Genomic DNA, 144,179 nt, shown 5'->3' with positions numbered 1-144,179 from the left:
GTACATTCCTGATAACACAGCTCATGTTTGTGAAATGGAAAAGTGTTGTAAGAACTGTATTATGGGCTGCTTTCACCTGTATGAGGTTTAATCACCAGAACTCTAGAGAGATCGATAACGGAGCAAATAGTGAGATACAGATCGAGTCAAAGTTCAGACCAATGGGATGACAAATACCTACCGCCGAGCCAGGTGGAGGATTCATTCAATTATGAGGAGCCCATGTTAGATGAGACCATCTTTAGAGTTTCCTGAATTAGTTTGATTTTGTGTGAAATTTCTGAATCCAATAAAAATAGATGTGTTATAATGTATGTGAAATATCTAGCAAAACGGGTGGATTGTAATGGAAATTATATGATTTTAAGCCCTACTGGGACTTGACAAGCTATCTGCTGAAATGAAGGGTGTAGCGGGGGTAGACGAGGGGAATTGGATGAATAACTTTTTTGGCAAGTATACATCTAGGGTGGTTACTGGATTTCTGACCCTAGTGCTTGTGTTCCTATTATTGATATGTTGTGCTGCTTGTATAATCCCTTGATTAAGAAAGTCTTTCACAGATGTTGTCAGAGCAACCTCTGGGCAAAAGATGGGTCTGTTTGAGGACGATCCTTGGTTTGCTGTTGAGGAAGTGGTTGAATAAAGCTTATCCAAAATGTTCTCATATGTATTGAATGTAGTGGCAGGTGGATGAGAAGGTTTTAAGTTCTGAGACAAAGAGTCTGTCCCACACATGTTAGGTGTAGCCACTGCCGCAAGAAGGTCTTCTTTTTATACGTTTTTTAAATAATATGTTCTGAATTTATCCTGTATACTATTTGTCTTTCCTTATGTGAAGGTTTGAAGTTCCTGGGTGACTGGTAGTCAACCTAGTACAAGTGAGGTGTAGCTGGAAGGATGTGAGGGTTTTTAACTAATTATCTAATCATTAAAATGGAGATATACAAATTGTGTTGAGTGACACCCTAAGGGGTGTCAAAAGGGGGAATCCTACATTTCTCTGAAATGTCTTATTGGAGTATGTTCACACCCCAGGGGGTGTGAAAGGGGGGATTGTTAGGGTTGAACTGGCTATTTGTTTGCATAACCTATATAATATAACGGAGAAGCTATGCTACAATATTAAGTATATAAACTATGGATAAGTCAACTGCTGAAGACAAGAACTACACCCGGCAACAGGAAGTGCGTCACGAGGTTGGGACCAGCCTGCACGCTGGTTGGGACCAGCCTGCACACCGATAGGATGAGTAAGTTTAAACCATGCTCATCCTCCCTCTGACAGGCCAGCAGTGAGCGGGAACTATCTCTGTCAGAGTATATAAGGGAGAACAAAGGATGTGACGTTCTCTTCTCTGTCTGCCCTGCGTGGTGTTACAGTGAGACCGTATATACGAACATCATATTTACCATTCAAGTGTTTACATTAATTAAAGTACAAAGAAAACATGAGATACTCTTTGCTAAATAATTTGTTCTAATACCAGATTCGAATTGACGCGACTCGACAGTATATACTGTACTCCATACCATCTATTACATCTTGCCTATGCCGTTCGGCCATCACTCATTTATATATTTTTATGTACATATTCATATTCTTCTTTACACTTGTGTGTACAGGGTAGTGTTTGTGGAATTGGTACTTGTTAGATATTACCGCATGGTCGGAACTAGAAGCACAAGCATTTCGCTACACTTGCATTAACACCTGCTAACCATGTGTATGTGACAAATACATTTGATTTGGTGACTAACTGTGCTGCTGGCAACAAATTAATGGTGTTTTTTTCATGGAGTTTACTGATAACGGTCATATTCAACGTGTGGTGCGAGTTTGTAAATTAATCAGTTATTCTTCACTCCGGCAAACTCAGATGAGTGTTCTCTGAAATCGGAGTAGATAGCCAGAGTGAATTTACGAACGCACCCTAAGAGTTTACGCTTTTCAACACATTATTTCCTATTGCTTCTAATTAGCAGGCAGGCTGTTGCTGAGTGAGAGGGAGCCGAAGGGGTGTGTGTTTTGAGCACATTCATTGGTGTTGAGAGAGCGCTACAGCAGGCAGACATGACAAGTGATGTGAGAACATCTAACCAATTAACTAGCACTAGCTACATACTTTTCAATCATAATTCTTGTTAGCCTCATTCGTTGTATCCTGACCGCCCCCCCCAATCCTACACTCTTAGAAATGTTTTTTATTTGGGGTTCAAATTGAACCTTTTGCTTATTTGGACGAGATTAAAGAACCCTTTAGTAAAAAGGTGCAATATACCAGTGAAGGCAAAGAACCTTGAGGGTTCTGTTTGTATGAACCTTGTTGTTTGCCACTCCGACCTCGGCAACATTGTTGCAAAATGCGAATTCGATCTCCCTCCTGCCATAGAGTTAACATGTTGGACGTCAGCTAGCCATTTTTATGACCAGGCGAAATCATACAACAGCATCATTAATATAGATATAAATGTCAATGCAAAACAGCTAAAACAAATGAAACGGTATCTGTCATTTCAGAGTTTGGTGTAACTGTGTTAGTTTAGCTGTTGTTTGCTAAAATCCACATTACACTCTGGGGTCATACAAACCTGTGCTGTTGCAAACTAAATGCTAGTCAGCAGTAGCAGTGTGAAATTAATAAAACACAAACGTAAAGCGATGCCATGGTGGCCGCGGTGCAATTTAGTATTAGCCCAAAAACCTACAACCCGCGACCAATACATTTTCACCAGCAGCATAGTTTTCAAAGTAGTCCGTAAATTGCCTGAAAACTGCAGACATGGCAACCCGGCTCTGCTCCCTGCCCACTCAACCTATTTTTTTCCGGCTTCTTGATAGTTTGAGATGAGAGAAAAGGTACAATTTCTTAAATTCTGAGCATTTTAATAGCATGAAAATATTATGGTTGAAGTTTTGGTCATTCAAAGGCTATTGTTACTTGGGAAATAGGATGAGTGTGCAATACCTTTAATGTATTGGTATTGGCCCTATAAAGTTTACTATTTTTCACTCTTTCATAAAAAAAGAATTCTGTAAAAATTTAACTCGTTCACGTTAATAAAATAAATACTGTAAATACCAAGGACAATAACGCTAGAGTCTTTTTTGAACATACCGGTACGATTATTCAAGCATCCTTCTCAATTCCTGAATCGACTTCTCCGTCTGATTAGTTATGTCTAATCAAAATGGCGATCCTCATGTAAGGGACGAATGCTATTTACTCGTTACATTTTGACCATTAATACCTGACATATATCAAATCATCTCTGAATCAGCCATGTTATCAAGCATGGCTTTAAGAAGTGCTCTTAAATCAACATCTGTCGTTCTGCGAGAATGTGGTGTTTTATCCAGGCTGAAAGGAACCTGTGCGTCTCTCCAATTGAAACATGGGGCATTCACCTCTGTCATCACAGGACCTTCACACAGCAACAATGAGACTGCATTGACAGGTAAATAAATATATATTTATACTCCTAATTTCACAGAGTAGACATGTGTGCTTGCGATATGTTAGTTAGCTAAGGAGGCTGTATAAGTCTATGCAACAATGAAACGTCTTGTCGATTTTCTGCACTTGCTCGCATGCATGTCAACTAGCTAGCTGCACACGCCGAGCAAGAATCAATGAACCATTACTGAAAAATACGGAATAGGTAGATTTTGTGTGAAACCCCACTTATTGTCATCATCATAACACCTCGTAAAAATGTGCTTTTCCATTAGTCATGTAGTGAGTACAATTCTTCCTTGGGTATGCCAGGAGAGGGCACTGCAGCAATTAGCTAGGATATCTAATGCACAGATAGCTAATCACAACAACAGCAAACATGATAGACAGGTACACGAGTTATTCTCTGTGTGTACACAGTGACACAGGCTTTCTATTTCTATAGGGACATCAATTCACTACTACATTGTCCTTATCATCCTGTGTGTACTAACTAGGCTAGCTATATGGTTTCATTATAAAAATAGATTACATAAAAATAGATCCTTATAGTATACTAATGTAGCGATAACTAGCTAGTAGCTACCTATCTAAACAGCTGAAATGAAAGGAATAATTTTTAACCAGACTGGTGCGAAGGTAATGCCATTTTAACCCAGACATATGACTAATACATTTCTCATAATTTAATCAGTCAGTCTGCCAGAAGTGTTTTTTTATGAAAAGGATGTGGGAACTAGAGTTATTTTCCCCACAGGCCCCCTGCAATGTGTCTGCAGCTGCTTTTCTCACTCCACCACTCTTGATCATGTATGCAGAACATGACACTCAACTCTTGTTTCTATTATCTCAGCACTACAGTTCACAAAATGTAGGCTTACATCAAAACAAGTACTACTACAGTAAGATATCCCAACTCTTACTGCAAACCATGTTGCTGCTGAACATGCTTACAGATGCTTTCTCATGCAGGCACATACACTGAGTGTACAAAACATTAAGAACACCTTCCTAATATTGAGTTGCACCCCCCCACCCCTTGTCCCTCAGAATAGCCTCAATTCGTCAGTGCATAGACCGTGTCGAAAAGCGTTCCACAGGAATGCTGGCCATTGTTGAGTCCAATGCTTCCCACAGTTGTGCCAAGTTGTCTGGATGTTCTTGGGGTGGTGGAGTGCACAAAATGTTTTGTGCACTCAGTGTAGTTGCAGGCATAAATCTGGCACCATCCTATGGTTCATAAAGCAATGGACTAAGAGTAATTATGTATTGTTTGATAATTTGTTTAATTCTTACCAGGTATTGGGAGTTTCACCATTCAGTCTGTGAGAAACTATGCCCGTGTCATAAGAAAGAAGAAGCCAGGTATGGAGGACCAAGGTCAAATATTTGATCTAAGACCACTTGGATGTTTGATATTTACTGTCTAAGTTTTTTTTTCCATCAGTGATGAAAAGTCAGTTGAGTGATCTTCCTCCGACAATGCTGAAAATGGAATATGCCGCTGTTCCACTCGCTCAAACGTATGTACATTTAATTTGTCCAAACTTAAATTAAATGTATTTTATGTCATGCAGACATGGCTCATGTATGTTCAACTCTCCCATGTCCAAACAACTACAGCATTGAGATGATGTTGTTTAAAATAGTTATTCTGTCTTTATTTGTACAATATATAGGCCTACTCTGCCTTTGTACTATACCTCTACTATACAGTACATCTCTTCCTAATGCTGATCTGTTATTATGTTGTTTACAGAGCTGATGACCTGGTCAAAAGACTTCTGACACTGGAACTAGCAAGCCATGTATGTTCTTTTCACCTTGTTACTACATTCTATTCATCTAGTCTTTCTCTTTGCGCTCATAAGAATAACTACAATAGAGTAACTACAGTTTGTGTATACCTCTGTTAGTTGCTATAGTTTATATTATGATACGACCGTTTTTCTATACCTATGCTGGATATTGCATAATCAAAACACCATGTTGTGTGTCACTAGAGCGAGAAGTTGAAATTGAAAACGGAGCAGCTGATTGCAAAAGTCCAGAGGGATGAAGCTGACCGCAGCTCTACAGAAGTCAAGGGTAGGTTCCCGTTTTGGACCTAGTGAACAAACGTGATTTTCCTCTGAGGAAACACCTTATTTCAGCAATTGTTTGTTCATTTCTTAACCCCTTTCTTGACCTTTTAGTGGCCATTTTGACCTCCAAAATCCGAAACTACCAGGAGCACCTGCACAAACATACAAAGGTGTGTATGGGCGAAGGGTAAATGCAAGACTGTGTAATTTTAAGTCCCTATAGTAACAGTGACGTGAATGCATATTATTTCCATGCGTTTCATTTCCTATCCCCTCCCTGTCTGGTGTGAGGTTTGTCAACAGGATTTCCTGTGTAGTGCATACACCCACCATGACATTTAACAGAGTAGTAGTGGTGCTGCTGCATGCTGGGAATTTACACTGTCACAACGTATACACGTAACATTGTATCCAACATTTTTGCAGACGTATTGCAAAATATAACTATCCTTTAGCACAGCTAAAATGTTAAAGCCAAGGTTTGGCAGTCTCACTATACTGTATCTCACTTTTAGACAGTTTGGTTTTGACAGTTTCAAAATCACTATGCTATTTTTAATTAGTAAAAAACTCCTCTATTATGTAAAAGACATGTTCCCAGACTAGGGGTTCGATTCAATCTGTAGCCATGAAGAGCTGCGTTACAGCACAATATAAATTTAAAGGCAATATTCTTGCGGCGACTTCTTTCACAGTGAATGCTGCATTGGTCAGATCAATGAGATATTACCTTTACATTTCAATCGCCCTACAGTGCTGCTCTTCAGCGCTATGGATTGAATCAAGCCTTAAATATTGTTATCTCTTTAAGCTTATTTTTTTTCTCCATTTGACCTCTTACTCTGTGTTTTGGCCCCCCATCTTTGTATCAGGACAAAGCAAACAAGCGATGGATGCTCATGGCCATAGACCGCAGGAAGAAGCTGCTCAAGCACCTCAGGGTAACACGCTACGACGCCTTTGAACATGTCTGCCAGCAGCTGGGCATCACCTACACTTTCCCCCCGGAGTACTACAGACATGCCACCCGACGCTGGCTGGCCAAGAAGGCCCTGTGCATAAAGGTACACAACAAAACTAAATTCACTTTACTTAGTGCAATTTTCTAGCTTGGTCCCAGAGTGGTTTGTACTGTATGGTTGGCAAGACGGCACAAACAGATCTGGGACCAGACTAGCAATTTTCTTGTTAATATTTCTGCTGTATGCAGGCTGTTGAACCATGGCTTTTACCATTAGTCTAATGCATGACTTAATCTAAAAGTCAAAGCAAAGATTTTTATTTTACCTTTATTTAACTAGGCAACTCAGTTAAGAACAAATTCTTATTTTCAATGATGGCCTAGGAACAGTGGGTTAGCTGCCTTGTTCAGGGGCAGAATTACAGATTTTTACCTTGTCAGCTCGGGGATTCGATCTTGCAACCTTTTGGTTACTAGTCCAACGCTCTAACCACTAGGCTATTTTCCGCCCCAAATGAAGACATTTATAATTTGGTTGTTGTTGTCATTGTTGGGCTTTTTGCTGTAGGTTTATATGACTGTCCTTTCTTAGGTCTTCAAAGAGGTGCAGAAACAGAAACTGGAGCAAAGGAAGAAAATTAAGCAGACCCCTCCCCCCACGCTGGCAGAACCAGCCAGGACAGCAGCTACAGGAACCCAATAAACTGCTACAGTATCCAACGTCTGTCTTACTCTATGCATTCAGTCTTGCTCTCAATGGACAAATTCGTTTTGCATGGCCCAGTGAGCGGAGTTTGCTCCTTTTCGACCATTCCATTTGTCTTAAGGAGAAATCTCCACCAACCCATGCCACCAGGCCATGTAAAATGAATTTTCCCATGTATTGTTATACTGTAATAAGAAACATAAATAACCTATTGTTTGTAGTACACCAAGTCTTCATTCTTCTTGTCCCTTCTGCAAGTAGATGCATCATCAAACCACATTTGGCCAAATAAATGCAGTGATGCAGATATGTGGTTTTGGTGTGGGCAATGTCTTTGAGCTCCGTCTTATGTGACCTGAGAGTGTCAAATAAACCCACAATTAATCATTTTAATAAAATGTATTGTATAATCTATTTGTTTGCTGTCTTTTTTTCACTTTTACCACATATAGTCACTTGTGTATGGTGATATGTAACTACCCCCAATTGAAAGAGATAAAACACTTCTGCTTGATGCTGATTAAAATGCTAATGAAAGATATGAGAAAAAATAACATTACGCCCTATGGTTGAACTGTGGTTGAAACTGAAGTGTAAGATTAATCATATGATGACTTTCCTGAACATAGCTTGGAATCGTGTTTACGAGAACTGAAAGAACATCAGATATCTGGTGTTTATCGACCGACCTATGTTAAACCAAGGTTATACTCATGATCTGTCACCTGTGAATTGACCTTGAAACCTATAATACTGCGGAATGTTGAGGTCATTAAACAGCTTAATTGTCTTACTGTGAATTTGGTGTTTTCACTGCGGTTGAGAGTTGTCTTGAGAAACATAGTAGGAGTGTGTAACCAGCGCTTGTTCACAGCTTTAGTAACTTCCTGTTAAAGTGTATCGACTCAGATCAGGAGAGGCTCAGAGCTGCAGACAAGATAGGTAAGTGACATGCTTTTTCCTCTGTTCTCACATATGTAGAAAAAGCTACAATAGAGTAACTACTTATCAATAAACAACTACCTAAAATGTTTCTGAGGAACAGTTGAAAGGGATGTACATGTATGACATTTGGCATATTTCTATACTAGAGTATACAAAGTATTTGAAGTGGTTTCTCAGAGATTGAACACCATGTCTTGTCCTTTTGATGATACATGACAGTTATACAACAGTTATTATTAGTCTTTGTTTAATGAAATGGCAATACAACAATATCCCATTTTACATATGTAATTATATTAAAACCTATTGCAATACATGAGAGGGTTGTAGTATATGATGTAAGATGGTGGTTCAGGGTATGAATGGACATGTGTATAAACTTGAGTACCAAATAAATTACTTGAGTACCAGTGTATGGAACTTTTATTTGAACTTTCCTATGTGCAATTATCCCGAAGGAATAACATGCTGCTAGTTTTGTTTTATTACTGTAATGGGGAAATTATCAAACTTCAATCACTGTGCTAACTGTTGGATGTGGTTCGTTTTTAGGTGACTGAAGCTGACCCCATTTGATTGACATGTCAAACCCAGTTATCACCCACCAGCCAGGAGCAGGCTCTTATGGGACAAATGTGCAGACGGGCGAGTGGAGCACTGGGCTATGCTCCTGCTGCAGTGACATCCTAGTCTGTGAGTATTGAGACAAATAATAAGACCTTAAGTATCATCTCTAAGTAGTCCTACCTCGTACCATACCATAGGGTTTAATGGTTGTCAAGTGTTTCAAGTAAAAAGTGTTTCCTATTTTCTGGATTTTACAATAAGGTAAAATGTTGTCATACAGGTGCCTTGGGCTTCATCTGCCCACTAGCATTAAGTTGCTACACAGCTAACAAGTACGGTGAGAACGCGTGCCTGGCCTGTGTTCCAGGAGGCATGACAGCCATGAGGACCCACATGAGATTGACCTATGGGATTCAGGTATGTTACCTATAGGAGCCTAAAGAAATTAGGGATAGTGATGCATTCATGCATTGAGTATGTCATTTTAAAGCACACTAGGGAGAACTGCAACTCATTCCTGTCCCAGCCAGTCTCACCCTTTTATTATGAAAGACAGAAGGGGACCGTTTCATCAGTTCACATACTGACAAATAAATTAGCCTCGTGATCTGTCAAATATTTGGTGGATTCATTCTCATCATATTTGAATATCATATTTTCTTACAGGGGACAATATGCAATGATGCATTGATGACCTGTTGCTGTGGATTATTTGAGACGTGCAGGATGGCCCGTGAAATTCGCATCAGAAATGGGGATGTTTGACTTGTACAGTAATTTGAAGACATTTTCAACTGGAGGATAAATTAACCTCATGTCACATATTGTTGATACAAATTGTCATTGTTATACTATGTACATTTTTACTTCTGTATTGTTTAAATTTGACCCCTACCCTCAAACAGTACTGCTTAAAGAATTCATAGCACCATGAATGAACATAAGATATACAATAAAGTTATGTTTTTTCTTGTTTTCAATGGCATTTGGGTCCTTTTTCAGGATGATTTACAGGCTTTTTACAGGCTGCTGTCCCAGTGTCTCAGTGACGTTCATAACACAGGTATAAATGAACATAAACGGTTGAGCCTTCGCAAAACGTCTCAATTTTTGATTTGCACAAAACAAAACATATTTGCACGTTAGCTTACGTGCTACCTGATTGGTCCTTTTTCTTTGTGAACTGGCAACCAAGTGGAAGCTTACATACGCTTAAACAAGGCAGAAGGGACGTTTCGCTAGCTAACGTTAGTTATCCAGCACAATACGACAAATATGTCCTCGAGGACGCTACCCCTGCTTTTTATTAATCTCGGTGGAGAAATGCTGTACATCTTGGATCAACGCCTAAGAGCTCAGAATATTCCCGCTGACAAAGCCAAGAAAGGTAACATTATAGTTAGCTAGCATAACTGTCTGGTTGTATTAGGCTAGAATTCAACTAGCTACAGGTGAATCACTGACCTTGTCATGTCCACAAACTGGTTGCCATAAATTGGAGAACCTTCATTTGTCTCCCTGTCTGTGTTTTAACCTGCAAATTCTTCATTGTACTTGTAGCTGATTGGATAGAGGATGACAGAAGGAGAGGTATTTTGATATTTTTCATGCAATGCATCACTAGGCCTACGTGCTCTGCTTTGAGGCCTTCAAGGAAACCAACAGAGTGTTCTACAAATACAATACTCTGGATGAAATCTTTGCCCAGAGATATTCATTCACTCTGCCTCCAAGATTGTAGAGATTTCAGCCATGGGCTTCATTAAGAAGAGAAATCCGGTTTCAAATAACTTTGCAAGCTGATAGTGCTGCTGATGGTTTAAAAGGCTGTTGCTTTCTTAGGGCAATTGGGAATAGGTGGACGTTAAGCCTTGCCTATAGAATGCATATCTGCTTGCTTAAAGGTAGACTCCTTTGAGCACGGAACTTCTTGATTTTAAAGGTAGACTTTGCCAGGGGTGTAATCATTACGCCGATTCTGTTGCAAAACATTTCGTCTGTTGCAAAACATTATGCAACAGAAACCGTTTACTCCTAACTGAAAACGCAAACGAGAGTTTCTATGAGTGGGTATAATTTGTGTAACGTTCCAACAGGAATCTGTTACAAAAACTTCGTAAATAACACGGTTGCCAACAAACAACGCATACAAAGTTGTATAGCGGCAGAATAGGATACCGGGTAGGAAGTGGGCTATTTAATTACGTTTTTCGGCAACTAGTTAGCTCGGTGAACTGATCATGCTACTTTGTTGGCATCCTTGTACTTTACGAAGTTTTTGGAACAGATTCCTGTTGGAACGTTCCACAAATTACACCCAACCAGTTTCTATTGGACAAATTCAGGTAGGTCCCTCCCCATTTCGTTCTGATTGCTCAGTTTGTTTCTGTTTGGATCTTTAACGGTTTCCGTAATGAATACACCCCAGTTGTAATAATCATAAACAAGGGGGCGACTTCACATCTACAAACATCAACAGTTAAATCCAGGGCTCGAATTCATAATACTTCTGAGTAGGAGTGCTGATCTAGGATCAGTTTTGCCTTTTATATTATAATTAGTGGACAAGGGGACCTGATCCTAGATCAGTACTCTTACTGAGACACTTGTTGAATATGAGCCCAGTTCTATCAAGACTGCGTTATATCATCGGCTCTTTCCAATTTGCACGCCTACATTAGAAAGAGTCAATAATGACAGTTTTAGCAGATGTAGTTGTTTGTGAAACAAACAAATCATATGTCTTTTAAGTTGGAAAGACCTCCCAATGTTTATGTTGATGATGTCATCTTGATGAGTTTAACTTTACAGACCATCATTATTCCAGTCCCCTACTTGTGAGCTGACCTCAACCTTGTGTCCTGTGCCCTCACTCTGCCAGTTATGAATGACATCATCACCACCATGTTCAATAAAAAGTTTTTGGAGGAGCTGTTCAAGCCACAGGAGCTGTACTCCAAGAAGGCCCTCAGGACTGTGTTTGACCGACTGGCCCATGCCTCCATCATGAGACTCAACCAGGCCAGCATGGACAAGGTATGGATGGAATCTTGTCACCTGGTTCATGTTCAGGACACGCTGTACCAAAACATTTCAAAAGGTTTTGCAACAGAAAACAAAAATAGGTGTTCCTTATTGGACAAGGATGTGTAATCCCTCTGTGTTTCAGTCTGTTTTCTTCCGTTTCATCCCTGATTAAAAGGACCCTTTATTGGAAGTGAAAGGCCATCGAGTTGTTATCCCCTTTCTGAGAAAGGGATTTATCTAACAACTTCTATCTAACTATCATTCACCTCATTTTGGAGTCAGCTGAGAAGCTGTCATGACAACATTAACACTTTTATCATCACATTCTCAGAATCACATCCTCTTTACCCAGTGACCCCTTAATACTCTTAATTGTAGGTACTTGGGGAAATTGCCCAAGTCACTTAAAACCCCATGTAGACCTATATTTTCAAAGCTTTCATCATTTATTGAAGAGTTCTATCTGTTGTGGTTTTATATAGGCTATCAAACAGAATATCTTCAGCATTTTGAAGTATTAATCCTGATTATAAGTCTAAATGTTGTATAAATCTACCTGCAGATGTCACGTCCTGGCCAGTATAAGGTTAATTGTTTTTGTAGTTTGGTCAGGACGTGGCAGAGGGTATTTGTTTTATGTGGTTCGGAGTGGTGTGTTTGTGTAAAGGGTGTTTGATTTAGTATTTCCGGGTTTTTGGTTGATGGTCTATGTGTTTGTATTCTATGGTTAGTCTAGTGTGTGTGTTTCCATGTTTGGTTAATTGGGGTTGGAACTCTCAGTTGAAGGCAGGTGTTGTCTATCTGCCTTTGATTGAGAGTCCCATATATTAGGGTGTGTTTGTGTGTGTGATTTGTGGGTGATTGTTCTGTGTTGAGCTTTGCCTTGCCAGACTGTTTGTTAGTTGTTCGTGTTTCGTTTTTGTATGTTCATTTTTGAAGATAATTAAAAATCAAGATGAGCATTCACGTACCTGCTGCGTTTTGGTCCTCCATTTCTACCAACAACAACCGTGACAGCAGAGCATGATCCTAGTTCGTTTAAATATGCTGACGGCTCCATCTGGTGTACGTTATGAACTGGCAGCAGCTATTTTTGAGCATAACAATAACCCATCATCCATATGACTGTTGTTAATGCCCACAGCTGTATGACTTGATGACCATGGCCTTCAAGTACCAGGTGCTCCTCTGCCCGCGGGCCAAAGATATCCTCCTTGTGTCCTTCAACCATATGGATGCCATCAAGGATTTTGTGAAGGACACCCCAAGCGTTCTCAGCCAGGTTGATGAGACATACAAACAGCTCATAGAGGTACAATAAACTTACCTTCAATTGCCCAAACCTCAGCTAAGTGTTCAGTATGATCTCTTATTCATCGCATGTTTTGTGCTCTTATTTATAGATGTACACACCCTTGTCTAGTGGTGAATTTCAGCTCATCCGGCAAACGCTCCTCATCTTCTTTCAAGACATGCACATAAGGGTGAGTTCATGATCTCGCAGAATTTTCAAACTTTTCCGACAGATGATGAGTGTGTTGGGAAGGGGGAGTGTGGCATCTTTTGATGGGTTTCAGTGATTAAAAATGTTAACAGTACCATGACTTTGTCAAATGCTAAAACGTTAGCATTTGAAAACCGTGCCAGGGAAGCTAAACCAAAGCATGAATTGCTGTCATAACTTGTCCGTAGACTGCTTACAAAGTAAGGAAGCCACTATTTCATTTTGTAATTTGGGTGAACTATCCCTTTACAATGCATTATAACCCCATCATAATGAATTATACACAGTGTAATCTCGGTTAACCCAGAACTAAAGTCTTGCGTAATTGGTCAGATGCTAACACCGGTGAAATCTTGATTTGTCCAAAGCACCGGAACTAATGTAGCTCGTTATCTCACGCATCCCGTTGTATCAGGACAGATCTACAGTATCATTTATGTTTTAGTCGTCTGTCCACGAGAGATTATACAAAGTGTTACACAATTATCACTACGTTTTGCTCATCTGTATTTGCAGGTGTCCATCTTCCTCAAAGACAAAGTGCAGAATTCCAACGGACGTTTTGTCCTCCCGATCTCGGGTCCTGTGCCCCACGGAACACACATCCCAGGACTTATCAGGTACCACCGCTATAATTGTCCATGCCCAAATAACATGGAATCTCACGAATCCAACCAAGCCAAGTTTGTTGCAATAGAGCAAAATCTAAATTTTATTACATGCATTGAATATGGCTGTAGCCATTATTTTTTTTATATATATTTTTTGTTGCTGTTGTGCTCTTTGATGACATCTATTTGCTTTCCTTTAGCTGATGCTGTCGGCTTAATTTAGACCAACATATCTGAAGCTAATTGCATTACTGAGGTTGTTAAACGAGCAGCTGTCTAAATTTAGTAAAGCTTACTTTTAGAACAGCTGTATTTGCCAAGGGATTGAGTGCAGCCGTGCTTAAAACTAATTTATTGTGTCTTAGGAACTTAAGCTCACGTGGCGAACTTGAGATTGAACAATGTGAAAGTGTAGACAGATGATATCAGACTAGTGACCACTCTGTTACAAGTACATTGCAACCGCTTAGCTAAACATCTTTGCATTGTTAGAAGTGTCTTCTGGGAAACAGGAGAAGTTGCAAATTATCTTTAGGAAATTATTGGTTGCCTGATATGATGTTAAAAATGTTTTTGCTGAATATTTTGTGTGTGTGTATTTTTTGTTACCATCAGAATGTTCAGCTGCAATGGCGAAGAGGTGAAGAGACTGCAGTTTCGCAATGGTGGGAACTACACCGGTGTTCTCCGCGAGGGTTCCTTTGAGATGTTTGGAGAGAGGGTCATCAAGCTGGGCACCAACATGTATGTGCTGCTCCACACTGTATTGACAACCATTGGCCTTCCTGGACTTACCCCCACTGAAACTACTAAATTCTCTACTATTTCCTCTACTGTGGTCAATGGTCATATACTGTAGGCCTAAATCAACATGGTAGCTAAAAGTCACTGCAAATTGTTAAGTAATTTACACAGTGACAGGTTTATTTGCCCCCCCCCGTAATGCTACATTGTATTTCAGCTTGTCAAGTGCTTGGCTTCTGTTTACCCACAGGTACAGTGTAAGCCGTCCGGTAGAAACACACATGTCAGGGACGTCCAAAAACTCTGCACAGAAAAAGTCGGTGAGTTGAATTTATGCTTAACCACTACGCTGTATTTTTTTTCTTACAGGCATGTATCCTGCAAGGCCTTGCATTTTTGCTCATAAATGTCATTTTGCAGTATGTCCTACAATATAATATTTTTGACAGAGGGTCGAAATAGTATTGATATCTGTGTTATTTCATCATTGATTAGGCTATAGTAAGGACAATCTGTCCAAGTCAGACTAAGCTTCATCTGTAATTAAGCCTTAAATGTAATGGAAACCAGCCTTAAATTTAATGGAAAATGCCCTAAACAGCTAAATCATGCAATTCATGCGTTGTGTTAATGATTATGCACACCTTCACTGTGTATACAGGTCAACACAGCTCCAAACCCCCTGGCAAAAGAGGAGCTGAACATGTTGGCCAGGTTAATGGGGGGTATGGAAGTCCAGAAACCAGGAAATGCAGACAGTGGCTTCCGAGTCAACCTCTTTGCCACAGATGAGGAAGAAGAGTAAGTCCTCTTATGTTATGAGCATTGTTTTGTCGTATTTTTGTGTCATTGTAGATAAATTAAATATGGAATTACAACAGTACCGGGCCTCCCAAGTGACGCATTTGTCTCAGGCACTGCATCGCAGTGCTAGCGGCATCACTACAAATCCGGGTTCGATACCGGGCTATGTCGCAGCTGGCTACGACCGGGAGACCCATTGTCCCAGCGTCGTCCGGGTTAAGGGAGGCTTTGACAGTCCGGGTTGTGTTTGTCCCATCGCGCTCTAGCGACTCCGGGGTTGGGCCTTGTACACGCACGATGACACGGTCGCTAGGTGTACAGTGTTTCCTCCGACACATTGGTGGGGCTGGCTTCCAGGTTAAGCAAGTAGTGTGTCAAGAAGCATTGCGGCTTGGCGGGTCGTGTTTCGGAGGACGCATGGCTCTCGACCTTCGCCTCCCGAGTCCATAAGGGAGTTGCAGTGATGGGACAAGACTGTACCTACCAATTTGATATCACGAAATTGGTACTCCTCACAACATGATGAAACGAACTGAACCTGATTTTTGAGTTAAGTTAAACTAGTGTTAAAAATCACTGTCAGTGTTAAGAATCAGTATCAGCGTTAAAGGTCCGGTGCAGCCGTTTTCATCTCATTATCAAATAGTTTCTGGCTTACTATTAAGTACCTTAATGTGATTGCTTCCAATAAAAATGGTCAGAAAGAAACAAAAATAGCTTCTTAGCAGAGCAAATTCTCAACCAAGAATTTTGCTAGGGCTGTCTGGGAGTGGTCTGACTGGGGAGGGGAAACTGAAAACTGGTTATTATTGACAGAGGTTTTGAATTGGCTTTCTTAGTGGTCTATTAACTAATTTACTGCTTGATGTCACCAGGCAAGCCAAAACTCCATCCCACCAAAACAGGCTGATATTTCAGGCAGTCTTTTAAAATGGCTCTTACACTAAAAGGGCATTATCGTAATTTTCACAGTATTATTCCAACCTCATTGTGTGGAAATATATACTAATGTATGTGGACACCCTTAAAATTAGTGGATTCGGCTATTTCGGCCACCCCCGTTGCTGACAGGTGTACAAAATTGAGCGCACCTCCATGCAATCTCCATAGACAAACATTGTCAGTAGACTGGCCTTACTGAAGAGCTCAGTGACTTTTAATGTGGCACCGTCATAGGATGCCACCTTTCCAACAAGTCAGTTCGTCTAATTTCTGCCCTGCTAGAGCTGCCCCGGTCAACTGCTAGTGCTGACACTGAAGTGGAAACGTCTAGGAGCAACAACGATTCAGCCACGAAGTAATCGGCCACAGAACCTCACAGAACGGGACCGCCAAGTTCAGAAGCACGTAGCGCGTAAAAATCGTATGTCCTCGGTCGCAACACTCATTACCGAGATTGAAACTGCTTCTGGAAGAAACGTCAGCACAAGAACTGTTCTTCGGGAGCTTCATGAAATGGGGTTCCTTGGCCGAGCAGCTGCACACAAGCCTAAGATCACCATGCGCAATGCCAAGCGTCAGCTGGAGTGGTGTTAAGATCGCCGCCAATGGACTCTGGAGTAGTGGAAACGCATTCCTTGCCGTGATGAGTCACGCTTCACAATCTGGCAGTCTTGACGGACGAATTTGGATTTGGCAGCTGGCAGTAGAACGCTACCTGCCCCAATGCATAGTGCCAACTGTAAAGTTTGGTGGAGGAGGAATAATAGTCTGGGGCTGTTTTTCATTTGGGCTTGACCCCTTAGTACCAGTGAAGGGAAATCTTAACGCTACAACATACAATGACTTTCTAGATGCTTCTGTGCTTCCAACTTTGTGGCAACAGTTTAGGGAAGCCCTTTTCTGTTTCAGCATGACAATGCCCCCTTGCACAAAGTGAGGTTCATACAGAAATTGTTTGTCGAGATTGGTGTGGAAGAACTTCACTGGTCTGCACAGAGTCCTGATGTCAACCCCATTGAACACCTTTGTGATGAATTGGAACGCCGGCTGCGAGCCAGGACTAATCGCCCAACATCGGTGCCCGACTTCAGTGCCCTGCTGCAATGTTCCAACATCTAGTGGAAAGCTTTCCCACAAGACTGTTATAGCAGCAAACGGGGGACAAACTCTATATTAATGCCCATGATTTTAGAATGAGTTGTTAGATGAGCAGGTGTCCACGTATGTTTGGTCACAGTGTATAAAACACAGAATAATATAGTTTTTCACTGCACTGGGCCTTTAACAATAATGTGGATTTGTCTTCCTCTCAGGGAGGCCTTGATATCGAGACCAGACGAGTTTTCATATGACGTCATAAAAATCCAAGCGACTAAGGTAAAGTTAATTCTAACCTATATTATTTCTGTCACAGAGGCTAGATAAATATTCAACCATATAACATGCTTTTATGTAACTTGAAGGGATGATATGGACGCATTTCATAGATTGCGACTGTCCTACTGTACATGCTGTGGTGTAACCAGGTCCCCCATGAAAACCTGTCACAGGAGACTTACTCCACCTGTGCAGTCATCTCTTAGCACTTACAGAATAGCTTCTGTAATTGACAGTCTAGGTTATCTGAGCTGCACTACGATCAGGATGGGCCAGTCTAACATGATGTACCGTAATCAAATGTAAGCCCCTCCCCAATCAAGACCTTTCAGATCTGCCATTGGTGGCTTTCCTTCTTTTTCAGAACCAGCAAGCCAATGCAGAACTGGCTAAGATCATGGGGGACTTCACGGAGGAGGCTAGTGAGCCATGCTCATCGAGTGCCAACAGTAAAGGGGATGACCTTCTGGCCATGATGGACGGGCTGTGACAGTGTTACCATGGTGACCAGAATCCGAGGGCTGGGCTCAAGGCTGAGTTGGTTAGCAACGGTGTGTTCTACTGTAGGACAGTGTCTTGTCTGCTCTGCTCTGCTGTGCCGTCTGTCTCACTCTGCAAACATGGCAGCTGTCTAACAAAAGCACACACAACACCAACCTCATCTTTGTTTGTCTGTCGAGCTTTTCGACGCTGTGACGTGAGCAGGTCAATTAATTTGTTCAGCAAGGATCGACTGTGCATTTTGCAAAAGAGAGTGGGGAAACTTCATAAACGAATATACACTCAGGGGCCAGTTTATTAGGTACACCCATCTTGTACTGGGTTGGACCCCCCCCAGTAGCCATGAAGAGATGCACCTGGTCAGCAACTATGTTTAGTTGCGCTGTGGCATTCAAACGTTGATCAACTGGTATCAAGGGACCTAACCTGTGCCAGGAAAATATTCCCAACACCATTACACCGCCATCACCCTGTACGGTTGACACCAGGCAGGATGGGGCCATGGACTCATGCTGCTTATGCCAAATCCTGACTGCCATCAGCATGACGCAATAGGATCCGGGATTCGTCGGACCAGACAATGTTTTTCCACTCCTCAATTGTCCAGTGTTGTGATCGCGTGCCCACTGGAGTCGCTTCTTTTTGTTTTTAGCTGATAGGACTGGAACCCGGTGTTATCATCTGCTGCAATAGCCCATCCGTGACAAGGATTGACGAGATATGCGTTGTGCACAGAGATGCCGTTCGGCACATTGTTGTACTGCTCTGTTATTTGTCTGTTTGCTGCCCGCATGTTACCTTGCACGATTCTTGCCATTCTCCTTCGACCCCCTCTCATCAACGAGCTGTTTTTCACCTACGGGACTGGTGTTTTTAGTTTGTTCCACCATTCTCGGTAATCCCTAGACACTGTTGTGCATGAAAAGCCCAGGAGGGCGGCCGTTTCTGAGATACTGGATACAGCGCACTTGGCACCGATGATCATACCACGCTCAAAGTCGCTTAGGTCACTCATTTTGCCCATTCTAACATTCAATCGAATAGTAACTCAATGCCTTGAAGCCTGTCTGTCTGCTTTATATAGCAGGCCAAATGACTTACTGTCTGTAAGAGCGATCTGTTTTTGTGAACAGGGTGGTGTACCTAATAAACTGGCCGTTGGTTGTATTTTGTGCTATTATGGTGGTAATCTCAAGAGTTTTTAAAAGTTACAGATACTAGTTGGTCACACTGAAACGTCAAAAGGAGTCGTTGGGACATTTGTTCCACTTCAATCAATGATTTCTGCTCTGCTGATCCTGCTTCAATCAATGTATTTAAAGTTGGCATTCCATGGATGTCACATTTAAACAATATTTCTTGTTACTATTTATCTGGAAGGAAAAGTAAGTTCCTCTTTCATTTGTTATCACGGCATGATGTTTTCTCTCACACATCTGCTGTAATACAGTATTTACATTTTTGATGGCTTTCCTAATCTGATTTACTCTGACTGGGTAATGAACAGGACCTAAACTAGAGGTTGTCAAACTCATTCCTGGAGCGTCTTGTGTCTGTGTTTTCGCTCCTCTCATCTAGTTCTCTAGGCCTTAATTTGACATAAATTACAAAAAACAGCAAGCACACGACCTTCCAGGGATTTATTTTGACACCCCTGACCTAAAGAGACTGGTGGAAATGAAAGAAACCCAAGTGCACTTGTCATTGTAATTCAAAAACATGGATCCCAAAACATATTTTGAGAAATGTCTACTGTACCTTGATTTTTGTTTTTGGTATGGGATAAATATATACAGTATGTTTAGGGTGACCTTTAGTGTCTTCAAATAAAGGAAGACAAATTATTTGTAAATATATTATATGTGAATTATTGCAATATGTCACCATCAAATGGGATGGTAATAGATTCATGGATTAAGTGTGACACAACACTAATGTAACCACAATGTATCGAAGCAGCTGATTCTTTGATGCAATATGACAGATGGTCCAAGATGTATATTTATGGAATTATTTATTTAGCATGAGGTGTACATGTTTGTTGAATTTTTTGGGGTAAAATATTAACGATTGTTAAAAAAAAGAATATATATATATTTTTTTTTTAATAGAAATGTTGTAGTGCATAGATTGAAAAGTAAATAAAATATGAAACTCTCATTAGCTTTTATTTATGTACTGTGTTCATTTATATTTAAAGGGGCAATCTGAGGTTGCTACATCCATTTTTGGACTTATAAATTAATTATATATGCCCATTGATTCTAGAAGAATATAACAGCAGTCTAAGGCGCTGCATCTCAGTGCTAGAGGTGTCCACTACAGACACCCTGGTTCGAATCCAGGCTGTATCACAACCGGCCGTGGTTGGCGGCGCACAATTGGCCCAGCGTTGTCCGGGTTTGGCCGGTGTAGGCCGTCATTGTAAATAAGAATTTGTTCTTAACCTGACTTGCCTAGTTAATTTAAGGTTACATTTGTTGTTGTATAGCAGTCCTGTCACTAGAGGAAGCTGTTGCTTTATCGCTTTTTGTATTTAGTCATGTCTATACTGCTTGACTAGCAGTATGAGAGTGCAGAAAGTCATTTTTTTCAGGAGTTTTCGTTACATTCAGAGATGATTCATGATTCAGCACATTCATTCAATCCCTCAATGTAATTTTCAAGGGCAGAATATTGCTCCTCATTTCTTGTCATCTAGTTTATCCCCGTCCACACTATCACCTCCTTGCCCACACACTGCTCAGACATTTAGATTTTAATGAGTTTTTGAATCGAGCAATACTGAAAAAGTTGTGTTCTCATTATCTTTTCCCACTCCCTGGGTTGTGACTTTAGCATTCATTTACCTTTGCATAAAGACACCAACATTGCCCATCTAATGTCAGTCAACTCATAATATTGGCACCTAGAAACAAATCTGTCACGAAAAACTAGTCAACTCATCTCTATAAAACATCACAGGATTATATGGAACATGGGATTAGCCATCATAACATACAAACCTAATATCTGACACAAACACTATGTCCAAATAAATCTCACCCATACCAAATGTGGCCTCAACTCCCTCCTTGTCTGCGCCTACAATTCAGATTGCAGTGGAAACGGCACAATGCAGTACCTGCATGGGTTTGGGTTCTTTGAGTGCTTACTCAAAACAAGTCAAAGAGAACCGGATAGTCTGGGCATGTCTCTGAAGAACCCTCTCCCCAGTCAACCATGCACTCACACATTCTCTCTTTCACTCTCACACACACACAGACACAAGATCAATGCATACCAAGCAGTCAAAACATGCTGAGACATGGCTGTGCTGAATGGACCTGTGGTGGAGGATTCAGGTGAGGCCTTCCTAACAGTCTGCTGGGGAGAGAGAGACGTCAGACCAGTGCCTTACCCAAGGGCATGGTTTCTTTGGAAAACAAAGTCACTGGAGCACATCCCCTCCTCCTCTGCTACTCATATCCAGGTTGTTCCCGTAAAGGAGAATTCTCAGTCCGCTTATTTTCTTAAACAAGGGTTAAAAAACAAACAAACCAACAAAAAGATACATTATATTCCTAAACCAATCATCCACCATGTTTCATGTTTGAATTAAAGCATGTAAAGAGGGAATGTCCCATATCCATGGATGCAAATTGATGACTCTTACAAGGCTGGGTCACTTCCCACAGAATTAAATGGAACACTTTAGAATTATATTGTATGTCCCGCTGTACCTCTAACCTCTCTTGAGGTATGATTCACAGTTTCCTCATCAAAAGCTGTGGGCTGGAACAATGTTAACCACACAGGCTGACAAGTGTTTCATGTGGTCAGGGGCGTACAGTGTGCTGAGTCAACACAGGAAGACTAGTGCAGCCCAAATCACTTTGTGCCCTTTATATCCCCCTATACCTACCCACTGGATCGAAACTAGTAGGTGGGGGCGGGATTATTGTTCCATAAGAGGTATGCTAAATTTGGATCAGCATGGGAGGGTCTGCTTGTAGAAGGATTTCTTTTTTGGGGCCAAAAGACATGTTAGTCAGCATAACAGGTCAGGGAGGAAAGGGAGCACATTTCAGACACATGGAACTATTCTTTTTTCAGAGTGAATCTACACCTTTCATTTATGCTTATAAGATTGCTAATCAACCAAATACATGTACTGTATGTATAACTGTATAATACTAAAATGATTTCGTACAATATGTACGATAGGCATGCATTAGAATGAAGGTGTAGATATGTTTGGGAGTTGAAACCAAAAGCCTGTTATCCATCTGAGTAGAGATGAGGATAATGATAGGAGTATAAAGTTATTGTAGCCAATTTCATTCTCAAGGGGCTTTCCTCTCACTTGCTAGATCCTTTCTCATGAATGGAGGAATTGTTAGCGATCATGGATATAATGTTAGAATTTTACTAAAGCACAAAGCTATCACAGCATGTGAATGGAGAATGGAGTGTAATGCTGGACTTTTTGTTGCCACTGATTAGTTGAATGGATACAATATTTTCCCCCAAGCTCATATTCTACTTTTTCATCTTTGTATAACAGTGTTGTAAAATCATGTGTGCATTTTGAAACTATATCGAATTGAATTGGACACATAGTTGGGCACTGCACCTCTGCTCAACGTTACGTCGTTCCTAGTCCTATTATTGAACACATTTCATCAAATTCTTAATCAATCAGCTGCATCTGCTAGACAAAATTACTAAATCAAATTATGTTTTTATTTTTATTGGCTGAGCAAGTCTGTCAGTCATTCAATATGCGTCATTTCCGTTGTCAGGTGGCGCTGCTATGGAAAGATGCGATCAGAAAGCTGACGAATGGAAGCTGTTGCTGAGTGGTCATTTCGGTAATAGTGGCTAAAACAAACATAGCGCGATATCAACCCTCCATATACGGTCTCCTTTCGTTTGGGGGGGTAACCAACTGCGTATGCACCGAACAAATACGTTTAAAGAAATGTTCATGCTGTAGCAATACAACGCAGACTTTCCTCGGCGTTTTCAGCTCGAGGTAAGTTGTTGATAAAGAAAAAAGACCTGAGTGAGCGAGGTGGCGAACGAGTTTGCTCTAGCGGTAGTAACGTTAGTAGTAGCTTGCTAGCATGTACTTTGTTTAAATGGCCTCCCCGATCTGCGCAATGTGTATTGTTTAGCAGACAATGGGTAAATTGAAACTGAACAAATGTATTTCCACAAATACCATGCATATTTGTCATTGGGGTTGTTCCTATGTGTGAACGGCGTGCATTGTTGTAGTTCGCGCTAGCTTTGGGTTGTTCGTGACAAATGGAACGTATCAGATTTAGCTAACGTTACCTAGCATAGCTTTAATGACGCCGGTTATCGTACATTGTTTTGTAATTAACTTACCCACTGTTCCCATACACCGTACATGCGCGGTGTTTTACTAATTCCTATTCATTTACAAACTTATTTTGCTACAACATAGCGTTTGGGCGTGGATCGCGTTTCGTTTGGAAACGCTTCTGGGTTGTCGGTCAGTCGGTACTATAAATGGTACCTAGTTAGATTTTACTCATGTCATGACATAAGATCAGGATGGCTCAAAGGCTTGAGGACAAATGGTGATGGTCGGCACTAGTGTCTGTTGTAGGAGTCAAAAGGGGTCGTTACACTACACTTGCGGGATTGCATCCCTTCGATGCGTGCTCCTTTTCATTTGTCTTAAATTATAGCCTGATACGATGTTGCAACTAACACCACCTTGCAACGTGCTATCGTCATTCCGCTCTCTAGTTATTTTTGGTGACCTTGTATGGCTAAGGGCATTCAAAATGTAACAATGGGCTGCAGGATGGTAGGGAACCAGAGCGCTGAAGGCTGAGCTTTCATCCAGGTACATCAAAAAAGCCTAGCTAGCTCGTAATGGGCATCTTTATCATGATGTCCAATATAGTTAGAGGGTGCTTGACTGGTGCAACCTATAAATCATCTCCTCTGACAACATTGTGATAGCTTGGACTAATATTCATCAGGATATAGCCTAGGCTCCATAAATAAATGTGTAAAAATGACATTTGGTTCTATAAGATTTATTTAGGGTTGGCTCCTTTAACTAGTGCTTTTAGCTAATTATTTTGTTTTGCAACAGAACACTGTGTGGAATGCATGATTCATGCCGCTATAATAGGACGTGGGTGGATCTCCGGTCACCTATCGCGGCCGTGTGTGTGCGCTCTCTAGCTATTTAAAGAGCGCATGTTCCCGTGGATGGCGTGGGATATTGTGTCTCTGGTGCCTTTTGTCTGATATGATTCAGTAGGCTATGTTCCTAATCTTTCTCAGTGCAGTCATCAGATAAGACTGCATCTTGGCATGCCATTGCACTGAAGTTATTCTTGCCAATCATTGTGCTTTCCTCGGGTGGTTTGACCTTGGTTCTTGAACTATTGGTAATTTGCTTACATTCATCAAATGCCAAACTAATCTGAAGTCAAGTTGTGAGCTGCCCATTTCAGGCAGGCCTAAGGTGCATGCATTACAGAAATGTAATTGTTTTGTCACATGGTTTTAGGGCAGTACAGTGCTTTTGTAGAAATCTGAATCAGAGCTGACAGGTGCTGTTTGTAATAGTTCTTGTTGGACAGTCATTTTAGCAGCATACCCTGTGTACTATCTTTTCAAAATGCAGTGGCTAACAATTAGTTTAGTTGACTTGTGTAAATAAATAGTATGGTAATTGATTGAGTGCTGCTGTCCTACAGTTGCACATTAGACTGGCAGTCATATGAAAGGCACTGTTCATAAGCCTCCCTGGGTGATTGATGACTGGTTGAGATGGCGACAGACAGGCGAGAGACATGATTTTGACACCGTCTGCTGTTTGAGATTTGAAAAAAAATCCTCATAGAAGTGAGAATTTGTGTAGGCCCGCAGACTTCTGCAAACTGTCCTGTCCTCACCAGAGCCAAACTGTGTGGCCCATGGCGGAACAGTTTCAAAATGGAAAGATGTCTTTTTTCCCGTGGGTTTTGGCCTAGTGTTGCCTGTAATGTATACTTTGAGTTTGTTGGGTGTGTGTCAGTGTCCAACATCTACTCTCATGCAGGTTATTCAAATGCGTTGTTATTGCCCTCTGCTGCCACTTTTATCAGCCCGAATCATCTCTCTCTGGAACGTCTCTAGTAGGGTTTGCTTGTACTGGCATATGTCCACTAAAGATCTACGGTCACCACAATGCTGTCTTTAGGCACATTGACCTACCATCTTTGTGCTGCAGTTTCACTACAGAAATTGTCACGTTGTTTTCACTCTGAAACGATGACTCCTTTTTACACCCTGGGACATGTTTCAGTTTATGCTCTTATTGGTGTCATCCCTCTGACATTTTTAGCATTTCTGACAAATCCTAGTCCATGGTAACCCTGGGGCGACTGAACCGAGTGACTCACTCTCTTCCAGTTGGTTCTGAGCATGACTTTCCTGTTACGGGAACCAGAGCGTGTTTCATCACTTAGGGACTCCTTATCAGCAGGCAGCAAACAAAGCATATACCTCTCGAAGATTATAAAACCCATGGTATTCTGAGGTTGGCATGTTACTGTAAGTAGATATCACACACAGGTTCCCCTGGCATGTGCCTTCACTTCCTTATCGGAAACGGTAGGGTTGCTATTTATTTTTCGGTCATGAAAAAAGCCATGAGCCCAACCTTTTTTATGGGAAACTGTCTTCTGAGAGGAAGTCGTAGCATTTTACTGTCAATGGTTATAACTCGCCACAGATTTAGAGAACCACGAACCAGTGCAGATTGAGTTTCAAGTTTTAATGTCACGTGCACTAGTACAGTGAAATGCCTTTCTTGCTAGCTGTAAACCCAACAATGCAGTAATCAATATCAATGTAGTACTAAAAATAACAGAAATAAGAACACAAAGTAAGAAACTATATATGGGGCGGCAGGTAGCCTAGTGGTTAGATCTAGGCTACCCAGATATCTATAGGGGTAAGGTGATTAACAGAGTAGCAGCAGCATAAATGATGAGTGCATGTGTGTGGCGTCAGTATGAATGTGTGTGTTGGAGAGTCCTGTGAGTGTGCATAGACAGTGTAAAAAAAAAAATAAAAGGGTCAACTCAGTCAGTCCTTGTAGCCATTCTGTTAGCTATTTAGCAGTCGTATGGCTTGGGTATAGAAGCTCTTCAGGAGCCTGTTGGTGTCAGACTTGATGCACCGGTACCACTTGCCGTGTGGAAGCAGAGCGAACAGTGGCTGGCGTATTTAACGATTTTCCGGGCCTTCCTTTCACACCGCCTGATAGAGGTCCTAAAAGCCGCTGCAGGAGTTTCAGAAAGTAATTGCGAAGGATAAAATGAAACCAGCATGAAAAAGCATGTATGCACAAAATGGCATTCAGCCTAGCCTAATGCATGTTTTGCCATCTTTAGCATTTCACCAGAATTTCACCCTTGCAGGATTTGATGTTGCTGTCATCCTAATGCATCAAGGCATTTGTCATTCAATGTGAGCACATGGATGTTTCGTTTGCATGCCACATTGAGGATTAAAGCTGAGGTGTCATCTTTCTCACCAGAGACAACATCTGAATGAACCTATAATGGCTAGCCATTCACACTGTGTTGGTAAACTTGTGGGAGGGGTTTTCTAACGTGGTTGGTAGGGGTTAAACCCTCTCCTCTCTCATACCACAAGCCAGACAGTCTGCTGCATTAGTCAAGTCTCAAACTTTCGGAGAGACCCCATGTGTAGTCATGCAGTTTCAGGTATTATTGAGAACTAATGCATTTTCTACTGTATGACACGTTGGTTGAATTTTGGTCAGAATCTTAGGGGTTTAATTATGCAACTCAAGATGGATATTTTGCTAGTGGCCTGGAAGAACATCAACTGTATCAGTTAGTTTGAGAGTTTTGCTTCCTTGTGGTCACATTTCTGTCCTACACCACTTAACGTACTTATCTTGATCTGATGTTGTCCGATTAGCTTTTTGTTGCTGTGTTCTTCCTGCAGAGCTCTAGCATGTCTAAGCGGCGCTCTTTGGAGAGGGGGGCCGGAGAGACTTCAGGCAGGGCCAGCAAGCTCCTCTGTCCTGGAATCGCTGGAAGCAACGCGAAGAGGGCAGGTCCCTTTATTCTGGGTAAGAGATGGGGTTTACTGAGGGGCAAAAAGGGGAAATGTTGGCCTCTTACAACTGTGTTTGCGCAGGAAACTAGGAAAGAGGTGGGGGGGATTCAGTTAGCTTGAGGCAAGTATGTGAAGAATTTGACTTTGGGTAGATGGCTTCTGCTGTCTGCTAGATTATGTTAGGGGTGTTAAAGTTTGCATGCATCCTAATGGTTTGCATTAGGGCACACACTCTCCTAACCTTTTGGTCACGCAGCTGTTGCCACTTCTTCCTTACAGGGCCTCGTTTGGGGAACTCGCCCGTGCCAAGTATAGTGCAGTGTCTGGCCAGGAAGGATGGGACAGATGACTTCTACCAGCTAAAAGTGAGTGGTCACACTCTCACACTATCTGTTTCTTTTGAATGATCTATTTTCACTGTTCGATGGAGATGAATTAGGCTCTTCAAACAATAGCTAGTTAGCTACAGTGTCCCAATAGCCTTTTGAACCTTTGACCTTCCTAAACAGACGTCTTTGTTGGTGTTCAGTTATTCCTTTACGGCCCTATTTCAGTGCAGCAGCCTGCGCTTGCTTAGGCGGAAGACAAACTGTAGAGGCAATTTGTTTATTGGGGCAATCCAATAATCTCTTTTACACACAAGGTGTTTTTAGGAGGAGGAACAGCGAAAAGGTGGCACACCCACCCTACCTCAGTCCCACTGCTAAGCCCCTGTGCAAAGTGGCCCCCCCCCCCCCCCCCCAAGTGTCTCCTGAGTGTGTTGACTGTAGCATGTAGGGACATGTTTTTGCGAAGGATAAAATGAAACCAGCATGAAAAAACATTGTTTTTCAGTCAATACTTAACTTTTTTCTTTTCTGAAAACTGCATTGTTGGTCAAGGGCTTGTAAGTAAGCATTTCACTGTAAGGTCTACACCTGTTGTATTCTGCACATGTGACAAATAAAATTTGATTTGATGTGCCAAATATGCGGGCCTGTTTTGTCCCCTCTGGCTCTCAACCCCCCCCCCCCCCCCATCTTCCTAAGTTCTTTCCCAAGGCCTAGATCAGCTGCTGGTGTCAGCTGTTATGCTGCATCTTTAGGCATTGTTCTAGGGGTGACGACTGCATGTGGTTCAGGGATTTCTCCCCAGTCCCAGAGCGTCTGTGCTCGTGACCTCGAGATTGAATTCATTAGGCGACACCGTAGCATGATGTTTTGCAATGGGAAACAAAAATCAAGCATTTCTTATTGGACAAATCTAGGTAGGCAAGATGTTTCAGTCAGTTTTCTACTTTTTGGTGCCAAATGAACACAACCTTGCTGCTGCTTTCTGTTGTAGATCTTGACGCTGGAGGAGCGGGCAGACGCGGCCGCAGAGACCCAGGAAGAGAGGCAGGGGAAGATGCTGCTGCACACCGAGTACTCCCTCCTCTCGCTGCTCCATAACCAGGACGGAGTGGTGCACCACCATGGCCTGTTCCAGGTAAATAGCAAGAGTTTACTTGGTGCGTCACAAACTTTCAGGTACATCGCTTGGTGCTGCAGCCCTTTGTAATGTCTTTCAATGATGAGAACTTCACAGACCTGTACTGAATTACTGTGATTGTACATTATTCTTTCTGATGAGAGACTTGCATAGTTTTCTACCAGCCTCCCAAAAACACCCCTTTAGGGAAAAACATTCTATTCACACCCCCTACCTACCAACCACACTGCACGGTCCCACTCCAGTTGAGCTTAGAGACACTTCCATAGAAATATTGAAGCACCTTTTTCTTCAAGCCATCACTTTCCCAGTTGACCACTCACACAGTGACTCAGCCCTCCTGCCCTTCCCATTTCTTTATAACTTTGTTATTGTTCCCTCTGCCGCCTCTTTCACAACCCTATTCCTCCTCCTCGACTCGCTCTTCCTAGAATAGCTACATTGAGCCATGCGGCATGATTCATTCAAGGCTACAACGCTATTGATTGGTTTATTATAGTTCCGTCTCCAAGAGGGTCAGTTAATAATGATTTGTCTCAGGAAAGCCTTGAGGCCCAGCCATCTAAATCTGGACAAACCAATAACAATGGGGATCAGCTGGGGACGGATTTATGTTCTTTCTAACAACTCTGGGGCATCTCCAGCATGTATTGTTTAGGGCACACGTAGCAAAATGTCTTGCAATAAAAATACGTTTTATTGGACAAGCACATTTAATTCTGTTTTGTGGCCTTTTGTTTGTGCTTACTGAACACTACCCATACCAACAGATCGTAATGCGCACAGATAAAGATACGGTCTCCTCTCTAATCACCATAACCAATCCGTTCTCTCTCCCCTGTCCACTTTAGGACCGGGCGTACGAGATTGTAGAGGACCCGGAGGCCAACAATGGTAAGGTACGCCGGATGAAGAAGCGGATCTGCCTGGTGCTGGACTGCCTCTGTGCGCACGACTTCAGTGACAAGACTGCGGACCTCATCAACCTGCAGCACTACGTCATCAAGGAGAAGCGGCTGAGCGAGCGCGAGGCCATCATCATTTTCTACGACGTGGTGCGCGTGGTGGAGGCCCTGCACAAGGTGAGTCCGACCAACAAAACGCGTACAGCACGTTTTTGAGGGGATCCGTTTGAGGAAGACGATGCGCGGAATCGCTAGTCATGAGCACATTGCGTATGCCTAGTTATTTGATATGCGAGCCGATTTTGTAGATCAGTGATTCAACTCAGTCCGACTACAATGTAGCTGTTTGGATTTAGGCTGTTTCGAACACGTCCATCTGCTTCTCGACTAGGGTTCAGTCTGTGCTTTACAGATTGACCAGACTTTAAATGATCTGTTCGTGGCCAGTTGTTGGGAAGTTGTAGGTCAGATTATCTGGTCACTGCCTTTCACAGGCTGACCTTCATGATCAAGTAATTGGTCACTGACTTGACTATATAGTCATCTATGACCCATAGCTTTGACAATTTTGTTTTCTAAAATATTTATTATGCAAGTGTATTTTCTTTACGGTCTCCAACTTAAGTCTTGGGCAGGTTCAGACAAATCAAAATGTTAAATTTTTGTTATGTAGTCCCTCCGATGAGTCGTCCAAGCTAAACCGGTCCTATAGAGCAGTAACAGCATTGACTTGAGTTGCTTTTGTTCCAGTGCTTCATTCAGAAACCGTCTGACGGTGACAAATCTGATCCTTCTCTACCTCTTTCACCCTGCAGAAAAACATTGTGCACCGAGACCTGAAGCTTGGAAACATGGTGCTCAACAAACGGTAAGGACTCAGTCACGCTTTCATATTTGGTTCAGCCATGCGAGAGGCCCCATCCAGTGTGTGTCCGGTGTGCAACTGGCCTTCAACCCGAGCAGGGTCAAGTCCCTTTAGCCTCAAGGAAGAGACAGATCTCCCAGCCCAGTCCCCCTTCACCCCTCTTTCTTTCTCTCTCTCTCTCGTACGAGTCAGTGAATCATTCCCTGTGGTCGCGTTTTGGAAGGCAGTGATGGGAACCTAGTGAGAAAAAGAGGGTGAAGAACGTGCCCTCTTACTTTGCGCTCTCTGTGAGAGAGGGGGGTGGAACTGCACATGGTTGGAACTCTGGCTTGGGTGCACATCAGGTCACAGTGCTGTCCCCCCCCCCCCAAAAATCTCTTTTCAGTCTTATGTTCCAAAATTTGAAATATATATTTATTTTTTTACATTGGGTAAAAGTACAGACTCAGAGCTTTAAAATGGTACATCATACACTGTAGTTGGAGAACATGGGGAAGTAATGCTGCTTTTAAAAGTTAATAAACTTATCCCATTTAAGAGAAAAGGGCATTCAAACATTTAGCTGCGATTTTCACGTGCTCCACATTAATCCTTGGGAAACGTATATTTAGAAAAGGAATACTTTCACCAAATTGCCAAAATGATTTCTCTGTACATTATCTCACCAAATTCTCACCAAAGTTGCACAGCAGCTGATACCTAGCTCCATCAGTGAAAGCTCCTTGGCCAGAACACCAGGCTCCAGACAATTTAAGCTGTAAAGGAGAAAGGCAGACAAAAATAGACCAGGCATTAAAACCTTGCATACCAGCAATAACATTCTTTGAACCACAAGCAATAAGCTCAAGTACCAAGAAAAATACCTCATCTCCTTACACTTGTGGGGAGAGCAGGTTTATGCTGAAAGACAAATTCCAGAACAATAGGTCAAGAAAGTGTGAATTAATCTCCTATAACTTGTTATTGCCTGTTACTAAAATGCCCTGTATACACTCAAGCTGTATCCAGCCAAACAATGGCAATGCAGACATTACAAGATAACTAGCTAATAATTTGCAAACGTTTAACTTCATCATTACCAGCAGGCTAGATGTACATGGTATTCATCTTTCCTAAATGCCATGGTTACTCCATGGATTTCTTTTTTGTCTGATAGAAGTCGCTCTAAAAAACAATGCAATATTTTCTACAAGCCAGTATGTTGAATGAAATTATATTTCCACTTTACCGATTGTACATGCTGTTGATGGGAGGTAGAGATGGGGTATCCACAGGATAGTGATGTTTACCTGGCTTTTTGCAGTGCCGGTAGTTTGTCACTTGTATTAACAATAGCCGAATGTAACCGAAATGTAGTCATCTGACACACGTTTCCTCGCAGTCAGCTGGAAGTGTTTGCCGTTGTAGTTAGGCTTGGCCATATTTTTCAAGTGTTTGTCATGTGCGAATTGCGTTTAGTGTTGAAAATAACAACTGGAAATACAGACCAGCGTACTAAAGGTTGGGTTGATAACACTTCCCTGTGGATATTTTGTATCAAATTACCTCCAACGTAGTTTACCGGTTGTCCACCGATGTCCCTAAGTTGAAATGAAGTTAACATTCTGACCTTTTAATGGGACTGTTCGGGAATGCTGAGCCTACATGTTACAGATGAGTGTAACTATTTCACTCTTGGATTCTAAACGAGGCTAGTATTAATCTAGCTAGTCAGCTAGTTGAACATGTCGATGGCTAGCTATTTAGCCGTTTCATCTGTGCCTGTCTCTTAACTTGGGGTTTGATTAGTTTGCTAATCGATTAGCATTCGCACCACAGTGGCTATTTTTGTTAGCTAGCTAAACATAACAAACGGACAAACATATTATCGTCCTGCCTTTGCACATCAGCAATCAACATTAAATGCAGAATGCAACTGGCCATCTCAGCTAGCTAGCTGGCTTTAACTTACCTGTATGCAACTGTCTAGCTAGCAAACAAGAACTAACCCTTGTGCTTTTCTGAAGAAAAAAAATGGCGTCCATTGTGGTATGGGTCAGATTGACCCGCACAGTTTAAACACACACGACACTTAAAGAATCAAGTAAAAACAGACAACTTTATTTTGTCTTGTCAGACCTTTCAGAAAGAACTACAAGAATGTTTGATTTCAAAAACTCTAAGAACTATTTGTTGAAAATATTTCTCACAAACAACCATTTTCTGTTTCCCCAAGTAGGCGTTTTTTATTTTCTTCGTGTTTCCCAGTAACACTTAGGTGTGATTTGACCTTATTGGTCAAAATTATCCCTTCAGTCTTTCTCTCCACATGTTGAATTGAATTGACACAATGTACGTGTGTGCTTTCTGCAGATGTATTTATTACATTCTACAGTAAGTGGTGTTGGTCTTACTGTCTTGGCGAGAGGGGCAGAGCAAATCGTGTAGGCCCTGGAACAATTTTGATTACATTGGAAGCTGACCGTCTACCCTGACTTTGTCGTGGTGACGGTGACCATTCTATAGTAACGTCTTTAGACTTCCATGTCCTCTCTTCTCTGGATGATGGTTGTTGCATGCGCTCTCAGCTGATGGAGGAGATGGTATGGCAGACCCCTCTGAATCCTCTTCACCAAAGAAAAATTCACAATTGACCTGCAACATAACAGGAGGGTTAAATAACGAGAAAGTGGCGCATTCATGGGTCTGAATGAGTTTCATTCATGCATACACATTCATATCTAAATACTAGTGCCCATACATCTGTTTCTCAAACTAGAGACACTAATGTACTTGTCCTCTTGCTCAGTTGCTCACCGGGGCCTCCCACTCCTCTTTCTATTCTGGTTGGAGACAGTTTGCACTGTTCTGTGAAGGCAGTAGTACACAGCATTGTACGAGATCTTCAGTTTCTTGCCAATTTCTCGCATGGGATAGCCTTCATTTCTCAACAATAATAGACTGAGTTTCAGAAAAGTTATTTTGTTTCTGGTCATTTTGAGCTTGTAATCGAACCCACAAATGCTGATGCTCCAGATACTCAACTAGTTTAAAGGCCAGTTTTATTGCTTCTTTAATCAGAACAATAGTTTTCAGCTGTGCTAACATAATTGCAGAAGGGTTTTCGAATGATTAACTAGCCTTTTGAAATGATCAACTTGGATTAGCTAACACGACGTGCCATTGGAACAGAGGACTGATGGTTGCTGATAATGGGCCTCTGTATGCCGATGTAGATATTACATTAAACATCTGCCATTTCCAGCTACAACAGTCTTTTATAACATTAACAATGTCGACACTGTATTTCTGATCAATTTGATGTTATTTGAATGGACAAATGTGCTTTTCTTTCAAAAACAAGGACATTTCTAAGTGACCACAAACTTTTGAACGGTAGTGTACATTTTGCACAATGAGCACTTGTCTCTCAAATGCATAGTTAGTTATTGGTATGCTAGATGGTGAATTTCTGCCTTATTAGCATTGACATGAATCAGTCAACACCTCAAAACAAGGCATTGTATCAATAAGATGAAACGAGACACTTATGATTCCCCACATGGCAGTTTCTTGTCAATTCTTTCTAGCACAATCTGACCATCCAGAATCTCAACACTGACTTCTGCACCATGGAAGCGGGCACATCGTTTTCCTGACGTTGTCAGCTAACCCATCTATAGTGAATCTAGAACGATATCGCTGCCTCTTGCAATATAGATATTGTGGATGTCAGTATCGCAATTTTAGATTAAAAGTAGATAAATCGTGCATCCCTAGTGAGCACCATTCGGCAGCAGTAGTGGTGATGAAACAAAGTGTTTTGTTGTGGCCGGTGGGGCTGCTGCACAGAACAGAGCAGAGCAGACGAGTAGAACACTCTGTCCCAGCTGGAGACAAAAGGAGAGGCCTGCCAAAGGCCCTCCATAGCTCAGGGCTGACTCACCATGGACACACATGTCTCTCTTGCACACATACACTCAGCCCTCTATTTACTTTCCCTCCCTCTGCTCTGTCTGTCAGAAGCTTTTTTTTTTTTCTCAACTCTTTGCTCATTACTCCTTTCTGTTTTCTCATGATTCCTTTCTTCCATTCCCTCTCATTGTCTTCCTTTTTTGGCTTTCGCCTTGGCTCTCTGTGTTTCATGTGTCCTCACTGAAGGTGCATGCATGCATACAGTATGGGGGATGGATGGAGAAAGGCCTCTCCCAGATTTGGGATATGCAACAAAACATTTTACACCAGACACTGGTACATGTGAAACAGGACAAATGTAAGCACCCCCTATTTGTCCTTCGATCACTGTGCACTTTCACCACCCTGTGATGTTCATAAGTTATTTAATCTGCCTAATAAACTCCATGCTTTTCCCAGTCCTAGTGGTAGGCTATGTTGTGTGGTCCTATCATCGCATGATATGATAGTTATATTATAGCAATTTGTGCATAAAGGCTTTTCCACGGCCATTTCTCGTGTAATTTTAGACAAACATTGCTGGCAGACATGAATAAAAGGTATCTGCATTTCCTGTTTCCATCATGGTTCAGGTCATTAATCCACATGAAATTAGGCTATTATTGCATTTTGCCAGTAAGTTGTTTTAAATAGCTGGTGTTTGTTGGCTTGTAATTCTTAAATGAACCGTAACTTTGAGGGTGTACTTTAGGGTTCTAAGATGTTTGGTTCATTGCAAACTAGACTTGAGCCGCCTCCTTAGGTAATCTGTCTCTCTCGCCTGTCTCTGCACAGTCTTTAGACTATGAGGTGCTTGTTTGTCATCATGCTTCTGTCAGCTGACGGTGACATCAGCCTCTGCATATATTCCCACTGACTGTGCTGAAGATTAGTTTACACCTGTGCAATCTTCCCTTCACCAACTTCTCCCTGTCCTGCAAAGCTCAGTGTGCTCTATCATTGTCAGGAGTTTGCTTATGCTGGAAATAAACATTGCAAATCAAATTTAAAAAGGGTTTGGCTGGTGGTGCGGGGTTCACAAATTAGTAGCATTTCAAAGTCCATCTGTGTTTAAAACTGGAAAGCAAAGTTGACCTTGATGGGACACTAGTCACACACAGGTAAATCCCAAAATGTTTGAGGGAAATCCTTGACCTCACCACACAGTTTTTTTAAAATATATTTTTAAATAAAATCTAAATTAAATATTTGAGGGACACTCCTGCTGAGAATTTTGATTTTATTTTTTGAATTTTTTTTTGTGCAATTTGAGCTTCATGTAGAGCCAGAGGATGCCATGTTCAACCCCTTTCCCATCAGTCTGGATATTTTGGGCAGGATGGGGGAGGGAGAGTCACAAGGGATGTGGAGGTTTCTGGTTTCCTGTCTCCTGTCTCCTGGGGTCACATGACCAGAAAGCAGAGACGGTGTGGTTCTTTTGGTCAACCCAGTCCTAAGGGTCCCTCTCATGAGGCGAACACGCTATCTTTCATGGAGAGAGGATACAGAGTAAGAATAGCAACCGCAGTTGTGTGATGCATGCAGGCAAAAGAAAGGCCCCCTTCATAAAGCAGCTTTTTTTTTTTATCTAGAGCCCTTCAAGCGCAGCTTCCTGTCATGCTGTCAAGTTCAAAAGGCTACTGCATTATAGACAACTCATGCTCACAAATTTTGAACAGCCTCCTCAGATGGTAGACTGTCAAGACAATTGTTTCATCTTCAAAAATATTTTTACAACGTGGCATTTTTAGCAAGCATGTTTTCACAGGAATTAACCGTAGCCTAAATGTGGCCTACTATCTGAGCAGAATGTGAACCGCATACAGTGTGAGAGTGAGCTGCATTGACCTCGGTCCTTGGAGAAAGGGGATGTGGGTGAGAACGTGACCTTGAGTGGACTAAGGCGCTAAATTGCAGTTGTGATTTGTGTAGCCTGTGCATGCTTTGCGTGGGTGGACTTAAGCTTGTGTGTGCACTTTTCCTTATGTGTGTTGCATACACATTCGTCAATTCAATTCCATGCAGGATTAGTCATCGAGATAATTAGCCCAAACCACAGGTTGACTCACATGTTTGTCAAAGTGCAGCCTTTTTTATTTCCTCTTTCTTTCTCTCTACATGTTTCTCTACTGTAGGAAGGCCTACCATTATACACACACACTGTTTATCTACGATGACTCATGCAAACATCTGATAGGCCTATGTTTCTACAGAAACCAATATGATGTCCCTAGCAACGGGGCTTGAGCGCCAGACTGTCTGGAGTTTACCCTGTCTCCAGATATCACTGTCCTCCTGGTTTGGAGTTGTCCCTTCAACTGGTAGTTGTGATCGTATAGTCTTGTGTTTCTTTGAAACTTCTTCTGGTTTCTTTTAAGATGATGCTAAGGAGCCTAATGCTTTGCTCAGTTAAATGTGCTGCAGTCAAATTAAGCAGTGGGTGAACTACGCCTCCCACATCAGTCTGCATCTATTTAGTTTCATGAAGCATCGTGTATCTCACAGGCCTACCAAAAACATATTTTTTGGTGATCACGAGGCAAACTTTTACAGTCAGGAAGTGGAGTACAGTTTCCTTGGGTCATATTCATTAGGGCATACTGTGCTGCATTTCTTTCACGCAGTTTCTGACAGTTTTCTTCCAGTTTGTATCTACAGAATATGACCCTGGTGTGTGTGTGTGTTGGTGTCTTTCTGTGTACCCTAGGACTCACCGGATTACCATCACCAACTTTTGCCTGGGCAAGCACCTGGTGAGCGAGGACGACCTGCTGAAGGACCAGCGAGGAAGTCCAGCCTACATCAGCCCTGACGTACTGAGTGGTGAGAGGACATGCGGGCGCGCGCGCACACACAGATGGCATGAGAGGGGAAAGGAGAAGGAAGTTCTCTATCAGTCTGTCACAAATGCTACTGACTAATGCCAAACACAATCACATAACAGTTGAATTGAAACTTCCATATCTCCATGCTTACTTTATGTAACAAGTGGATGCAAATCATGTAGGCCTATTGATTTCCAAGGGTAACTCGCATGTTATTTGTGAAATGTGGGGGTTTGACTGATAAGCTCCTGTTGTATCTTTTACTGTTCTTTTGAAAGGAAGGGTCAGCCTAGTTTAATCTGGTTCGAGCTGGGAAACTGCGAGTCAGTCAGGAGGCTTGCATAATGTTTGGCAGGCCACTGTTGCGTTGGATATTTCCGGTTATTAGGTAACACCGATGGCCTATTTTGCAACTTGGAACATTAGTGAAGGTATTTAAAAAAAAAAAAATTCATTTATTGACTTGATCATCTCAGTTGCATGATGTTCTCTCATGATAAGCTACCTGTTAGGGTATGTGGTGTTGTCTTGTTTATTGCAAACATGTATACTGTGCTACGTTTTTATATTAGTTTAATCGCTTGCTGCAGAGACGGCACACAATATTCCATCACTCGGTAGTTTGTGCACGCACTTCGTGCACACAGTTTGAAAAGTATTCTCAGCCCTTCAGTCTAGACACGATTGGCGGGGAAACGTGTGAAACGAGCAGATTTGGATAGTGTCTTCTTCCCCTCTCTCCATTTAAAACCCAGAACCCAGAACCCGTATATGAGCGGAACGTGACAAGCTGAAGACAGAACAATGAAACAGAGCTCCGGTGAGTCACACTGATGACTCACCGAGAGGGAAACTACTCCCAACCCCTCCCCCCGTGTGTGTGTGTGTGTGTGTCAAATGCATTACCATTATTGCCCCATGGGCGGAGGGAGGGAAGCAAGCAACTGCCGACCACCTCTTTATAACAACACTTGTCTCTGGTCCTAAAGAAGAGCACCATGGTCATTTGTCCTCCTATACGTCACTGTCTTCTGACTCCTCGTGCCTTTACTGTTTGATAGGTTTAAGCATAATGGAGGTATGGTATTGCCAGATGGGATTGGGGTTGAGAATTTCGTGGAAAGATGAGTCTAGAGCTGCAGTTGGCGTGTCGAGTCACATTGTCTTCTGTGTCCAATTGGTTAATCATTCATTCTGTGGTTGATTAATGAGATATTATGGGTGGTTCTGGAGGAGGACAGTGGGTTGAGTAATGACAAACAATGTTTGTGGCTAAATTAAGATTCGATAGTGTGCTTGTACTGGTGCATGTACGTACATGATGTGGAAGCCTATATGCAAAACATGTTTTTAAAGAAGCGTCATTTTCTCAGTCACAAAATGTCAAACATTAACCCGTTTTCCATCCAAACTTTTCATGCGAGTATATGTCGAATACAAAAATGTAATGACGGCATAATGGAAACGGTAAACTTACGTATTGTCAACAAATGTTTTTTGTGAACTTTCCAAATGTCGACGAAACATTTAAACTTTTTGCCAGTAAAATAATGTGAGAAATGCTGGTGGAAATGCTTTTATGCTCAAATGAATATAATAACGTCGTATCGGAAACTTGGAGTCAGGCGAAGACGTGTGGTCTTCCCACTATGACTTGTCACAAAAGCATGCAGTTTATTAGGCTACAGATGAAATAAATGATGCACTTCACAGAGTGGCGAAAGTGCATAGTGTTGAGCTTGATGCTGCTTTCCAATAAATATCAAGGGTCTTATTCTGGTGACAGGATAGTCGATGCTTGGCTGCCATTTGACAAAATCATGTTTTTTTTTTTTTTTTTTGTCCCTAACGATAATCTCATGTAGGCTATACGAGCTCTCTAGCCAACAGTGCTCAGATAGCATTGTTGGCTGGAGTGCCCATGCCAGTATTTTTTTTTTTTTTTATTCGGTACCTGGGAATTTAACTGCAAAAGTTTTGTGCACTACGTCATCACTTACAGCCTTTTATCTGTAACAAGTCCAGTTGATGGAAACGCATCTTTGGTGGGAAAATGCTTTTTTATTTTAAGATTCGCATGAAAATCTGTCGCCATTTGTATAGAAACCTAGTTCGTGAAATATTTTTTTAATGAATCTATTGTCTTCCTTTGCAGGCCGGCCGTACCACGGTAAGCCCAGTGATATGTGGGCCCTTGGAGTGGTGCTGTTCACCATGCTCTACGGCCAGTTCCCCTTCTACGACAGCATACCTCAGGAGCTATTCCGTAAGATCAAGGCTGCAGAGTACTCCATCCCAGAGTAGGTCAACATACAACACATCCCATACAAAACCACACAAGCATTATTACTTCATACAGAGTTGTGTGCTACATATCATACCACACCTTCCATCCCGTACAGCACCACGTAAGCATTATTCAAGGCCATTTTTATACTGCGTTGGTGTGAATTGGAAGAAGCTACAATGATGCATATCATGACAGTTGGTCTACTCTAGGACTTGGTGCAAGTCTGCCAATATCAATTAAGTTCTGAGCCACACACTATTAGAACTAATAGTAATGTATGCTGTTTAGTAGATGCTTTTATCCAAAGTGACTTAGTCATGCATGCATGCGTTTTATGTACAAGTGGTCCTGGGAATCGAACCCACTATCCTGGCGTTGCAAACGCTATGCTATACCAACTGAGCTACGGAGGACCGTGCTCTTATTGGTTCCTCCTATGTATTATGCAACAGTTTCTCCTTCTGGTGTTGACGGCCATAAATATAACCCTTCCCCCTCTGTCCTTCTTTCCTTTCCTCCCTCTCTCCCCTCAGGGACGGGCGTGTGTCGGAGAACACTGTGTGTCTTATACGGAAGCTGCTGGTGCTGGACCCCCAGCAGAGGCTGACCGCCGTCGAGGTCCTGGAGTCTCTCAGCGGCATTATTGCCTCGTGGTGAGTCACGCTATTTGGTGGACAGGGAGAGAACTGTAAATATTGGCAGTTGTGGTTTAAAAAGTGCATAACAACAATGCATTCTCATCTGGTGTGAGAATATCATCTTTAATGCCGTCAAGATGTTTAACTTGGTGGCATTAATAGAATCATCAGTCAATCCTTGCTGTGTCGATAAACTGTGGTGTGTGTGTGTGTGTGTGTGCGCAGGCAGTCAGTATCCTCTTTGACCGGACCACTTCAGGTTGTACCGGACATCGATGACCAGGTCAGCCACCCAGAGCATCTCCAGGAGGTGAGATCCCTGTGGTCAACAACCCCTTGATCCTCCTTTAGCATTAGCACATGGCTAATCCTCAGAACTTCAGCTCACCCAAAGCCTTCTGGGGAACAGAGCCAAATGCTCCTCTCTTATTGACTGGTGACTTGGTGTGTGATGATCTCACTGCGCCACCATGAGGCTAGCACTTTCATTACATTTGAATCCAATCTTCTTAAATCTAAAAGTGTTGTAAGAAATACAAAAGTGTGTGCAAGTAAAGCTTGACATACATTCTCAGTTATAAAGCTGTAGATTCAAATCAAATCAAATTTTATTTGTCACATGTGCCGAATACAACAGGTGTAGACCTTACAGTGAAATGCTTACTTACAAGCAATGCTAACCAACAATGCAGTTAAAAAAAATAAATGATAAGAATAAGAAATAAAATGAACAAATTAAAAGAGCAGCAGTAAAATAACAATAGCGAGGCTATATACAGGGGGGTACCGGTACAGAGTCAATGTGCGGGGGCACTGGTTAGTCGAGGTAATATGTACATGTAGGTAGAGTTATTAAAGTGACTGCATAGATAATAACAGAGTAGCAGCGGTGTGGAGGGGGGGGGGGGGGGTCAGGCAATGCATATAGCCTGGGTAGCCATTTGATTAGATGTTCAGGAGTCTTATGGGTTGGGGAGTAGAAGCTGTTTAGAATTCTCTTGGACCTAGACTTGGCAAGCGCTCTGGTACCGCTTGCCATGCGGCAGCAGAGCGAACAGTCTATGGCTAGGGTGGCTGGAGTCTTTGACAATTTTTAGGGCCTTCCTCTGACATCGCCTGGTATAGAGGTCCTGGATGGCAGGAAGCTTGGCCCCAATGATGTATTGGGCTATACGCGCTACTCTGTAGCGCCTTGCGGTTGGAGGCCGTTGCCGTGCCAGGCAGCGATACAGCCAGTCAGGATGCTCTCGATGGTGCATCTGTCGAACCTTTTGAGGATCTGAGGACCCATGCCAAATCTTTTCAGTCTCCTGAGTGGGAATTGGATTTGTCGGGCCCTCATCACGACTGTCTCGGTGTGCTTGGACAATTATTGATTTTTTCACCTTTAAGCAGGTAAGCTAGTTGAGAACAAGTTCTCATTTACAACGGCGACCTGGCCAAGATAAAGCAAAGCAGTGCGACACAAACAACAACAGTTACTATACAGTCTCTATACAGTGTGTGCAAATGGCATAAGGTGGTAAGGCAATAAATAGGCCATAGTAGTGAAGTAATTACAGTTTAGCAAATTAACACCGGAGTGATAGATGAGCAAATGATGATGTGCAAGTAGAAATACTGGTGTGCAAAAGAGCAGAAAAGTAAATAAAAACAATATGGGGATGAGGTAGGTAGATTGGGTGGGCTATTTACAGATGGGCTATGTTCAGCTGCAGCGATCGGATAGCTGATGTTTAAAGTCAGTGAGGGAAATATAAGTCTCCAGCTTCCGCGACTTTTGCAATTCGTTCCAGTCATTGGCAGCAAAGAACTGGAAGGAAAGGCGGCCAAAGGAGGTGTTGGCTTTGGGGACGACCAGTGAGATATACCTGCTGGAGCACGTGCTACGGGTGGGTGTTATCCTGACCAGTGAGCTGAGATAAGTCGGAGCTTTACCTTGCAAAGACTTATAGATGACCTGGAGCCAGTGGGTCTGGCGACGAATATGTAGCAAGGGCCAGCCGACTAGAGCATACAGGTCGCAGTGGTGGGTGGTATTTTGGGCGTTTGGTGACAAAACGGATGGCACTGTGATAGACTGCATCCAGTTTGCTGAGTAGAGTATTGGAAGCTATTTTTTTAATGACATTGTCAAGGATCGGTAGGATAGTCAGTTTTACGAGGGTATGTTTGGCGGCGTGAGTGAAGGAGGCTTTGTTGCGAAATAGGAAGCCGATTCTAGATTTAATTTTGGATTGGAGATGTTTAATATGAGTCTGGAAGGAGAGTTTAGTCTAGCCAGACACCTAGGTATTTGTAGTTGTCCACATAATTCTAAGTCAGAACCGTCCAGAGTAGTGATGCTGGGCGGGCGGGTGCCGGCAGCGAACGGTTGAAAAGCATGCATTTGGAGGCCACGAAAGGAGTGTTGTATGGCATTGAAGCTCGTTTGGAGGTTAGTTAACAGTGTCCAAAGAAGGGCCAGGTGTATACAGAATGGTGTCGTCTGCGTAGAGGTGGATCAGGGAATCATCCGCAGAAAGAGCGACATCGTTGATATATATACAGAGAAAAGTCGGCCTGAGAATTGAACCCTGTGGTACCCCTATAGAGACTGCCAGAGGTCCGGACAACAGGCCCTCCGATTTGACACACTGAATTGTATCAGAGAAGTAGTTGGTGAACCAGGCGAGGCAGTCATTTGAGAAACCAAGGCTGAAGAGTCTGCTGATAAGGATACGGCGATTGACAGTCAAAAGCCTTGGCCAGGTTGATGAAGATGGCTGCACAGTACTCTTTAATCGATGGCGGTTATGATATCGTTTAGTACCTTGAGAGTGGCTGAGGTGCACCGTGACCAGCTCGGAAACCGGATTGCACAGCGGAGAAGGTACAGTGGGATTCAAAATGGTCAGTGATCTGTTTATTAACTAGGCTTTCAAAGACTTTTTTGAAAGGCAGTGATGATGGATATAGGTCGTTAACCTCTTACATCTAGACGTTGCGCTAGCGGAACACCTGCTCCAATATCCAATGATAGGCGCGGCGCGAATTACAAATTCCTCAAAAATACAAAAACTTCAATTTTTCAAACATATGACTATTTCACAGCATTTTAAAGACAAGACTGTCCTTTATCTAACCACACTGTCCGATTTCAAAAAGGCTTTACAGCGAAAGCAAAACATTAGATTATGTCAGCAGACTACCCAGCCAGAAATAATCAGACACCCATTTTTCAAGCTAGCATATAATGTCACAAAAACCCAGAAGACAGCTAAATGCAGCACTAACCTTTGATCTTCATCAGATGACACACCTAGGACATTATGTTATACAATACATGCATGTTTTGTTCAATCAAGTTCATATGTATATCAAAAAACAGCTTTTTACATTAGCATGTGACTTTCAGAACTAGCATACCCCCCGCAAACTTCCGGGGAATTTACTAACAATTTACTAAATTACTCACGATAAACGTTCACAAAAAACATAACAATTATTTTAAGAATTATAGATACAGAACTCCTCTATGCACTCGATATGTCCGAGTGCATTGGTGAAAGCACATTTTGCAATATTCTAAGTACATAGCCCAGCCATCACAGGCTAGCTATTTAGACACCCGGCAAGTTTAGCCTTCACCAAAATCAGATTTACTATTATAAAAGTTTGATTACCTTTTGTTGTCTTCGTCAGAATGCACTCCCAGGACTGCTACTTCAATAACAAATGTTGGTTTGGTCCCAAATAATCCATCGTTATATCCGAATAGTGGCGTTTTGTTCGTGCGTTCCAGAAACTATCCGAAATGGTAAATCAGGGTCGTGCGCATGGCGCAATTCGTGACAAAACATTTCTAAATATTCCATTACCGTACTTCGAAGCATGTCAACCGCTGTTTAAAATCAATTTTTATGCAATTTACCTCGTAAAAAAGCGATAATATTCCGACCGGGAATCTCCTTTTCGGCAGAGGAAAAATCACAAAGACGGGGGCGGCCAGGTCACGCGCCTAAGCCCACAGTCCCTTGATCGGCCACTTGAGAAAGGCGATTAATGTGTTTCAGCCTGGGGCTGGGATGACGACATTCTGTTTTTTCCCGGGCTCTGAGCGCCCATGGAAGACGTAGGAAGTGTCACATTAGAGCAGAGATCCTTTGTAAAAGATAGAGATGGCAAAGAAGTTCAAGAAATGGTCAGACAGGCCACTTCCTGTAAAGGAATCTCTCAGGTTTTGACCTGCCATTTGAGTTTTGTTATACTCACAGACACCATTCAAACAGTTTTAGAAACTTTGGAGTGTTTTCTATCCAAAGCCAATAATTATATGCATATTCTAGTTACTGGGCAGGAGTAGTAACCAGATTAAATCGGGTACGTTTTTTATCCAGCCGTGAAAATACTGCCCCCTAGCCATAACAGGTTAACAGTTTGGGTCTAGTGTCACCCCCTTTGAAGAGGGGGATGACCGCGGCAGCTTTGCAGTCTTTAAGGATCTCGGACAATAGGAAAGAGAGGTTGAACAGACTTGTAATAGGGGTTGCAACAATGGCAGTGGATAATTTTAGAAAGGGTCCAGATTGTCTAGCCCAGCTGATTTGTACAGGTCCAGGTTTTGCAGCTCTTTCAGAACATCTGCTATCTGGATTTGGGTGAAGGAGAAGCTGGGGAGGCTTGGGCAAGTTGCAGTGAGGGGTGCGGGGCTGTTGGCCGGGGTTGGGGTAGCCAGGAGGAAAGTTTGGCCAGCCGTAGAGCGATGCTTATTGAAATTCTCGATTATTGTGGATTTTATTGGTGGTGACAGTGTTACCTAGCCTCAGTGCAGTGGGCATCTGGGCGGAGGTGCTCTTATTCTCCATGGACTTTAGTGTCCCATAACTTTTGAGTTGGAGCTACAGGATGCGAATTGTTAGTTTGTTGGTGATGTGGAAGCTCTCAACCTGCTCTGCTACAGCCCCGTCGATGAGCTTGTTGGCGTAGGTTCGTTATCTCCGTTTTGACAAGGATGCTGATCTCTTGATCATTAACCAGGCTCTCTAACTTGTGTTCATTGTGTAACAGTATCTCTGTGTAACAGCAGGGTCGTGTTCAGTTGGCACCAAACAGAAAACGAACAAACTGGGAAGGGACTAGGTAGACCAGGTCCAATAAGAAACGGCCAGTTAGTTTTCTGATGCTAAATGTTTTAAGACCTTTTCCATGATGTGCCCTAATGCAGGGGTTTTCAAACCTTTCCTCAGGGACCTCCAGACGTTCCATGTATTTGAGCTATACCAGATCTAGTACACTTGAGTCAACTAATCAATAATAAAATTGTAAGATGTCTGGGGGTCACTGAGAAGAGGTTTGACAATCACTGCCCTGATGAACACGACCCAGTGTGTAACTAACTAATAAGCATCTCTGTCTCTATCCCAGGTGAAAATGACAGAGGAGTCATCGCAGTACGAGTTTGAGAACTACATGCGCCAGCAGCTGCTTCTGGCCGAGGAGAAGAACACTATCCACGAGGCCAAGGCCAGCTTCCTCACCAAGCGCCAGTTCGGCGCCATCCCTCCCGTGCGGCGCCTGGGCCACGACGCCACGCCCGTCAGCCCTCTGGACGCTGCCATCCTGGCCCAGCGCTTTCTCCGGAAGTAGCCCCTTCATCCATCGCCTTGACAAGTGGAGTGAGGGACACATAAGGGTTGGGTTGGGAAGGTACCCTAAAACTGAGAATATCTGTGGGAGCTTAGCCCCAGCTCGACCCTCCCTTGGGTAGAGAGGCCCCTAGCTGTGTTGAGTTAGGTGGGGTGGGTGGGGGGGGGGGCACCAGAACTGATCACTCACCTGACAACCTCTCATAGTTTTCACACTTCATGTCTGGGTGTTGGCAGTGTGCACAGGAATGGCAAGGCTGGAGAATCTGAAGATCTGAACCAAAGGCTCCCACTGACCCCCCACCACCACTGATCTTAGCACACGGTTGTCTCAGCCAGCAATGGGCACATATGGAGTCTTACAGGCCAGGGGGATACCACACACGGTTGCGTGTGTGTTTGGACATGAAAAGCTCCACCATTGTGTCCCTCTGCTGAGATCTGGACATCGCCCTCCTACCTACCCCCCATTTGTTCTTGATAACCCTGAGCAATACAGGGCCAAAAGAACCATGTAGCAACCTTCCTCTAACCTCCCTCAACTCTCCAAACTGGGATCACTTGATCATGGACGTCACTCACGCGCCCGCCCGCTCCGCTCTCTTTAGTGTCCTCATAACCAAAATGATCTGGACTAGTCCTGTCTCTAAACTACGACTTCAAATCTACCTCTCTCAATCTTTTTATTTTTCATTCTTTTTTTTTTTCTTTCCATGTGTCCATTTTTCACCATGTCCACCATTCTCAAAAAACAAGGAATTGTCGGGGTAGGGTTGTCACCGTAGACAGAAAGCATTACTAGGTTTTGGTGCGTAAAGGTTTGGAATATGAATAAGCTTTTTTCCTTATGAGTAATAAGTAGCATTTTACCCTTCTATCTATTCTACATTGAAGTTGCTAACTATAGTTAGTTGCCAAAACGCCAACTTCTATCTGTAAGTCTAGCCGATTGCATTGTTTTCTTGCTTTCGCTCACACCCTGTGGAACCATTTTTTTTTTTTTTTTTGCCTTTAGGTGTCTAGTGTCAAATACCTGGAGGTTGTGATGCCAAGAGCTGGATGGGGGATGTTTTATTAGACATTTATTAGATGTTTAAGGTTGATCCTCTCTTGTTATTGCTGTTGTGTGATACCTCCCCCTCGTTCATCACTGAACAACTTCCAGGTATTCAACTTCCCATTTATCCTGTGTGACATCATCATTGTGGGACAAGTATTGGGCATGAATGTGAATGAATGGTAATGCCAGTGATTGTCAGTGTGTAGATAAGTGTGATTTGGGCCCAGGGGTGTATTAGACAAAGCCAGGTCCTTTTCAGTGGTAGGTGCAGACTAGAGCCACGTTATTTAAGCCCAGTGAGTCAGTGCACACCCTTAAACTAGCCATCCTCTCAATCGCTTTATCTTGCCTGCCTCAGTTGCTTGCACACACTGAGAATATATAGGCTTTTGTAAGACTGGCTAGACTGAATGTGTCTGCTATGAAAGATGGGCATCCCTCATGTTGGCCCTGTCTTCGTCGTGAATGCTCTAGTGCTTAGCAACGTCTTAAGTTTAAAATCAAACAAAACCGTAATGATCACAGTAGCTCACAAGCCCTTTTAGCTGTTTGTAAGTGATATTGTAGTAGCTGATCATGAAAGACTTACTATGATGTTGATAATGATAATTGAATAGATAGTGTAATATTTCAGAGAAACTCTCAACAATGAGGTCGCGTCTCCATCACTCGGTCGCGTCTCCATCACTCGGTCGCGTCTCCATCACTCGGTCGCGTCTCCATCACTCGGTCGCGTCATGCCATTGTTATGCACTTTCTCAAGCCTCCCTCTGCTCGCGGCGCCATAGTGGTGCCAAACGTCGCGATCAATCTTATCATTCTGCACAGAGGCTGTATCGTCTAAATTACACCAGTGTCCTGGAAATAAGGTGACATTGCTATAGTTGGTAGATATTTAGTAGGAAACAACTTTGCCATTGTCGTCAAATTTAATTTAGGCAGATGGCAATGTCATAAGTTAGCAAAGTTTGTCCAAAAAAGCTAGCAATGTTGCTAAGCTACTAACTCGTGAACAATATTAGGCATCTGTTCACATAAGCTTGCCCATCTTTATGGGTATCCGCATTGCTTAGACCTTCACCCTATTTATATCCAAATTGATCACATGGGTAGAAACTTGAGTCAGTTTCCTCCTATTTCATTGTATATTGTCTTTTTCCTCAATTTCATGTATGTTGATTTTGTTATTTATTCACTGTCGATTTTCAGGCATCAAATCTCTGCCATTTTAGCTTAAAGCAAGAAGTGTTCTGGTTCCATTTGTTTCTCCAAACATTCAAACTTGAGCCGCCATTGCAGTTTTTTCCCTCTAAAGATCTTTTTATTATTTTTTACCATTGCCACACACTCGTGGTCAATTTAAGCTACACTAATAATGAGACTGACTGCATAGTTCTATTTTTTACACAGAAAATAATCGCACATTATAATGATTTATGGTAGTGATGTTCTGTTTATTAGCCTGGTCACAGTTCTGTTTGTGCGGTCTTGCCAACTGTTGCCTTGACAGTGACAAACAGATCTGGGACCAGGCCAACTGTTTATCGCCCCATACCAGACTTTTGGTCAGTATGTAAATATAATACCATCATGACAGCGACAACACCAGTAGAGCTTCCATCTCGTGGAATGATCCCAGCTCTGATCAGGGGTACATTCAGTGAGGTGAAATGTTGCAGATAGCAATGTGTTGAATAGAACTGACATTCTGAATTCAACATGACAGGAAATCATATCTTAATTTCTATCTGAACGTTTTGTAACATTGCACCCTCCTGAACAGCCCCGCTTTAACACAAATTAGATATAGACATACATTAGAGGCAATACTAGCCACCCCATTTGGATTTTGAGGGATGTTAGCTTTTTTCCCCCACCTCAATGTGAATTTCTGGGTATAAAAGCAGTATTGTAGTTGATAGTGTGTCAGTAGTTCATGAGAAAAAGGTATTTTGTGAACACCACAGCCCTTGTTGAAGGCAAATTTGTCATCCCATCTTACTTGAGGGTGACCATAACCCACTATTTTATATAAATATGTAGGTTTATTAGATAAAACCCTTGATAGTAATGTATTATCTGTAGCATTATCAAGATGGTGTTCACATTTAGCTGTTGGAATTGTCCCATTTGATGTCTATGAAAGTTGTCTCCTTCAGACAGTCTGTGGACTGAAAGCACCATACGAAGCATGATGTTGAGCTCTTTGTGAAATGCGATTTTTATTTTTTGCATGAATTTTTTACTTGCAAGGTGGTCCCACAATATAATTCCCTGAAATCCACCAACCAGGAAGAATTGGGAATTTGAGTCTTAAGGGGAAAAACCTAATGTTTTTCATAACTACAACCGATTTTCATTTAATGAACATTCAACATAATTTTTCATTTTTACCATAATTCTAAAATGGAGGAAATGTCTGTCAGTTTAATGATGTATTTGATTTGCTGAATATTTTAACTGGAAAATAGATTATGGTGTATGATATGTGGTGGTAAAAATGGTTGACAACCAGCAGGATTTGTAGTAAACTGCTTGGTTGGATATGGGCATCTAATACAAAAACCTGGCTAATTGTACAGAGATGGAAGAAGAAAAAGAAAAAAAGTTTGTATAAAAGACATATTTTTGTACTTCATCAAATCTCTACATGCATGTCAGCAATAAACTTTGATATGGAAACATTCTCTATATTCCTACCATTTATTTCATGTGATACTTTGAATGTTGACGATACTTCCTATCATTGCCAGTAGGTGGAGTACTGTCTCAAAGAATAGAAATGCATTTGCTCTATGTATAACCAAGAACACCAGATATTGTGTAGTAATGATAATGACCAAGTGTTGAATCCTAAATCGTCAATGAAACACTATGTATTCAGTTCACAAAATGGAAAGGAATGGCTATCTTCCTATAGTTTCTACTCTTGGGTCTGTCTCATGCCATTACAGAATGTGTATAGACTCCCTGCAGCGAGTGATTGTGTGTCTCTTAAATACTCAATTGAAATGTTTTTTTGTTATTTTTTCCCCTCTGAGGGAGTTTTGGACCATGGGCCAAGGTAGATCTGCTACAACAGGAAGGCCCCTACTGGTTCCCCCTGCACCGCGGTCATGCGCCCCTACGCTGCTGCCTCACCTCAGCCTTTTAAACACACACCCCCTGTTCTAGTGGGGGATTCATTTCTTAACACGTCTTTGCATTTGCTATCACGCACACAAGCTCCTGATCGGTCCTGTAACATGGATTCCTGTGAGTTAATTTAGAGTTATGGCTGTGCCTGTTTTTTTAATGTGATGTTATTCATATTGGTGGCTGAGCTAGAAGAGATTGGTCTCATGGAACAGGGTACAAGCTGTGGCTGAAGATTGTTACTGCCCCTGAGATGAAGAGGACTCTAAGGTAAATTATTAACAGTGTGATTTGATAGCTGTTTCGTATGTACATTCAGGACCTGAAAAACAAGAACTCTGCCGTGATGCTGCTTTGCTTTCAACTTGCTCTGATGACCAGAGATCACCAAACAGTGCATCGCTTAGTGACATAGCGCTGTCTCAGTAATGGCACAAGTGTTTGGACGGACAAGGGGTTTGACACGCTACAGAGCTTTGACCATCCCTCAGAGACTTCTACAACTAGAGTATGTCATGGTTGGCTGGTCGCTTGGCTGTACCCCACCCCTTCATCCTCAGCTGGGGGAGAGTGGTGGTGGTCGGCTCCAAGCCTCCAACCATATTACTAGAATGGTCAAGCTGACATTCTGAGGGTGCAGCCAAATTGACGTTGCATGATCTTTTTTCCCTCCGTTCTAGAAATTCTATTTCTGTGGCTGTAAAGTCCATCATAAACCTAGAAACAGCTGGAGGTTAAGAGGGTCCATCTAGAATTCCTGTGTTTCAAGATGGGATGCTTCATTAAAGGCAAACCCCATGGGCTGTGATGTCTACCTTATTGCATTGGAGCATTACACCGTTTTCAATTGAGAAAGCAGGTCATTTTCTCCATCAGGCCACTGATGAGGACATTGAGATTGCGCTAGATCCCCAGATGTGTGTTGTACATTTGTAATGTTTCACTATGCAGATGTGTTTAATTTAAAGTGTGTGCGTGTGTTTCAGCTGTGTGTCCTGTTAGGCCGACGCGTTCTCTGGCAGGCTCCAAACAAAAGACAACACTACGCTTTGGCTTCACCATTGTCATGATGTCCTGATTAGCTCATAAGGCTTTGTCTTTCATGCAACTCCAACGTCAACAAAGAGTATCTCATTTTGCAGAGTCTAAAAAAGATGCCACAACTGATCATGTTGAAGTCTATTGTAAACACTTCGGTGACCAAGGTTGGAAATAAACGTTAAAATAGTTGAGATTAGGGTGAATGACCTAACTGACTGCAGGGTCATATTGAATAGGGCACACCGTTGAAAACGAAAGCAAGCGTTTCTTATTGGACAAATTCAGGTAGTCCCAACCTGTTTCAGGACATTTTCTTCCGTTTACAACCCAGTTTTGGTGTGTCACCCACTCATCTCATAGTGTTTTGTTGACTTTCCTCTGAGCATCTACTTTGTGTTGCGGAGGGTCCCATTTGACCCCATTTGCCTGTTGTCCCACCTTAGTAAATACAGGAAATAAACCCAAATATCTAACAATGGATTAAGATGCAATAAACTGAAGGATTCATTGACCAATGTAATTTAGTTGTACAGTCACTGCTGTGACTGAGTGACTATGGTCGTCTTTGTTTTCATTTGTTTTGCGATGCAGTTTATAGCCACGGAATTATGTCTTCCTGTTGACTTTAGTTGATTTAATCTGACTTAGATGGACACAGATCAAGTCATCACTGCTGAACTTGATACCTCTAATGGAGTTCTAAATTCCACATTAAATAGGACCTATAAATCCAGCTGGGTCTCTCGTCCAAACCACAAGGGCTTATTTCTGTCCCCACATTAAAGGGGACAGACAAATCCAACGATGGTTACTGACTTTCGACACAGTTGTAAAGGTGGTGCCAGCTAAAATAAATACTTTGTGGCATTGGAGTCAGTTATGGGATGTAGACATGGGGAGTGTTCATTCTAAATGGATTAAGACAACTGCATAGGCCAGTGTTCACAACACATCACTGCTCTCAGTGAAAGACTTGTTCTGCACAAGACATTACAAGTAGGAGTGGAAACATTTTGACATGTAAAGGTGTGTTTTTCGTTTCCTGGCTACCCAAACTCTTTGCTCCGGCCACACCACGCTAGTTTCTTCTCCGCAATGAGTCTGGATCTGAGTACCTCTCCGACAATTTCTAGAATGCAAACGCAACATTCTGATTGATCCCAGAACCAATGGGTTCGGCCAGAGCCAGAACATACAGTTGAAGTCAGAAGTTTACATACACCTTTGCCAAATACATTTAAATTCAGTTTTTCACAATTCCTGACATTTTATCCTAGCAAAAATTCCCTGTCTTAGGTCAGTTAGGATCACCACTTTATTTTAAGAATGTGAAAAGTTATAATAGTAGAGAGAATTATTTATTTCAGCTTTTATTTCTTTCATCACATTCCCAGTGGGTCAGAAGTTTACATACACTCAATTAGTATTTGGTAGCATTGCCTTTAAATTGTTTAACTTGGGTCAAACATTTTGGGTAGCCTTCCACAAGCTTCCCACAATAAGTTGGGTGAATTTTGGACCATTCCTCCTGACAGAGCTGGTGTAACTGAGTCAGGTTTGTAGGCCTCCTTGCTCGCACAAGCTTTTTCAGTTCTGCCAACAAATTTTTCATGGGATTGAGGTCAGGGCTTTGTGATGGCCACTCCAATACCTTGACTTTGTTGTCCTTAAGCCATTTTGCCACAACTTTGGAAGTATGCTTGGGGTCATTGTCCATTTGGAAGACCCATTTGCGACCAAGCTTTAACTTCCTGACTGATGTCTTGAGATGTTGCTTCAATATATCCTCTTATGGACAGATGTTCCTCTAGCGGAATGCCTCACCAATATCCAATGGTAGCGCCTGGCGCAAAATACACAAAACCTTAAAAATGCTATAATTTCAATTTCTCAAATATATGACTATTTTACACCATTTGAAAGATAAGACTCTCCTTTATCTAACCACATTGTCCGATTTCAAAAAGGCTTTACAGCAAAAGCAAAACATTAGATTGTCAGGAGAGTACCCAGCCAGAAATAATCACACACCCATTTTTCAAGCTAGCATATATGTCACAAAAAACAAAACCACAGCTAAATGCAGCACTTACCTTTGATGATCTTCATCAGATGACACTCCTAGGACATTATGTTATACAATACATGCATGTTTTGTTCAATCAAGTTCATATTTATATCAAAAACCAGCTTTTTACATTAGCATGTTTTGTTCAGAACTAGCATACCCACCGCCAACTTCCGGTGAATTTACTAAATTACTCACGATTAACGTTGACAAAAAACATAATTATTTAAAGAATTATAGATACAGAACTCCATTATGCAATCGCGGTGTCAGATTTTAAAATAGCTTTTCGGTGAAAGCACATTTTCCAATATTCTGAGTACATAGCCCGGCCATCACGGCTAGCTAATTTGACACCCACCAAGTTTGGCCCTCACCAAACTCAGATTTTACTATAAGAAAAATTGGATTACCTTTGCTGTTCTTCGTCAGAATGCACTCCCAGGACTTCTACTTCAACAACAAATGTTGTTTTGGTTCGAAATAATCCATAGTTATATCCAAATAGCTCCGTTTTGTTCGTGCGTTCAAGTCACTATCCGAAGGGTGACGCGCCGGCGCGTTTCGTGACAAAGAAATTCAAAATATGCCATTACCGTACTTCGAAGCATGTCAAACGCTGTTAAAAATACATTTTTATGCAATTTTTCTCGTAAAATAGCGATAATATTCCAACCGGACAACGTTGTATTCGTTCAAACACTGAAAGAAAAAAATGGAGTCGTCTCGTGCACGCGCGCCCCAGTGTCATTGTTCCCAGACGGACCACTCACCAAAACCCCTGCTGTTTTTCGCCAAGAGACTGCAGAGAAGTCATTCCACTTTCTGGCGCCTTCTGAGAGCCAATGAAAGCCTTAGAAAATCTCACGTTACAGCAGAGATGCTGTATTTTTGATAGAGATGCCCTAGAAGTAGAACAAATTGTCAGACAGGGCACTTCCTGTATAGAATCTTGTCAGGTTTTGGCCTGCCATATGAGTTCTGTTATACTCACAGACACCATTCAAACAGTTTTAGAAACTTTAGAGAGTTTTCTATCCAAATCTACTAATTATATGCATATTCTAGTTTCTGGGCAGGAGTAGTAACCAGATTAAATCGGGTACGTTTTTTATCCGTCCGTGAAAATACTGCCCAAACAGGATATCCACATCATTTTCCTCTTCCCTCATGATGCCATCTATTTGGTGAAGTGCATCAGTCCCTCCTGCAGCCAAGCACCCCCACACCATGATGCTGCCACCCCCGTGCTTCACAGTTGGGATGGTGTTCTTCGGCTTGCAAGCCTCCCCCTTTATCCTCCAAACATAACGATGGTCATTATGGCCAAACAGTTCCATTTTTGTTTCATCAGACCAGAGGACATTTCTCCAAAAAGTATGATCTTTGTCCCCATGTGCAGTTGCTAACTGCAGTCTGGCTTTTTTATGGCGGTTTTGGAGCAGTGGCTTCTTCCTTGCTGAGCGGTCTTTCAGGTTATGTCGATATAGGACTCGTTTTACTGTGGATATAGATACTTTTGTACCTGTTTCCTCCAGCATCTTCACAAGGTCCTTTGCTGTTGTTCTGGGATTGATTGGAAAATATCCAGAGAATTTCCGGTGCATTCAATCTAAATCTCTGATCTCTCTGATATTTTTTTCTCTGATCTCTCATGTCCAATCATAGGCTGATTTTCTCTTCCTGACACATGAGTCCAGCATCATCCCCCCCACCCACCCACCTCTGAGTGAGACCAGGGTCGTGTTTACTGGCAGGAAACGAAGGAAAATGGTCCGAATCTGAGTGATGCGGTAAGGTACTGTTCGAACATGCTCGTTTCGCGTTGCACAATGTTTTGAAACATTTTCTTATATTGTGCCCTCATGAACTCAACGGATAATAGAGGTAATTTTTTATTCACATACTGTACCTGCAACATAACCTCTAAGTCATAATCATCATCTGAAACTCATCAGTAATGGCCTCTTTCCATGACAGATGGTTGCTTTCAGCTGCCCCCTCCTGCTCCCTGCCTCTCGCTCTCTTTCCCTTTGTCTTTTTCTGTCTGTCTGTCTCTCACTCAATCTTGCTCTCCCTCCCTCCCTCCAGTGAGGCTCCTGCAGCGGCCCTGTCTTTGGCCAACTTGGCACTGGTTCTTGTCTATTTGGAGTGGACATTAATGATTCTTTCTCACCCCGTTTTGTGCAGCACAGGCACACAGTGTTCATGTTTGACATGTTGCAGGGCAGTGGGGGTATGGATGTCCATTCCTTTCATATATCTCTCTGGACTCCACTCCGCTCTACGTGGAGAAATGTACTTCTTACATAACTCTCTGGGGTGAGAGATGAGCCAGTCCAACTGAACTGGGCCACTCTAGGAATTAGGATAAACAACATATTTGATTCTCCAAAGAATGACGCATCTGTGTCTGTTCACTGTGCTAGAGAAGATTGGAATTCAGGCAATAAAGAGACATGTTTTTTAGAGTCCTCTGAAGGGGCGAAGATTTCCGGGACTGTTGTGCAGTCACTCCTCTGTACCATAGAGATACCACAGAGATTCATAATGTCAATTCACTTGTCGATCGCTGCATACAGCAATGTTCAGTAACTTAATACATGCCACTTAGTGAGTGCATACATTTTTAGTATGTCTATGTGATCCCTGTGGGAATTGAACCCTTGACATTGCTAGCGCCACCGACTGAGGCACACAAGACTATCCCATCCATTTAGCATGTGTGGTATGCATGGTTTCTCTTCCTTCTTCTTTGCCTCTCTCCCTCTGTCCATGCCATGTCTCAGGGTATTTGCGATATCTAAAATGGCGCGTGAGTGTATCTGTCATTATCAAACTGCCCGCTAACTGTGAACATCTGCCAGGGAGGAGGAGAAGAGTGAACTTTTCAATGGGAGTCCTTGTCCGCACTGTCAACGCAGGATACCGGCCTACCACAAGGTGAACAAGGAGGTGTGTGGCTGTGTGCACACGCTCTGGCTGCCTGCCTGCGTGTGTGTGTGAGAATGCGTGTATGTGTGTTTGTGTCCCTGTGCGAACGTGCAAGCATGTGTGCACAAAACACATGCAAGAGTATGCATGTTTGAGTTTCTGTACATGTATGTGAACACTATGCACTGTGCAGAACAGTATTGAGTATTGAGTAACATTTTTGACATGCGTTTTTCTGGATTTCTTTGTTGTTATTCTGTCTTTCACTGTTCAAATAAACCTACCATTAAAATTATAGACTGATCATTTCTTTGTCAGTGGGCAAACGTACAAAATCAGCAGGGGATCAAATACTTTTTTCCTTCACTGTATGTGGACACTATGCACTGTGCAGAACAGTATTGAGTATGTTCATGTGTGTATTTGTGGAGTGGTGTTTTGTTGGTGTTTGCACTTTTACTAATAGTATGTCTTAGGAGTGGTAAAGTTAGTCATACAGGTGTGGGCATGCTAAAGTTAACCTGCACTGCAGTTCAGGTAAAAACATTTGCTTTAAAAAGGGACACGATTGCACTGTCGGGTATATTTCAGAAATGTATTTAACTGCATAGATTATTGTTAGATGATCGCTGATGGTGTTGCTGCTTGGCGTCACCCAGTAAGAGAGTTTGTCACAGTAACAATGTACCGTTACTGCAACAGACATTTTGAAAAGAAACCTTTTTAATATTCCCAACTGTACTGTATCCCTGGTGTCTTGTCAATTTTTTTTTCCTCCTCCTACTATACTGGGTCGTGTTTATTGGGGCACATCGTAGCAAAGCACTATGTAACGGGAAACAAAAATGAGTGTTTTTTTATTAGACAAGTTCAGGTAGTGCCATCCCTGTTTGGGTCTGTTTTATCCCAGTTGGTGCCTACTGAATATGACCCAGTTCTCTGTTCCACTTCAGGAATGTCTATCCTTGCCCTTACAGGAAGCCAGTGTTGGTTCCCAACTGTAAGTAATGTATGAAACCTCACAAATGCAAGGACCATTCATATCTACTTTTCTTATTACAAACACTCATTCATGGATAGAGTTACCTGTATCCACTCACATATTAACGCTATACTGAATTCAAACTGAGGCGCATTATGTGATGAATTGAAATAAGTTGTGGATGAAAACGACTTTGCTAGAGTTTTCATTTGGAATGCATAAAGAGACATCCAAGCCGATAGAAAGTGAACAAAATTACTTGAGTCTGACATGAAATAAAAGTGGTTTGAACAAATGGGCCGTTGATGTTTTCCAAAAACCAAATGTTGAAATATACTGCTCCAAAAAATAAAGGGAACACGTAAACAACACATCCTAGATCTGAATGAAAGAAATAATCTTATTAAATACTTTTTTCTTTACATAGTTGAATGTGCTGACAACAAAATCACACAAAAATAATCAATGGAAATCCAATTTATCAACCCATGGAGGTCTGGATTTGGAGTCACACTCAAAATTAAAGTGGAAAACCACACTACAGGCTGATCCAACTTTGATGTAATGTCCTTAAAACAAGTCAAAATGAGGCTCAGTAGTGTGTGTTGCCTCCACGTGCCTATATGACCTCCCTACAACGCCTGGGCATGCTCCTGATGAGGTGGCGGATGGTCTCCTGAGGGATCTCCTCCCAGACCTGGACTAAAGCATCCGCCAACTCCTGGACAGTCTGTGGTGCAACGTCGCGTTGGTGGATGGAGCGAGACATGATGTCCCAGATGTGCTCAATTGGATTCAGGTCTGGGGAACGGGCGGGCCAGTCCATAGCATCAATGCCTTCCTCTTGCAGGAACTGCTGACACACTCCAGCCACATGAGGTCTAGCATTGTCTTGCATTAGGAGGAACCCAGGGCCAACCGCACCAGCATATGGTCTCACAAGGGGTCTGAGGATCTCATCTCGGTACCTAATGGCAGTCAGGCTACCTCTGGCGAACACATGGAGGGCTGTGCGGCCCCCCCCAAAGAAATACCACCCCACACCATGACTGACCCACCGCCAAACCGGTCACGCTGGAGGATATTGCAGGCAGCAGAACGTTCTCCACGGTGTCTCCAGACTCTGTCACGTCTGTCACGTGCTCAGTAGTAACCTGCTTTCATCTGTGAAGTGCACAGGGCGCCAGTGGCGAATTTGCCAATCTTGGTGTTCTCTGGCAAATGCAAAACGTTCTGCACGGTGTTGGGCTGTAAGCACAACCCCCACCTGTGGACGTCGGGCCCTCATACCACCCTCATGGAGTCTGTTTCTGACCGTTTGAGCAGACATATGCACATTTGTGGCCTGCTGGAGGTCATTTTGCAGGGCTCTGGCAGTGCTTCTCCTGCTCCTCCTTGCACAAAGGCTGAGGTAGCGGTCCTGCTGCTGGGTTGTTGCCCTCCTATGGCCTCCTCCACGTCTCCTGATGTACTGGCCTGTCTCCTGGTAGCGCCTCCATGCTCTGGACACTACGCTGACAGACACAGCAAACCTTCTTGCCACAGCTCGCATTGATGTGCCATCCTGGATGAGCTGCACTACCTGAGCCACTTGTGTGGGTTGTAGACTCCGTCTCATGCTACCACTAGAGTGAAAGCACCGCCAGCATTCAAAAGTGACCATAACATCAGCCAGGAAGCACAGGAACTGAGAAGTGGTCTGTGGTCCCCACCTGCAGAACCACTCCTTTTTTGGGGCTGTCTTGCTAATTGCCTATAATTTCCACCTGTTGTCTATTCCATTTGCACAACAGCATATGAAATGTATTGTCAATCAGTGTTGCTTCCTAAGTGGACAGTTTGATTTCACAGAAGTGTGATTGACTTGGAGTTACATTGTGTTGTTTAAGTGTTCCCTTTATTTTTTTGAGCAGTGTATGATGGTGTCACATCCAACTTTTCAGTCATTTTGAAAAGGAAAACATTTTTAGTGCCATTTAGTTTGATATTACTCAAATACTCTAGCGGTCTCGCTGGATGGTAGATCCAAGTGCAGCCCAACTTAATGGATATAAACACACACACACACACGTACACACATACGGTCACCTATCCCACAGAGGTCTAGCGCCGGCCAAATGTGTGGAAAGTCTTGAACACTTAGTGATTACGACCCTAACAGCTGTCCCCATTCACACCGTCAGCACACACACACACACACACACACACACACACACACACACACACACACACACACACACACACACACACACACACACACACACACACACACACACACACACACACACACACACACACAGCTCCCAGGGAATGAGGAAACATTGGGCTGTGCTTCACTTTGGTTCCAGTCAGAGCATCGGGAATGCTCCAGGAAAGAAACACAGCTGTCTTTCTTTCCACACTTTCACTTCCTAATGATGTGTAGAAGCATACGTCCCCTCAACCTCTCACTTCTTGCTCACAAATGAGATGACACAGATAATTCAATTACTGTACATTCACCGTGTTCGCCAGTGAAATATGTCATGTTTCATTATGTTGCTGAGCTTCGACATTTTGAATGATGATGTCAATGGTTGACTGCACTTGGTCCAGTCTTGTTTTGGTGATAGCTGTATATGCGATTAACATGAATGATAGTGGGCTTGTTCAACAGAAAGGCTGAAACAATTGACTGCTAAAACAGATTTAAAGTATTTATTTTGTTATTTTATGCAAGTGCTCTCTTTGTCTTGTAGCTCCTACTTTTCACTTTCATACTCCGCTGTAGAAACACCTAGTGAGGGTGGAACATTTCTATTCACATTAACCTAATTTGCAAGCACCCCATTTAAGGAAAGGTGATATGGGTCTGTTAAATAGATTGAGCACTTTGAAGTGGCTAATACAGTAGCTTAGCCTACCATGTTACCTTCTCACCTTGGGTGACTGTAAGAAACAAAAGGGGAATGGCGACCATATCACAAGTGATTTACTGTAAGTATATACAGTAAATCAGAAATGTCTGACCTCTGTGATCGCCAACAAGGCTTTTGCCATCAAGTACTAAGTCATATTTTGCAGAGGGGTCAAATACTTATTTCCCTCATTAAAATGCAAATAATTTTATAACATTTTTGACATGCGTTTTCTGGATTTTTTTGTTGTTATTCTGTCTCTCACTGTTCAAATAAACCTACCATTAAAAATTATAGACTGATCATTTCTTTGTAAGTGGGCAAACGTACAAAATCAGCAGGGGATCAAATACTTTTTTCACCCACTGTACATTACTGTATTACTTTCACTGGGATGAACATATACCATTAGCAGCAGCAGAAAACTGAAGGTGCATGGATTTTCCAACCGTGCTGGTTGAGGCTTTTCCAGGGCTATGGACAAAAAAATAACCAGGGGTGGAATTGGGAGTACGCTTAAGAACAGAGTTATACGACATATAAAAAGTGTTTTTTAAAGTGAATTCCTAGGATGTTGCATTGGAAGTTTCATGGAGTGACCCCCCCCCACCCCAATATCACCCCTGCACCTAACCAACCTCCTCTTTTCTCCCCCTATATCTAGTGATGGGAAACAGCCCTTGGACTTCCTCTGTCTCAATCTGCCCCTTCAAAAGGAGGCTATGGTGTGGGTGGGCGGTGGTCGGAGCACATCTCCGTGTAACATGCAGTAAATAGTTTCTGTAATTAAAGCCCCCAAACTTCAGAGCCCGGTTTAATCTGTTAAAGCCCATCGCTACAGCTCTCATCAAAGAACAGGATGAGCTAGGCACAGGACTGTGTACTTGAGTTAGCGTGTGTGGCCGACTGGCTGTGTATGTGTATGGTTTGGGAGGTACATTTTACTGCAACTCGGTTGGCTTACATAATGTGACTATTAATAAATTACATATTTGCCATACATCAACCTACAGCTGTCGACACACAGTGATATGGGAATATTGTAATGGGCTTTTCATAAAGAATCCGGACTGCAATTGTACCGTCGGTCAATCTCCTGTACACTTACAATCCCCTACACACAATACAAACAAACAGTTCTGATTGCCCTCATGAACATGGGAAGAAAGGAGGAGAGAACCAGGGGCGGGAGGGAACAACAACCAATGGAGCTCTGTGGCTGGAATAGCTACTATTTTTAACGAGCTCTCTCTTTCTCTCTCAGTCGGTCCTCTTAGCCACAAAGAGGCCAACACAGCTAGGTGGTCATTATGGGCTTACGTGGGTAACGCTTAACTGACGACTCCCGTCTTAGGCAGTCTGATTCAGGCCCAATCTTAGAGGGTGGTGGTGGTTCTTAGAAGCAGTGGGGCGTCAAACAATCCTGCAGGGTGTAATTCTTGTGGCTGTCCCTTTGGCTACAATGGGACATGGGTGGAGTGCTGTCCTACCCACAAGCTAAGGGGAAAGGAGTGGAGTCTCCTGGGTAGTCTGGTAGCTAGATTATGCCCATGTTTGGAGCCTGTCTGAGCTGTGGGGGTCACCTGGTGCAGTATATGGTCTGTTATGAGGTCAAGCCGTCGCTGTCAATCATTTAAACAATTTGGCCAAGGAGAATGGGGCTCGGTCTGGTCGACATCATAACAAGCCTCTTCGACAGTGTCATCACCTCTCTAGCCAAAGTAAAGAAGTGTGTTTATATTTTCATTCCAGGCGTGTGTAAAGGATGGTGTCTCTGTAGCATAAAATATGCTCTGTCTTACTTTGCTGAACTGCACTATACCATTTTTCATATACTCTGTCGATCATAGCTTTCCACATAACCTAGGGGTCTAATTATGGAAACATATAGGAAATCTTCCAAATCCCAAATACAATCCCAAATAGTTTTAATATAGATAATTCATTTGTAAATATTCAGTCTATATCCAATGAGGAGTTACAAAGTGATCCAACTTCCTGATAGCAGTATATCACAGTAAACGGGCGGTGTGCCACGGACCTTTGTCAGATTTGGAAAATAAAAACCTTTGAATTTGTCTGATTTAGACATTCTAAGAACAGTAGAATTTTATTTTAAATTTTAAGGAGGTTTTTTAGGCTGTCGCTGTTGAATTCCTGAAAGTCTATCATTTTCGTTTGCATTTGAAAAATGTGGTGGAAAGGTCATATCTTTGTACTTTCTCTGGGTGGTGACGCAGTCTCAGACCGTTCCATGTTAAGAAACACTGAAATAACAAGGAAAAATTAACTGTTTCAGTCATAATCCCAAAATATTACGCCAATAGAGTCTCTTCCTGTGTTAATTGAATTCAGCTACCAAAGAGTGTTGGTCACTTTTGAATCGTTGTTGTTCTATCTCTAACCAAAAATAAAACAAAGTACGTAAGGTCAGACCTGTAATCTGGAAATGTGGAGATGGTGAGTTCACTCCAGGACACAGACAAAAAGAAAATGGCCTCACAAATAATTCCCTTGAAACTAAAAGCTGTTTGTGGGGGCAATAAGTAAAGCTTCAGATCTTTCCTCCTCATGTGGGGTTGCCTGTGTTTTATATCAGAGCATAAAGACAGCTGACACCTTGTCAAGAGAAGTAAAAAACCTCTTGGATGGATGCACGCACACACACACACACACACACAGGCGTATGAAGACACACACACACACAGACCTATGAAGAAACACACTCTGGCATATTAAAACAGACACACACCACACACACAGTCCATTCACAGGTATGCTCCATCCTCCTCATATGTGCCTGATAGTGAATTGAAGGTCTTGCAGTAAACCACAGTGCCTCGTTCTCCTCTCCTCTCTCTCCTGCAGAGCCTTCCACGTCGTCCACTGTCTGCAGACCTACTGTACTGATACAGTATGTTTATCAGCTGGTCTGGTCTGGATGGGCCAGGTGTTTTGAATGAGGGCCTCTATGTAACTTGACGTAATGCGCACACACACACACACCTCAGTAGTGGAGGACAGAGGTGACTGTGTGGATGATGGAGGGTGATTGGTGGGGTAGCCTAATAAATAACAGAAGCACCCTGCGCTGCCTTTAAAGCGTCATTTTACAGTGGGTTCTCATTTTACAACAATAGCACTACAGCACATAATACAATCTCGCCCCCAGTGCCAAGATCTCCAAAGCATTTCCACAGATGGAAGATAGTTATATTGCCCTGACGTACACCAGGAGGGCAGGCTTATTTTATTACTGTTTGGGGAGATTTGAAGCGCCTCAAATCCTAGGTTTGAGTTTTTCTTTCAGGTGCAGAATTTCAGTCTGTCCTGAGCCCTCTACTTTCATTTCTTCAGGGAATGTGTTGACTAATTGTCTTGCGTTTATGGCTTGGCTTACACTATTCTTTTGTTGATCAAATGTCTGATTAGGGCTTTAATTAAGTTCAATCACATTCAAATGAGAGAGAGAGAGAGAGAGAGAGAGAGAGAGAGAGAGAGAGAGAGAGAGAGAGAGAGAGAGAGAGAGAGAGAGAGAGAGAGAGAGAGAGAGAGAGAGAGAGAGAATTTCTCCTTGTTATTTTCAGTGTTTCTTAACATGGAACGGTCTGAGACTGAACATTTACAAATGAATGATCTATATTAAAACTATTTGGGATTTGGAAGATTTCCTATGTTTCCATAATTAGACCCCTAGGTTATGTGGAAAGCTATGATTTATAGAGTATATGAAAAAAATGTATAGTGCAGTTCAGCAAAGTAAGACAGAGCATATTTTATGCTACAGAGACACCATCCTTTACACACGCCTGGAATGAAAACATAAACACACTTCTTTACTTTGGCTAGAGAGGTGATGACACTGTCGAAGAGGCTTGTTATGATGTCGACCAGACCGAGCCCCATTCTCCTTGGCCAAATTGTTTAAATGATTGACGGCTTGACCTCATAACAGACCATATACTGCACCAGGTGACCCCCACAGCTCAGACAGGCTCCAAACATGGGCATAATCTAGCTACCAGACTACCCAGGAGACTCCACTCCTTTCCCCTTAGCTTGTGGGTAGGACAGCACTCCACCCATGTCCCGTTGTAGCCGAAGGGACAGCCACAAGAATTACACCCTGCAGGATTGTTTGACACCCCACTGCTTCTAAGAACCACCACCACCCTCTAAGATTGGGCCTGAATCAGACTGCCTAAGACGGGAGTCGTCAGTTAAGCGTTACCCACGTAAGCCCATAATGACCACCTAGCTGTGTTGGCCTCTTTGTGGCTAAGAGGACCGACTGAGAGAGAAAGAGAGAGCTCATTAAAAATAGTAGCTATTCCAGCCACAGAGCTCCATTGGTTGTTGTTCCCTCCCGCCCCTGGTTCTCTCCTCCTTTCTTCCCATGTTCATGAGGGCAATCAGAACTGTTTGTTTGTATTGTGTGAAGGGGATTGTAAGTGTACAGGAGATTGACCGACGGTACAATTGCAGTCCAAATTCTTTATGAAAAGCCCATTACAATATTCCCATATCACTGTGTGTCGACAGCTGTAGGTTGATGTATGGCAAATATGTAATTTATTAATAGTCACATTATGTAAGCCAACCGAGTTGCAGTAAAATGTACCTCCCAAACCATACACATACACAGCCAGTCAGCCACACACGCTAACTCAAGTACACAGTCCTGTGCCTAGCTCATCCTGTTCTTTGATGAGAGCTGTAGCAATGGGCTTTAACAGATTAAACCGGGCTCTGAAGTTTGGGGGCTTTAATTACAGAAACTATTTACTGCATGTTACACGGAGATGTGCTCCGACCACCGCCCACCCACACCATAGCCTCCTTTTGAAGGGGCAGATTGAGACAGAGGAAGTCCAAGGGCTGTTTCCCATCACTAGATAGAGGGGGAGAAAAGAGGAGGTTGGTTAGGTGCAGGGGTGATATTGGGGTGTGTGTGGGGTGTGTGGGTGTGTCCCAATTCCACCCCTGGTTATTTTTGTGTCCATAGCCCTGGAAAAGCCTCACCAAGCACGGTTAGAAAATCCATGCACCTTCAGTTTTCTGCTGCTGCTAATGGTATATGTTCATCCCAGTGAAAGTAATACAGTAATGTATATACTTACAGTAAATCACTTGTGATATGGTCGCCATTCCCCTTTTGTTTCTTAGTCACCCAAGGTGAGAAGGTAACATGGTAGGCTAAGCTACTGTATTAGTCACTTCAAAGTGCTCAATCTATTTAACAGACCCATATCACTTTTCCTTAAATGGGCTGCCTGCAAATTAGGTTAATGTGAATATACATGTTCTACCCTCACTAGGGGTTTCTACGGCGGAGTATGAAAGTGAAAAGTAGGAGCTACAAGACAAAGAGAGCACTTGCATATAATAACAAAATAAATACTTTAAATCTGTTTTAGCAGTCAATTGTTTCAGCCTTTCTGTTGAACAAGCCCACTATCATTCATGTCAATCGCATGTACAGCTATCAACAAAACAAGACTGGACCAAGTGCAGTCAACCATTGACATCATCATTCAAAATGTCGAAGCTCAGCAACATAATGAAAACATGACATATTTCACTGGCGAACACGGTGAATGTACAGTAATTGAATTTTCCGTGTCATCTCAATTGTGAGCAAGAAGTGAGAGGTTGAGGGGACGTATGCTTCTACACATCATTAGGAAGTGAAAGTGTGGAAAGAAAGACAGCTGTGTTTCTTTCCTGGAGCATTCCCGATGCTCTGACTGGAACCAAAGTGAAGCACAGCCCAATGTTTCCTCATTCCCTGGGAGCTGTGTGTGTGTGTGTGTGTGTGTGTGTGTGTGTGTGTGTGTGTGTGTGTGTGTGTGTGTGTGTGTGTGTGTGTGTGTGTGTGTGTGTGTGTGTGTGTGTGTGTGTGTGTGTGTGTGTGTGTGTGCTGACGGTGTGAATGGGGACAGCTGTTATGGTCGTAATCACTAAGTGTTCAAGACTTTCCCCACATTTGGCCGGCGCTAGGCCTCTGTGGGATAGGTGACCGTGTGTGTGTGTGTGTGTGTGTCTATATCCGTTAAGTTGGGCTGCACTTGGATCTACCATCCAGCGAGACCGCTAGAGTATTTGAGTAATATCAAACTAAATGGCACTAAAAATGTTTTCCTTTTCAAAATGACTGAAAAGTTGGATGTGACACCATCATGTTTCAACATTTGGAAAACATCAACGGCCCATTTGTTCAAACCACTTTTATTTCATGTCAGACTCAAGTAATTTTGTTCACTTTCTATCGGCTTGGATGTCTCTTTATGCATTCCAAATGAAAACTCTAGCAATGTCATTTTCATCCACAACTTATTTCAATTCATCACATAATGCGCCTCAGTTTGAATTCAGCATAGTGTTATTATGTGAGTGGATACAGGTAACTCTATCCATGAATGAGTGTTTGTAATAAGAAAAGTAGATATGAATGGTCCTTGCATTTGTGAGGTTTCATACATTACTTACAGTTGGGAACCAACACTGGCTTCCTGTAAGGGCAAGGATAGACATTCCTGAAGTGGAACAGAGAACTGGGTCATATTCAGTAGGCACCAACTGGGATAAAACAGACCCAAACAGGGAGGGCACTACCTGAACTTGTCTGATAAAAAACACTCATTTTTGTTTCCCGTTACATAGTGCTTTGCTACGATGTGCCCCAATAAACACGACCCAGTATAGTAGGAGGAGAAAACAAATGAGACAAGACTCCAAGGATACAGTACAGTTGTGGATATTAAAAAGGTTTCTTTTCAAAATGTCTGTTGCAGTAACGGTACATTGTTACTGTGACAAACTCTCTTACTGGGTGACGCCAAGCAGCAACACCATCAGCGATCATCTAACAATAATCTATGCAGTTAAATACATTTCTGAAATATACCCGACAGTGCAATTGTGTCCCTTTTTAAAGCAAATGTTTTTACCTGAACTGCAGTGCAGGTTAACTTTAGCATGCCCACACCTGTATGATTAACTTTACCACTCCTAAGACATACTATTAGTAAAAGTGCAAACACCAACAAAACACCACTCCACAAATATACACATGAACATACTCAATACTGTTCTGCACAGTGCATAGTGTCCACATACAGTGAGGGAAAAAAGTATTTGATCCCCTGCTGAATTTGTACGTTTGCCCACTGACAAAGAAATGATCAGTCTATAATTTTAATGGTAGGTTTATTTGAACAGTGAGAGACAGAATAACAACAAAGAAATCCAGAAAAACGCATGTCAAAAATGTTACTCAATACTCAATACTGTTCTGCACAGTGCATAGTGTCCACATACATGTACAGAAACTCAAACATGCATACTCTTGCATGTGTTTTGTGCACACATGCTTGCACGTTCGCACAGGGACACAAACACACATACACGCATTCTCACACACACACACACGCATTCTCACACACACTCACACACACACGCTTTCTCACACACACACACACACACACACATACTTAGTTTTATGTTTGGTTGGAGATAGAACAACAACGATTCAAAAGTGACCAACACTTTGAGACACAGTGATACTGTTTTGAATGGTTTGAAAACTGAGAACTGAGGGAGTTTGGTCTGACAACTTCTAAATGTGGATGCTGTACAACTCATTTCCACAGAACATATTGGTGGTTTATCTGAAAATCTAATTTGTTTCAATTCTAGGCCAGATAAAAGGACAGTCAAACACACCTTTCATTTTAGGATGAGTAAAGCTTAGTTTAGATGAGGAGACGCGGGAACGACAGTCCCAGACTATCGGGAACGACAGTTCCAGATTTGAGGTCAGACACCTCAGAGTTTTTCTCAACATGGCATACACGCAATTTATACCAGTGCATTAATGGTCAGATGTGGTGCATACAATTGTAATGATATCACAGTGGGAGACAACTTCCAACAAGAATTTTCAGGAGAATCTTAATAAAAGGCATCTGACCCGGTCAGACTGCTCCAAACTTAGAAATGGTTGGGCGGTAGATAACTCTTAGCCACTGGGTTGGACCTGTAGCCGAAAGGTTACTGGTTCGAATCCCGGGCCTGGCGTTGGAAAAAGGGGATGTACTGACCTGGCAACTGGAGGGCTGCTAGGCTCAGATCCTGACATTGTTTTCCCGAAAAAAATGTAATAAAACACATTTTTTTTGGGGGGGGGGGTTCTCAACTTACTGTTGAGAGTGAGAATAGTAGAATACACAAGGTGTAATTTCAAAATGTAGTTGTGCATCAGCAGTTTCTCTTGTTATGTCAGTCACTGACAATTTGTTTTAATATAAAAAAAATCTGCATAAAAACAATATGCACATTTTCCCACCAGAGATGTTTCCATATAATTGACTTGTTGAGGATAAAAGGATGTGCGTGATGACATAATGCACATAAATATTACTTTTGTGGTTAAATTCCAATCTACCCAATAAAAAATGTAAGTTAAATGGGTTTATATCACATTTTCAACTCTACAAATAGTTTTGTTCAAAAATAGTTTTTGTTATGGTCTTGGTAAATGCACTCTAGCCAACAGCTCACAGATACAGTGCGTGTAGGCTTGCCTACATGATGAGATTATTATGGACAAAAGAGCTAAATTATTTTTATTTGTCAAAAGGAAGCCAAGCATTGATCATCATGTCACCAGAATAAGAATTTAAGATCCTCAGTATTTATTGGAAAGGAGCATCAAGTTCATTAACATGCACTTTCACCACCCTGTGAAGCTCATCATCATTTATTTCATCTGTAGCCTAATATACTTTATGCTTTCCCGAGTCGTAGTGGAAGGAGCACACAACATCACGTGACTCCAAGTTTACTTCGATATGATGATTATTATATAAATATTTGCTCATAAAGGTTATTTTCTCTCGCATAATTAAGTTTACAGACACAAAAAGATCTCACCTTTTGTCGACATTTGGAAAGTTTACAAACAAATTTGCTGTTTCCATCAGGCCTGTCATTACATTTTTTATCTGACATGCACTTAACTTGCATAAAAAGGTTGTATATAAACCTGGTTAGAAACTCAATTAGCCATGTCATAATTGTTTTATTTATTGGTAAATTAGTCTGTCGGCCAGCTATCTAAACTTGTAGTAATCATGGTGAAATTACCAACCGGGGGGACCCCATTGATTTTGTTAGTCACTCGCACTCAGATATCATATAAAAAACTGCAAAAACGGATCTCCACCCTATGGCAAAATGTGTAGAATTTCAGGAAATTAGCTGTAAAACAGATTTTTTTTTCTCTCAGACCCATGGCAAAATTTGTAGAATTTCTAAATCTTCTCTCCACCCCATGGCAAAATGTATAGAACTGCAGCAAACTTCCTTTAGAACTGCAACCATAATTTTCTCAGCGCCCCCAAAATGCTATGGCTGGCTCTGACTGTATGTGTGGGTATGGATGTGGGTACGCAGACCTGCAAGCCACTGCGGCCCCTGATGATTAGTTTAGATTTTTTGTGGTCCCCACCCCCATAAAAAAAGAAAATCGACCATTAGCTGGCCAGGGAATGATCCCCCATCTTTACTGATCTCAGACCTATGAAATGTTCATTATAATACTATCATGTCATTGCGTGTCTATGGATGTAGGCTGGCCTTTAAATCAAGAATCAAGATTCCGTAGACAAATATAATCCAGGAGAAATGTTTGGTTTAGACTCTGGTTTGCCCCTTAGGGTCACCGTACTACGATACATTCTTAACCTACCAAGCATTAATCCTGGACTAACTCTCAAATCACATCTTGGCATTTCCATCCAATTTTCCATTTGATAGATTAGTCCAATTTAAAGGTCTACTGCAGCCGTTTTTATCTCAATATCAACTCATTTCTGGGGAACAATTAAGTACCTTACTATGTTAGTTTTCAATTAAAATGGTCAAAGAAAAATGTTATTACTTCTTAGCAAAGAGCAATTTCTCAAGAAACAGTTTTGCTAGGACTGTCTGAGTGGGGAGGGGAAAACAGAATGAGTTGTTGTTGGCAGAGCGGTTTGGAATCCTTTCTTATTGGTCTATTAACTAAGTTACTTCATGGTGATGTCACCATGTAAGGCCAAAACTCCATCCCAGCACAACAAACTGAAATTTCAGGCAGTCTTTTCAAACAGCTCTTACATTAAAATGGCATTGTCATAATTATTACAACCCCATTGTGTGGAAATAGATATAAAACACAGGGATATCACGTTTTTGACTGCACTGGGCCTTTAATGACCTATATCCAATAGAATTATCACCCTATAGCACCCTTGAGAATATGGCGTTTAACTGATAGGGACATTTGTACTTGTGCTACGTGCTGTTTCAGAAGCTGAAACATCTGCGAGCAGACCTGGGTTAAAAAACGATTCAAAATCATTAAGCGTTTGCTTTGACCTGCCTTGGATGACAGATGGAAGGGGTTTGCACTTTCCATGACTAATCTATTGGTTCCATTGGGCCAGGCAAGCTCAATCAAGACCAGCTGAAGTATTTGAAAGTATTTCAAATAGTATTTGAACACAGGTCTGTTCGTGAGACTGGGTCACATATGCTTCACTAAAGCCCGGCCTGCTTTGTAGATGGTGGCCACAGCTGCACGGATGGAATGCATGTGCTGTAACAGGAGATGTTTATTACGTTTCACCCAGTGGAGCAAAAGGAGATTTCCGCGGATTGTGTGATTGAATGAATGCCATCGGGTTCATTGTACTGTATGCAAAGAGCAGACAAAGCACCCTGGAGGTTCTGCATTCTTTAATAATAAAGAATCAAGGTGTTTTATAGCCCATGCACAACACTCTTAAGACTCCATCTCATTGTTGAAAGAACTTTGTCGTGATAGAACTATACTGAACAAAAATATAAAGCCAACATGCAACAATTTCAACGATTTTACTGAGTTACAGATCATATAAGGAAAGCCGGCAATTGAAATTCATTTATTAGGCCCTAATCTAGGGATTTCACTTGACTGGGCAGGGGTATATCCATGGATGGGCCTGGGAGGGCATAGGCCTACCCACTGGGAGCCAGACCCAGTCAATCAGAATAAGTTTTTTCCCTACAAAAGGACTTTATTACAGACATAAATACTCCTCAGTTTCATCAGCTGTCCGGGTATCTATTCTCAGACGATCCCACAGGTGAAGAAGCCTGATGTGGAGGTCCTGGGCCGGCGTGATTACACGTATCCTGCGGTTGTGAGGCCGGTTGGACATATTACCAAATTCTTGACATTGGTGTTGGCTTATGGTAGAGAAATTAACATTAAATTCTCTGGTAACAGCTCTGGTGGACATTCCTCCAGTCTGCATGCCAATTGCAAGCTCTCTCTAAACTTGAGACACTTGTGGCATTGTGTTGTGTGACAAAACAGCACATTTTAGAGGGGCCTTTTATTGTCCCCAGCACAAGTTGCACCTGTGTAATGATCATGCTGTTTAATCAGCTTCTTGATATGCCACACCTGTCAGGTGGATGGATTATCTTGGCTAAGAAGAAATGCTCACTAACGGGGATGTAAACAAATTTGTGCACACAATTTGAGAGAAATACAGTTGAAGTCGGAAGTTTACATACACTTAGGTTGGAGTCATTAAAACTCGTTTTTCAACCACTCCACAAATTTCTTGTTAACAAAATATAGTTTTGGCAAGTCGGTTAGGACATCTACTTTGTGCATGACACAAGTAATTTTTCCAACAATTGTTTACAGACAGATTATTTCACTTATAATTCACTGTATCACAATTTCAGTGGGTCAGATGTTTACATACACTAAGCTGACTGTGCCTTTAAACAGCTTGGAAAATTCCAGAAAATGATGTCATGTCTTTAGAAGCTTCTGATAGGCTAATTGACATCATTTGAGTCAATTGGAGGTGTACCTGTGGATTTATTTCAAGGCCTACCTTCAAACTCACTGCCCAGCACCCCTGCCCAGCCAAGACCTCAGAAAACAAATTGTAGACCTCTACAAGTCTGGTTCATCATTGGGAGCAATTTCCAAACACCTGAAGCTACCACGTTCATCTGTACAAACAATAGTACGCAAGTATTAACACCACACGACCACACAGCCATCATACCACTCAGGAAGGAGACGCGTTCTGTCTCCTAGAGATAAACGCACTTTGGTGTGAAAAGTGCCAATCAATCCCAGAACAAGAGCAAAGGACCTTGTGAAGATGTTGAAGGAAACAGGTACAAAAGTATCTATATCCACAGTAAAACGAGTCCCTTATCAACATAACCTGACAGGCTGCTCAGCAAGGAAGAAGCCACTGCTCCAAAACTGATATAAAAAAGCCAGACTGCGGTTTGCAACTGAACATGGGGACAAAGATCGTACTTTTTAGAGAAATGTCCTCTGGTCTGATGAAACAAAAATAGAACTATTTGGCCATAATGACCATCATTATGTTTGGTGGAAAAAGGGGGAGGCTTGCAAGCTAAAGAACACCATCCCAACTGTGAAGCACGAGGGTGGCAGCATCATGTTGTGGGGGTGCTTTGCTACAGGAGGAACTGGTGCACTTCACAAAATAGATGGCATCATGAGGCAGGAAAATGATGTGGATATATTGAAGAAACATCTCAAGACATCAGTCAGGAAGTTAAAGCTTGGTCACAAATGGGTCTTCCAAATGGACAATGACCCCAAGCATGCTTTCAAAGTTGTGGCAAAATGGCTTAAGGACAACAAGGTCAAGGTATTGGAGTGGCCATCACAAAGCCCTGACCTCAATCCCATAGAAAATGTGTTGGCAGAACTGAAAAAGTGTGTGAGAGCAAGGAGGCCTACAAACCTAACTTAGTTACACCAGCTCTGTCAGGAGGAATGGGCCAAAATCCACCCAACTTATTGTGGGAAGCTTGTGGAAGGCTACCCAAAACGTTTGACCCAAGTTGAACAATTTAAATTCAATGCTACCAAATACTAATTGAGTGTATGTAAACTTCTGACCCACTGGGAATGTGATGAAAGAAATAAAAGCTGAAATAAATCATTCTCTCTACTATTATTCTGACATTTCACATTCTTAAAATAAAGTGGTGATCCTAACTGACCTAAGACAGGACATTTTTACTAGGAATAAATGTCAGGAATTGTGAAAAACTGATTTAAAATGTATTTGGCTAAGGTGTATGTAAACTTCCGAATTCAACTGTCTATCAATCAACAAAGAGGTAAGAATATGTATGCTATAAGTATATGTTGAAGGCTAGCTGTATTGGGTGCAGATGCCTGAACTGCTCACTTTTGTGTCTGTGTCTGCAGGTATACAGATGAGGAGACATACTAAGGTATGTCTATTGGTATTGGTATGTTATGCAGATCACATGTACCATCCTCCTCCTTTACCTCTTTATTGAAAATCCCATAAGCCTCTACATTATGGACAAGGTATGTGTATTAAAACCATTATCAAAACAGTTTTTTTTCATTCACATTTACAACAAAAACCAAGGTATGAAAACTGTTGTGTGCATGTTTTGTTAAACATCTGGATAATTAATATTTTTTTAGATTCACAGACTTCACTCTCCCTACACCTCTGATGAATATAACAGGAAACCTGTTCAATCATCATGCAATTCAACAATGAAGGTGTCATGGAAAATTACATAATTAGTCATGCTATCCTATGTTTTACTGCTTAAAGAATAGTCTATTGTTATATGTCAGTGTTTTTTCTAACCTGATACAAACTTATCTTGTTGTGACTTAGTCATAAGACTGGGCTTACAGCTAAGAGACGCTTGGGTGCAACCGCAGCATGTGAAATCCCATGGGTTTACTATCTACAGAAAGTCACATGTATGGAACCTTGCAGAAAGGAGTACAATATAGTGTTTGTTGTTGTGAGTGCAATTAGACGGTTGAGCCACAAGGCTATCAACCTTGTGCTATCTTAAAGTCTGCACAGACAACTAATTACCTTTTACACACTATCTGCTGATTGCCACATATACAGAAAGGGGTTGTATTTTCTCTATAAAAGCAGAGACCTGGCTATGTTTGTTAAGCTTTCAACTCTGAACCATTCTTGGTGATGTTGACTACTTCATTTTTGCAAATCTTATAATAAAGCTATTGTTGGAAAAATCTACTGTCTCTCTCGTCCTCTAGAATTTCCCTGAAAAATTGCCGACAAAGATGGACGGCTAACTCCACTTGCTGATTGCTCCCGATGGAGACGAGGTTACCTGCGCGCAGGGCTGCGTTAGATGTGGCTCAGGGAGCCCACACTCCGACTAAAACGGAGCAGAAAGGGACCTGCCCCAGACCGGCTGGGAGCGTCAGTGAGTGGATACATTTTTACATTTTACATTTTAGTCATTTAGCAGACGCTCTTATCCAGAGCGACTTACAAATTGGTGCATTCACCTATAATATCCAGTGGAACAACCACTTTACAATAGTGCATCTAAATCTTTTAAGGGGGGGGTTAAAAGGATTACTTTATCCTATCCCAGGTATTCCTTGAAGAGGTGGGGTTTCAGGTGTCTCCGGAAGGTGGTGATTGACTCCGCTGTCCTGGCGTCGTGAGGGAGCTTGTTCCACCATTGGGGTGCCAGAGCAGCGAACAGTTTTGACTGGGCTGAGCGGGAACTGTGCTTCCTCAGAGGTAGGGAGGCGAGCAGGCCAGAGGTGGATGAACGGAGTGCCCTTGTTTGGGTGTAGGGCCTGATCAGAGCCTGAAGGTACGGAGGTGCCGTTCCCCTCACAGCTCCGTAGGCAAGCACCATGGTCTTGTAGCGGATGCGAGCTTCGACTGGAAGCCAGTGGAGAGAGCGGAGGAGCGGGGTGACGTGAGAGAACTTGGGAAGGTTGAACACCAGACGGGCTGCGGCGTTCTGGATGAGTTGTAGGGGTTTAATGGCACAGGCAGGGAGCCTGTGCCATTCCGAACATGCAGAGTTAAGAGTGAGACTGATTTTCTTAAATGCAAACCTCCAATTGGGGAAAGTTAACTTTGTGTTAGCGATACCAGGAGAGAGCCCTGATGAAAGCGATTCCAGAATAAGATACTGAGGTACTATAGAGATACCAGGACAAAGTCCTGAATAAATATGCCATGGGTTACGATCGTAAAATGTAAATGCACGAGCTATGTGATTCCAGGGCAGGGTCCTGAGGTTCAAGTAAAAAAATATTCCTGCAGCTTAGAAAAACATTGCAAAATAAAATGTATGTATCAGTGCACTGGTAAAACAGTTGTTTAGGATTGGGAAACCAGCAATACACGTAAAACCTATTTGGGAATTTGCATAGGAGGATCTACCATGTGGGTATAGCATTTAAAATTACATAGTATAATTAAATATATATATATACAGTGGGGGAAAATGTATTTGATCCCCTGCTGATTTTGTAGGTTTGCCCACTTACAAAGAAATGATCAGTCTATAATTTTAATGGTAGGTTTATTTGAACAGTGAGAGACAGAATAACAACAAAAATATAACAGAAAAATGCATGTCAAAAATGTTATAAATTGATTTGCATTTTAATGAGGGAAATAAGTAGTTTGACTGTGAAATCAAACTGTCCACTTAGGAAGCAACACTGATTGACAATACATTTCACATGCTTTCACATTTTTTTGAGCAGTATATATATACTGCTCAAAAAAATAAAGGGAACACTTAAACAACACATCCTAGATCTGAATGAAAGAAATAATCTTATTAAATACTTTTTTCTTTACATAGTTGAATGTGCTGACAACAAAATCACACAAAAATAATCAATGGAAATCCAATTTATCAACCCATGGAGGTCTGGATTTGGAGTCACACTCAAAATTAAAGTGGAAAACCACACTACAGGCTGATCCAACTTTGATGTAATGTCCTTAAAACAAGTCAAAATGAGGCTCAGTAGTGTGTGTGGCCTCCACGTGCCTGTATGACCTCCCTACAATGCCTGGGCATGCTCCTGATGAGGTGGCGGATGGTCTCCTGAGGGATCTCCTCCCAGACCTGGACTAAAGCATCCGCCAACTCCTGGACAGTCTGTGGTGCAACGTGGCGTTGGTGGATGGAGCGAGACATGATGTCCCAGATGTGCTCAATTGGATTCAGGTCTGGGGAACAGGCGGGCCAGTCCATAGCATCAATGCCTTCCTCTTGCAGGAACTGCTGACACACTCCAGCCACATGAGGTCTAGCATTGTCTTGCATTAGGAGGAACCCAGGGCCAACCGCACCAGCATATGGTCTCACAAGGGGTCTGACGATCTCATCTCGGTACCTAATGGCAGTCAGGCTACCTCTGGCGAGCACATGGAGGGCTGTGCGGCCCCCCAAAGAAATGCCACCCCACACCATGACTGACCCACCGCCAAACCGGTCATGCTGGAGGATGTTACAGGCAGCAGAACGTTCTCCACGGCGTCTCCAGACTCTGTCACGTCTGTCACGTGCTCAGTGTGAACCTGCTTTCATCTGTGAAGAGCACAGGGCGCCAGTGGCGAATTTGCCAATCTTGGTGTTCTCTGGCAAATGCCAAACGTCCTGCACGGTGTTGGGCTGTAAGCACAACCCCCACCTGTGGACGTCGGGCCCTCATACCACCCTCATGGAGTCTGTTTCTGACCGTTTGAGCAGACACATGCACATTTGTGGCCTGCTGGATGTCATTTTGCAGGGCTCTGGCAGTGCTTCTCCTGCTCCTCCTTGCACAAAGGCGGAGGTAGCGGTCCTGCTGCTGGGTTGTTGCCCTCCTACGGCCTCCTCCACGTCTCCTGATGTACTGGCCTGTCTCCTGGTAGCGCCTCCATGCTCTGGACACTACGCTGACAGACACAGCAAACCTTCTTGCCACAGCTCGCAGTGATGTGCCATCCTGGATGAGCTGCACTACCTGAGCCACTTGTGTGGGTTGTAGACTCCGTCTCATGCTACCACTAGAGTGAAAGCACCGCCAGCATTCAAAAGTGACCAAAACATCAGCCAGGAAGCATAGGAACTGAGAAGTGGTCTGTGGTGTCCACCTGCAGAACCACTCCTTTATTGGGGGTGTCTTGCTAATTGCCTATAATTTCCACCTGTTGTCTATTCTATTTGCACAACAGCATGTGAAATTTATTGTCAATCAGTGTTGCTTCCTAAGTGGACAGTTTGATTTCACAGAAGTGTGATTGACTTGGAGTTACATTGTGTTGTTTAAGTGTTTATTTTTTTGAGCAGTGTATATATATATATAAAATAAAAAAGGAAGGAAGACATTCCTAATTAAACACTGTTGCCTGTGTGTTTGTGTTTGAGTGTGTGTGTATAGTGGAGTATCACAATTGGAGCCAAGAGCAGCAAAGGAGAACCTTGCCTGCCCGATCCACTGACCGGACCAGTGAAAGTAATGGCCGATAAATGGGGTAAGGACATTCTGGAACAGGTACCGCTCTGGTACAAATTAGAAGATTTTCCCTTCAAAGGCACATTGAGTGAAATTTTATTAGCCGAATGTAGAAAGAGCTTAGAGAAGTTTGAGGAAACCAAAAAAGGCAAGACATGTCTAATAGATTGGGGTAAGTTTAGGAAGTGTGAGAGGGAAGCCGAAAGACAAGCAGACAGGGAAAGTTAAAGGAATAATGGTGAAAGAAAGTTAGAAGAAGAAACAGACGGAGGAAGATAAGAAAAGAAGGAGAAACAGGGATGATGATCGTAATGACTTTCCATCCCCCTATTATTCCCCTGTATCCACTGCACCAGCACCAGCACTGGTTGTCTGACAGCAGCTCGCTCAGCCGTCTCCCCCACCGCGGCTCTACCAGCAGACCCCTCGGAGGTGGCCCATGAGCAGTGGAAATCCGTTCCATGCACCGCCCACATTGAGTCTCGTCTCTGGTGTTGATGGACTCTACTCCACCATCGACGTCGACCCCTACCACACAGCTAAGTCCCTCACCCGCAACAGTCACGACCAGAACAGGTTAAAAAGGGGACCCAAACACAACCTTTCTCCAGGCACCACTGGTAACGTTCCCTAATTCACAACCGTGACCTGTAGATGGTGTGGAGGGCCATGACGAATGGCACCCGCTTGTCGACATCCAGAAGACTTGGAGACAGGACAAAATGAAGGACATTGCTAAAGAACTTCCAGATCCTACAAAGGACACTGGTGATTACACAGCTACTTAAGATGGCCAGGCTGTACAAGCCATTTTGCAGCTGAGATCGCGCACATTTGCCGTATCATGATGATGCTGCGATGGGCGGACGTGGAGGGAGGCTTTGATGAAAACTACCAATAGGAAAGGGTGGAGCCTATCAGACCCAATTGGCTACGCTGTGTGATCGCATAAGAGAACATTACCCACCCATGACCGATTGGGCAGCTATCCATAGTTGCACGCAGGAAGCTAAAGAGTCATTGGAAGACTACAGACATAGTCTGGAGAACAGCTACCGTAAGCATAGCGGGCTCAAACCAATGACTGATGGCCACCGCAATGATGACTACGACAGCCTCTTTAAAGCTGCCCTAATGAATGGACTTTTGCCAGCCCTTGGTGAACAGGTTAAAACAACTTGCATTGGCTGGGAAACTACCGGTCTACAAGCGGTTACTGAACACTGTAAACATGCTGAGAGGCAGCAACTGTCTCAAGAAGAAAAGACAAAACAGAGAATAGAAAAAGAAGGAGTTACAAGCTGCACAACTGGCTTTTTATCAAAGACAGAGCCAGCAGCGGCAGGCTCAGGGAAGACCTCAAAATGATGGACAGAAGGGAAGAGGAAGGGGTAGAGGATAAGTAGGAAGGGAAGCCAGTGCTGGGCTAGACAACAGCAACAACAGGACAGGAACATTGCTTGTTACAACTGCGGAAAGGAGGGACATTTCGCCAGAACATGTCGAAACGAACCTACCAAACAGGGGGCATCAGGGGGAGGTTGGAAAACCGGACCTCCACCGAAAACAACCCTTTACAACCCACATACAGTGCCTTGTAAAAGTATTCACACACCTTGGTTTTTTTCCTATTTTGTTGCATTACAACCTGTAATTTAAATTGATTTTTATTTTTGATTTGATTGAATGGACAAACACATTAGTCCAAATTGGTGAAATAAAGGGAATAAAATAATTTGTTTAAAAAAAAAACGTTGCTATGAAGCCCCTAAATAAGATATTGTGCAACCACTTACCTTCAGAAGTCACATAATTAGTTAAATAAAGTCCACCTGTGTGCAATTTAAGTGTCACATGATCTGTCTCATGATCTCAGTATATATACACCTGTTCTGAAAGGCCCCAGAGTCTGCAACACTATTAAGCAAGGGGCACCACTAAGCAGACGGCACCATGAAGACCAAGAAGCTCTCCAAACAGGTCAAGAACAAAGTGGTGGAGAAGTACAGATCAGGGTTGGGTTATAAAAAAATATCAGAAACTTTGAACATCCCACAGAGCACCATTAAATCCATTATTAAAAAATGGCACCACATCAAACCTGCCAAGAGAGGGTCGCCCACCAAAACTCACGGACCAGGCAAGGAGGGCATTAATCAGAGGCCACAAAGAGACCAAAGATAACCCTGAAGGAGCTGCAAACCTCCACAGCGGAGATTGGAGTATCTGTCCATAGGACAACTTTAAGCTGTTCACTCCACAGATTTGGGCTTTACGGAAGAGTTGCCAGAAAAAAAGTCATTGCTTAAAGAAGAAAAAAAGCGAACACGTTTGGTGTTCACCAAAAGGCATGTGGGAGACTCCCCAAACATATGGAAGAAGGTACTCAGTTTAGATGAGACTGAAATTTAGCTTTTTGGCCATCAAGGTAAACGCTATGGTGTCATAAACGCTGATGATCTTCATCAGATGGCACTCATAGGACTTCATGTTACACAATACATGTATGTTTTGCTCAATAAAGTTCATATTTATATCCAAAAACCCCATTTTACATTGGCGTGTAATGTTCAGAAATGTTTTGCCTCCCAAAACTTCCGGTGAATGAGCACATCAATTTACAGAAATACTCATCATAAACGTTGATAAAATATTCAACAGTTATTTAAAGAATTATAGATACACTTCTCCTTAATGCAACCGCTGTGTCAGATTTCAAAAGAACTTTACGCCGAAAGCAAATTTTGCAATTATCTGAGTACAGTGTTTAGACACAAAACCAAACCCGCCATTTTGTGGAGTCAACAAAACTCAGAAATAATATTATAAATATTCACTTACCTTTGATGATCTTCATCAGACTGCACTCCCAGGAATCCCAGGTCCACAATAAATGTTTGTTTTGTTCTATAAAGTCCATCATTTATGTCCAAATACCTCCTTTTGTTCGCGCGTTCAGTCGAGTACTCCATTATGCAGGAAGTGCGCGCAAATGTCACGACGACAAGTCAAAAAAAGCTCTATTTACGTTCGTAGAAATATGTCAAACGATGTATTGCATCAATCTTTAGGGCGTTTTTAACATAAATCTTCAGTAATATTCCAACCGGACAATTCCAATGTCTTCAGAAAAGAAAAGGAACACAGCTAACTCTCATGTGGGTGCGCGCCTCTGAGCTCATGTCATTTTCTCACTCATGTACTTCCAGGCCCTCTTGTTCGCTCCATATTCACAGTAGAAGCATGAAACAACGTTCTAACGACTGTTGACATCTAATGGAAGCCTTAGGAAGTGCATAATGAACCCTAAGTCACTGTATACTGGATAGGGAATCACTTGAAAAACTAAAACACTCAGATTTCCACACTTCCTGGTTGGATTTTTCTCAGGTTTTTGCCTGCCATATTAGTTCTGTTATACTCACAGACATCATTCAAACAGTTTTAGAAACTTCAGATGTTGTGGAAAATTACATAATTAGTCATGCTATCCCATGTTTTACTGCTTAAAAAATAGTCTCTTGTATATGCTAGTGCTATCAACCTCATGCTATCTTAAAGTCTGCACAGACAACTAATGACCTTTTACACACTATATGCTGACTGCCATGTGTACAGAAAGGGGTTGTATTTTCTCTATAAAAGTCGATACCTGGCTATGTTTGTTAAGCTTTCAACTCTGAACCATTCCTGGTGATGTTGAGAGAATGAATATGTTGTTCCTCATGAAGCTGATCGAGAGAATGCCAAGAGTGTGCAAAGATGTCATCAAGGCAAAGGTTGGCTACTTTGAAGAGTCTCAAATATGAAATATATTTTTATTTGTTTAACCCGTTTTTGGTTGCTAAATAATTTCATATGTATTATTTCATAGTTTTGATGTCTTCACTATTATTCTACAAGTAGAAAATAGTAAAAATATGAGTCGAAATGAACTCTTGATCTGTGGATATCGTAGGGTTGGAATTAAGATCAAAATGAATGGTGGATTGGCCATTGTCGGTGAAAATCCAGCCCTTGATGAAAGAGGAAATTTAGGAAAATATATATAATTATTTAACTACTGGTACCATAGATGTAAGCAAAATAGCTGTAAGTAGCAGTAGAAGTATTGTCCGTTTGTCACGTCCTGACCATAGTAAGTTGTTATTTTCTATGGTAGAGTAGGTCAGCGCGTGACGGGGGTGTTTTTCTGTTTTTGTATTTCTATGTTTAGTTTCTAGTTTTGTATTTCTAGGTTGGTTTTTGTATGGCATGACCTCCAATTAGAGGCAGCCGGTTGTCGTTGTCTCTAATTGGAGGTCATATTTAAGTTGATGTTTGTCCCACTTGTTTTTTGTGGGTGATTATATTTTGTGAGTAGTGTTTGTTCCTCCTGCGTCACGGTTTGTTGTTTTGTCCTTCAGTTTATTTTTTGTATTGCATTACGTTTCACAGTTTAATAAATATGTGGAACGAAACAGACGCTGCATTTTGGTCCGATCATTTAAACAGCCGTGACACCGTTAGTTAAGTCCAATTAGGGTAGGATGGTAGGGGGAAAAATGTATTGAGAAAATATAAATTAGGGGGATCAGAAATTATGCAAACAATTAAATTGATAAAACCTTCAATCTATCAGCAATATTAAAGCTGATCTAACCTCCATGTAAAAGGAGACATTTAGTCCACATGATTTTAGACCGTGTTTTATCTATGAACTACTATTATGGTGACAGAGCAAAATACAATATTTGCATATCGTTACTACAGCCATGTGTAACTAAAACCCATAGTCTTTGTTTGCAGTACTTTTGCCTTATACACACATTTGAATGACAGTATGTTGCTCATTGGAATATGCAGTCTCTTCCCCCATTTCTAAGAGGTTAGATTACTTTTGCACTAACCATATGTCTAAACCCCACTGATTAATGTGGAGTGTCAATCTTTGCCTTGTAGATGGACTTTGATGAAAAGCAGTGCTTCCTGTTATCATTAGTGCGGGTGTCCTTTGAGCAGCACTCCTGGGTCGTTGAACTGGTAGAGGCCAAATGGCTGAGCAGACACCATGCAGAAATGACTCCAGCCCAGGAGGATGCCACTAACTCAGTCTGTTTATTTGAATTAACTGTGAGTCAACAGTTACCGGCACAGGGAGAGGGAGGAAGGGGAGGGCCACAGTATGAGGGATTGCATGGGAATTGAGTTAGCCAGCAGCCGTCAGAAGTTGAAAGAAACAGAAAGAGGAAATCTGAGTGATTCAGAAGACCAAAATGTATGAGTGTTGCAAGTAATTTGGGAATTGGAGATGGAGACAGTTTAGGTTAAATATCTCAAAATGTCTGGACTTGTTTAGTGTATACAGTATGAATATTGAAATACCACACAGAAAAATGTGCATATTGTCTGTTTACCATATAGATGTGTGGAATACAACTATTTTAGACTACAGTGTGTGTGTGTGTGTGATAGAGACAGACAGAACACATAGTGGAGGAAATTCAGGATTGGCATGTCCTCTCTCTCCCCTCTCCCAGCCTGAGCTTGTTGGGTCCTGCGCTGGGGGAAGAATGTGCATTGAACCTGGTGCTAACCTGCAGTAAATGTGCAGTGGGCCTGGCCTGTTAACCTGGCTCTGGTCTCCATTGCCTATCATCAGTATGTGTCACCCTGTCATTATACTGATTATACCCCTCTGCTCTAGCATGCTCCTGTAGGCCATCTTAATGAAAGGGAGAGCACTGGTGCTAATGGATCTGTCCTACGTCATCATAATACACACACACACACACACACACACACACACACACACACACACACACACACACACACACAAATGCCCCAACCACACACACCACACACACGCACACACATGCTGTAGATTTTACATTCATTTATGTTATAAATGCTAGAATGTGCCCACATTTTTCTGTGTGGTATTTGAATATTCATACTGTATACACTATGCACAAGCCCAGATATTAAATTGTGGAAAGCGGATGACTGGAAACGGATTGTTTGTTGTCAGAGTCATATTGTTGCTGCCAGTTAGTTTCCATGTCAGTATGTGGAAGGCTGTGTTTGTTGGTTTCCTCGGCTGTGGTGAGGCACGCATCCATCCAGACCTGGGTCTGTGAGGTGATTGTTTGTCACTGTGGCTTTGGCAAGGCATGGGTCTATTCCTTTATACAGTTATAATCTGCATTGGGGTATTCTTTTATACAGTCTACAGTCTAAACCGGCGTCCTTATGATTTATGCAACCCTCATCTGATGCATTTGGTTGCCTTTGGTTAACATTTCACCTCTTCATCTCTTTCCCGTAACAGACACGAGAAGCTCACAACAGAAAGAATTAAGAGCTTGTAATTATAGCTCACATCTGTGGGATAGTTCACAGAGTCACAGAGTTCCACGGGCTGTGAGTCTGTAAGTCTAGTTCTCTGTCTGTGTATATACAGTACAGTGTCTACAGGACTGGGTGAGGCAGTTATGTGTTTTTATAGGGAGGATGATGTTTGTAAGGACTTGAAACTTGCTGGGGCTCCAGGAACTACAGTATATCATTGGAGCATGGACACATTAGTGAGGGGACCATGTGGATTTATCTGGCACCTGATTGGCAGATTTGGTCCCAAGGGAGTACTCATTGGTTGGAGTGGGGTATTGGCAGGGTGAAATGGGAGGGGTGACAAAATAACTAGGTGGCTAGACATTTGTAAAACATGAAGGTCCCTCAGCTACAGTAGACTGCTGGTTATTGAACTTCTTGCATTATCCCTGTGTGTGTGTGTGTGTGTGCGTGTGCGTGTGCGTGTGCGTGTGCGTGCGTGCGTGCGTGCGTGCGTGCGTGTGTGCGTGCGTGCGTGCGTGCGTGTGCGTGCGTGTGTGCGTGGGTGCGTGCGTACGCGTGCGTGCTCATGTCCTTTTGCCTGTGCCCGTGTGTGTGTGTGTGTGCACACTTGCGCGTGTGTGCCTGTTCCTGTGCCTGTGCACGTGTTTGTGTGTGTGAGTGTTATCCCAAGTCAAGAGAAATCTGTTTGACTATTAGTCTCATATCACACGGCCTTTTCAGATCGTTCAGGCCCAAGACACAAATGTAACAATATTGGGCCGTTTGCACTAGTTAAAGTGTCTCTTTGATTGGCCAAGATTTTTTTATTGGCCTTGCTACAAGAGGGGTTCTCTCTTCCTGAGGCCTTTAGCTTTTTACTCATAAACAAGCCATTAGCCCTCATAAACCATTAGCGTTTCGTAGTGAGAACTCCTTGACCAAAAGACACCCTGTTCTTAATGAGCTCTATCAGCAAGGAAATCCTCCTTTGACAAACAAGGATGTTTGCCACAGGTGAACGAAACCAACAGATTGCACAAGGTTTCACAGCCTTAAAGGCTTACTCTGATATTTACAGCCATGTTTTTTAAACAATTGAATGAATGATACCCATTGATTATCATGTTTAGCCTCTCTGGGCTAGGCGGGACGAAATCGTCCCACCTACGCAACAGCCAGTGTAATCCCGTGGCGCGATTTTCAAATACCTTAGAAATGCTATTACTTCAATTTCTCAAACATATGACTATTTTACACCATTTTAAAGACAAGACTCTCGTTAATCTAACCACACTGTCCGATTTCAAAAAGGCTTTACAACGAAAGCAAAACATTAGATTATGTCAGCAGAGTACCCAGCCAGAAATAATCAGACACCCATTTTTCAAGCTAGCATATAATGTCACAAAAACACAGAAGACAGCTAAATGCAGCACTAACCTTTGATGATCTTCATCAGATGACACACCTAGGACATTGTTATACAATACATGCATGTTTTGTTCAATCAAGTTCATATTTATATCAAAAACCAGCGTTTTACATTAGCACGTGACGTTCAGAACTAGCATACCCCCCGCAAACCTCCGGTGAATTTACTAAATTACTCACGATAAACGTTCACAAAAAACATAACAATTATTTTAAGAATTATAGATACAGAACTCCTCTATGCACTCGATATGTCCGATTTTAAAATAGCTTTTCGGTGAAAGCACATTTTGCAATATTCTGAGTAGATAGCCCAGCCATCACGGCTAGCCATTTAGACACCCACCAAGTTTAGCCCTGACCAAACTCCGATTTACTATTACAAAAGTTTGATTACCTTTGATGTTCTTCGTCAGAATGCACTCCCAGGACTGCTACTTCAATAACAAATGTTGGTTTGGTCCAAAATAATCCATCGTTATATCCAAATAGCGGCGTTTTGTTTGTGCGTTCAAGACACTATCCCAAGTGTAAATAAGGGTCACGAGCATGGCGCAATTCGCGACCAAAAAATTCTAAATATTCCATTACCGTACTTCGAAGCATGTCAACCGCTGTTTAAAATCCATTTTTATGCCATTTTTCTCCTAAAAAAGCGATAATATTCCGACCGGGAATCTACGTTTAGGTAAACAGAGGAAAGAAAACAAAGCATTCGGTCGACGCGGGCACGCGCCTGAGTCTCACAGTACTGTAACCAGCCACTATCCAAACGCGCTACTTTTTTTCAACCAGAGCCTGCAAAGCCACGATTCAGCTTTTTCCCGGGCTCTGAGAGCCTATGGGAGCCGTAGGAAGTGTCACGTTACAGCTAAGATCCTCACTCTTCAATAAACAGAGACAAGAAGAATGACACCTTGTCAGACAGGCCACTTCCTGCATGAAATCTTCTCAGGTTTTTGCCTGCCATATGAGTTCTGTTATACTCACAGACACCATTCAAACAGTTTTAGAAACTTTAGGGTGTTTTCTATCCAAAGCCAATAATTATATGCATATTCTAGTTACTGGGCAGGAGTAGTAACCAGATTAAATCGGGTACTTTTTTTATCCAGCCGTGTCAATACTGCCCCCTAGCCCTAACAGGATAAATGCCTCATGATCTTAAATCATAATCCCACTATAGCCTTTAACATGGTATAGTGTTAAGAAAAACACTATTTTTTTGTGGTAATTCTTTTTAACATCCTCCTTTTTCTTTCTTTGCCATAGACCAGGAATAGCTGGGAATAACTGGGAATTCAAAACATGCTTTGACTTGGTTTCCTGTTGGCAGAAACGCTTGTTTACGTGTAAACCAAATTGCAGCCCGGAGTGCCACAAGCCACCCGCATGCCGTTCCTGGGATTCCTGTCTGAGTGGAGGCAGTAGAGTAGAGGGACTCAGACTTGGTGACTCATGTACTGTATAGGACATCAACTAAGAGGAGGGGGCTTGGGGGATGACTTCGCCCAGAGCTGTATCCACTACTTCCACAATTATTTGCAAGAGATCTACACAACCTACTCCACATTTTCAAAGTGAAAGAAAGTTATAGAACATTTTCTAAATTCTTAGGGCAACATACACTGAGAATACAAAACAGTAAGAACACCTGTTCTTTCGATGACATAGACTGACCAGGTGAATCCAGGTGAAAGCTATGATCCCTTATTGATGTCACTTCAATCAGTGTTGATGAAGGGGAGGAGACGGGTTAAAGAAGGATTTTTAAGCCTTGAGATAACGGAGACATGGACTGTGTATGTGTGCCATTCAGAGGGTGAAACACTGCTGGGTTTTTCATGCTCAACAGTTTCCCGTGTGTATCAAGAATGGTCCACAACCCAAAGGACATCCAGCCAACTTGACACAACTGTGGTAAGCATTGGAGTCAACATGGGCCAGCATCCCTGTGGAACGCTTTCGACACCTTGTTGAGTCCATGCCACGACGAATTGAGGGTGTTCACCTCAATATTAGGAGCAGAACAACAGACTTTTACCTTGTCAGCTCGGGGATTCGATCTAGCAACTTTTCGGTTACTCGCCCAACGCTCTAACCACTAGGCTACCTGCCGCCCCAATGACAAGTATACCCATAATAACCCATAAAATAGAGAGATTTTCACTCTGTGTTGTATTGGATTTGACCCAACCCCGTAGTTTTTTTTATTTGCAGTATTACTTACCAGCCTTGTTGCAAACAGAATAGATGATTTAACACATAATACATTATTTAACATAGACTTCTTTCTTTTCACTTTGTCATACAGGCCAGTAATATTGAGTGAATGCAATCTTGTTGATCCCTTTGTATTTTTAAGTATTGTGGTGGTAGCATCATGTCATGGGCATGCTTGTCACCGGCAGAGACTGGGGAGTTTGTTAGGATCAAAACAAATATGAAAGAAGCAAAGCCCAGGTAAAAAGTATTCTGAAAACCTAACCCTGGCATATGGTTTTATTTTCCAATTACACAAAAGTTTATGCAAAAGACACACCAAAATTGCTTTCCAAGTTGGGTTGAGTGTTCCTGAGTGGTCTAGTCTCAGTCCTGACTGTTTAAAAAAATTGGAGACAAGGTTAAAATATCACTGTCCATCAATAATCCCCAACCAAATTTACTGAGCCTGAGCATTTTTGACAAAAACTATGGATACATGTATATGTTGCCCTTAGAGTTGCAAAGTTGGTAGAATCTTAATGAAAATGATAACACATCTGTAATGGCTGCTAAAGGTACTTCCATCTAATTATGATATTTCAGTTTTATATTATTTTCTTAATTTGGACATTTTCACTTTGAAAATGTGGAGAAGGTTGTGTAGATCTATAGGATTTAAAAAAATGTAATACCTTTTTAGATGTAATTTTATGACAGCAAAATGTGAAAAAAAAGTTCAAGGGGGTGTAGACTTTCTACAGGCACTGTATACATGTCACTAATATTATTTAGTTAGTAGAACATAGAAAAAGTTAATATATGGAGTTCATATCCACATCCGCACCAAAATCAAATTAGTATAATATTTAATATAATATAAGCTAGAGACTTCAGGTTTTTGCATGGGTTGCGTCTCAATCCACTGCATTCTCCATTGTCGGCCATTTGGTTCTGACATACAACAGCTGACATACAACAGAGTTTGTGAGACGAGGAGACATCCTGGAAACAGGTCTTCTCACGAAAACATCTGTAAAGTCTGAACAGTTTGAGATAGAATCAAAATAGTTACTATATTCCCAGGCTAATGATCTGTCATGTCCCTGTCTTGTGAAATTAAGTGAATTAAATGGTCAAGGCACCAGAGTTCAAAACACAGGTCAACACAGGCATGTGAGGCCTCGTCTCTCCCTCTCCATCGTCTCTCCCACTCTCTCCATCTCCCTCCCTGTCTTTCTCTCCCCACCTCTCTCTGTCTCCATCTCTGCCTCTTTCTCTCTGTTTCCCTTGTGAGTTGAACACAGTATGCCTTTGAGAGATTCATCGTAGCCTCTCTTTTTTTAAAGGGGAAAGAACGCATCTGTCAAGACTTTTGAGGGTCAAAGAGGAGGCAAGTAGGAGAGTTTGGGGAGATGGTTTGGGGAGGAAGAGGTCGGACTGAGGCCAAAGTAGCAGAATGTTTAAGGTGGGGCAACTACAGACGGACTCTGTCATTATGAAGTCGCCAGTGTGGGGTAGGGGGAGGGAGGGTAGGACAGTTAACTGGCTCCAGCTTGCAGGCCTGGTGCTTTATCAAACCCAAACCACCACGCTTGCCATGTTTTGTGTTTACCTCAAACAATACATTTGGTATACAAGTATTATTGGACATGGTTATGCTTATATGCTCTATAATTTTTTACATCTCATAAAAAAGATAATTTGGTGGAACCTTTCATATTGGTCAATTACAAGATAGCTGTGAAAAGACCAATCTTACATGGTAGTTACATCTTCTCCTGCTCCTCTCCTCCGGCATTCGACCTCGCCAGAACACAAAACACCGGTCCTGGGATTCATCGTTACGCACACCTGGCACTCATTATTAAGCGCACTTGTTAATCATTATAATTCACACCTGGACTTCATTACCTTCATCATTTCCTCCATTTTATATGTCACTTTCTTATGTTTTCATACCAGTTGGTGATGTGCTTATTTACCGGCGTATAGCCACATGGAACTGACTCGTTTCTGGTTTTGATGTTTTATTAAACGTTTCACCTGCACCTGCTTCCCGACTTCATCAGGAACTTCAGTGCCGTCGCCACTCTCAACTCCCTCCTCAAGGGTGGGCCTTGTAGACTGGTGTGGTCTCCAGCAGCCGATGAGGCCTTTCGGCTCCCCAAGGGGCGTTTCACCTCCGCTTCCTTGCTAAAACGCCCAGATCCCATGCTAACTTTTGTGGTTGAGGTAGACGTATCTGAGGTGGGTGTGGGGGCAGTTTGTCACAAAGATAGGGTAACCCATTGAAATGGTATCCTTGTGCTTTTTTTCTCCAATAAACTGTCTTCTGCAGAGAGGAATTATGACATTGGCGATCAGGAGCTCCTGGTGTGAAGTTGGCATTAGAGGAGTGGCTGGAGGGAGCCAAGGAACCATTCATCATCCTCACCGACCATCGTAACCTAGAGTACATATGGACAGCGAAGAGACTGAATCCGCTCAAAGCCAGGTGGGCACTTTTCTTCACCAGGTTCGACTTCACGCTGACCTATCGCCCATGTTCTAAGAACATCAAGGCAGATGTTCTGTCCCGTATCTACGATTCAGGAGAGGTTCCTGTCCAGAGGGCACCCATAATCCCATCCTACTGTGTCCTGGGTCCAGTGGTTTGGGACATAGATGTGGACATCTGCCAGGCTCTAGAGGGAGCCCGCTCTAGAGGGAATAGTCCTCCCGAGCGCATCTTTGTTCCCACAGGGATAAGGGATCGGCTGCTGACCAGTGCACACAGCTGTCGTCGCTGGACATCCAGGTATTTCTCACACCATCCACTCCATCGCTGTGAAGTACTGGTGGCCCACCTTGGTGCAGGATGTCACTCGGTATGTCAACTCCTGTTCCGTATGTGCTCAAACCAAGTTCCCCCAGAATTCTCCAGCAGGGAAGCTCCTTCCGCTTCCCGTGCCTCAGCAACCTTGGTCACATCTAACCATTGACTTTGTAACCAATCTTCCCCCCTCTGATGGTTTCACCATCATTCTGGTGGTAGTGGATAGATTTTCCAAGTCATGTCGATTAATCCCTCTTTCTGGTCTCCCCACTGCTCTCCAGGTCGCTGAGGCACTCTTCCAGAAGGTCTTCCGGCATTATGGCAGAGGACAGAGTCTCTGACTGTGGCCCCAAATTCACATCACGAATTTGGAGGGTCTTCTTGGAGAAGCTCGGGGTGACGGTCAGCCTCACTTATGGGTATCGGCCTCAGTCCAATGGGCAGGTGGAGAGGATGAACCAGGAGCTGGGGAGGTTCCTGAGGAGTCACTGTCAGAACCGGCAGGGTTCCCTAGGTAGAGTATGCCCAGAACTCCCCACATCACTCCTCCACTGGGTTGACCCCCTTCCAGTGTGTTTAGGGTTTCCAGCCGGCCCCGTGGACCCCGGGCCAGACCGCGGCTCCTGCAGGAGATGAGTGGTTCTGGTGCGCGGAGGAGGTGTGGAGCGACGCACACGTGAGACTCCAGTGAGCCGTCCATTGTTAGAAGAAACAGGCAGACCGCAGTGAGACCCCTGTGTTCCATCCTGGGGACCGCGTCTGGCTCTCTACCAGGAACCTCTGCCTGCTCTGCAAGAAACTGAGCCCCCGGTTTGTGGGGCCATTCAAGGTTCTCTGGAGGGTCAATGAGGTGACGTACAGGTTACAACTACCCAGTCACTATCATATCTCACCCTCTTTTCATGTCTCCCTTCTTAGGATAGTGGTTCCTGGTCCCCTAGCTGATACTGTCCCCCATGACACACCTCCACTCCCTTTGGACATTGAGAGGGGGTCCGGCATATGCTGTCAGATCTCTATTGGACTCCTGACGTCGTGGAGGTCGGCTCCAATATCTGGTGGACTGGGAGGGGTATGGCCCAGAGGAGCGGTGTTAGGTTCCGGTGGCGAACATTCTGAACCCCAACATCATCCGTGATTTCCACCTTCACTGCCCGGACCGAGCCGCTCCTCTAGGTCGTCCCTCTGGTCGGCGTCCATCTGCAGCTGGAGCCGCGCTTCGGTGAGAGGTACTGTCACTTCTTCTCCTGCTCCTCCCCTCCGGCGTATGACGTTGCCAGAATACTAACCACCAGTCCTGGGACTCATCATTACGCACACCTGGCACTCATTACGTGCCCCTGTTAATCATTATGATTCACACCTGGACTTCATTACCTTACCATCATTTCCTCCCCTTTATATGTCACTCTCTTATGTTCTCTCACCAGTTGGTATTATGCTTGTTTACCGGCGTATAGCCACATGGAATTGTCTCATTTCTGGCTTTGTTGTTTTATTAAACCTCTCTGGGGTATGTGGGATGCTAGCGTCCCACGTGCGGGACACACTCGCCAACAGCCAGTGAAATAGCAGGGCGCCAAATTCAAAACAACAAAATCTCATAATTCACATTTCTTAAACATACAACTATTTTATCCCATTTTAAAGATACACTTATCGTTAATCCAACCACAGTGTCCGATTTCAAAAAGGCTTTACGTCGAAAGCATAACATTAGATTATGTTAGGACAGCGCCTAGACAACAAAAACCACACAGCCATTTTCCAAGCAAGGAGAGGCGTCACAAAAACCAGAAATACAGCTAACATTAATCACTAACCTTTGATGATCTTCAGATGGCACTCATAGGACTTCATGTTACACAATACATGTATGTTTTGCTCGATAAAGTTCATATTTATATCCAAAAACCCAAATTTTATATTGGCGTGTAATGTTCAGAAATGTTTTGCCTCCCAAAACTTCCGGTGAATGAGCACATCAATTTACAGAAATACTCATCATAAATGTTGATAAAATATACAACTGTTATTCAAAGAATTATAGATACACTTCTCCTTAATGCAACCGCTGTGTCAGATTTCAAAAAAGCTTTATGGCGAAAGCAAACTTTGCAATAATCTGAGTACAGCGCTCAGACAACAAAAGAAGCCATACAAATACCCGCCATTTTGGAGTCAACAGAAGTCAGAAATAACATTATAAATATTCACTTACCTTTGATGATCTTCATCGGAATGCACTCCCAGGAATCCCAGTTCCACAATAAATGTTCATTTTGTTCGATAAAGTTAATCTTTATGTCCAAATACCTCCATTTTGTTTGCGCGTTCAGTCGAGTAATCCAAATGCATTGTGCTCGCGCAGTAAGTTCAGACGAAAAGTCAAAAAAGTTATATTACAGTTCGTAGAAACATGTCAAACGATGTATAGAATCAATCTTTAGGGTGTTTTTATAAATCGTCCATAATATTCCAACCGGATGATTCCTTTGTCTTCAGAAATGAAAAGGAACACACCTAACTCTCATGGGAGCGCCCGTGATTGAGCTCATGTCATTTTCTCAGTCATCTGACTCCATATGCTCTTATTCTCTCCCCATTCACAGTAGAAACATGAAACAACGTTCTAAAGACTGTTGACATCTAGTGGAAGCCTTAGGAAGTGCAAAATGACCCCACAGACACTGTGTATTAGATAGGCAATCACTTGAAAAACTACAAACCTCAGATTTCCACACTTCCTGGTTGGATTTTTTCTCAGGTTTTTGCCTGCCATATGAGTTCTGTTTTACTCACAGACATCATTTAAACAGTTTTCGAACCTTCGGAGTGTTTTCTATCCAAATCTACTAATAATATGCATATCCTACCTTCTGGGCCTGAGTAGCAGGCAGTTTACTACGGGCATGCTTTTCATCCGGACATCAAAATACTGCCCCCTACCCCGATTAAGTTAAACGTTTCACCTGCACCTGCTTTCCGACTCACAGCTCCGTTATTACTTTGGTACACATAAATATAAAATAGATATATGTACTGGGTTCTATTCTATATTTATGGTGGAAAACAAGATGACACAAGTTAAAATATCTTAAAATACTTAAGAATATGGAGTTCAATGGGGCCGTGTTTAATGGACGCTGATGATGTCAGAGGCATCTCACAAGGTTTAACAAGGAGGATGTACGTCAGACAGTGACCACGTGTCACACACCCAGGAGACAACGACCTAATACTCTTTTGTCTGTGACCAATAGAACCATTATATCGATGACTGTTTTCAAAGGCTCTTTGACTAACTTTGATAATTTATGGCTAAACTGAAGACTACTGATTTCAATGGTCAATTGTTTTCAGTACAGTGTTCCAGTTGTCATCTCACATGTTTATCTAAATCACTACTATGAATGTGTCATACTGTATACAGAGCATAAAGTAGTCCAGCTAAACAGGGTTGGAAGCTGTTTACTTACCAATGGTCCTGGTCATCATTTTTGGGAATCTTTTACTCCTAAAGACACAAACTTTGAATAGGCCTTGAGTTTATTGTCTGTAGGCTACAATGAGTTGTACTGCTTGACAAATGTGGAAGTTAATTGTTTACTCCCTCAGTGTGGTTCACCAGGGGTGTATTCATCAGGGCATGACGTGGAAAATGTTTTAAAACATTTTGCAATGGAAAACAAATAGTAGCATTGAGTTAAATATTGAACGTTCCAAACTGTGCAGTGTAACTACTGGGCCAGGTGAGAAGCTGATTGTGGAGAAAGATTGTGTTTAAAGATTTTGTAGTTAACAGTAGATGTTTAAAAAAAACATTAAACGTGACAAACATACAAGAATATAAAAAAAATTGATTAGACCTGTGGCGGTCACAATTTCCTCAGCCTGTGATTGTCAAGCAAATAACTGTCAGTCTCACGGTAATTGACCGTTAATTAACAAACACATTTAGCATCTCCTAACTTCCACACGTCGCCTTCAAGCCATTTTAAAAAGTCTAATAAATCCATGCAATATAGCCTACACTTTCACAATAAATCCATTATTTATTTTAGACAGATCTAAAGAAGCATGATATGAAGAATATGTAGTCTACTTCAGAAGAAAAGAATAGCATACTCTGAGTTGTCCTTATGTTAGGTCCTGATGTGGCTATGCCAAATGGCTGTGGGCTACACTAGTTCATTTAGCAGACAATAGTTCTGTGGCATTATTTTATATTATTATATAGTATGAAGAACACAACTGAACAAAGCTGAATAAAATATAGTTTCTCCAAACGATTTGAAGGAGTGTGCACATGCGACTATTCTGTGTTGAGCAGTTCTGAATGAACTGTTCTAATGAACACGATGGGAGACAGAGCTGGTTTGAAGCGCAGGGCGCAGGTGTTTATTTGTAAAGGACCACAGGAGGAAGCAGGTAGCTGGGTCCAGGGGCAGAAGGTAGTCCAAAAACAGTACAGGGAGTCCAAAAACAGTACAGGCAGGGAAAAGGCTAGTAACCTCGTCCGGGAAATCAGGCAATAGGTTGATAACAGGAAATCCAATAGGCTAAGGTACAGGTAAAAGGCGTCGTTAGTGAGGCAGGCAAAAATTATCATACTAAGGAGGATTAAATTACGGGGAAACCAGAGCTCCGAATAGAAGTGTGTCACAAAACAAACAATACCTCACAATGATGGGTGCAAAGAACTGAACTAAATAGTGTGTGATAATGAACCTCAGGTGTGTGAACAGGTGATCAGAATTCAGGTGATTGGGATTATGAGAGTGAGCAGCATTCAGGGGATCTATGTGTTTGAGAGTGTGAGCTGGAAAGTGGGCTGGAAAGTGAGCTGCATTCAGGGGATCTACGTGTTTGAGAGTGTGAGTTGGAAGCAGACGTTACAGGTTAACAAAGAAATAGGTACTTCTTTATGCTTATTAATGTAATTACAAAGAAATAGGTACTTCTATATGCTTATTAAATTACTCTTTTTTCTTTTCTCTTTTCTCCGTATATATCAACGATGTCGCTCTTACTGCGGGTGATTCCTTGATCCACCTCTACGCAAATGACACCATTCTGTATACATCTGGCCCTTCTTTGGACACTGTGTTAACAAACCTCCAAACAAGCTTCAATGCCATACAACACTCCTTCCGTGGCCTCCAACTGCTCTTAAATGCTAGTAAAACTAAATGCATGCTTTTCAACCGATCACTGCCCGCACCCGCTCGTCCGACTAGCATCACTACTCTGGACGGTTCTGACAACGACAAATATCTAGGTGTCTGGCTAAACTGTAAACTCTCCTTCCAGACTCACATTAAGCATGTCCAATCCAAAATTAAATCTAGAATCGGCTTCCTATTTCACAACAAATCCAACAAATCCTCCTTCACTGCCAAACATACCCTCGTAAAACTTTCGATCCTACCAATCCTCGACTTTGGCGACGTCATTTACAAAATAGCCTCCAACACTCTACTCAGCAAACTGGATGCGGTCTATCACAGTGCCATCCGTTTTGTCACCAAGTGCCACCCTGTGTCATTGTTTTTTGTCGCACTGCTTTGCTTTATCTTGGCCAGGTCGCAGTTGTAAATGAGAACTTGTTCTCAACTGGCCTACCTGGCCTACCAACTGGCCTACCTTAGATGTTCTACAAACGGGCTATATGTTTACATTTTTTATACATTGTAAGGCTGCATGATGATGATTTGAAAAAAGTCACTTGAAAGGCATGAGCTCTTTTTTTTTTTTTTGGCACGTGCTGTAAACACTCCAGTTGTCTCTCATTCACAATTTGACCAGCGCTTGATAATGCCTCGAATTTCACGGTGGCATCCCCTTTGTGGCCGTAATGCACTCTAAAAGAATCCATGCCTTTTGTGGCCCGGAGTGCTGCATTGTGCCCTTCTCCCTGAGTGTGCTGCGGATTGCGTCTCTCACTCACACAGGCTACAAGTTAAGACAGATATATCGGGGACGCAACAATATGCACCTCCAATTCCAAGGTGCATATTGAAGATATTGGGGGAACTGGCCACATTTACTTTTCGTCAGCTAACAAGATGAGTAGTGTAAGGGGTGCGTACTGGCGGCAGAGAAGTCAGACGCAGCAGAGCAAAAACTGTGTTTCCAACGGCGCAGTTTAATAATAAAAACCACCGGAAAACAGAACAATCAATAAATGGGTACAAAACCTGACGCAAACCAGACATAATGTGCACAAGCACTTACAATAAACAATACCGGACAAGGACATGGGTGGAACAGAGGGTTAAATACACAACATGTAATTGATGGAATTGAAACCAGGTGTGTGGGAAGACAAGACAAAACAAATGGAAAATGAAAGGTGGATCGACGATGGCTAGAAGAACGATGACGTCGACTGCCAAACGTCGCCCGAACAAGGAGAGGGACCGACTTCGGAGGAAGTCGTGACAAGTAGGCCTAACGAACAACAAAAGCACTAGCCTATGTCTACTGTCCCCCATAGTACAAAACTCAACCTATTCTATTCTGTGAGATAAATTCTAAACAGTCTGGGACAGTTGAGGGATGCGATAGATCCCAAATTAATACAACCACTAGCATCAAAAAACATGTTTTAAGCAATGTGGGGGATGCAACAGATCAGAACGTTTAGCTTAAAATGTTGATAAACTATTAGGCTATTTCTTCACATTATAAGCACAGCAATAATGTAATAGGATATAAGCGCAAATGTTCCATTAACGGAAAACACCATTATCAAAAGTGACTGCAAATGCAATTTGGTCCCTCTCCCTGTGGCTCAGTTGGTAGAGCATAGTGTTTGCAACGCCAGGGTTGTGGGTTCGATTCCCACGGCGGGCCAGTACAAAAATTAAAAAATATTATAAAAATAAAAATATATAAAAAAATGCATGAAATGAAGTTGCTCTGGATAATAGCGTCTGCTAAATGACTAAAATGTAATTATGCATGTAATGCTTTTATTTTAAAGGTGCATTTTTATGGTGAAAATGATCTTCCCCAAACTTGAAACTCACGCGCTGCTTATATATGGCAGTTAGGCTTTACACCCCTTAATTAATGTGCTTAATTTTAAGAAGTTTTTTGGCCACTTTAGTTGTGATATAAACCTTATTATTAAAACATATAGGCCTATGGGCTAGGCTCAATGAGGTGTGCGACTAATCGCAAAAAAAGGCATTGTTTCTTATGCTGGGCATCATTCACAAGTGATAATATATAATTCAAAAGTGATAGGCTAATATTGTCACCCATCAGACTTTTCTTGATTTAATCTTGGCTTAACATATACTAATTAATATATGTGTGACATTTGTTTTGATTTAGAATGGACCATTATCATGCACCTGTATCAGAACAGGGGCAGCAGGAAGGAATACATGTCATCTATGCACTTAAATAGTGAATGGAGGACGCTTTTCCCTGTGATTTATTTTCATGTCTGCCAGGTAGGCTATACTCCTGTTGTAAATATAAGCAATGTGCTTAATATTAGGAAAGTTGAGAAATAAATATAGTAGGCCTAGCCCTAGCCTATAGAAAGCTGATGGGATCATCCACTTTTTATTAACGGCCTTCACTCTGTTTTCTCCCGCAATTGCATAGCCTATAGAAATGTTGCGCAACATGAGCTCATGGGCCCTCATGAAGTGTTTGATTAGATTTTTGAATACATTTGCATTGATGTCAGAGTGATTAGAGTGGACAATAGAGTGCTGAGTACCAGGCAGTTAGCAAGTTTGATAGGCTACTAATGACCAGCAGCAGCATCAGAGCTTGGAAAAGCCTAATTACCGTGACTAAACTTTGATTTGAAATTTAACTGCCTTCATGACTCGTGACCGGCAGTGTGGCAGTAATACAGTCACCACAACAGCCCTAAACATGATACAAGACATGTACAAAACAGAAAACAAATAAGTGGGAATTAGTAACATTTAGCCATTACTCACACAGACAGAATAAAGCACATACAAGATTTTACATTTCCTTCCTTTAGTCACAATCTTTTGATACTAATTTCATTGAAGTACTGGAACTATCAAGAAAGCAATTAAGTATCAAGTTATCACGGACAGAGAATGTATGTTTTTGGTTACTTTCTTCAGTGTATTTTAAATTAGCCATTTGTACATGACATGTAAACAGATACAGAGACACTTTTGACCGATAAAGACTTCCTGTCTCACTCTGTAGCTGGTCTCTCCCTAGTCCGGGTATTGAGACTATTCTGTAACTGGTCTCTCTCCCTAGTCTGGATATTGAGACTATTCTGCAACTGGTCTCTCTGCCTAGTCCAGGTATTGAGACTATTCTGCAACTGGTCTCTCTGCCTAGTCTGGGTATTGAGTCTATTCTGCGACTGGTCTCTCACTGTGGTCCTGATATTGAGACTATTCAGCAACTGGTCTCTCTCCCAAGTCCTTGAGTTGAGGCTATTCTGTAGTTGGTCTCCCTCATGGTCCTATTATTTAGATTATTCTGTAGCTGGTCTCTCTTTCTAGTTTTAGTGGTGAGATTATTCTGCAACTTGTCTACCTCCTTAGTCTGGGGCTGTCACACTAATATTTGATTGATCTCTCTCTGTGGTCCTTGAGTTGAAACTATTCTGTAACTGGTCCCTCTCTGTGGTCCTGGTACTTAGACTATTCTGTAGCTGGTCTCTCTCCCTACTTCTTGTATTGAGACTATTCTGTATCTGGTTTCTTTTTTAAGTCAGATTGTTATAACTAGTCTTTAATTGGTCTCTCTCTTTAATCAAATTGTTATAACTGGTCTGTAACTGGTCTCTCTCTTTAGTCATGGTGTTCTAATTGGTGTCTTGCTAGGTTCCACCTTTTGTCAGCTTGGCATTTTTGGTCCGTAGCTGGTCTTCCTCATTAGTCAGGTTGTGATAACTGGTCTGTAGCTGGTCTTGCTCTTTAGTCAGTTTGTTATAACTGGTCGGTTGCTGATCTCCTTTAGTCAGAATGCTGCAACTGGCCTTTTAATCTCTCTCGGTTGGTTAGTGATGTCCAATGACTCCTTCTGTAAAAGCAAAAAGTTCATCAAACACGTGTAACTATCACACCATTGAAGACTACAAATGTGTCAGTCAAAAACATTCTAAACTTACAGTAGACACACAGGCCTATGATCCCAGCCAGTAGGAAAACACACAGCAGCCCCAGCAACGCTGGAGGGTCTCTTCCACCACAAAAAAATTGGCTATATCACGGGGTATCGCAGTACCCTGTTTCTGATTGTATTATGTTTTCACTTTCTCAATTGATCATTAAAAATAACATGTACCACAGTACTCTCACCTGTTATTAAAAGCGTGTGTGTGTGTGTGTGTGTGTGTGTGTGTGTGTGTGTGTGTGTGTGTTGTGTGTGCGTGTGTTTGTATGGATTTGCAGTGATACCTAAACATTTAAAACCAACTTCATACTTTTTTATGGGCTTGTTGGCATACGTGTCGTCATCAATATCCATCATCCTCCCGAGTGGTGCAGCAGTCTAAGGCAGTGCGTTTCGGTTCTAGAGGCATCACTACCCTGGTTCGAATCCAGACTGTACCACAACTGGTCGTTGGGAGTCCCATAGGGCGGTGCACAATTGGCCCAGAGTTGTCCGGCCAAGCCGGCCAGTGTAGGCTGACATTGTAGATAAGAATTTGTTCTTAACTGACTTGCGTAGTTAAGTGAAGGTAAAATAAATAATTAACATCTTCATTGTTGTAGTTAGATTCTTCACATTCAATTCCACCTGAATTTGCACACATTTCTCTGTTAACACTCAAAATTGTTATACTTTAATGCACAACACAACCTCCAGAATTACGACCCCCACATTTCAAACTTCTAAACAGCCAAATATGAATCCCAATGTCCAACTAAATACGACATCTCAACATGTCCTGTCAGCCATCAGTCAAACTGTTCAATGTCATTCACTCGTCAAATGAGGGTTACATTTAGGCATTCATTCTGTGTGGTTAAGTTTAGGCATTCATTCCGAGTGGTTTAGGTTAGGTATAAAAAAGAAAAACTCAAGTGAATAAACCAGTGCCTAGTGCTGGGATTGAACCGGAGCTGTTTGAAGCCGTAGCTCACGATTTACTCCTTCCTCAAGCCCATCCACAACACCCTAGGTTGCTGTGAGAGCAGCCACTTACCGATATGACAGTTCCAACGCAGTTACACCTCTGACATTGTCAAAAACAAAAATATGCTATGCATTTTTTCGGTTAACTCGGGCTAAGGTGGATCTGATTGAATCTAGGCCTAACTCAAATACTTGAGGTGAGCTTGACTTAGCTTACCCAGTACAAAGGACCCAATGCATCGGGCCGTTTCCGTCTACCGGAATTCAGCCGACTTTGCCGGCATCTTACCAGAATCCCCCCCAGAAGCGGCCCGATGCAATTTTAAATAAATGTATACAAAATTACCCGATTTAGTCATTTTAAATATTACTATTATACATTTTATACATACAAATTATACCCACACACAAATGTTTTGTATCATTTATTTATTTATTTTTCATTACCTTTTTGGCATATCCAAATGTTTTGTACCATTGCTGCAAGTCCCGTACGGCCTCGAAAGATGCAAAGGTCGAGAGCCGTGTGTCCCCCGAAATACAACCCCCCCAGACTCGGGTCACATGACGTCGGCTGAGTCTGACTCTCAGCCCAGTGCCCCGACTCTCAGCCGGAATCAGCCCAGATCCACTGTGCTAGCTGGGCATTTTTCAGTACTTTCATTTTCTTGAGGACCTTCAATGCTGCAGAATTTTCTTGGTACCCTTCCCCAGATCTTTGGCTTGACCCAATACTGTCTCGGAGCTCTACGGACAATTCCATCAATCACATGGCTTGGTTTTTGCTCCGACGTGCAGTCAACTTTGTGACCTTATATAGACAGGTGTGTCCCTTTCCAAATAATGTCCAATCAATTGAATTTACCATAGGTGGACTCCAATCAAGTTGTAGAAACATCTCACGGATGATCAATGGAAACAGGATGGACCTGAGCTAAATTTTGTCGTAGTAAAGGGTCAGAATACTTATGTAAATATGGTTATTTGTTATTATGGGGTATTGTGTGTAGATTGCTGAGGAATTTTTTTATTTAATACATTTTAGAATAAGGCTGTAACATAACAAAATGTGGAAAAAGTGAAGGGGTCTGAATACTTTCCGAAGGCACTGTATATATTTATATATATATCTATATATATGGCGCCGGACCAGGGACAGGCAGCATTTTCATTTACCAGACATTTGAGAAATTTACTGGGTTCTCAGAATGACAGAAATCACATTTAGATTATGGTCATTCATCTTAACAGAACATGCAAGTGAGGATGCAACGAAGTGCATCTTTCTTACTGAATTTCGATGTGCACTTTGAAAATGTTAGACTACATTTATTTTTCCTCAGCCAACAAGACTAGTTACGAACAGCAGAATCACTAGCCTATGTCAATATACTATTTCCCATAGTAGAACAGTTGACCTATTCTATTGTTCAGCTTGTTGAGAAAGAAACATCCTTTTCCAAACAGACTCTGGGACAATTGACCATCCTACTGATCCTCGACTTTGGTGATGTCATCTATAAAACAGCCTCCAACACTACTCAATAAACATACTCAATAATAAGCATTAAATAAACACTACTCAATAAACTGGATGCAGTCTATCACAGTGCCATCCGTTTTGTCACCAAAGCCCCATACACTACCCACCATTGCGACCTGTACGCTCTTGTTGGTTGGCCCTCGCTTCATACTCGTCGCCAAACCCACTGGCTCCAGGTCATCTACAAGTCTCTACTAGGTAAAGCCCCGCCTTATCTCAGCTCACTGGTCACCATTGGAGCACCCACTCGTAGCACGCGCTCCAGCAGGTATATCTCACTGGTCACCCCCAAAGCTAATTCCTCCTTTGGTCGTCTTTCCTTCCAGTTCTCTGCTGCCAATGACTGGAACGAACTGCAAAAATCTCTGAAGCTGGAGACTCATATCTCCCTCACTAGCTTTAAGCACCAGCTGTCAGATCAGATCACTGCACCTGTACATAGCCCATCTGTAAACAGTCCATCTATCTACCTACCTCATCCCCATACTGTATTTATTTATTTATCTTGCTCCTTTGCACTCCAGTATCTCTACTTGCACATTCATCTTCTGCACATCTACCATTCCAGTGTTTAATTGCTATATTGTAATTACTTCGCCACAATGGCCTATTTATTGCCTTAACTTACCTCATTTGCACTCACTGTATATAGACTTTTTGTTTTCTTTTGTTCTACTGTATTATTGACTGTATGTTTTGTTTATTCCATGTGTAACTCTGTGTTGTTGTATGTGTCGAATTGCTATGCTTTATCTTAGCCAGGTCGCAGTTGCAAATGAGAACTTGTTCTCAACTAGCCTACCTGGTTAAATAAAGGTGAAATAAAAAATTTTAAAAAATTAAAATTGTGGGACGGTAGATCCCAAATTCATACAACCAGTGGGCCTAGGCTACATAAAAAAAGCAATGAGTCTGATGCAACAGATCAGAACGTTTAGCTTAAAATGTTGATAAACTGTTTTTTCTTCACATCATAAGCGTAGCAATGCGCACAAGGCCGTAGGCTACGCACGAATGTTGGTTCCATAATACAATTAGCGGAAAACACCATAGTGAAAGTGACAGATGGAAATATCCTTTAGAAATTTAGAGAGGGGAAATCTAAAGATGCAACAACTATGGGTTGCTAATATGACTAATAGGATTGTGTATTTGGCTACCGGACAATGAAAGAAAGTTGAAAACCAATAGAACATGAGAGAAATAGGCTACTGGTTTCAATAGCATATGGAAGTCTTTATAAAATATTTTGCCAAGGCTACTTTGAAGCAAGGTAAAGCATACCTCATAATAGGTAGTAAAACATTCAGGATTCAAATATGTTTTCAAAATGCATGCTGCCTCCAGCTCATTGCAAAGTAGTGTGCGACACACTGATGAAGTCTGCCTTCCTGCCTATGCATTTGAATGGTGAATGGGAAGCGCGCTTCAATTAGGCTACCATGAGAAGTAGGCCTAAAAAATATTAGCTCTTTTTAATCGTGGCTATCAAAAAAATGTTAACACATGATTGCATTTGGAATTGACACGCAATGATTGGGCTTATAAAAGCGCTGTCTGACAGATTGTCCATTCAAAGGCTCTGGATCTGTAATGGCTTTCGTCATAATGAGAAGGGGACCAAAACGCTGCGTGGTAAGTGCTCATATTTATTACTATAATGAAACACTTAAACAAAGAAACAAAAAACGAACACAAACACTTCCGTCAGGCAACAGATAACTAAACGGAAAACAACTACCCACAAACACAGGTGGGAAAAGGCTGCCTAAGTATGATTCCCAATCAGAGACAACGATAGACAGCTGCCTCTGATTAGAAACCATACTCGGCCAAAACAAAGAAATACAATACATAGAATGCCCACCCCATATCACACCCTAACCTAACTTAACAGAGAAAACGGCTCTCTCAAGTCAGGGCGTGACAGGATAAGTATGCTGTGCGCATGTGATTAATACGATTCATAAGGAATATACACAAGCGGCAATTTAATTACACTAAATTATGCAAATTAACCCATGGACGATAAGTATGACCAGTCAAATGCTAGGACATTTATCTTTATCAGATATGCTACTGCGGCTGCTATACAGATATAGGCATACAGAAGCAGGCTAATTCGTTCATTTTCGTTCCAAATCTTTTTGTAAAAATAAGCATTATATTGTTAGATTATAGGAGTAACTCTGGTTGGCCTAAAACATTATTCCTCAAGTTTAACTGTCAGAGTCAGTTGGAGTGCCAGTGTGCACTGCATTCATATCATAGGCATGCAGTATAATAGGCTAATGGCCACACCCACTAAACCTTCACAAAAGTTTTTCAACGTTATTAAGGTAATATCCAAAGTATATCAAGCCATTGTTTATAGGGAAAATACGAGCAGGATATTATATCTAAGCAACCAGAACATTACAGTTGGAACCTCATTTGGCCAAAGAAAATGGCTCAACATAATGAAATAAAACACTTGCGAACTGGTTTTGAACAGGCTACAATATATTGCAGCAATTACCAATAAAGGCTAGTGCCTACCGTACCCAACACATGACAACAATAGGCTGATGATATTTATTTTACGACAGGCCTACTTAAAACCTATCCTAAACTAAATACGGAACACAAAATTCAAAAGACAGATTCAAACATAATTTAGCCAAAGACAATGTCGCAACAGAATGAAACAAAACATGTTTTGCAATAAATAGGCCTACAATAATAACAATGATATACAATAATAATAATAATGATAAAACAAATTATTATAAATACTAAGAAAAAATAATTCAGTTCCAAAACTGCATCCTACCTGAATAGTGAATTGCGTAGTAGCTTGCATTCGGCCATATGTGTGGTATTAAGAAAGAATGTCTTCTATCATGTAAATGACATAGAATGCATGAATTGTGTTCATAAAAGGCCAATTTCTTCCTTACCCTGCTAAAGAAATCCATGAAAATCCCCATGCGTGGAAATCCTAAAAATTTGTGTGCTCAAATAGAATGTGATTATAGATGCATGCAATGCTTTACCCCTAACTCACCGCGATGCACTCTTCCCACAGCTATGCAAAGGACCACATGTTATGTCAACATCAGCATCTCCTTTCGATTTTTGGCCCAAACAGTTATGAGCTAATATAGCACTGGCTGGTAGGTTCAGATATAAGGTAACATGTGGTTAACTCTGGATTTTCCAGAAAATGGTTGAAAACAGAAAATCTGTGTAACTAAAGTTTAGTCAAGCTCAAGTAAAACTGAATGTTCAAGTTGCACAATGCTGCACAGAAGTGTTTCATATCCCTCCCTCTCTTAAGCACAAATGCTATAGGGGTAAAAGTTATACTTTCAGTGAAAATTAATGGTTCAGCTACTCCAAAATTCCAACGCATGGAAGACTTGGAAGGCTGAATGCCAACATGTACACCTTACTTTTAAGCCCTGTCAACTGCCATTTTATGACAATGTTAAGTGTTCAAACTTGGTTCTGAACTTTCTAACCCTGTTCGTGTCCCGACCTACAGTAACTCAGTCACTGGTTGTTGAACTCCTTTCAGGAGGTGGGTTCTAGAATGATTTTAATCAACAACCGTGTTACTGAACGACCCATGACAGGCATAGCTAGTAACATCACAGTCATTCAGCATACAACATTCATCTTGTCCCCATTTACTTTAGTAACATCTGAAACCAAGTTTATTTTCAACACCTTCAAAAGTGTTATTTTGACACCAGTTCAGTGAGTTAATTCAAAACAACACAGACAAGTATAAAATGACAAGGGAGTTACTTAAAAACGACATGGACAAGTGTGGAATGGCATTTAATGTAATTTTAACAACAAATCCAGTGGTTTTAACACTTGAGCTTTTACTGTGAATCCTTCACTGTTTCAATCCGTTTTCTTCCATTTGGTGCCTAATAAACATGACATAGTATCCCTCTCTGGAATTCCATTCTGCAGGCGTAAGTAATAATGAGTGTTTTGGCCTTGTGAGTGTTTGATGCCAGTCCCCATTAAATATTGATAATGGCACATACAGGGGTCCAAAGGTGCCAGTCTGCACCCACTGCCTCAAGGCTGACTGGGGAAGTAGTCCCGTCACACTATTTCCTCACAACGCACAACACACACACACACGCACGCTGAACTATTTTTGTATGCAAATCTAGGTCTTTGGAAAACAAAATTTTGACAATATCCAAGTATATGTTTCAAATTGTCATGAGTTTAGTCCCTCCACAAAAAAAGACTAGTGATGACTGAGTTGTGTTCAGTCTCTTGAGTTCATTCTGGAGAAAATAAATAGAACATACGCATTCCTATGCATTATGGCTGCTTTAGGGACCATTTCACCCCACAAAGAATACGTGTCCTGCCAACAATCCACTCTGTTGAATGAAACAGTTAATACCAACTAGTCTAACATTAGCGTATCATCTGGATAAGCTGAAGCACAGGAATGTGAGGAGTGCTTCCAACGTGCCTGCTGCAACCTTGCAGGGCCCTACAGCCCTGGGGGCTTGGCACAGGGCTGTCAAGGAGAGAGATGAGAGGGAGGAAGGGAGGGAGGGATGGGAGAGATGGGAAGAGGTAGATGGAAGTCAAGATGCCTGCCTGCCAGGGTGTGGAACTATTTATGTAATCCCACACCACCCCCTCTCCTTCCCCTCCACCCTCTCTCCCGAGGGGAACACAGACCTTCCCCTCCACACTCTTTCCCTCAGTTCTGAGCCTGGCTTGCACCAGTTCAAACTCTGTCACCCCCTCTGAGAAGAGGGGAACACAGGGGCCTTATATTCGTCCCTCTGACCTGGGGCTGCATGATGGGATCACTGCCCACTGCCGTGCAGGGGCGTCCCTCCCCAGTCTTCCCTGAGCCATTTCCTGTACCAGCCTACCCAGCCTTTCCCGCCTAATAGACCATTTCTTCAGTCCTGAGTCTTACTGTAGCTTTTTCTCCTTCCTTCCATGCTGCATGGCTGCAGTCCCTCCCCGGAAACATATTGGGCTGTAAAACCCCAATGGCTGGGTAACACCATAGTGTCCCTGATATTCCACGATATGGTCAGTTAACAAGGGGTTAAAACTGGCTGTAATAGAGGAATTCAGGATTCTGTGAGGCTTCTCACTTTGGAGTAGAGGCAGGGGAAAGGAGTACGGAGCTGGCTGTCATCACTTCTCTAGTATCACAAGGTAAGCAATGGCTCAGCAGGGAGTGGAGAGGTAGAGAGTGGTGTGTGTGTGTGTGTGTGTGTGTGTGTGTGTGTGTGTGTGTGTGTGTGTGTGTGTGTGTGTGTGTGTGTGTGTGTGTGTGTGTGTGTGTGTGTGTGTGTGTGTGTGTGTGTGTGTGTGTACACATGTGTGCATGTTCTTTGTGGGTTCTGCGTGTGTTTGTTTGTGTGCGTGTTAGCCGGCGTGTGTGTGCATAGGAGTAGTTGATGTAGGGGGAAGTAGAGCTCCCTGATCACAAAACGTACAGAACGTGGAGCCACTGCCATGGAATCCCATGTGTGTCATAAAGTGTCTCCTGGCTAATGCCTCCAGTTGGTTTTACGAGGGGCCAAAAGACAAAGATGTGTTTTTATGTACCGGGTGGTGGGTGTAGGTGTGGGCTCTACCTGCAGGGAAAACTGGACCAATAATCCGGTAGATTTGTCAAGGGAGCCGTCTTTAGCTAATGAATGGTTGCGAGGTGCCAAGGCATTTTGTTGTGTCTTGGCATGCTATCTTCATCTTGGCATGTCTGACATGTAAATTGGAAAAGGAACATGCTTTTTCCTTTCTCCTCCCTCCATTCCTTCCATCTTGCTCACTTTTTAAGATTTCTTTCATTTCAGTGTCAGTCGAGGTAAGCAATCACAGCTCAAGCCGAGGCTGAGCAACATGTGTTTGGAGTTGGAAAATATTTAATCCGTTTCTGATTTAAAACAAAGTATGCTAATTCCCTTTGGGAGCTCTCCCATGATATTCATTTCCAGTGTACTGCACTTCTACAGATGACTATTACAGTGGTGTGAGGTGTTTTTTTCCAATGGATTTAACTGTCTCACTTTTGTCTGGGCTTTTCAATGGCCATTGAAGCTAGTGGCTGTGTTGAATAATCGATACCTTGTTTATTACAGTCTATGCTCCTCATCTTGAAGCTAACTACTAGCTAGCATAACAGCTAACCATGTCAATCTTAATGCCCCGTTATGTTCACAGTTATGTGTAACAAGTGCATACATGTGGGATAAGGGTCATTTTGCTAAGCATATGTAGCCTATATTATTTATGTATAAGGTTGGCAACAGTGTTTGCCAGGCGTTTTCTGTCTTTGTGTGAATGTGTCTGTAAAGCAGCCCAGACCTTCATCACCAGTGTTCCCCAGTACCATTCACACATCCACCCACACAATACAAAGCATCAACAAAGGAGTTTAAAGGAAATCTTTTGGATCGTGTGGGCGCACCCTCATTCCCTTCTCTCAAACACTGTTCTATGAGGATTAATCTGAGCTAGAGGCTATACTTTCATAGTCTTTGTTCTTCCAAAACCTGCTTAACATTTATAGTCAACCTGGACTCAGGGGTAGACGTAACATAGTAAACGTCTGTCTCCCTCTATTTTATGATAAGTTACATTTCTTATGGTATGTATTAATTTGTGGATGTCCATCCATTTCATATGATATGTTACGAATAACAATTAATATGATATGTTATGAATTGCAACCCTAGAGGGCTAGGTGGCTCAAGCAGAAGAGTGAATTATAAATTGGACCTCTGTCCATGTCTTGAGGACGTCGGGAAATTCCTTCAAAACCATCCACTAGGGGCAACAGCAAGGGAGAACGACTGCCCCCTCCCGTTGAAGCCCCAGTAGTCCAAGGCCGACCGCAGTATTGCAGGCATTAGCAGAAAACAAGATCCCAATTATACTGAATTAATCATTTTTCAACTTCATGGTCAATCTTAATGGGAAAAAATCTATAAAATCGAAGGCAATCATGGTACCAATAATGTATGTCCTTGAACCGATTATTTTAAAATAGCACACAGAAGAAGTTATGAGGATAATTTAGTTGCTAATCGCAACCTACAGTACCCTGGTCGGCCTTCAACTTGAGTTACTTAACTTTTTTAGGATAGGGGGCAGCATTCGGAATTTTGGATGAAAAGCGTGCCCAAAGTAAACTGCCTGCTACTCAGGCCCAGAAGCTAGGATATGCATATAATTGGTACATTTGGATAGAAAACACTCTAAAGTTTCTAAAACTGTTACAATTATGTCTGTGAGTATAACAGAACTTATTTGACAGGCGAAACCCCGAGGACAAATCATCCAGGATTTTAGTTTTTTTGTTGAGGTGACAGTGTTTCCAATGCGGTTTCTATGTGGATCTAGATTTCTAAGGCACTTTCTTGCAATTCCTATCGCTTCCACTGGATGTCAACAGTCTTTAGAAATTGGTTGATGTTTTTCTTTTGAGTAATGAAGAAGTATGGCTGTTCAGAACGAGGGTCGAGTCTAGTGTACTGTTCGCTCCACTTTGTTTTCGTCCGGTATTGAACACAGTTCCCGTCTGAAATTTTATTGATTATTTATGTTAAAAAATACCTGAAATTGTATTAGGAAAGTTGTTTGAAATGTTTGGATCAAGATTACAGGTAACTTATTAGATATTTTGTAGTCATGTTGCGCGAGTTGGAACCAGTGTTTTTTTTTAATCAAACGCACCAAATAAATGGACATTTTGGAGATATAAAGACGGAATTTATCGAACAAAAGGACCATTTATGATGTTTATGGGACATATTCGAGTGCCAACAGAAGAAGATCTTCAAAGGTAAGGCATGAATTATATCGTTATTTCGGATATATATATATATATATATATATATATATATATATCAGTCATTGAGCAACAGTGAGCGCGATTACCATCAAGTATCAAATCAAACTGTATTTGTCATATGCACGTGTTTAGCAGATGTTATTGCGGGTATAGCAAAGTGCTTGTGTTTCTAGCTCCAACAGTGCAGTAATATCTAACAAGTAATATCTAACAATTTCACAAAAATACACACAAATCTAAAGTAAAGAAATGGAATTAAGAATATATAAATATTTGGGCGAGCAGTGTCAGAGTGGCATAGACTAAGATACAGTAGAATATGATAGAATACAGTATATACATATGAGATGAGAAATGCAAAATATGTAAACATTATTAAAGTAAATAGTGTCCCTTGACTAAAGTGGCCAGTGATTTCAAGTCTATATAGGGCAGCAGCCTCGAATGTGCTAGTGATGGCTATTTAATAGTCTGATGGCCTTGAAATAGAAGCTGTTTTTCAGTCCCTCGGTCCCCGCTTTGATGCACCTGTACTGACCGCGCCTTCTGAATGAAAGCGGGGTGAACAGGCAGTGGCTTGGGTGGTTGTTGTCCTTGATTTTATTTTTGGCCTTCCCGTGACACCGGGTGCTTTAGGTGTCGTGGCAGGCAGGTAGTTTTCACCCGGTGAATGCGTTGTGCAGACCGCACCACCCTCTGGAGAGCCCTGCGGTTGTGGGTGGTGCAGTTGCCATGCCAGGCGGTGATAGAGCCTGACAGGATGCTCTCAATTGTGCATCTGTAAAAGTTTGTGAGGGTTTTAGGTGCCAAGCCAAATTTCTTCAACCTCCTGAGGTTGAAGAGGTACTGTTGCGCCTTCTTCACCACACTGTCTGTGTGGGTGGACCATTTCAGTGTGTCAGTGATGTGTACGCCTAGGAACTTGAAGCTTTCCACCTTCTCCACTGCGGACCCATCGATGTGGATAGGGGGGTGCTCCCTCTGCTTTTTCCTGAAGTCCATTATCAGCTCCTTTGTTTTGTTGATGTTGGGTGAGAGGTTATTTTCCTGGCACCACACTCCCAGGGCCCTCACCACCTCCCTGTAGGCTGTCTCGTCATTGTTGGTTGTCAGGCCTACTACTGTTGTGTCGTCTGCAAACTTGATTAGAGGTTGACCGATTATGATTTTTCAACGCCGATACCGATACAGGTTATTGGAGGACCAAAAAAAAAGCCGGTACCGATTAATCGGACGATTTTGTTTTTATTTATTTGAAATAATGACAATTACAACAATACTGAATGAACACTTATTTTAACTTAATATAATACATCAATAAAATCAATTTAGCCTCAAATAAATAATGAAACATTTTCAATTTGGTTTAAATAATGCAAAAACAAAGTGTTGGAGAAGAAAGTAAAAGTGCAATATGTAAAAAAGCTAACATTTAAGTTCCTTGCTCAGAACATGAGAACATATGAAAGCTGGTGGTTCCTTTTAACATGAGTCTTCAATATTCCCAGGTAAAAAGTTTTAGGTTGTAGTTATTATAGGAATTATAGGACTATTTCTCTCTATACGATTTGTATTTCATATACCTTTGACTATTGGATGTTCTTATAGGCACTTTAGTATTGCCAGTGTAACAGTATAGCTTCCGTTTCTCTCCTCGCTCCTACCTGGGCTCGAACCAGGAACACATCGACAACAGCCACCCTAGAAGCAGCGTTACCCATGCAGAGCAAGGGGAACAACTACTCCAAGTCTCAGAGCGAGTGACGTTTGAAACGCTATTAGCACGCACCCCGCTAACTAGCTAGCCATTTCACATCGGTTACACCAGCCTAATCTCGGGAGTTGATAGGCTTGAAGTCATAAACGGCACAATGCTTGAAGCATTGCGAAGAGCTGCTGGCAAACGCACAAAAGTGCTGTTTGAATGAATGCTTACGAGCCTGCTGGTGCCTACCATTGCTCAGTCAGACTGCTCTATCAAATCATAGACTTAATTGTAACATAATAACACAGAGAAATACGAGCCTTTGGTCATTAAAATGGTTGAATCCGGAAACTATCATTTTGAAAACAAAACGTTTATTCTTTCAGTGAAATACGGAACCGTTCCATTTTTAATCTAACGGATGGCATCCTTAAGTCTAAATATTCCTGTTACATTGTACAACCTTCAATGTTATGTCATAATTATGTACAATTCTGGCAAATTAATTACGGCCTTTGTTAGGAATAAATGGATTTCACACAGTTCGCAATGAGCCAGGCGGCCCAAACTGCTGCATATACCCTGACTGCTTGCACGGAACGCAAGAGAAGTGACACAATTTCCCTAGTTATAAGAAATTCATGTTAGCAGGCAATATTAACTAAATATGCAGGTTTAAAAATATATACTTGTGTATTGATTTTAAAGAAAGGCATTGATGTTTATGGTTAGGTACATTGGTGCAACGACAGTGCTTTTTTCGCAAATGCGCTTGTTAAATCATCACCCATTTGTCGAAGTAGGCTGTGATTCAATGAGAAATTAACAGGCACCGCATTGATTATATGCAACACAGGACACGCTAGATAAACTAGTAATATCATCAACCATGTGTAGTTAACTAGTGATTTTGTTAAGATTGATTGTTTTTTAAAAGATAAGTTTAATGCTAGCTAGCAACTTACCTTGGCTTCTTGCTGCCCTCGTGTAAAAGGTAGTCAGCCTGCCACGCAGGCTCCTCATGGAGTGCAATGTAAGGCAGGTGGTTAGAGCATTGGACTAGTAACTGGAAGGTTGCAAAAACGAGTCCCCGAGCTGACAAGGTAAAAATCTGTCGTTCTGCCCCTGAACAAGGCAGTTAACCCACCGTTCCTAGGCCATCATTGAAAATAAGAATGTGTTCTTATTAACTGACTTGCCTAGTTAAATAAATAAAATAAAAAAAATAACAAATTTAAAAATCAGCAAATCGGTGTCCAAAAATACCAATTACCGATTGTTATGAAAACTTGAAATTGGCCCTAATTAATCGGCCATTCCGATTAACCGGTCAACCTCTAAACTTGATGATTGATTTGGAGGTGTTCGTGGCCATGCAGTCATGAGTGAACAGGGACTACAGGAGGGGGCTGAGCATTCCTCCTTGTGGGGCCCCAGTGTTGAGGATCAGCGAAGTGGAGGTGTTATTTCCTACCTTCACCACCTGGGGGCGGCCCGTCAGAGAGTCCAGGACCCAGTTGTACAGGGCGGGGTTCAGACCCAGGGCCTTGAGCTTAATGATGAGCTTGGAGGGTACTATGGTGTTGAATGGTGAGCTATAGTCAATGAACAGCATTCTTACATACAGTAGGTAATCCTCTTGTCCAGATGGGATAGGGGGGTGTGCAGTGTGATGGCAATTGCATCGTCTGTGGATCTATTGGGGCGGTAAGCAAATTGAAGTGGGTCTAGGGTGTCAGGTAAGGTAGAGGGGATATGATCCTTAACTCTTAAAGCACTTCATGATGACAGAAGTGAGTGCTATGGGGCGATACTCATTTAGTTCAGTTACCTTTGCTTTCTTGGGTACAGGAACAATGTTGGACATCTTAAAGCATGTGGGGACAGCAGACTGAGATAGGGAGAGATTGAATATGTCCGTAAACACAGTGAAGTTCTTTGAGAACCGTCATGGTATCGGCTTGAGGGGGAATATACACGGCTGTGATTATAACCAAAGATAAAATTCCTGGGAGGTAATACGGTCACATTTGTTTGTGAGGTATTCTAGGTCGGGTGAACAAAAGGACTTGAGTTCCTGTATTTATTCATAATCAACCCATTAGTAGTTATGTATGAAACATACACCCCCGCCCTTCTTCTTCCCAGAGAGAAATGTATTTCTGACTGCGCGATGAACTGAGAACCCAACTGGCTGTACGGACTCAAACAGTATATCCCAAGAGAGCCATGTTTCCGTAAAGAAGAGTATGTTACAATCCCTGATGTCTCTCTGGAAATAAATCCTCGCCTTGAGCTCGTCAACTTTATTATCCAGAGACTGAACATTAGCGAGTAATATACTCGGAAGCGGTGGATGGTGTGTGCGCCTCCTGAGTTGGACTAGACGTCCACTTTGAGTACCTCTCCTCCGACTCTCCTTTGGACAGTGTTTTGGGTCAGCCTCTGGAATTAGTTCAATTGCCCTAGGGGGTACAAACAAAGGATCCGATTCAGGAAAGTCGTATTCCTTGTGGTAATGCTGGTAAAGCTGGTGAGTTACTGCCGCTTGGATATCCAAAAGTTATTCCCGGCTGTATGTAATAACACAAAACATGTCTGGACTAATAATGCAAGAAATAGCATATACAAAAAATGAATACTGCAAAGTTTCCTAAGAGCTAGACGCACGGCAGCCCTATCTGTCGGCGCCAAGTATGCTTGGTTTTTGCTAAGATGTTGTGGACAGGGGTGGCGGATGGGTGTAATCCCATAACTCTGCATCAGAAAGTTGTGTGTTTGGTCCCAGTGGTGGACATTTGTTTTTAGTCTTTTGTTTCGAACCCTATCCCAAACCTTAACCCTTAACCCTTACCTTAACCATTCTGAATGAGTGCCAAAACTTCATGTTTTAACCATATCCAAAACCTTAACCCTTAAAGGAGAAATTTACCCAAAATAGAGAAACTGTGATTCCATACATTGAAACTAGTTCAGTGGAGTTTGCCCTCTCCTCCTCTCCCCATCTCTCTCCCTGTAGCGCTGTACTGAAACAGCAGCAAAAACGGGACATGTGACATTGCTGGATGCTGGCTTTGCTCTGATCCATTGCCAGTGATTTCATGATTCTGATATCCACGAACTGTGGACAAATTCATCGTTTTTTTTAAAGCGTTCTAGGGAGTTTTTCCTAGCCACTGTTTGATTGATTGATTCAAGTTTTTGGGAGGGGAGATGGAGCTTGTGCAAAAGTTGATGGAGTTAGGCATATCGCAGGTAAAGTCAGTTACACAAAGTGGAAACAGAGATGGCAGCAAGAGCAAGCTGGTGTTCGGTCCCTGGCTGCACTTTATACAGGAAATCAAGGGAAGAAGGTACCAAATTTCACAGTTTTCCAATAAAATATGTAAATACCCCTGCAGCCAATCTTGCATCGCTGTGTGTGTGTAGCACTTCAGCAACAATGCATATGATTGAGATATGTCATCTGAAATTATGGAGAAAGAAAACCGAAGGATACTAAAAGATACAACCATTGCTACTGTATTTACATGGACTGGATCTGGCGCAGTGCCAAAATGCAAATGTGCTCTACAGGTTAGCATATGTGCCCTGTGTATTTCTGACGGGGGGTGAGAGACAATAGACATTGTGTCACCTTACATTGCAGAATAGAGTATCCTAAAACCATTGTGATAAATAAACATAGGCTATATTGTGTTTTGGGCTAACGTGAAAACATAAACCCACTAATGGTCCCGCTCATAGAGATTTACGATAAGCAATCATTCAATGAAGTAAAGTTTAGCTACTTATTCATTAAATAACTGTCCATTTTGCCCAGCTGGAACAGGGTTGCGTCACCAATTCATTTTTGGAATACGGACAATTGTTTCCAAGACACCAGAGTTTATGTGAGCAGCAAAATCCCTGTGGTCGCAAAAGCAACCTTACCGCTCCTCATCATCATTACGTTCCTCTATTTCTGTAGGAATTGTCATCACGTATTCAAATTCTCTGCAGCGGAAACATTCCTCATTCGTGCCATTGGAGCACAATTGCCACAACTGCACCACCAGTCTGTGTTGATCCTGGGGATGGGTTAGGGCTTTGGTCCAGCTACTGCTGCGGCTTTGGTGGCTAGAGCGGCAGCGACCATCTGAAGCTCAATTCGCCTCAACTCTTCATCCGAACACTCAGGCTCATATAAATAGGACTCAACAACATCACCGGTGCCCCTCCAGTAGCGAGTATTTTGTCACCAGACATACAGTATTTTGTAGGTTGTGGTTTACTTTGTATAATTAGGGCTAGGGGGCAGTATTGACACGGCTGGATAAAAAAACATACCCGATTTAATCTGGTTACCACTCCTACCCAGTAACTAGAATATGCATATACTTATTACATATGGATAGAAAACACCCTAAATTTTCTAAAACTGTTTGAATGGTGTCTGTGAGTATAACAGAACTCATTTGGCAGGCAAAACCCTGAGACATTTTCTGACAGGAAGTGGATACCTGATGTGTTGTATTGCCTTTAAACCTATCCCATTGAAAAACACAGGGGCTGAGGAATATTTTGGCACTTCCTATTGCTTCCACTAGATGTCACCAGCCTTTACAAAGTGTTTTGAGTCTTCTGGAGGGAGATCTGACCGAACAAGAGCCATGGAACGATGATGTCCCATTAGACACCTGGGGCGCGTTCATGTTGGGTACCCTCGTTCCAATACGTTATAAAAGAGTATGCATTCGTCCACCTTGAATATTATTCATGTTCTGGTTAAAAAAGGCCCTAATGATTTATGCTATACAACGTTTGACATGTTTGAACGAACGTAAATATATTTTTTCCCCTCGTTCATGACGAGAAGTCCGGCTGGCTTAGATCATGTGCTAACAAGACGGAGATTTTTGGACATAAATGATGAGCTTTTTTTGAACAAAACTACATTCGTTATGGACCTGTGATACCTGGAAGTGACATCTGATGAAGAGAATCAAAGGTAATGGATTATTTACATAGTATTTTCGATTTTAGATCTCCCCAACATGACGTCTAGTCTGTATCGCAACGCGTATTTTTCTGGGCACAGTGCTCAGATTATTGCAAAGTGTGATTTCCCAGTAAGGTTATTTTTAAATCTGGCAAGTTGATTGCGTTCAAGAGATGTAAATCTATAATTCTTTAAATGACAATATAATATTTTACCAATGTTTTCTAATTTTAATTATTTAATTTGTGGTGCTGACTTGACTGCCGGTTATTGGAGGGAAACGATTTCCTCAACATCAATGCCATAGTAAAACGCTGTTTTTGGATATAAATATGAACTTGATAGAACTAAAAATGCATGCATTGTCTAACATAATGTCCTAGGAGTGTCATCTGATGGAGATTGTAAAAGGTTAGTGCATCATTTTAGCTGGTTTTATGGTTTTGGTGACCCTGTCTTTGAATTGACAAAACATTACACACAACTCTTGTAAATGTACTGTCCTAACATACTCTAAATTTATGCTTTCGCCGTAAAACCTTTTTGAAATCGTAAAACGTGGTTAGATTAAGGAGATGTTTATCTTTCAAAGGGTGTAAAATAGTTGTATGTTTGAAAAATTTGAATTTTGACATTTATTTGGATTCAAATTTGCCGCTCTTGAAATGCACCTGCTGTTGATGGAGTGCACCACGGGTGGCACGCTAGCGTCCCACCTAGCCCATAGAGGATAATTAATGTGTAACACTGTCAGTATTTGTAGGTTGTGGTTTACTTTGTATAATTAATGTGTAACACACAAAAAAACATGCATCTGTGAATAAGGGCATAACGTGCCGTTTCTACGAGGCAGGGATTCCCCTGAGAGCGCACATGCGCAGTTGTTACCCATCTCCACTCCACAATGAAGTCCAATTGAACTGAATCCATCTCCAGAGCATCAAAAGAGCTTGTGTCCCATCATGGGTTGTTAAGTTCTGCTCTCTAGTGAGCGTGGGTTAATGAGTAAAATATGTGGACAGGAACCAAGCCTGCATTCCAAATGGCACCCTAATCCCTTTATAGTGCACTACTTTTGACCAGGGCCCATAGTGCACTACATTGGGACGTATCCCAATACCATGTTTCTTTCTCTTTCCACCTCAGCAACAGGGTGTATCACAATAACAGCTTTGCGCCAACATTGACCCCATTGAGAAATAAGGAAACTTGATGAAGAACTTTTTAATGCAGCTTTTCAATATTGATTTCACAGCACTTTGTAGAGAAGTCTTCCCCTCCCTTGATTCCCATGGAGACCCGGTCCATGTTGATGGGAAATACTGTATCTCAGTGCCCACCCACTCCGTCTGGCTTTAATTAAATCTGGTCAAGGCTTTGCTTGGTGGCCCAGTGTATTTACTGCTCATTCTCTTAAATTGGTTGGGGGTTTGCTCCCTGCTAGTAAGTCTGGGTTACAAAACAAGACGACTGTGTGCTGTCTGTAATGTAGGACTTATGTCCATGTCATGCTGTCATGGCCAAGTGCTAAGCCTGAAAAGTAGGCTTTTTGTTTTTCAAAAGTGTTCAAAAGAGTATGGATACTTACATGGCTTTGTCGTTTTGTGTTATTTTGTTATTCAACAAGGATAGTTACTAGATAGGTATCTCATATTATGCAGTCAAACCTCTTCAATCTTCCTTGTCTTCTCTATAATGGATTTTAAAATCATATTGATAGCCATATGTTTCTGAGTGTGGCTCACAACTGTTAGCAATTAGCTTTCAGTGAGGGTGTTGTCATACTATTCAGATTACATGTTTAGTCCTACCCCCCAAATGTTCCACTTTCCCATTCATCTTTATATCTAAGAGGCTTAAGCTGCAATACAGTACAGTTTTGTTTCCTATATACAGTTATTTTTAATGGCTCCAAAGGTAAACAACAATCCTTCATTGTCGTGCCTCGTGTTTTGTTTTTGTTTGTGTTTGCTGTCATTCTGTACTCGGTGTGGAAAATCAATTTGTCGAGGGGTTGTGCTTTTCCTGCTCATCATCTTAACAGAGGGGACGAGGGGGAATAACTCCCCTCCCCATACTCCCTTCCTCCCTCCCTCTTTCCTTCCTCCCTCCCTCTTTCCCAAACCCTGCTCATTTTTGGCAGTTCCTCGTTCCTCCTTTTTTTCTCTCTCTCCTAGAGGGATTGTATGACAGCTATTTCTGCTGCTGGCAGAGAGAGTGGAGACTGTGAGGGAGAGGGAAAGTCTGTTATTCAGAGGAAGTTACCACATCTTCCCTATAGGCTTCTCTACACGTTCCTGGACTGGAGAACAGCAGTAGTCACATACAGGGAATCGGCAAGATTGACAAAGTCAGGATTGCTTGTTGTGTTGATTTTCCCAACCTGAAGGCGCGAAGTGGACTGTTTTGACTGAGGCTAGCATTGAGCCTTACCTTATCTTGACAGGAATTAACTTTCCTAAGAGGACACCTTGACAGCACTACTTACTTGGTAAGTGTGACAACCCCAGTCTGTGTATGTATAATAACATATGAACCTCAACGAGGTATTTATATCACTGTATTTACAATGTAAAGGCTGTAACTTTTTGCGTTTCCCTTAAAACCCATAAGAGTCTAAGCCGGGGGAGGAGGTTCTACTAAGCTATATGGAATTTTTTTAAAGACGTTCATAACAAGGTTCATTTTGCTATTTGATTTATAATTTTAAGACCTCTTGAAGTATCCCCCAAAAAGATGTAAAAATAAATAAATATAAAAAATTATATTGGGCCGTCCTGCCCATATAAACGCGTTGAATAACAGATTCACTACATGGAACAACAGATAGGCCCCCAAAAATATCAAAAGGAAGTTTGTTCTGAAATGTCTCTCCTTGTGAGGACCGACACCATACAGGAGAAGTAGGTACGGGGAGTCAAACATTTATTCAGGAACGGACATAGAACACGACAGGAACAGCGTCAGCACACGGGAAAACAAGGACATATGACAAACAATCCCGAAGCAGGGAACAGAGCTAGGAAACAGACAGATATAGGGAAGGAAATTACACAAGTAATTGAGTCCACATGAGTCCAATGAGCGCTGATGAACGTGACGGGGAAAGGCAGGTGTGCGTACTGAAGGTGACTTGAGTGCGTAATGTTGGGGAGTCTGGCGCCCTCGAGCGCCAGAGGGAGGAAGAGCGGGAGCAGGCGTGACAGTACCCCCCCCAGGGGCGCCACCCGGCGTCCCACCTGGGTGAACCGGCCGAGACATAGGCGCTGGGCAAGCCGGCTGGGGAAGGGGGAGGAAGAGCGGGAGCAGGCGTAACACTCCTATATCTGAGAGATATAAGAAAGATCAGGAAACATTTGTAAATGATTTTTTACATGTATTTAACCCCTTATTTTTAGCACAAAACAGTCTTTATATATATAAATACTTCCATACATTTTTTCAACTGGTATCATATTAGTGTGTAGCCCAAACTGTTAGGACTCTACAGACAGAAGTTGGCAGATTGGCTGTACCGACTTCAGACAAGTTCCAAGACGCTTATTGGAGTCGTAAAGCAAAAAGGAGAAAACCATCGGGTTTGTGAAAGTCTCATCTTTCCATAGAGGGGTCATAATAGTTTGGGAAGACTGATTTTCGTGACGTCTCATGGTATGACAAACACAGCTCTAGCTCTTTCACCTTTCACCGCAAATGTGGAAGTGCGACATAGGCAGATGCTGATATCTCTATCTTAAACTGATTGATTTTTATGGGGGTGCGACGTGTGGTGTGTGTCTAGGTACAGTGAGGTGTCAATGAATGCCTGCTGTTTCATGTTTTGCAGTTTATGTTCCTTCAGAACTCTGCAAAGCAGTACTCTTGCGGTTGCACGACTTTGCGAACACTTTAAAAACACTTTAAAACTCTAATGATGACTAGAGGTTCCCTTTCAGTCAGTACACTATAGGTTCCAGCGCTGTGTGTTGTACCTTGTTTCCTTCCTTCAGTAGCTATATTCATATCTTTACATGATTCAAGCTCATTTATAGGGGGTTATACTGTTCTTGTTGGAGTGTCCTCAAGAGAAGCAATGCTCACCTTTGAGCGTCTCAACAAGAGCTACAGTATGAAGTGTGTGTGGTTACAACACGTATCTGATGTATCAGTGCCAGAGAGCAGGGCTGATGCAGCTAGCCGCACAGTGGCTAACCTTGCGGTGATAAATGACTGCACTTTCGCCACAATAAATAGAAAACATCCTGTATTGTGGTGAGGGCCGCATCAACAGCGTAATACGATCAGGGGGAGCCGAGGTTAGAGCGTCACGCTTCGCTAATGTGCAGCCCACCGTTTCGTGTGTGTGTGCATACGTGTGTGTGTGTGGGGGGGAATAATGGTTTTGTCTCACACACATACACATGCGCACACCGTCTCCACTGGAGTGCTGTGGTCCTCTTATCAGTAGGAGATAGCCATTCTCAGAGGTCCCCTCTAATTAGCATATCTAAGTGGGCAGGCTGTTTGCTGTGCCTCCCTGTGTCAATCTGATAAAGTGACAGATAACAGAGGATAAGTGTGAATGCCTATAACCCTCAGGCGTGTTCTGGGCCAGTTGACTTGTATCTGACCTCTCCCAGCCTTGTTCCCCTCCATCCTCTTGTTCTCCTCTATCTCACTGCCCCATGTTTTATTACTGGTGGTTTTGCCTTATCTGTGGCCTCTAAGGAGTCATAAGTCAATCTTTGACTTGAAACGCTTGTCTAAACTCTAAACCGTTTGCCTGGCCCTCTACTGCACAGGAGACAACAGTGTTTCAGAGTGCTTTCACGGACACACATAGCCCAGGATCAAGATGAGTGATGTATTTTATGAGCGGTGTATTTTATGAGTGGTGTATTTGCTCTATTACCACTACCATCCTGTAATGATGCCTTGGTATCACTATTTAAGCCATTGCCTTGGTCTTGCTATTCTCTCCTAGCAGACACTGATAGAGTAACTCACGTCTGACAATTTCTTAGGGTGAGTGAAACATTACTCTCCCATTTGTGTTGGTATAATGATTGGATTGTCGTGTAACTTGAGAGAGAATTTGAGAAATGCCTTCTAAATGAAGTGGGGCATACAGTATATTATATTTTGTAGACCACCAGCCATTAGATGTCATAAACAGGTTTTGAAGGAGACGCAGAAGCTATGAACTGCCTCATCTAATCAGATGTAAAGCCAACAAGACTGTATTCGATTCAGATTCGCCATTGACAAATAATAGGTTGATGAGTGATTTATCTCTGAAGCTGTGTTTAGCAAGACTCCTACTAAAACCACTGCTGTCTCATAAAGGCTCAATTCTTTCTAGTGACGGCTTCTCCCTGGTCTCCTTAGACTTAGGGGGATGTTTGACGTGCTAAATCCACTAGGGTTTGCCTTAAGCCTCTCTCTCACTCTCTCTCTTTCTCTGTACACACATGTGAATGTCCAAGAACATAAATAAGCCCTGGATTTAAGGTTGAATTTGTTTAAACTTTACATGGGAATCTGGGGGAAGAGAGAAACCATATGGTGAAGAAGGAATAAAAAAACAAGATGACAGGGTTAAGCATACAGAAACTGGTACAGTGACATTTGTAAAGTATCTCTAGTTATTTACACATTAAATAAGAGACACTGGACACAGAAGCTTAATCTTATAATTGAATCCTAGTTTAAGGTCGGTTATCAAATATTCATGGTCTACACCAACTGGTCTGTCCAGCTCCGACAAAACTGTACCCTGACGAACTAAAGAATTCATACCATACAGACTAAAAATGACACCACGGGTCACTTTCCCAGAAGACTAGGCTTCATTTATGTCTACATGTTTGTGGACAGGACAGTTAACTCTGCCCAGCCACCCATGGAAAGGGTTAACACGTTTTGTGTCATAGGGTAATCACAAGTCCTGTGTAATGAATACAGTGTGTGGTTGTGGTCGGATGTTTCATGCTGGCCCAGATCGATCAGAGATCACAACTCCTTTCGAGCTTGAGGCTGGGGATCACCTGGGGTGCATGCGAGGGGGCAAAAATTAACACACATATGGTGGTATGCACAGACAGACACTCTCACGCTCCGTCTCACACACACACACACACATTCCTGTGCACAAACACACAAACTCATTAAGTTCCAATTCTGAGCGTCAATGTCCTGGGCTCTGTATGTACAGTACTGGATAGAGATGGAACACGTATGATAAAGTCGATATGAAGATAGAGCATGTGTTTCCTCTTCTGGATTTCCATATGAGAGCAGCGCTTTGTCTCTGTCAAGCATCAAACCCCTCAACCCCACATCTGGCCACTATTAACCCCCACCCCCATGGGCCCGTATCTCCATTACCCCCCATACCCCCACCAGCCCAATCCTCATGGGGTAAAGAGATTGCTCTCTAGATCATTTCTTATGTCACTAAAATACCTGCTTCGGTTTGTCACAGATGGCAGTTACATACGCACTGCAAAGCATAGAGGCTTCTCTGCTGAACCAAGTTGGAGTGGAGTTGAAGTTGGCACTCTCCATTTAAATGAAATCATGGCCTCACGTGGAGAAGTATGACATAAAGAAACTAAAACAAGCTCCTTATTGAGTACCTGCCCTGTGAATTAGATCAGAATGTTTAGTAATGCCTTGACTGAGAAGAAAGTTCTGGTCCTTGAAACTACAGTGTTAAAAAGCTGTTGTTAATTGAGTCTAAAGTCAAAATCAAACCTGGCTGGCTGTCAGCAAGGCAGTAAGTGGCAAAAGTGTGTAATGGAGAATGATGTGTAACTCAAATATGTCCACCCACTGTGCACAAATGTCGGTACAACATCTAGTTTTGAATTATATTTAATTGGGTTGTCAATGAGTGTGAATTGAAAATGAAATCAAAACAATCTTTGAGCCATATAAGTGCATTTTGGTTAAAAGTTTGGTGAAAAAATACCACAAAAAAGGTCTCCCAGTTTGTGCCAAGTGGGCAGTTTAAAATGTCTCACTTAAAGCCCCCAGAAAGTTAATCCAAGGCTACTGTTTGGAAACCACCTTCACTGGGTGGCAATCCTGCTCGCTGTTCAGAGGAGAAACGAAAAGGCAGATTTTCTAAGTTTGAGTTTCAGCTCTGTGGAGCTCCCCATACTCTCAGCAGGCAGCCATCTTTGGGGTCAGCTCTACCTTGTGCTCAGTGTCACTGAGCCTGATGGCAAACACATGTCTGACTGGAATAATTCCCCCCACAGTACAAGCCCATGGCTAGGGCACGGTGCAATGGAAAACAGAACCAACACTTAGCGCAGCTTGATCCCCAAGATCCCATGTCAAGAGAAAACAAAAAAGGAAGACACTCTCTTTTCTCCAAAATGCCCCTTCAACCCTTCATGGCCGTCAAGAAAGACCAGCTGCGCTGGACAGAAAATGCCTTCACCAGAAGCATACCCTCTGAATGCTTTTGCAGGCACCAGCATGAACAGAGCCCTAGCTCTTAGGAAAAGTGTCAGTTTTTATCGGTTGGAACGTTACTGCATGCACCTCTGCCTGTCTGTCTCAGGGAGAGGGAAAGGGCTAGAAAGCTTACAGCTTCTGTCAAATTAATGTCAAAAGTAGATTTTTTTTGGTGCATTTTAGCTAACCCTAACTCTTTTCCTAACCTCTTCTCCTAACCTGCTGCGTAAGTTCTCCTAACCTCTCACGAAAAATTAAATATGACAAAAGCTGTATCCATCTAGTAAAAAGTTCAATCAGGCTTTTCTGGACTTGGATGCTGTCCTGCCTTGGTTGGTGGTCAGGTGATCTTGGTTGGCTGGGTTTAGGTATAGAGACTGCCTGGGAGACCATACACTGGCGTGATTGAGGCCACATGGTCAACTATTTTACTGAAAGCTGTTAAAATATTTACATTACATTTAAGTCATTTAGCAGACGCTCTTATCCAGAGCGACTTACAAATTGGTGCATTCACCTTATGATATCCAGTGGAACAACCACTTTACAATAGTGCATCTAAATCTTTTAAGGGGGGGGGGGGGATTAAAAGGATTACTTTATCCTATCCTAGGTATTCCTTAAAGAGGTGGGGTTTCAGGTGTCTCCGGAAGGTGGTGATTGACTCCGCTGTCCTGGCGTTGTGAGGGAGCTTGTTCCACCATTGGGGTGCCAGAGCAGCGAACAGTTTTGACTGGGCTGAGCGGGAACTGTGCTTCCTCAGAGGTAGGGGGGCCAGCAGGCCAGAGGTGGATGAACGCAGTGCCCTTGTTTGGGTGTAGGGCCTGATCAGAGCCTGAAGGTATGGAGGTGCCGTTCCCTTCACAGCTCCGTAGGCAATCACCATGGTCTTGTAGCGGATGCGAGCTTCAACTGGAAGCCAGTGGAGAGAGCGGAGGAGCGGGGTGACGTGAGAGAACTTGGGAAGGTTGAACACCAGACGGGCTGCGGCGTTCTGGATGAGTTGTAGGGGTTTAATGGCACAGGCAGGGAGCCCAGCCAACAGCGAGTTGCAGTAATCCAGACGGGAGATGACAAGTGCCTGGATTAGGACCTGCGCCGCTTCCTGTGTGAGGCAGGGTCGTACTCTGCGAATGTTGTAGAGCATGAACCTACAGGATCGGGTCACCGCCTTGATGTTAGTGGAGAACGACAGGGTGTTGTCCAGGATCACGCCAAGGTTCTTAGCACTCTGGGAGGAGGACACAAGGGAGTTGTCAACCATGATGGCGAGATCATGGAACGGGCAGTCCTTCCCCGGGAGGAAGAGCAGCTCTGTCTTGCCGAGGTTCAGCTTGAGGTGGTGATCCGTCATCCACACTGATATGTCTGACAGACATGCAGAGATGCGATTCGCCGCCTGGTTATCAGAAGGGGGAAAGGAGAAGATTAATTGTGTGTCGTCTGCATAGCAATGATAGGAGAGACCATGTGAGGATATGACAGAGCCAAGTGACTTGGTGTATAGCGAGAATAGGAGAGGGCCTAGAACAGAGCCCTGGGGGACACCAGTGGTGAGAGCGCATGGTGCGGAGACAGATTCTCGCCACGCCACCTGGTAGGAGCGACCTGTCAGGTAGGACGCAATCCAAGCGTGGGCCGCGCCGGAGATGCCCAACCCGGAGAGGGTGGAGAGGAGGATCTGATGGTTCACAGTATCAAAGGCAGCAGATAGGTCTAGAAGGATGAGAGCAGAGGAGAGAGAGTTAGCTTTAGCAGTGCGGAGAGCCTCCGTGACACAGAGAAGAGCAGTCTCAGTTGAATGCCCAGTCTTGAAACCTGACTGATTAGGATCAAGAAGGTCATTCTGAGAGAGATAGCAGGAGAGCTGGCCAAGGACGGCACGTTCAAGAGTTTTGGAGAGAAAAGAAAGAAGGGATACTGGTCTGTAGTTGTTGACATCGGAGGGATCGAGTGTAGGTTTTTTCAGAAGGGGTGCAACTCTCGCTCTCTTGAAGACGGAAGGGACGTAGCCAGCAGTCAAGGATGAGTTGATGAGCGAGGTGAGGTAGGGGAGAAGGTCTACGGAAATGGTCTGGAGAAGAGAGGAGGGGATAGGGTCAAGTGGGCAGGTTGTTGGGCGGCCGGCCGTCACAAGACGCGAGATTTCATCTGGAGAGAGAGGGGAGAAAGAGGTCAAAGCACAAGGTAGGGCAGTGTGAGCAGGACCAGCGGTGTCGTTTGACTTAGCAAACGAGGATCGGATATCGTCAACCTTCTTTTCAAAATGGGAAATAGGAAAGGTATGGAAAAAAATATCCAGTAGATACTTTTGTGATACAACTTCAGTTTATGAGCATTCTAGGGAACAGCCATTAACATGCTTTTCTGCTACTTACAGAATCTCACATCATGGCTTTCTGAGAAAAATGGAAACTAAGTAAATCAAAGCACTAGCACTATCTCTACCGGCCGCTCAATTGCACATACAGTATTTATTCAAGTTGCAAAAGTCAAGTGGAATATATTGAGCTTAGAACTGCCTCCATGTGCTCAAAACAATTAATAAATTACTCCTCAGTGGTCCATTTGATCCCATGGATCATTAATCCCAGACATATTTTCTCTCTCAGTAGCTGAAACAAAAATCTAAGAAACAAGGAACTGTTTAATTAACATTGTCAGTGGCAAAGTTGATGAATGCTATAAAATGGTCCTCATTTTACACTCAAACTCAAAGTGACACCAGTTACAGTATGTCTCTGATCTCCCATGCCAGAGCTGTTGGACTAGGCTATATATGTGCATAAAAACAACTAAATGTGATTAAATTCAAATCTGGCCTTTTTCAACTCACTGAAGACCTATGCCAGGCAAACCACAGAAATACCATCCATTGTGCCAGGGAACTATTGTGGCTGCACATAAATTCAATGTATCGAAAATATCCCTTTCGCTCTGTGGTTCTCAAAGTGTGTCATTATGGTGAGGAAACAGGCGTACTCGCTCCTTTGTGGGATCAGTTTTTTGTCATGTATTTTCTCATTGTAATTCAATTATGGCTACACTCCCTGGATAAATTCCTACTCAGGGGCTGTTCATGTGATTTCTCAGACCTGACAGAGGAGTACTATGGTTAGATACTTTATGAATGGTTTATAGTGTACAAAAGGGCTTCTGTTTGGTAATAGGAGCGAAAACTCTTGCTTCTGAGGTTGGTCCCTGTCACTATGTGGCTCGTCAATAATTTAGGAAGTATCTAGTGAGACGGCATAATCAGCTTCTCCCCACAAGACAATAACAGCGTGATTAGCTTAGGCAGTCAGACAAAGCTTAGACAATCAGACAATGTTATCCTTCACTTTAAAGGCCAACTTTAAAACTATCATGTTGACTTCATGGGTAGTCAGTCATTGTATCCATACCTCCATCTATGAATTTGAGTTGTTTACATTTCTTTGACCCAGGTTTATAACAAACCAAGTGGTGGGGCTTCCATTTTGTTGTTTGTCAAATTTAAGGAGTGGGAGATGAGGGTGTTTGTCTGGACTGGGTTCCGGACTGACAGTACAACCAGATGTATGGGAGGAAACTTGGTAGGAAAGGAAAAGCTATTGTGCTCTTCTCCAAGTTGATAAGAACAAAAATATCACACAACGTAACGGACAGGATTTTCCTTAATTTGGTTCCTCTTTCCTCCCAACTAAAGTAAACAACTGTTAGTCAGAAATAGAGAATGAACTCTTCCCAGGCCTCACAACACCACATGTTGTTTACCTTGGCGTCAGTCTCAGCACTATTTGTGCTTAGGCCTTACAGTTATTTGAGACTTGGATGAACTTTTCATTGTTTTTGTATCTTGACGTGGTGTCAAGATACACTTTTCTTATACACTTAATAAGTACAAACTGATTGGCTTCAATGTGAACTCATTGGTTCACTGATGATGCCCACCATGTGACTAAGGACATAGGAAGTGGATTATGTGTTCAAATTGTTTGACCTGAGGTTATGAGGTCAGTTAGGAATGAATGACAGGCATTATCTGGTCACATGCAAGGTGATGTAATCTATGAGTGAGACCATGAAAGTGGAAGCCTTCTCACGTAACATTAGCTTGAAGTGTGCCTCCATTTATTTCCAAAAAAAGGTTCTAGTACCATAAAGGGTATTTGGCATGTCGGTGTAGGAGAACCCAGTTTGGTTTCATATAGAATTCTACAACCACTAAGAACCCTTTGAGAACCTGTTTGTGACAACATTTTTGTAGTGGCATAATGATCCAGTCAGCATTTAAACTTCTTTAGAGGCTCTTGAGGGGAGTAATATGCCAGAACATTTTCAGCACACATTCAAGGTCCCTAAAACTGCAGAAATACCGAAACATATGTAAACAGTGTTTTTCTCTCCAGCAATCAAGGGACATGGCAACATCTGCTATTGAATAGAAAATTAATTCACTTGGAGAACATGACTGAAAGTTAAGTCATGGGATAGTGCGTTGAGGGAGGTCGAGAGCACGTCTGTTCATCATTTCTTCCTCCCGGTAAAACAAAAGCACAACAAAACAACAGGCCCAGGTTAATTATTGTTTAGATTGGCTTCAAATGAGTCTCCGGTTGTCTTTAACCACCGTTCTCAGATGCCTGAGCTCTGATGAATTACGTTCTGGTGCATTCCACTCTGAGAAAAGAGCAGTTAGGCCCAGTTAGCAGTCCAATCATTAGCCATGACCTTGGCGAACTGGTGAAGTCACTCAGATCTTACACTTTATTACCCTTGAGACCAAAGCATTATATTGCATTGGAAAGCTCTTTAGACAGTATCCTATGTGGATACTGGCTGCTTTGCCTAGACGAAGAATCGTTTCAAATAGCTAAGCAAGGATTAGGCCTAGGTGACCTGGTCCGAGATCTGTTTTTTTGTTTGGCAATTACGACGACTGTAGTTGGCTATACATACAACACATACAGGGTGGATCCCACTTCTGTGGTCCAAAACAAAAGGCTGACCGTATGACTCGGTGGCCTGCAGTGCAGAGATGCTGCCAAAACATTTTTTTAAAAGAAGAGATGCTGCTATGGCGACTGCTCCCTGTGTCCTTGCTAGCCCCGAACACTCTCTCGGCCCAGCATTAGTGTACATAGGGCAAAAGTCAGCAAGATCCAAATCTGCACTGGAAAGCAAAGAGGCCCTGCTAAACCAACTCAAGCTGGCACTGGGCTTTTTCCTCTCAACACAAAAAAGGGTTTGCGAAAAATCAAAGCGCAGCATTTTTTCATGGTCCTCTTTCCCCACCTGAAATGTAAAGAGCTGCTCATATTCTGTGAGACATACTGTGGCTGTCGGGTTTACAGGCTAGGAGTTCTACTTCTTGGAGACAAAGTGCTCTGAGGATATCACAGTGGTTTGATGTGTCAGAGATGGGATGAGACTTGAGTTTCTATGTTAAACTATTCCAGGAAATCATCAGCCTGTGACTGTATCAGAGATATTTTATGTACTTTTATTTATGCCTTGTAAGTAGCTTTGACTTCAAACATATCAGTGCTTAGGAGTACACACAAAAAACCTAGAGAGAATTCACTCTTTGTCATGTTTGATTACAAACACCATAGGACAAACCTCCCCCCCCCCCTCCCCCACCAAATGTCTCTGTCTCCCTGCGCATAATTTATTGTTGTGTAGTCTTCATACATGTGCAGTGTTTCGGTGTTTAATATATTTTCTGACATGCCTTTTCATCATGGTTGTACATGCCTTTTGGACATATGCACATGTAAACTGTATTTATACAGTATGCACTGTATATGTATGCGTTTACGTATATCAAATATGAACTTTTGTGCTACTGAAAGCTAAGCCTGCATTTTGTCTGCTGCCGGACTGTGTATCCCTCGGCAACAGCAAAAGGCCAGTCATTGTTTGCATTGCAAACGCCTCAGTGAGTTTGGATCTGATGTAGGCTGACGGCTGTGTGAGTGTCTGTGTGTTTTCTCTTGTCTCAGGGCGGCCAAATGAACTGTTCGGCCTGAGGAGTGAAGGGCATGGCATAGATCCAGAGAGAGAGACTCAATCATTCAGCAAACCTCTCCACTTCCACCATGAGCTGGGACTGAAGAGTTACCTCTACAGCTTCATTTTATGGTAAGGTTAATGTTACAATACAAAAGTGTACATCTGTCTGTACTTCTTATTGCCTATCTTTATATCTTATAGCAACAGAAAGAGTTTTGTGCTTTTTTAAAAAGAGTCAGTCATGTGCTATGAACAGCTGCAATACATATGGTTGACCCATGTTTTTGTTGCATTTTTGTATCAACAAATGAGCGTGATAACAACAGCATAATATCCTTGAGATTCACATTAGCGTAGAAACCATAGACTGAAGAGATCACCCAACAATGTTGAGGTGACATAGAACAAAAACCGGTGGACTGTGCCATTTTTTGATGTCAATGATCTGTAGGCCATGTGCTATGACTTAGCTTGTTGTGATCAATTCCACGGGTTAGTACTCTATGTGACTGTGCTAGAGTCAGCCATCTTTTCATACTTGAACAACATGTTTGTTCCCCTAGGAGCCATAACACAGAACACATGTAGAATGAAAGGGATCGGAGGCTAATGCTAACGTGCTAACACATCAAAAGATTCAGGGATACTCGTATTAGCTGGGCCCCTGTGTCGCTATCTATCGCGTCTTGGTTTTCCTGTGCCATGTGCTTACCATGTACCATGTGAAGATGTCATCAAGGCGGGTCGGGGGGGGAGAACAATAGTGGAGCGGATGAGAAAAGGGCACAGTCAGCAGGAAAGGGCTATGACAAGGGTTGAGGGTGAAGAGAGGGGGTTGCACAGGAAATGCGGGAGAGACCCAGTAGGAGCCACATGACCCTGTGGATAGAGTGTTGCATATGGGAGAATCCACCCAGCCTCTCACTTTGATTGGAAACAGGTTCTCTCTCTCTTTCACTCTTGCTCTCTCAAAAGCACAGGGGTAGCATAGGGGCTCGCTGTTATAACCTAGCCTATGTAATTGACCACATAGGTAAAGAAGCAGGACCAGGCGTAGTACTTTTGTTGCGTGGCGAGGCGTGGCGCCCCAAGGTTCTCTGTGAGGGAAACTTGAGACTTCCTGGGGAGCCTGAGGCGAGGGAGTAATGACCGGGCCAGCGAGGGCCTGCAGGAACACAATGGAGCCAAACAGAGCGACAGGAAACGCTGAGGAAAAGACTCAGACGACCAGAAAGCGTCACCAGGGATAAGCCTAGTGGCCAAAACTTAAACCAATCAAATTACTTGCCTAAGCTTAATCATTCACATTTGGTTCTGCTCTCCAGGCAGAGCTGCCTTCAGAACAAGATTAAGAAAGGAAAACCCAGTGACTCTGTTTCAGTCAGGGACAGTAAAAGTGTGACTAAAATAGATATTTAAACAACAGCAACAACACAGGTCCTCCAGGTCTTCACCCATTTGTGTCAGTCAGGGAAATTAAAAAGGGTGAACAACCCAGGTACTGTAAAAACAACGCAGAGGTCCTTGGGCCGTGCCCCTATTGATCCGGAAGGCTCGTTGGAGGAAGTGCTGTTCATTGGCTTCTGAGGAGAGAGTTGACCCCTGGCCCCTCACTGTAGCTGCCTGGCCCAGCTCACAGGGAGAACCATGTGCCAAATATGTCATGATCCCAGTTTGCGCTGTTGGTATTTGAGGATGAAACAGTGGAGCTTTTGTTTGCCACAGCTGGACCAGTAGGCCTTGTCCTCACCCACCCAAAGACATGTGTGACCGACCGGCTCGATTCGGTCTTATGTAGCAAAATTTGAAATTGTGTTTTTTACATTGGATAAAAGTAGACTCGGAGCTAGAAAATGGTATATCAAACACTACAGTTGATGAAGAATGTGAAAGTAATTCTGCTTTGAAAGTTGATCAACTTGTAACCCCAATTTTGAGAAAATGTCACTTGAATGTTACTATGGAGAAATGCTGTGGTCAGTGTGTTTGGCGCGATAGCAAACGAGAAAACATCTAGTGTGGCACTAGAGGCATTCGTAAAACACTTTAACTACATTGTAAAGGGGAGGGGAATTATGGGGGTTTGTGGTAGCAGAAGTGTTTCGGTAGGGTGCATGAGGGTAGCTGTGGGGAGCATGAGGGTAGCTGTGGGGTGCATGAGGGTAACATGAGGGTAGCTGTGGGGTGCATGAGGGTAGCTGTGGGGTGCATGAGGGTAACATGAGGGTAGCTGTGGGGTGCATGAGGGTAACATGAGGGTAGCTGTGGGGTGCATGAGGGTAGCATGAGGGTAGCTGTGGGGTGCATGAGGGTAACATGAGGATAACATGAGGGTAGCTGTGGGGAGCATGAGGGTAGCATGAGGGTAGCTGTGGGGTGCATGAGGGTAACATGAGGGTAGCTGTGGGGTGCATAAGGGTAACATGAGGGTAGCTGTGAGGTGCATGAGGGTAGCTGTGGGGTGCATGAGGGTAGCATGAGGGTAGCTGTGGGGAGCATGAGGTTAGCATGAGGGTAGCTGTGGGGAGCATGAGGTTAGCATGAAGGTAGCTGTGGGTGCATGAGGGTAGCATGAGGGTAGCTGTTGTAGCATGAGGGGAGCTGTGGGGTACATGAGGGTAGCATGTGTCTTTTGGCCAAACCTCATTGTGTCAGTTTGTTTGAGGGTGTGTGGAAGTTTCTGTGATACATGGTGGGAATAACTGAATTCATGCATACATTAATGCAGATAGTACTTGGCGTTGCATGCATGGCATAGTAGTTGAGATCGCAAGGAATTCTGATGCAGTGTGTTGTGTTTATTTGTATTAGGTGTAAGAAAGGGCTACTGGACATATCGTCAGCATGGATGAAAAGAGGAAAGAGATGGACCTCCTGAGCAACAGCATAGCTGCCTACGCACACATCAAAGGTCAGTCAGTCAATCAATCAATCAATCAATCAATCAATCAATCAATCAATCACTTTAACAACAGCAGTTGTCGCATTGCTTTTAAAGTACCACAAAATGAATCAATGAAACAAAATCGCCAATGTGCCAGTCATAACAATATTGATTTAGGCTACTAGCACAATTACTTTTTTACATATTGTGGTGTTTTGTGATCCTAGGTGAATTTACCAATGATCTTTTTCTGTCCTGTAGAGAACCCGGAGAGCTTTGGGCTGTACTTTGTGATCGGGGTTTGTTTCGGCCTGGTCCTCACCCTCTGCCTCCTGGTCATCCGGATCTCCTGCAAGCCCCGCACCAACATCCCGGCCTCCACGCCCGAGAAGAAACACTTAAAGGACTTCAGTGAGGACGAATGTGATGAAGATAGCGAGGATGAGGAAGAGGAGGGTGACGTCGAAGCACCCGCCCCCCTGCCCACCACAGAGATTCCCATTGGCATCCACCACAACCACAGCCAATCGGACGGGACACTGAGCGTTAACGTGTTCACGTCGGCCGAGGAGCTGGAGCGGGCGCAGCGATTGGAGGAGAGGGAGCGAATCATACGGGAGATCTGGAGGAATGGGCAGCCTGATATCCTGGGTTCAGGAACAGGCACTATAGGTCGGGTGCACTACTACTAACGCCCAGTACTACAGGACCACTGAATGGACATACTATATAGAACTATGATGCTATGGAATCAGGGGGTACACTGTGGTCCACACCCGCCAAAGACAGACTTAGATTCAGACCTCTGGGTGGGTCAGTGCCCCTGAGGGAGATCTTATGTTTCCCATCAGGGGTGTTACTCATGCTGTTGCATACAGGCAGGTCACAGATGGCGCGCTACTTCGATCTGGTGTGTATTCAGTGATGTGAAATGTTCTGAACGTTGAGAGGTCACTTCCTTTTGTGTGCTATGGGGCCATGTTTCCCTCAACACATTGGTGAGTTTACAGCGGGACAGCTCCGAGGAACTGTTAGTCATTATGTTAGGAAATTATCCTCAATGCTTTAGAGTGGTCTTGGAACCTTCTGTGAGGAAATAGCGTCGCCTAAGTAAGAAAATAGAAATAGAGTCGGTGGGACCATTTTTCACCTGATGTCAAGTCATTTTGGATTTGGACTGCTCAGTTTGCTCAATTTAAAGACACAGTTTTAGGCTGTTGTCAGAACCAATTACACTTGGGGAAATTAAATAATTAAAGTGTTAAACTCAAAAGGCCTTGTGGTCGTTTCTGTTACACATGTCTTTTAGACAAACAATGCTCTTCCTTAAAATATCCCTGGGCTATGTATTTTGAATATACTGTACAATATAAAGATAGTCTAGGGGTGAAATGTAACAACTGAAAGACCTCAGTTGAGCCATTTAATTACAATGGATTGTAAGGTCACTCATTGTTAATCTTAATCATTTGCTACCATGTGTGCCTTGAAATGTTAAATAGATAAGTTTAAGATATTGTATTATAAAAATCATGTTTGCTAAATGTTTTGGCAAAACCCAGTGTTAACAAAATAAAGTCTTATTTTATTGTATGAAATAAATCACAGGAAAAAGGATATTTGATTGCCAACCGAATCATGTTGAACGTTGATGAATAACAGTCTGCGTATGTATCTTTGGTATGATCATTATCCAGTTTGGTTCTCTTGGGCTTTAGCTGTACAGGTTATTAACCAAATAAAGACCTGGCCCTACAACAAAATATCATTATCAGTGTACCAACTGTGCACAGACATCAATTCAACATCTATTCCACATTGGTTCAACGTAGTTTCATTGAAATTACGTTGAACCAATTGTCACGAACGTTTAAAGGAGCGGACCAAGGCGCAGCGTGAGTTGAGTTCCACATACTTTATTCTATAGTGAAACTACCAAAACAATAAACAAACATAAAACGAATGTGAAAGCCCTAGTGCTAAACACACTAACAAATAATATCCCACAAAGCAGGTGGAAACAGGGAAACCTTAAGTATGATCGCCAATTAGAGACAACGAACATCAGCTGCCTCTAATTGGGAACCATACCAAGAGCACCAACATAGAAATGAAAAGACTAGAACACCCCCTAGTCACGCCCTGACCTACAACACCATAGAGAACCAAGGGCTCTCTATGGTCAGGGCGTGACACCAATGCAGTAATTTATATTGATTACTGCATTGTTGGGTTTACAGCTCGCAAGAAAGGCATTTCAATGTACTCGTGCACATGACATTAACCTGTTGGGGATAGGGGGCAGTATTTGCACGGCCGGATAAAAAACGTACCCGATTTAATCTGGTTACTACTCCTGCCCAGTAACTAGAATATGCATATAATTGTTTGATTTGGATAGAAAACACCCTAAAGTTTCTAAAACTGTTTGAATGGTGTCTGTGAGTATAACAGAACTCATATGGCAGGCAAAAACCTGAGAAGATTCCTTACAGGAAGTGCCCTCTCTGACCATTTCTTGGCCTTCTACACTCTCTTTATTGAAAACTGAGGATCTCTGCTGTAACGTGACACTTCCTACGGCTCCCATAGGCTCTCAGAAGGCGGCAAAACGTCTTATAGTAAATCGGAGTTTGGTGAGGGCCAAACTTGGTGGGTGTCAAAATAGCTAGCCCGTGATGGCGAGCTATCTACTCAGAACATTGCAAAATGTGCTTTTGCCGAAAAGCTATTTTAAAATTGGACATAGCGATTGCATAAAGGAGTTCTGTATCTATAATTCTTAAAATAATTGTTATGTTTTTTGTGAACGTTTATCGTGAGTAATTTAGTAATTTGTTTCATCATTTGTTCCGGAACTCCAATTTGAGCAGCAGCAGCTGAAAAATGAGCTCCTACAAATATTGAAATTTACATGGTTTTTAGAGTGAAGTACATCGGAAAAAAGCAAAAGAAAACTGCAAGACTGAATAGGAGAAAAAACAAGCAACAAACAAAGAAGATGGGCTTTTGAAAAATAACTATTTTTCATAAAATTGTAGTTATTTTAGCAAGCTGAATTGTTTACCAGTTGCTAAGCAGTTGCTAGGGACTCTTTTGGAAGAAGCTAGCTAGCTAACGAAGAACAACAAAGAATATCTAGTTAACAGAAGAAAAGAAAGAGAAAATCAGGACAGAAGAAAAAGGATATCAAAGTGAAACAGTTCTCTAAAGACACAGGAGACAATAATACAAGAAACAACACTTCTGTAGCTTGTCAACTATGTGTCTGTCTATCCCTGTTCTCTCCTCTCTGCACAGGCCATACAAACGCTTCACACCGCGTGGCCGCTGCCACTCTAACCTGGTGGTCCCAGCGCGCACGACCCACGTGGAGTTCCAGGTCTCCGGCAGCCTCTGGAACTGCCGGTCTGCAGCCAACAAGGCTGAGTTCATCTCAGCCTATGCTACCCTCCAGTCCCTAGACTTCCTGGCGCTGACGGAAACATGGATTACCACAGATAACACTGCTACTCCTACTGCTCTCTCTTCGTCTGCCCACGTGTTCTCGCATACCCCTAGAGCATCGAGCCAGCGGGGTGGTGGCACTGGAATCCTCATCTCTCCCAAGTGGACATTCTCTCTTTCTCCCCTGACCCATCTGTCTATCTCCTCATTTGAATTCCATGCTGTCACAGTTACCAGCCCTTTCAAGCTTAACATCCTTATCATTTATCGCCCTCCAGGTTCCCTTGGAGAGTTCATCAATGAGCTTGACGCCTTGATAAGTTCCTTTCCTGAGGATGGCTCACCTCTCACAGTTCTGGGTGACTTTAACCTCCCCACGTCTACCTTTGACTCATTCCTCCCTGCCTCCTTCTTTCCACTCCTCTCCTCTTTTGACCTCACCCTCTCACCTTCCCCCCCTACTCACAAGGCAGGCAATACGCTTGACCTCATCTTTACTAGATGCTGTTCTTCCACTAATCTCATTGCAACTCCCCTCCAAATCTCTGACCACTACCTTGTATCCTTTTCCCTCTTGCTCTCATCCAACACTTCTCACTCTGCCCCTACTCGGATGGTATTGCGCCGTCCCAACCTTCGCTCTCTCTCTCCCGCTACTCTCTCCTCTTCCATCCTATCATCTCTTCCCTCTGCTCAAACCTTCTCCAACCTATCTCCTGATTCTGCCTCCTCAACCCTCCTCTCCTCCCTTTCTGCATCCTTTGATTTTCTCTGTCCCCTATCCTCCAGGCCGGCTCGGTCCTCCCCTCCTGCTCCGTGGCTCGACGACTCACTACGAGCTCACAGAACAAGGCTCCGGGCAGCCGAGCGGAAATGGAGGAAAACTCGCCTCCCTGCGGATCTGGCATCCTTTCACTCACTCCTCTCTACATTCTCCTCTTCTGTCTCTGCTGCTAAAGCCACTTTCTACCACTCTAAATTCCAAGCATCTGCCTCTAACCCTAGGAAGCTCTTTGCTACCTTCTCCTCCCTCCTGAATCCTCCTCCCCCTCCCCCCTCCTCCCTCTCTGCGGATGACTTCGTCAACCATTTTGAAAAGAAGGTTGACGATATCCGATCCTCGTTTGCTAAGTCAAATGACACCGCTGGTCCTGCTCACACTGCCCTACCCTGTGCTTTGACCTCTTTCTCCCCTCTCTCTCCAGATGAAATCTCGCGTCTTGTGACGGCCGGCCGCCCAACAACCTGCCCACTTGACCCTATCCCCTCCTCTCTTCTCCAGACCATTTCCGGAGACCTTCTCCCCTTCCTCACCTCGCTCATCAACTCATCCTTGACCGCTGGCTACGTCCCTTCCGTCTTCAAGAGAGCGAGAGTTGCACCCCTTCTGAAAAAACCTACACTCGATCCCTCCGATGTCAACAACTACAGACCAGTATCCCTTCTTTCTTTTCTCTCCAAAACTCTTGAACGTGCCGTCCTTGGCCAGCTCTCCTGCTATCTCTCTCAGAATGACCTTCTTGATCCTAATCAGTCAGGTTTCAAGACTGGGCATTCAACTGAGACTGCTCTTCTCTGTGTCACGGAGGCTCTCCGCACTGCTAAAGCTAACTCTCTCTCCTCTGCTCTCATCCTTCTAGACCTATCTGCTGCCTTTGATACTGTGAACCATCAGATCCTCCTCTCCACCCTCTCCGAGTTGGGCATCTCCGGCGCGGCCCACGCTTGGATTGCGTCCTACCTGACAGGTCGCTCCTACCAGGTGGCGTGGCGAGAATCTGTCTTCGCACCATGCGCTCTCACCACTGGTGTCCCCCAGGGCTCTGTTCTAGGCCCTCTCCTATTCTCGCTATACACCAAGTCACTTGGCTCTGTCATATCCTCACATGGTCTCTCCTATCATTGCTATGCAGACGACACACAATTAATCTTCTCCTTTCCCCCTTCTGATAACCAGGCGGCGAATCGCATCTCTGCATGTCTGTCAGACATATCAGTGTGGATGACGGATCACCAGCTCAAGCTGAACCTCGGCAAGACGGAGCTGCTCTTCCTCCCGGGGAAGGGCTGCCCGTTCCATGATCTCGCCATCACGGTTGACAACTCCCTTGTGTCCTCCTCCCAGAGTGCTAAGAACCTTGGCGTGATCCTGGACAACACCCTGTCGTTCTCCACTAACATCAAGGCGGTGACCCGATCCTGTAGGTTCATGCTCTACAACATTCGCAGAGTACGACCCTGCCTCACACAGGAAGCGGCGCAGGTCCTAATCCAGGCACTTGTCATCTCCCGTCTGGATTACTGCAACTCGCTGTTGGCTGGGCTCCCTGCCTGTGCCATTAAACCCCTACAACTCATCCAGAACGCCGCAGCCCGTCTGGTGTTCAACCTTCCCAAGTTCTCTCACGTCACCCCGCTCCTCCGCTCTCTCCACTGGCTTCCAGTTGAAGCTCGCATCCGCTACAAGACCATGGTGATTGCCTACGGAGCTGTGAAGGGAACGGCACCTCCATACCTTCAGGCTCTGATCAGGCCCTACACCCAAACAAGGGCACTGCATTCATCCACCACTGGCCTGCTGGCCCCCCTACCTCTGAGGAAGCACAGTTCCCGCTCAGCCCAGTCAAAACTGTTCGCTGCTCTGGCACCCCAATGGTGGAACAAGCTCCCTCACGACGCCAGGACAGCGGAGTCAATCACCACCTTCCGGAGACCTTCCGGAGACACCTGAAACCCCACCTCTTTAAGGAATACCTAGGATAGGATAAAGTAATCCCCCCCCTTAAAAGATTTAGATGCACTATTGTAAAGTGGTTGTTCCACTGGATATCATAAGGTGAATGCACCATTTTGTAAGTCGCTCTGGATAAGAGCGTCTGCTAAATGACTTAAATGTAATGTAAATGTAAGTTCCAGAAATGGTCAGACAGTCCACTTCCTGTAAAGGAATCTCTCAGGTTTTGACCTGCCATTTGAGTTCTGTTATACTCACAGACACCATTCAAACAGTTTTAGAAACTTTAGGGTGTTTTCTATCCATATATAATAAGTATATGCATATTCTAGTTACTGGGTAGGATTAGTAACCAGATTAAATCGGGTACGTTTTTTATCCAGCCGTGAAAATACTGCCCCCTAGCCCCAACAGGCTAGCTTGAAAAATGGGTGTCTGATTATTTCTGTCTGGGTACTCTGCTGACATAATCTAATGTTTTGCTTTCGTTGTAAAGCCTTTTTGAAATTGGACAGTGTGGTTAGATTAACGAGAGTCTTGTCTTTAAAATGGTGTAAAATAGTCATATGTTTGAGAAATTGAAGTAATAGCATTTCTAAGGTATTTGAATATCGCGCCGATATTTCGTCCCACATACCCTAGAGAGGATAAAACTTGAATCTTGACACAACATAGATTCAACCAGTGTGTGATCAGTACGTATGTTTTATATCCATTCGACTTTTTGGCCAACCTAGCAGCCAGAAGCCTTAGTACTAGAGTCTGACTGTGCTGGACACCAATGTATAGAGAGGCCATGCCAACGTTGCGAGGAGGAAGGCATGGCTTGTAAAGGAAACCAGCCAGGAACTTTTGAAACATGTCTTAAACCTCCTCGAAGTACACAATATGCTGGAAAAGCAGACAGGGTAGCAGGTTTGCCTTGGCGAGGTTTTCTCTGTTGAGGTCAGGGCTAAAACCTTATGTGGCCAAGGACCTAGCTACATATGATGACACAGAGGTCTGGACATCTGGAATTTTTTTGAATTAGAATTAATAATAATTGGGGTCTCAACTTGCTGTTGAGAGTTATAGTAGAATACACAAGGTGCACTTTCAAAACTTCGTTGTGCATCAGCAGTTTTCCTCTTGTTATATGTCACTCACTGACAGTCCATATCAGTTAAAACATTTTCGATTGGTAAATTACTATAGTTAGTCTAGCCAGCTATCTAAACTTGAAGTAATCATGGTCAAATTACCGACCGGGCACGAAGGGCACGTCCCCAGGTGCCCTGACCTCCAGAGGGCCCACATTGTTTTTGTTAGTCACTCTCACTCAGATATCATAAGGGCTGGATTCAATCAGTATCGCAGAAAAACTGCGTTAAAATGTTAAGGTAATTTTCAACTGAGCTGACCAATTGAGCTCTCCACAATCGAGGGAACATTGCCTCTAATTGTCAATTGCGCTACAAAGCGGATCTTCAGCGCTACGGATTGAATAGAGCCCTAACATGGCATAAGTCATTGGTCTGGCTGATACCTAACTCTGGAAAGGCTCTTTTGATGTTGTCAGCACGATGCCTTGATAATGAAGGGGGCTGTGCTTCTATACTGATTGGTGCACCTCTGTGTCTTCCTCACTCATACACCCACATGGAAAGCCACTGAGGGGCGCCCCCTTCCAATACAACTGTTGGATTTTCAAATCAAAACAATGTAAGGTCTCAACCCCTCAGAAAATAAAAAAAAATGAAAAAAAAAACAAACAATCAAAGCTCAGCCAGAAATAAGCACAACTCTGCGTGAATACTGCATATACAACGGCCTCCTGTCCAGACCAGTCAGCTCTCCCTCGCTGACCACGTGAGTCGCGTCAGCCAGGCTAATAAATCATGGCAAAATGTGTAGAATTGCAGGAAATTTGCTTTAAAACTGCAATAATGTCTCCCCACCTCACAGACCTCACTAAAACTCAGACCCTGGCTACGGCCCTGGGAAGGGACTGCAGAGATTTTGGAGAGAAATGTTTTCTATCTTCCCTTGTTTCCAGATGAGAGGACAAGATTCTAAAGACAGGTAGGCCTAAATTGCATTTCAAATAGGTAAACTGCTTAGCCTAAATCGAATTTGAATTAGGTCTGTCTTCAATACACTTTCCATTTAAAATTACAATACATTTTTATTAAACTATTACGTTGACGATGATGATTATATAGCCATAACTTACATTGTGGGACAACACTTCTAAACGATAACACTGACCTGGAGTCGGAGGAGTCTCTAATGTCCATTTGGGCATGCTGATTGGTTGAAAGACCTTTTTTACGACGATGACGATGATGATGAAGTTGTTGATGATGATAATGATGATGGTGGTGGAGGTGGGGATAATTAGGATTATGGATGAAGAATTTGATGGTGATGTCGTGATGATGATTAGGACTATGCATTGCACTATAAACAAAATATCTTATTATTTTCAGTTACGTGGTGGGCTATTCCTCAGCGTTGTGATCGCATCCCTGTGATCACCACTCCTGCCGTGAGTGCATGGATTAGATCATAGACGATGGCTTCCACGAGGGGCCATCAAGGGGCTTGGTTCAAGTCCCAGTCCACAGTGTAAATCAGTTATACTAAATGTGTAATCATGACTCCATATTTGTGCCTTTTTCTTGGTTTTTGTAAGCTTTTCTATTCCAATGCAATTTTTGGGGGAAAATCATTGTTGGATAGCTTACTGTGTAGTAGGCCTAGAGGTCACAATCAATGAAATGAATATATCTTAATACAACAATTCAGCTGAACTGCATTCAATACAAACAACTACTTCAGAATACTAACAAACAGGGCTTATACTATATGATGGACTGGCCCAAAGGTCAGAATATCAAAAACAAATACTGCTTGAACTTCAACAAGCACTTCCCATCAAACTCCACCCACAAATTCATCTAATTTCAACCTCATAACTTGATGGTTAACCTTCAATAATTTACATGGCAGTACAGTGCATTATTTTCATAAATTCCTGTCTTGCAGGAAATCACGCACAGTACGAGCAGTATGGCTGGTGGCATTGTCATGTTGGAGAGTCATGTCAGGATGAGCCTGAAGGAAGGGTACCACATGAGGGAGGAGGATGTCTTCCCTGTAACGCACAGCGTTGATATTGCCTGCAATGTCAACAAGCTCAGTCCGATGATGCTGTGCCACACCGCCCCAGACCCTCCACCTCCAAATCGATCCCGCTCCAGAGTACAGGCCTCGATGTAACGCTCATTCCTTCGACGATAAACGCGAATCCGACCATCACCCCTAGTGAGACAAAACCGTGACTCGTCAGTGAAGAGCACTTTTTGCCAGTCCTGTCTGGTCCAGCGATGGTGGGTTTGTACCCATAGGCGACGTTGTTGCCGGTGATGTCTGGTAAGAACCTGCCTTAGAACAGGCCTACAAGCCCTGTCCAGCCTCTCTCAGCCTATTAATACAGTCTGAGCACTGATGGAGGGATTGTGCGTTCCTGGTGTAACTCAGGCAGTTGTTGTTGCCATCCTGTACCTGTCCCGCAGGTGTGATGTTCGGATGTACCGATCCTGTGCAGGTGTTTTTACACGTAGTCTGCCACTGCGATGACGATCAGCTGTCCGTCCTGTCTCCCTGTAGCGCTGTCTTAGTCGTCTCACAGTACGGACATTGCAATTTATTGCCCTGGCCACATCTGCAGTCCTCACGCCTCCTTGCAGCATGCCTAAGGCACGTTCATGCAGATGAGCAGGGACCCTGGGCATCTTTCTTTTGGTGTTTTTCAGAGTCAGTACAAAGGCCTCTTTAGTGTCCTAAGTTTTCATAACTGTGACCTTAATTGCTCACCGTCTGTAAGCTGTTAGTGTCTTAACAACCATTCCACAGGTGCATGTTCATTAATTGTTTATGGTTCATTGAACGAGCATGGGAAACAGTGTTTAAACCCTTTACAATGAAGATCTGTGAAGTTATATGGCTTTTTACGAATTATCTTTGAAAGACAGTGTCCTGAAAAAGGGACATTTCTTTTTTTGCTGAGTTTATATAGAGAAACAATCACAGACAAAATGGCCACCTTTCAACCCCTTCATTGGTGAAATTTCTGCATAATTTCAAGACGATGTCAAGAGAAGGAGTTAGATGGACATGACACAGGTGAAACAGACAGAGGGGAATTTTTTTTCCCCCGTGTATGGTCTGAATCCAAGCTAGGAGGATGTTATGTTAGCTTTACTGGGGGGGAGGAGAGCCTTGGTCTGGTCAACCACGGTCTGGAAGAGCTGCTCCATCTGGTCCTGGAAGTCATCAGCCAGAGGCTTGAACTGGGCCTGCATCTTGTCGACCAGGGCCATTAACTGGGCCTGCAGGTTGTCAGCCAGAGGACTGAACTGGGTCTGGATGTTGTCAGTCATGGGGTGGAAGTGGACCTGCTTCTCGATTTCACTGACGAAGGGCTTCTTCTGCTCATGGATCTTCTCAGCATTCTCCTGGATCTTGTCGGTCAGAGGCTTGACCTGAGCCTTACCCTCCTCCATGTAACCCGTATGGGGAAAGTGACACACTTAGTGAGCCATTTTCCAAAAGCTCTAGGCCCATGGAGCAAGCTAGCTTTATAACGCACTCTATGGTACTGATGTGAAAACTGACATGTTGATCAAAATGTAATATCCCTGTCGAGTACAATGCTATGAATAAATAAAATGAATAGCAATATAATTTGAATGTGTAATCTATTTAGAATGACTTGATATATTAGTGTGGCTGATACCAGTAAACTGAAATTCCAATTCAATAATTGAAAAAGGGCATCTATTTTCAATGAGTTCTCAATAAATTGAAAAGGAGACGCTAATTATGTCAAACGTTTTGGCATTTTGGGATATTTAATTCAAATCACTTCTTGAATTCTTTGAGTTTAATTTGAATTGACCCCAACCCTGGTGTAAACCCTCTTCTAAAGAGCTTGGGCTTTATGAGTCCGCAATAGAAATGTAATGGTAATTTTCGATTTAGCCGAAATATGCAGCGTTTATCATGAATGTTGTCTCTGGTAAAGCGGGAACATTGCCTTTAAATTTCAATTACGCTGCAAAGCTGAACTTCCACGATGCGGATTGAATAGAGCCCCTAGTCTTTATTACACAGCCATTGAACACTCATTTGTTAGAAAAAGACTGATAGTAACACGATCAACAATGCCTTTTCTACTTTTCAGGCCGGACCTTAGAACGGTAAGGGAGAGTGGGGTAAGTTGAGCCAAAGGGGTAAGTTAAGCCATCTTTGTTTCTAGGAAACCATACACAAAATGTATCA

At 42.7% G+C, this 144,179-nt stretch overlaps 5 protein-coding genes and 1 long non-coding RNA gene across 10 annotated transcripts; all 6 read left to right on the top strand.

Moving 5' to 3' along the window:
• Nucleotides 1-3,162: 3,162 nt before the first annotated feature.
• LOC106583175 (28S ribosomal protein S15, mitochondrial) lies at nt 3,163-7,621 on the top strand. Its single transcript, XM_014167068.2, has 8 exons — nt 3,163-3,459; nt 4,758-4,823; nt 4,906-4,981; nt 5,218-5,266; nt 5,462-5,546; nt 5,654-5,712; nt 6,415-6,606; nt 7,096-7,621. The coding sequence occupies exons 1-8, from the start codon at nt 3,285-3,287 to the stop codon at nt 7,204-7,206; spliced, it is 813 nt and encodes a 270-aa protein (XP_014022543.1). The 5' UTR covers nt 3,163-3,284; the 3' UTR covers nt 7,207-7,621.
• Nucleotides 7,622-8,700: 1,079 nt separating this feature from the next.
• On the top strand, nt 8,701-9,701 carry LOC123723997 (cornifelin). Its single transcript, XM_045704319.1, has 3 exons — nt 8,701-8,847; nt 9,002-9,138; nt 9,388-9,701. Exons 1-3 carry the CDS (start codon nt 8,736-8,738, stop codon nt 9,484-9,486), a joined length of 348 nt encoding a protein of 115 aa, XP_045560275.1. The 5' UTR covers nt 8,701-8,735; the 3' UTR covers nt 9,487-9,701.
• Nucleotides 9,702-9,808: 107 nt separating this feature from the next.
• Nucleotides 9,809-20,401, top strand: LOC106583166 (protein OSCP1). Of its 2 annotated transcripts, XM_014167043.2 has the most exons (11): nt 9,809-10,108; nt 10,282-10,311; nt 11,603-11,757; nt 12,893-13,060; nt 13,152-13,232; nt 13,769-13,872; nt 14,479-14,607; nt 14,858-14,927; nt 15,269-15,408; nt 17,667-17,730; nt 18,095-20,401. In XM_014167043.2, the coding sequence occupies exons 1-11, from the start codon at nt 9,997-9,999 to the stop codon at nt 18,218-18,220; spliced, it is 1,179 nt and encodes a 392-aa protein (XP_014022518.1). In that variant the 5' UTR covers nt 9,809-9,996; the 3' UTR covers nt 18,221-20,401. The 2 variants fall into 2 exon arrangements, with proteins under 2 accessions (XP_014022518.1, XP_014022529.1); XM_014167054.2 differs by lacking the exon at nt 10,282-10,311 and having other exon boundaries at nt 9,815-10,108.
• A 2,608-nt stretch (nt 20,402-23,009) lies between these two features.
• Nucleotides 23,010-49,641, top strand: LOC106583156 (serine/threonine-protein kinase 40). Of its 2 annotated transcripts, none has more exons than XM_014167022.2 (11): nt 23,010-23,248; nt 27,229-27,355; nt 27,622-27,707; nt 28,666-28,809; nt 29,664-29,894; nt 30,533-30,585; nt 37,223-37,338; nt 39,496-39,640; nt 40,164-40,283; nt 40,494-40,578; nt 45,675-49,641. In XM_014167022.2, the coding sequence occupies exons 2-11, from the start codon at nt 27,238-27,240 to the stop codon at nt 45,894-45,896; spliced, it is 1,320 nt and encodes a 439-aa protein (XP_014022497.1). In that variant the 5' UTR covers nt 23,010-23,248; nt 27,229-27,237; the 3' UTR covers nt 45,897-49,641. The 2 variants fall into 2 exon arrangements, with proteins under 2 accessions (XP_014022497.1, XP_014022487.1); XM_014167012.2 differs by lacking the exon at nt 23,010-23,248 and adding an exon at nt 26,929-26,981.
• Nucleotides 49,642-50,136: 495 nt separating this feature from the next.
• On the top strand, nt 50,137-74,616 carry LOC106584604 (uncharacterized). The gene is made up of 4 exons (XR_001323782.2): nt 50,137-50,360; nt 54,868-56,142; nt 73,322-74,346; nt 74,521-74,616. It is a non-coding gene; the product is annotated as an uncharacterized lncRNA (long non-coding RNA).
• Nucleotides 74,617-106,762: 32,146 nt separating this feature from the next.
• Nucleotides 106,763-134,290, top strand: LOC106583140 (protein eva-1 homolog B). Of its 3 annotated transcripts, none has more exons than XM_014167000.2 (4): nt 106,763-107,016; nt 129,780-129,918; nt 132,601-132,700; nt 132,935-134,290. In XM_014167000.2, the coding sequence occupies exons 3-4, from the start codon at nt 132,634-132,636 to the stop codon at nt 133,363-133,365; spliced, it is 498 nt and encodes a 165-aa protein (XP_014022475.1). In that variant the 5' UTR covers nt 106,763-107,016; nt 129,780-129,918; nt 132,601-132,633; the 3' UTR covers nt 133,366-134,290. The 3 variants fall into 3 exon arrangements, with proteins under 3 accessions (XP_014022475.1, XP_014022471.1, XP_014022480.1); XM_014166996.2 differs by lacking the exon at nt 106,763-107,016 and adding an exon at nt 118,509-118,837; XM_014167005.2 differs by lacking the exon at nt 106,763-107,016 and adding an exon at nt 120,159-121,350.
• The last annotated feature ends 9,889 nt before the right edge of the window (nt 134,291-144,179 follow it).

The sequence above is a fragment of the Salmo salar genome, chromosome ssa02 (assembly GCF_905237065.1).
Source record: "Salmo salar chromosome ssa02, Ssal_v3.1, whole genome shotgun sequence".
Classification (NCBI taxonomy): domain Eukaryota; kingdom Metazoa; phylum Chordata; class Actinopteri; order Salmoniformes; family Salmonidae; genus Salmo; species Salmo salar.
Note: the sequence above shows the minus strand (reverse complement) of the source record. Positions and strands in the feature narration are given on the sequence as shown.

What these genes read in the sequence shown, in the direction of transcription:
- LOC106583166 (XM_014167043.2), top strand. Translation starts at nt 9,997, where the DNA reads ATGTCCTCGAGGACGCTACCCCTGCTTTTTATTAATCTCGGTGGAGAA. An exon ending in CGCTGACAAAGCCAAGAAAG is followed by an intron (nt 10,109 to 10,281) that starts GTAACATTATAG and finishes TTGTACTTGTAG; the next exon opens with CTGATTGGATAGAGGATGAC. An exon ending in GCCACAGATGAGGAAGAAGA is followed by an intron (nt 15,409 to 17,666) that starts GTAAGTCCTCTT and finishes TCTTCCTCTCAG; the next exon opens with GGAGGCCTTGATATCGAGAC.
- LOC106583140 (XM_014167000.2), top strand. Translation starts at nt 132,634, where the DNA reads ATGGATGAAAAGAGGAAAGAGATGGACCTCCTGAGCAACAGCATAGCT. An exon ending in TGCCTACGCACACATCAAAG is followed by an intron (nt 132,701 to 132,934) that starts GTCAGTCAGTCA and finishes TCTGTCCTGTAG; the next exon opens with AGAACCCGGAGAGCTTTGGG.
- LOC123723997 (XM_045704319.1), top strand. Translation starts at nt 8,736, where the DNA reads ATGTCAAACCCAGTTATCACCCACCAGCCAGGAGCAGGCTCTTATGGG. An exon ending in CTGCAGTGACATCCTAGTCT is followed by an intron (nt 8,848 to 9,001) that starts GTGAGTATTGAG and finishes GTTGTCATACAG; the next exon opens with GTGCCTTGGGCTTCATCTGC. An exon ending in GATTGACCTATGGGATTCAG is followed by an intron (nt 9,139 to 9,387) that starts GTATGTTACCTA and finishes ATTTTCTTACAG; the next exon opens with GGGACAATATGCAATGATGC.
- LOC106583175 (XM_014167068.2), top strand. Translation starts at nt 3,285, where the DNA reads ATGTTATCAAGCATGGCTTTAAGAAGTGCTCTTAAATCAACATCTGTC. An exon ending in GCTGTTCCACTCGCTCAAAC is followed by an intron (nt 4,982 to 5,217) that starts GTATGTACATTT and finishes TGTTGTTTACAG; the next exon opens with AGCTGATGACCTGGTCAAAA. An exon ending in CAGCTCTACAGAAGTCAAGG is followed by an intron (nt 5,547 to 5,653) that starts GTAGGTTCCCGT and finishes TTGACCTTTTAG; the next exon opens with TGGCCATTTTGACCTCCAAA.
- LOC106583156 (XM_014167012.2), top strand. An exon ending in ATGACTTCTACCAGCTAAAA is followed by an intron (nt 27,708 to 28,665) that starts GTGAGTGGTCAC and finishes TTTCTGTTGTAG; the next exon opens with ATCTTGACGCTGGAGGAGCG. An exon ending in AACATGGTGCTCAACAAACG is followed by an intron (nt 30,586 to 37,222) that starts GTAAGGACTCAG and finishes TGTGTACCCTAG; the next exon opens with GACTCACCGGATTACCATCA.